Genomic DNA, 114092 nt, shown 5'->3' with positions numbered 1-114092 from the left:
GACAGAGTGGAGCTTAGCTCTGCCCTCGTCCCACCCTTTCCCATTGCAAACGCCTGAGTGGAGGAGAGAGACAGAGTGACTGTGAGGGGCAGGGAAGGGGGGACTGCTCAGATGGAAGTGTATATCGGCCAGCCGTGAAAACGCCTGCTGATATACACTCGTGTAAATAAGCTCTTAGGGTGCATTCACACGAACGTATATCGGCTCGGTTTTCACGCCGAGCCGATATACGTTGTCCTCGGGTGCAGGGGGGGGGGAGGATGGAAGAGCCAGGGCCAGGAACTGAGGCTCCCGCCCCCTCTCTGCCTCCTCTCCGCCCCTCTGCGCTATTTGCAATGGGGAGAGGTGGGACAGGGGCGGGGCTAATTCCCGGACTTTAGCCCCACCCCCGTCCCGCCTCCTCTCATTGCAAATAGTGCAGAGGGGCGGAGAGGAGGCAGAGAGGGGGCGGGAGCCTCAGTTCCTGCTTCTGGCTCTTCCATCCTCCCCCCCCCCTGCACCCGAGGACAACGTATATCGGCTCGGCGTGAAAACCGAGCCGATATACGTTCGTGTGAATGCACCCTCAAAGTGACACATGTCAGATTTCCAAAATCTGGCTTGGTCATTAAGAGGTTAAAGTCAAATGGGTTTCTCACAGCTGACACAGCGCTGTTCCCTTAGATAGGGTTTTTTGCAGAGTGGACAATTGTAAAAAAAAAAAAAGAAAAACGTACAATTTTTATTCAGATCTTTATTGAAAAGACAAAAAATGCAAGTAAATATTTGGATTTGGGACGAAACAAATCAGAACCTAGTAAGATTCTTACATAAAACTAATACACAAATGATGCTGTTAATGGGAGGGGTGAGCCGGATGCTCTGATAGTCTCAGATCTCCACCTCCAGTGATTTGCAATTGATTTCTTTTTTTTGTAAGAAGATTGGCGACCGCGCTAAAACCCCTTTCCACGAGGTATGAAGATGGAAAAGCTATCAAAAACTTTCTTGCGATAGTCCAGGATAATTTGGGGGTGCACGAGATGTAAATGGACTTTCATGTACAGACAGCTGGACTTTCTTGCAATAATCCAGCTGTCAGTACATGGAGTCTGGCTTTGCTTTTAATTCCCAGTCATTGTCACAAGGCTTGTATAAGGAGTCTGACTTTGGCTTGAAGGAATGCTGCCTTCCAATAGGTGGCACTGTGGAGGTATTATTCCATCTCCTTTATTTGCAGTCCAGGATAAGCAACAGGTCTCGCGAGCGATGCATTGCTGCAGGTATAAAAACTTGTAAAAACTTGCTCATGAACATGGCACACCACACAGCAGATGGGTATAGTTTGCGCAAAGCTTCTTGGGCTCTGGTGGTTCATGTGAAAAGGATGTGTAGTAGAAACTTTATAGGTAAATTAGCTGCTGTGCAGGTCTGCTTGTCTGTCGCCAGAGCACAAGAAGTTTTGCACGAACTCTACATGAACAATGAAATATCACAGAGGTAAGTAATTTCTCTGTCTATTATAAGTATTATGTACACAATGTGTGTAAGGTGTATTATAATAATATAATAATAATATTTGTATAGCACCAACCTATTCTGCAGCGCTTACATAGACAGGGGGAATACAGAATGACAACAAGTACATAAATTACAGAACCACGGTTACATATAGTAATCAGTGATGGAAACAGTAGGGGTGAGGGTCCTGCTCCAACGAGCTTACATACTGCAAGTAATGGGGTGACACAGAAGCGAAAGGGGCCTGAGATGTGCACGGTATGGCGAGGTGGAGTGTGAAGGATGCTATACATATAAACAATGGTTAGACATTTAGCCGTGTGACGGAAGAATCGGTATGACTGCAAAGGTGGTTGATGGTGGCTGGCAAGGATTGCAGTCAGTAGGTCAGAAAGCATGTTATCAGGCGGCATACAAAGGGGTTTGTTTAGGGAATGCGGTATGCCTCCCTGAAGAGGTGCGTTTTTAGAGCACGTCTGAAGTTCTGTGGGTCCTGGATTGCCCGGGTATCCTTTGGTAGTACGTTCCAGAGGACTTGTGCTGCTCTGGAGAAGTCTTGGAGGCGGGAATGAGAAGTTCAAATTAGCGTGGAGTGCAGTCTAGTTTCGTTTGCAGAGCGGAGAGCCCGGGCTGGGTGATGGATTGAGATGAGGGAGGCAATATAGGGTGGCCCTGTGCTGGGGAGGGCTTTGTGGATGAAGGTAATGAGTTTAAATTGAATTCTGTACTTAACAAGCAGCCAGTGCAGTGACCAGCACAGGGCAGAGGCATCCAAGTAGCAGCTGGACAGGAAGATGAGCCTGGCTGCCGCATTTAGGATGAATTGGAGAGGGTAGAGTCTGGTACAGGGGAGGCCGATCAGCAACGAATTGCAATAATCGAGCCGAGAGTGGATGAGGGGAACAATAAGCATTTTTAGTGTGTCTGCGGTGAGAAAAGAGCAGATTCTGGCGATATTCTTGAGGTGCAGCTGACATGTTCGGGCAAGAGATTGGATGTAGGGGGTAAAGGAGAGATCAGAGTCAACTATGACCCCAAGGCAGCAGGCGTGCTGTCTAGGAGTTATGGTGGCTCCACACACTGAGATGGAGATGTCAGGATGAGGTCGGTTAGTGGAGGGTGGAAATACCAGTAGGTCAGTTTTAGAGAGGTTTAGTTTTAGGGAGAGAGAGAACATAGTGTTAGAAACAGCGGACAGACAGTCGGTAATGTTTTGGAGGAAAGGTGCAGTGAAGAGGTATATAGCTGGGAGTAGTCAGCGTAGAGGTGGTATTGGATGCCAAAACTCCTGATGGTCTGTCCAATAGGGGCTGTGTAGATGGAGGGGGCTGAGGACCGAGCCCTGGGGGACCCCAACAAGGAGAAGAGGAGGGGAGTTGGAGCCAGCAAAGGAGACACTGAAGGAGCGGTCAGATAAGTAGGAGAAAAACCAGGAGAGAGCAGTGTCCTTTAGGCCAATGGAGCGAAGCATACTGAGGAGGAGTTTGTGGTCAACAGTGTCGAATGCTGCAGAGAGGTCAAGGAGGATCAGTAGGGAGTAATCGCCCCTCGATTTGGCTGTCAGGAGGTCGTTTGATACACTTGTAAGGGCAGTTTCTGTCGAGTGTTAGGGTCGGAAGCCAAACTGTAGGGGGTCTAAGAGAGAGTTCTCTGATAGATAGCTTACAAGGCGGGAGTAAACTAGGAGTTCTAGTAGTTTGGAGATAAAGGGGAGATTAGAGATGGGTCGGTACCTAGCAGCGTCAGTCATGTCAAAAGTCGGCTTCTTTAGCAGTGGGGATATGATGGCGTGTTTGAAAGAAGAGAGAAAGATGCCAGAGGTCAGAGAGAGGATGAATATGGTGGTGAGATGGGAAATGACCACTGGGAAGAGGGATCGGAGGAGATGTGAGGGGAGAGGGTCGCTAGCGAAAGTGGTGGGGCAAGCAGAGCAAAGCAATTTGGAGACTTCTCCCTCTGTTGTTGGTCTGAGTACAGACAGTGAGCAGGAGCCAGATGCCATGCTGACAAGACTAGGGTCAGGGCTAGTCTGGGATTTGGAAGTTATTTCCTGACGGATGTCATCAATTTTTTTTTGAAGTAGGCAGCCAGCTCTTCAGCACTGAGATCCGTCACTGGGGGCTGCGGTTTAGGGCTGAGAAGGGAGTGAAAAGTATCAAAGAGCCGTTAAGGGTTATGCGATAGTGAGGAGACGAGAGAAGTAAAGTAGATTTGTTTGGCATGGTGGAGGGCGAGATTGTAGGTTTTGAGCATGAATTTGTAGTGGAGAAAGTCAGCGGACATTTGCGACTTCCTCCACAGCCATTCAGCACTTCTAGAGCACCGCCGGATGAAACGCGTTTGAGGTGTGAGCCAGGGTTGTCGCATTCTACATCGGATAGCTTGGGTCATGGGGGGTGCCGCTTCATCCAGGGCATGTTTGAGAGCGGTGTTGTAGTGAGCGACAGCCAGGTTGGGGCAGGAGAGGAGAGAGATAGTAGACAGAGAGGACTGTAGGGACTCAGCAAAGTCCTGGGTGTGAATGGCCTCTAAGGTTCCTGCAGGTACGGTTGGTATGTGGGTCTGGAGAGATGGTAGGGAGTGTGACAGAGAAAGAGAGGAGGTTATGGTCTGAGAGTGGAAGGGGGGGAGTTAGTGAAATTGGAAGCAGAGCAGAGATAGAGGAAGACCAGATCAAGAGTGTTTCCATCCCTGTGAGTGGGAGAGGCTGTGAGTTGAGAGAGACCAAGGGAGGAGGTGAGCGAAAGAAGCTGAGAGGCAGATGGGGAGTTGGGGTCATTAGTGAGGATGTTAAAATCACCTAAGATGAGGGTTGAAATTTCGCAGGATAAAAAAGTGGGGGAGCCAGGCAGCAAAGTGGTCCAAAAACAGGGGAGGAGCACCTGGGGGTCAGTAGATAACTGCTACTCGCATGTACAGCGGGTGGAAAAGCCATAGCGTATGTACCTCAAATGATGGAAAAGTGAGTGAGGGTATGGGGGGATGACCTGGTAGGTTCGTTTCGGGGAGAGAGGAGCACCTACTCCTCCACCACGCCTGTCATCTGGTCTCGGGGCATGGGAGAACTGCAGGCCATTGTAAGAGAGCGTGCAGCATTAGTGATAGCTTTGAAGTGCAAGGCATTAAGGCAGAATTTGTGGCCTACCTGTTTCCTACCCTGTCGAACTGCCATGGTCAAGCTGCATCACACTTGATTACAGCCACACTTTATACAGCTTATATTCGCGTGGCATACATGCTTACACTGATTTTATAATGAAAGTTAAGGTACAACTAGGAAACAAATGGGAGTGACTAATCAAGTTCCAATTGACTAGGCAGCTGAGTTTAGCTTTGCAAACCTACTGACCAAAAGGGTAATTTATTGCTCTCCTTAGATAAGGCAAGCATCTCAACAGGGATGGGTGTAAGATGCCATTTGGGGGAGGTGAATGGCAGAAATGACTAAAAGTAAAGTTTCATTTAGCCAGTAAAACGTACTGATGCAAACAGATGAAATGCAAAATACACAATTCACAGCGCAAGCAGCACAGATGATTTAGGCAGAGGGGATTTGATTTAGGCAGAGGGGAATTATGTCATTAATAGAACACCTAAATGTTGATGATGACCTGCCTAAATGCAGTCCGCTCACGTGGACCCCCATTTACATCATGTGCACCATCAAATTTTTTTCTTGCTGACATGGACCCCCAGCAAGTACAAAATCGACACCTCGGGATCCATATAGGCCACTTTGGGAACCACTGGTCTATAGTAATGGCCTTCTTATAGCAGATCTGCACTCAAGTATTGCAAGTTTCAGCAAGAGAGATTGATGTGTCACACAATATGCAATGTCTTTGCACCCACTGGTTGTTGCAACAACCCCAAGGATTGCATTTTCCTTCTCCTTTATGTACCTTATTGTAGTATTCATTAATGCTATGATGGCAAGCAACTGCAGAGGCTAAACTCACTCTACGAAGCGTGTCCATTAATTCAACCCTCTCTTGCAAGGTTTCCGTTTTTTTTCCCTCTTTGGAGCACTTCAGTAATACTAGAAGCCTTAAAGGGGTTGTCCCGCGGCAGCAAGTGGGTCTATACACTTCTGTATGGCCATATTAATGCACTTTGTAATGTACATTGTGCATTAATTATGAGCCATACAGAAGTTATAAAAAGTTTTTTACTTACCTGCTCCGTTGCTAGCGTCCTCGTTCCCATGGAGCCGACTAATTTTCGCCCTCCGATGGCCAAATTAGCCGCGCTTGCGCAGTCCGGGTCTTCTGCTCTGTTCAATGGAGCCGCTTGTGCAGAATGCCGGCTCCGTGTAGCTCCGCCCCGTCACGTGCCGATTCCAGCCAATCAGGAGGCTGGAATCGGCAATGGACCGCACAGAAGAGCTGCGGTCCACGGAGGAAGAGGATCCCGGCGGCCATCTTCACCGGTAAGTATAGAAGTCACCGGAGCGCGGGGATTCAGGTAAGCGCTCCGGTAAGCTTTCTTTAGGTCCCTGCATCGGGGTTGTCTCGCGCCGACCGGGGGGGGGGGGGTTGAAAAAAAAAACAACCCGTTTCGGCGCGGGACAACCCCTTTAAGGCTGGTTTAGACACAATGATTCTCGTTCAAAAATCACTCAAAACCGTCTTTTGAGCGAGAATCTTTGTGTTTAACTGCACTGACATCGTGCAGTTTTCGTTAACAAGTCAATGATTGTTCTCTTTCAGCTTGCTGAAAGAGAATGGTGAGCCTTATCAGGAATTCACAGCGGGATACAGCTGATACTATTGTTTCAACTGGTATCCCGCTCCGTGAACACAGCCGGGGTATGAAGAACACAGCGCTCCAGTTGTGTTCTGTATACTCCACACGGAGTGTACAGCTGTATACCAGCTGAGCGCTCCTTGAACACAGCGCTCCAGCTGTGTTCTGCATACCCCGTTTGGAGTGCTCAGCCGCATAACAGCTGACTGCTCCGAGAAGAGAACAGCTGGTTGCAGAAGACAAGTGGCCCCGCTTGTCTTCTGCATATCCCACTCGGAGCGCTCAGCTGTATAACAGCTGACTGCTCCGAGAAGAGAACAGCTGGTTGCAGAAGACAAGTGGCCCCGCTTGTCTTCTGCATCCCCCACTCAGAGCACCCAGCTGTATAACAGCTGTGCGCTCCTTGAACACAACAGGAGTATACAGAAGACAACGCTCCAGCTGTCTCCTGTATACACCACTCAGAGCGCAAAGTGATCGCTCAAAACTGTCAATTAAACTGCCGTTTGAGCGATCATCTTGCCCTGTAAATGCACACAACGATTATCGCTCAAAAGCTGTCTTTTGAGCGAGAATCGTTGCATTTAAACCAGGCATTACACTTTGGAGCCATGATACAGTAATTGTACAGTACTGTACGTTGAAATGTGAGATATTTCAAGATGAAACCACACTGATGAGGCTGATCTTGAATAACTAAAGTGCTGAACCCACAAATAAAGAGGGTGCTGCATTTGCCATATATAATCGATTCACTTTTCTTTTTTAACTGCATTTTGATGAATATTTTTCAGTAAGGAGAGAATGCTTCTATGATATGGCATATTCCACTGGACGCTTTATTATGAGCTACTCACAGAAGCATACTAAATGCCTATGGTTTTATATTGTAGACCCGTAGTGCAGTCTGTTCTCCAGGCACACAGCATCGACTGTTAAAGGTTTTTTTTATAACCTCTTTTCATTGCCATTTAGTTATAACATAACAATGAGCATAATAGAAATAATGGTACATGATATTACAATATGGAAACCACGTGAGCTTGTACATAAAGATTCCAGTGGTTAGAGCTTCCAGTTACCTATATTTAAAGGGATTTTTCATGTTTTTTTCTACAACATGTGATGGGTAAAATTAATAAAAAATAATAAAAGAGTATATATACTCAACCGTCCTGGACTTCCCCACCAGGTCTATCTACAGGCTGCAGTCAGTCTGTATAGAGTATGGCACAGGCAGTTGCAGCCTATTACAGGGCACTGCTGACCCTGCAGCTGTCTGTGAAGTTTTGTATAGAGATTGAATACAGCTTGTAAACAGACTGGATGGGGAGAATGTGGTGCTAGAGGGGTCCGGGATGGACAACTGCAAGTTCTTTATTATGCTGTTTCCTCTGATTTGTTTAAAAAATGTAAGTACTTGTAATTTAACTGTGTGACAGCAGGTGGCAGTGGGGCAACAATTAGAGCACAAAGTATTTACAGTAGGCTCCTTCCCACGGACGTTGCCCGCAGCTATTAGGTTCTATTGAACCTAATAGCACAATGCTTACGGTGCGGAATTCCATGGTTTATTATTAAAAACCCTCTAACGTGGGTGCACAAAGGTGCACAAATACACAACACCCATCATGAAGTACGGGGCACAAATGCACACATATGCCTGAGTTACAACGGCTGAAGGGTGCGTTTACACGTCGCGGAGACAGCACAACTGCAGATTAGGCCGGGTAAACCACTGCGTATATAAGCGTTTTACTGTGGTGTGGACCCGCGTACCGCAGCGATTTTTGCCTACGCGTGACTGCATCTCACACACGTCCATATTTGCTATGGGGAATATCTGTGAGAAGCCCTATAGCCCTGCCCTTCTCCAGAGCAGGGAGAGAGGGAACGGGCTACGGATTAATCCCCCATAGCAGGGAGAGAGAGCAGAGTTATGGGGGATTAACCCATAGATCACTCTCTCCCTGCTATGGGGAATCCTGCCAGGCTTCATCTCTCTCTCCTCCTGGAGCAGCTGCACTCTTTAAAGCGCAGATGCTCCAGTGAATGGGCGATTTTCATGTGCATTAAAGGGGTTGTCCCGCGGCAGCAAGTGGGTCTATACACTTCTGTATGGCCATATTAATGCACTTTGTAATGTACATTGTGCATTAATTATGAGCCATACAGAAGTTATCAAAAGTTATTCACTTACCTGTTCCGTTGCTGGCGTCCTCGTCTCCATGGTTGCCGTCTAATGGCCAAATTAGACGCGCTTGCGCAGTCCGGGTCTTCTTCTCTTCTCAATGGGGCTCGGTGTAGCTCCGCCCCGTCACGTGCCGATTCCAGCCAATCAGGAGGCTGGAATCGGCAATGGACCGCACAGAAGAGCTGCGGTCCACGGAGGTAGAAGATCCCGGCGGCCATCTTCACCGGGTAAGTAAGAAGTCACCGGAGCGCGGGGATTAAGGTAAGCGCTGTCCGGTGTTCTTTTTTAACCCCTGCATCGGGGTTGTCTCGCGCCGAACAGGGGGGGGGGGGTTGAAAAAAAAAAAACCTGTTTCGGCGCGGGACAACCCCTTTAAGTTCAGGTTTTCTGCGCATGAAACATTGGCCGTTTACGCGATTTTTCTACATGCGAGCAGCAATCTTTTTGTGCACAAAAAACACGCTCGTCTGAACGAGGCCTTCTTAGGCATATAACTTTCACTTTGAATTGCTGGAATACCCTTGTAAAGGGCTTTCAGGGGTCAATGGAAATTGTGTCTGCACTATGAAACCAGGCTGCTGCAATAAGGCCAACACTATCTACATTTATCTGTAGTGAGAGAGTGTCAGCAATCAGCTGATTGGTAAGGATCCTGAGCAGCGGACCCCCGCCAATCATCTGGTGATGACGGATTCTGAGCATAAGTCATCAAAAGATTCCAAAAGTAACAGGCAACTCCTTTAAATAAAGAGTAATATGTCATACAAATGTTTTACAGCGCTTGTCCTGTTTCTCACAATCCACTATGGCATAAAATGATGCAATGTACACTAAAGTACCCTCACATAATCTACAGAAGTATTTTGTGAGCATAAATGTATGACACATCGCCTATAGGTGCTACTATTAAAGCAGACATGTCACCAGGTTTAGGCCCAAACCACAGACAGCATGAAACTGGGACAAGTATGTACATAGCGCCCCTGTATGTTTTATTCTGAAACTACGTGGAGTTTCAGAAAGAACAGTCTTTAAAGTTTGACTTGAAACAGCGCTCTGAGTCACAGGGACAGCGCCATGCCAGCCTCTCCTCATCCAGATCGCCCAGAGTGACAGCTTTTTCCCCATTTTATGTATATGGGGAGAACTTGGTGATGGGTCCCCTTTAACCTCTTCGACGTCTCTAAAACCCTGCTTGATTTAGTTACAGCTAAACTATGTCTTAGCAGAATGGAAAGCATAAGGCAATGAAATAAAGTTTTTATTTCATGCTTTTGAATGTTCTATTATTTTGTATTATGTGCACTTTGACAAAGAAGAAATGAGCGACTCTATACTCCGTGCCCGGCGGCTTCTATTTCTGGGCTTACAGAACAGATACCTGCTTCTTCATAGAATGACTGTTCTGCAGCTTCCAAACTTGTAGATATTTATAGTCAGTGCTCCTGCAGACGAGCGTAGGCGCAGAAATGCTGATTACTGTGCAACGTATTTGCGCAGTAGTCTTTTTTGCGTGCGTACCTGCAAAAACACTGTGCGCATTTGCGTGGGCACCACTCGCTGATTTAACCCTTTCCAATCCAATTTTGGATTGAGGGTTTCCTAAAAGAATTTTGCTGCTATACAACGGTGCAATTTGCTGGCTAAAGCCAGTGTGTGTGCGCCAGAGATGCTCCAATAGCGGAGTGGCTGGCAATAGACGGTAAGAATACCCTGTCACAAGTCTTCTGACATTGGAGCTGTGCAAGCTTCTTTCAGAATGTAGGAAGACGTCATACAGTGGATTAGAAAGGGTTAAATGGCTATTAAGTCAAATTATGGGTTTGCGGCTTTGCGCAGAGTTTTGCGCATACCCCCAGGTACATATGTGCGCGTTTGAGCACCCTCTCTTCCCCATAGACTCCTATGAGGACCTTTGGTGCACAAGAAAAAGATCATGTTGCTTTCTTTTTCGTGCACAAAAAAAAGAACAGTGTGTATGAACCCATTGAAAACAAAGGGTTCCATTCTCTGCATACTGCACACACAAACACGCCCGTGTGAATAAGCCCTTAGCTAATACAACAATTGCCGTGGGTGTTTTGCTGGTCCCATTAAAAACAACGGGGCGAGGCATTCCACGGTAATGCCTAAACAGGACATGCCAGTGCAGGGGAATCACTCATTTACATGACCCCATTCCAAAGAATGGGGTTTGAATTTGCGCGAGATTTGTGCATATCACAACGCACAAATCTCTTGCTATTTTTCTCATCCGTGGGAAAGCAGCCTAAGGCCTCTAGCACATCTGCACTTTTATTTCCATTGTTCAGCTTCAATGTTGACCAATAAAAATGCTGGACCCCATGGACAATAATGGGATCCTTTCAGCTTCCAGCATGGTGTCCGAAATTTTCTCAGAGGACATAGGCGGAGCTATAGTATCCGGGATTTCATGCTGGATCTGTACCAAAGGCTGCAAACGGTGCCTCTGGTGTAGATGGGAATGTGGCCTTGGTGATTAATTTGTGCTTTTTACATTACAACCATATTATTTCTTTGGCACCATGTTCATAGCAGTTACTTCCACTTCCCAATGTTCTGTCTGTAAACCATATGTGGACGGCCTCTTATAATAGTGCAGTTGTGTTATGAAAAAAAACACAATGTCTTCCATAATATTTATCGCAGTTCACTCCCATGTTACAAGGATCAGGTGGACCATTAGATACAGTAATAATATGGACCAGAAGCCACAGGAGGGAGTCAAGACAGTGAGGTTCCCGTATACAAATAGGCTCCATTCACACGGGGCAGTTTGGTTGCAATAAAAAAAAAAACTGCACCACAAAGTGCATTTGCAAAACTGCGTCCGTTTTATTGCCACATTTTACCACAAACATATAAAAAAAAACACATGGCTTCACTAATGCATTTTTTATTGCAACCAAATTGCCCCATGTGAATGAAACCTTACTAATAGCAATTTACTCAATATCTCTCTTCATTTTCCATCAGGCTCTGGAAAAGTGAAATCTGATTGGTTGCTATGAGCAAGGCTGATACTTTTTTGCAACTGTGACAAGATTATATCTCATTGAATGACAGCTTAGCACTGCCTCCGATTAGCCACAATGCTCAGCCAATCAGAGGCCGTGCTTTCTGGAGGCGGGATTTTACAATCCTCAGCTTCCAGAACAGAGAAGACGACTGCCGGCGCTGGAGAGAAGGGCCGGACGGCTCTTCTAGGAGAGTTAAACCTTTTTTTCTTTTTTTTTACAGCTTGCTATGAGTTTCAGGGTAGGACTTATATTTCAATTCCTTCCCCGAAAATCATCACTGCAAACCCACTGCTTTCAATGGAGCCGGCGCTGCTGCGGCCCCATTGAAAGAAATGGGATAGCATCACGGGCTTCTGAAACAGCTGTGACAGAGGATTCCTTCATCCCCACGGGGGTAAAGGAATTCCCTGCCATAGCTTTCACAGCTGCGTCAGGGGAACGCAATGTTCTCTCTAGGTTTTCAATTGGGCTGGCGCTGCTGCTGCTCCCAGCCCCATTGAAAACAATGGGCGATATCACCCATTCTTCTTTGCGATGCGATATTACATTGAAAACATCACAAATGAGAATGAAACAATTGAAAATCGTTGGTTTCATTATCATGCGTTTTCACTCACTCTTGCATCGCAGGGAAGTCGAATCGCCAGTGGGTGTGAGCCCTTAGGCAGCTGTGGCTAGAGTGTGTTAGATATAGTGTAAGCAAAACTGTTGCATCCTAATGTCCTTTTACACTGGCCTAATTCATGGCCCAATGTAATGACTGCTGATCGACAGACATGTTGATTGGTTTTCTTACACAGCCGGAGAATCGGCTTATTGGGAGAAACGATCACTAGTACAATTGTTTGACCCCATACGCCGGATGTAGATCTCTCTGTTCAGCCAATCAGTGAGAATTTTTATACTCATGGAAAATCAATTATCAGTCAACAAAAAAACGTTCACTTGTTCGTTGGCTGATCATTGGTTCTTTTACACAGCCTGAGTGATGGGTGAACAAACATTTGGAAAAATGCTTGTGCTGAATTGAACCATGTAAAAAAAACCCTTAACTTGGCTATTTTGCATCTTTTTTCTTTCCTTTGCCGATTTCTGAAAATACAAAATTTTATCTCCAAGTGTTTGTCGATTGAGAGGGCTCTTACTAGTGTATATGAGCCTGTTGTCTTTCCCCTCAAAATGCTGTTTCACTGAAAAGAAACTGCAGCTGCATCCCCCTCCTCCTTGCCTTCCCCTTACTGTAGAGCCTATGGGCAGGAAAAGACCGATGGAAAAGGATAAGATATTACTGATTCAAGCTGCCTGCAGACGGGCGGAAATTCCATGGCGGGATTCCCCGCAGAATTTCCGCCCCTGGACGCCTGCATAGGATTGCATTACAGCACGCAATCCTATGCAGACAGCCACGGTTTGTCTGCGCGAAATCACACGCAGCAAACAAACCGCGGCATGCTCTAATTCTGTGCGGGGCTCTGTGAGCCCCGCACAGAAACGTCACCGGCCACTGGCTCCGCTCATGCGCCGGCTGCCGGCACATGAAAGAGCTGGAGCTGCGGGAGCGGGTGAGTCCGCGGTGCTCTCTGCAGGCGCTCAGGTCCCGCTGTGAGAATTCTCGCAGCCGGATCCGACCCGGCCGTCTGCAGGCGGCCTCACTCTCAAAAACATGGGCACACTTTAAGATCATAACTTGTTTATCAACTACTAAAAGAAAGTACTGAACTGTATGGCATTTTGTTACTTCGTTCTCTCAAAAATAACAGTGGGAAATTATAAAAATCACGACACAAAATATTACTTTATGTTGTTCAAACAAAATGTAACGACAATTCTTTAAGAAATGCAATAAACATGTGAAAACAAAATAACTGTACTACATGTAACGGTTTCTATGGAGTGTTACCAAGAAGATACAAAATTATTTGTTTATAAGAGTACAAATTGAAAAAAAAACAAAAAACCCTTACCGATATGTTGGAACATTTTACATTTTTGAGTGGAATTTATAAAGTCAGAAAGACGGATCCAAATACCACCTGAAACATGAAAGACTTCAAAGGACCCGAGACGTGTGGAACATAGAAGATATGTAAGCAAAAGTCACCCATGTGATTTCTGTTTGGGACAGTGAATCCTGCTGTCTCCTCAGAGTGTTCACATGTATGACCAAGTGTGAGAACTTTCTTCTGCAACCTTGTAACTTTGTTGAATTCAATATTAAAATATCAACTTTCTCAACAGAATATTCTGTCAGCTTTCCAAATTGCACATGCTAACCTTGCATATAAACCAAACACATGCCCATTCACTGCATACAGTTTTCCATCTAAGCACAACTAAACTATGAACAGTCTTGTAACAACCCTGCAACCCAACAGTCTTGTATTTTCCTTTGGTATGAGTAAGGAGACCGGTGGTCTAATGGCAGGGTTACTATGAATTTGCGGTAGCAATTGTCATTTTCTCGCTGGCAGTATTCATTGCTTCTTGTTATTTCCTTGAAGTAGTCTGGATATCAGGCCACGTTTTGTAGAGGAAAAAAAAAAAAAGTAAAGTAAAAGAAAAAGCACGCATGCTTATGTAGTATTCTGGCCCTGCTGTCCGATCACATGAAACTGCAAGACAAAGTACAAAAATGGAATGTAAACAGATATGGAGCATCACCTTACATTGTATACCAGCTGTCCTGTAATCTTCTACTTCCCTATACTGTCATTTTTTTTTGCTGCATACTTAAATTGATGAGCCTTCTTTCACATATACTGCTTACTAGAGATGAGCGAGCATACTCGCTAAGGGCAATTACTCGATCGAGCATTGTCCTTAGCGAGTACCTGCCTGCTCGGAAGAAAAGGTTCGGCTGCTGGCGCGGGTGAGAGGTTAGTTGCGGCAGTGAGCAGGGGGGGAGCGGGCGGGAGAGAGAGATCTCCCCTCCGTTCCTCCCCACTCCCCCCCGCCGCCGGCAGCCGAATCTTTTCTTCCGAGCGGGCAGGCACTCGCTAAGGGCAATGCTCGATCGAGTAATTGCCCTTAGCGACTATGCTCGCTAATCTCTACTACTTACGTGTCAGCAAATGTTATATACAATGCAATACTTCTTTTAGCTATTCACTCAGTCATTTTCCCATCACAATCGGATATACCTTAAATATGTGACAAATGAGGGTTCAATTGCTAGGATGGAAAAAAATAAATAAAAAGGTTGTCTGCTCTGACATGTCCCTCGAGACAGCGGTTGTACCCCAGAATCAAATATATATGGCAAAATCAGTTGTGTTGTCCAAGTAATATGCCTCTGGCACAATAGTGTCTTTCGCGCTGTTTGCTGTCTGTGCTGATTCACGGACAACAGACGGCCTCATTATATGCATATTTAGCTTTTTCACATGGACCATTGGTCCAAATGAAAAAACCTTATCGCGCGTCCTATTCCTGTAGGTATCACAGGCGAGAAATAGGACATGCTGGTGCAGGTCTATGTGCTCTGTCCATGTAAATTGGACAGCACATGGACACCTGTCCATGTACTCCTCGAAGCGAGTTGCACTCAAGCCCATCGGGTGCAACTCGCATACACGGTACGTGTACAGTGTACACCCAGCTTTAATAAGCCAATCAAATCCAAGTCTACTACTGTTATCCACTAATACTGTGGTAAATCCTCAGAAGAACAAAGTCTGTTTGTGAATGGTTTTAGAGAAAGAAAAAAAAAAAGTTTCACCGAACAGTGAAAATAATCTAAAAGATAATATAGACTATAGTGCAAAGACCTATAACTTGCAATGTATGTACCCAATGTCAAAGTTGACAAAATTCACTTTAGTAACAGGCCTTGAGAAAGAGTTTTAACCCTTTTCTCTTAGTAGTAAATGAGACAAGTAAGGTGCTTTTTATGGCCAACACTGGTTCTATCTTGGGTTTCCATCCTCTAGTGTTCGATATGAGATGGACACCACTTTGGTCTCCGTTTCACATAGATTTCCAACCCTGTCAGTCTTTTTAGCTAGGCAGTCAAAGACAGAGGACGACGCTTTTCTATCCAGCTAAGGAGACTGACAAGCACAGGAACTATGTGAAATGGGGAAGAGGTCTTCATCTTACACATAAAACACTATGGTTTTCCCAGGTTTCTGTCCCTATGCAGAGATGGAACTGGTCCTGAAAACAAAACTGTGGCATGAAAGTAGCCTTACACTAAGGATCAATAAACTTACGTCTTGCGGTCCTTTTTCAAGCTAGCGTTGGCAACGCTTCCAAATGCTTGTCCTTGTAGGAGCTCTGCTGCCGCCTTACGTTTGTTAAATGCATTGATCTCCTCCTGTAAATCCTTCCTTTTGTCCTCAAGGCTCGTCCTTTCATCATGATGAAGTCTCTTCAGCTGCTCAAATCTGTTCTGAAGCTGTAGAAATCACATATGTATTATAAATGAGGGTACTATATTCTGCAAGATATATTATTCCAACCCGAATGGCCTCAACCCCCCCCCCCCCCCCCCCGCCAAAAAAAAATAAAAATGCTAATGTTAGTGCTAAGGTTTGCCCTGATCTGTTTTTAACCCTTTTACTGACCCAATGTAATTATGCAATTAAGTCCACTCTCCATGCTTAAGTACCTCTCTCTCTGCTTCTTTCAACACGGTCTCCTTTTCTCTTACTCTCTGCACAAAGGTCTGTCTCATCTCTTCCTCTTTTCTCTGCAGTTCTTCGAAGAACTCTTGGCGCTTTGCTTCATAAGTTTCTTGCAAACTAAAGAAGTACAAACAAAGCATAGTGTGATTTCATTGAGCCAAGTGCTACAGATTACCCAATATTTAACTGAATATTAATCCTTCAGCATTTTGTGATTTGATTCAATTCCTTCAACGTGAACTAGGAGTCATTATTCACAATTATCTAATACATCTAAATTAAAGGAACCATTTGTATTTGTTCTTTGAGGTTCCAATTAAAAAAAAACAGTAAAGGACTAGAAACTGGGTTTACTACATATCAATTCTAAAAACCTGGGTCTGCAGTAATAATAATCATCATCTTCATTTATATAGCGCATGCATAGTAAGCAGCCCTTTACATCACTTGATATATTATTCCCCACTGAGGCTCACAATCTAAATAGTGTACAGTATACCTCTGATTGCAAATTTGATCAAAATTGTAATATATTCAAAAAACTTGTTATTTTGCTGTTCATCCCCCCTTCATAGCTTGGTCCAAAAGGACACTGTTTTCATAAAACAACTGTTTGTTTTCAAAGAGGCTCTGCATTCAGCAGTATACCATTCATACTGTGCTAGTGGTATGGAAGCTAGAAGTGTTTCCATGTCTGTGTGGCCCACAGTAGTCTGTATTGCGAAAGACATAAATATGAAATTAAAAAGGAGAATACTAAAATAAAACCCTAATGTGTGAGTCTTTAATTTAGTTTGCTCTAGAAATACAATGCAGCAAAAGATTTCATACACCTACTGAACCACTAGATGGCAGCAGACATACAGCAGTAAGGAAAGGACAGCAGTAGGGAAATGACCTCTTCTTACATCGCTCTGCTACTTTCATCTCTCTTTCCAAACAAAGCTTTCCCATAAGTGCTAATACTTCTACTGCAATATAACATACATATTTTATAGAACATACAACAAATAATGGCAATTAGAAGAGGAAGTATGGTCCTATCTAATTCTCAACTGCAACCAAGCAAGCAGTTTCCTACTGAAAATACCTCTCTAACGGGCACTATTGTGCAGCTCTTCATGCAGCTACAAAAACATTACTGAAATTGTGATTTTCAGTGGAAAGGCGATTAGCTGGAGACTGTATCTGACGCCCCATTTTATAATGTCCATTATATAGTCGGGCCCTTGTGCTGCTCAGTGTGATAACTTATTCCACACACTAAAACTACTGCTAAGTAAAGTACACCAAACTGAATAGAGATTGGTCTTTAGCTTGTAGTGTAATCATCGTAATAGAGACACATAGTAACATAGTATGTGAGGCCGAAAAAAGACATATATCCATCCAGTTCGGCCTGTTGCCCCCCAATGTTGATCCAGGTTTTAACCCTTTCCAATCCACTGTCTGACGTCTAAAGACATTCTGATGAAGCCTGTACAGCTCCGATGTTGGAAGACGTCCAGCAAGGTATTCTTACTGTACATTACTGGCCACTCTGTTGTCGGGGGCCTCTTCAGCATGTCACATACCGCAGTAGTGGCTCTAGCCAGCAGACGGCGCCATTGTAAAATGGCAGAAAGAGAAAGCCCCCCCTAGGAAACTCTGCAATCCAATTTTGGATTCAAAGGGTTAATACTCTAGGCAGATACATTGGTAAAATTGTTACTAATTACAATTTCAAATACACGCTTGCTGCTCAATCTTCATTGATATTCAACTTACACCCAACCATCCCTGGATAAACTGTGAAAGGTAATGCACAAAGTTAGGCTTGTCCTGAATCTTAGATACCCCTTTACCCCACACACAATAATGTGAAAGGGGAGTGTTCCTCATCCTGTGCTTTTAGGACTGGGGTTCCTTAGAACATGGTCAGGAATCCCCAGAAGACTGCAGCAAGAATCGCCTTCACGGGAGCGTGGTCACAGCGTATTACACATGCAGGTTTTGCATGCATAGTGGACAGTACCAATCTGCCATAGGCTTCCATGTTACTTTTCACACATAATGCAATAGATATGCATGCAAGAAAGACCACATAGCCTGTTTTATTCTGGCGCGTATTATCAGCGCATACACACCAAATAGTGCATTGTCATTGAGTACTTGCTGTGTGCTGCGTGCGCGTATCTCGCAGGCGGCATGCAGCGAGTTACGTTTGTGCAAAGCTGCCCTTACAGTTGTTTTGGTAACATTATATCAGCCTGCTCAAAAATGTTTGACAATCTGGCAAGAAAATACAGGGGCAGAGTCACCAACACAGTTTAATAGCTAGAAAGTCTTTAAATCTGCCAGATTTAGAAAGGTGACCGCTGACTAAATCTGGCATATCTTCAGACTGTGTGGTCTAGCTTTATACCAACTTTAGTTGGCTTAGTTTACAACACGAATAGCCCCAAAATTTGGCACACAAAGTCACATTTAGGCCATGCCCCTTTTCACAAAGCCACACCCTTTGTCAGATGAGATGTAAAAAGTGTCCAAGAGGTGTCTACAAATATATAATACATGTGGCAGAGGCCATGTAAGACAGTTTTCTGGCACAATTTGTGCTAGAAAACTTTCTAATTTTTAATAGTAGGTGTGCCTGATAGTGTATAGAGCTGGCCAAGAATCAGAAGCCTTCACTTGGCCTCCTTGGGTAGGAATGAGAGTAGAAGTTCACCAGAAGTAGAACTGTTTTTCAGGGATTCCCCATGGTAAGAGTTGGCAATAATTGCAACAGAGAAAGGACTTATTAGAAAAAGTACATCTCATTTCCTGCACCCTTCAGTTATCAATCCTCCATTTCTTCGGATCCAACCAGATTTTGGTAATAAAAAAAAAAAAAACAGAAGGGAATGCAAAATTACGATTTACTCATCTTCTATAAAAAGGTCATAGCTTCTCGTAATATGCTAATTTCAGCACTGGTCACACATACAACTGGGGACAGAAGATATGATAGGGCTTTATTCATACTCGAGACAATCTGCTTCTAATGTGCTATTCTGCACAGCAAACCGCTATTAGACTAATTATGTTGGCAAAAAAGAGGAATAAATGGTTATTTACGGTTAAAAACCCATAATACGATTACTATTGGGAACCGGTCATCAGTTATAAGCACCATTAACTAATTGATGGTGCTTATGGTTTAGATGACGGGGCATCTGGGGAGCCTGTTTTCATGTCCCCCAGCAGTCAGCACACACACAGCAAGCTTGATTCTTTTCAGAAGGCTGTGCAAGCCATTCATCTCTATGGGAGTACGCGGGCACAGCCTTCTGAAAAGAGTCTTGCTACCAGTGCTAGATGACTTTGCTGGGGGGCACCGCAGGAATGGGGCACTTAGTTTATGCTGGTTATGGTGACAGGTTTAGGGTTATTTTGCTAGAATAACAGATAAAAAAAAAAAAAAAAAAGTGTGCTTCATTTTATACCAGATAAAGCCACAGCATATATATTTTGATGTATAGTAAATGAACACTACCCTCTGAGTTGCATTTAAAGGGGTTGTCCCGCAGCAGCAAGTGGGTCTATACACTTCTGTATGGCCATATTAATGCACTTTGTAATGTACATTGTGCATTAATTATGAGCCATACAGAAGTTATAAAAAGTTTTTTACTTACCTGCTCCGTTGCTAGCGTCCTCGTTCCCATGGAGCCGACTAATTTTCGCCCTCCGATGGCCAAATTAGCCGCGCTTGCGCAGTCCGGGTCTTCTTCTTTTCTGAATGGGGCTCCGTGTACTTCTGCCCCGTCACGTGCCGATTCCAGCCAATCAGGAGGCTAGAATCGGCAATGGACCGCACAGAAGCCCTGCGGTCCATGGAGACAGAGGATCCCGGCGGCCATCTTCAGCAGGTGAGTATGAAGACGCCGGACCGCCGGGATTCAGGTAAGCGCTGTGCGGGTTGTTTTTTTAACCCCTGCATCGGGGTTGTCTCGCGCCGAACGGGGGGGGGGTTAAAAAACAAAAAAACCCGTTTCGGCGCGGGACAACCCCTTTAAGTAGTGAGATGCCATTAATGCCAGAACTGAAAATTTTAATATAGATTCACTGCTATGGGACATTTTGACAAACTTAGCTACATTCACATCATTTTTGCGGCTTGAATGTATATTGAAGTCATAAGATGCTACTAATAAACTAGCCTTCATGTACATCTGTTTTTTTTTATGATTGCTATAAAACTTTAACCGCTAGGATACAAACAACTTTTCCACCTTTTTTTGCTCTGTGCTGTAGGCGTACTGAATAGTAAGGTCCACTATGTCGCCTTATAGATTAAATAAATGAAACCTGATTTTACTTATCTAAACCTTCTTATCTAAACATCTTCAGTTGCTATCTTCTAAGTTTGCTGTTGGGCAGTTGCTATGCAATCGTTTCACAGCTGATCCATTAGAACGGGTCAGCTGAGCATACTGCGTGACACAGCCTCATTTGGGGGAGTTCCTAGTTGGATAGCCTCTTTTTAAAAATTCCTGGCTTCTGCAGTGTGGTGATGGTTATAGAAGCAATTATATGCATTTAAATCCAGTGTTTCATGTTTAGTTCTAGTACCTTACTTTCAGTCAGAGTGGCAGAAAGTCCTTGTAAATCATAAACCAATCACTAAAAAGAACTTAGATGTAGCCTTCATTAAATATTAATAAAAAACTTAAGGTGTGTACCCGATATTGCATTAATGAGATGCATAGCTAATAAAATCATATCCAAGATCTGAATTTATTTATTGATGCAATATAGGGTACACGCCTTATGTTTTTAATTAATATTTAATAAAGGTTAAATTTTAGTTATTTTCAGTGATTAGTACCTTATTTTAGACTAGCTTGTTTTAGTCAGTGAGGTTTTGTTCCTAAGGTTAATGTCTAGTCCTTCCTAAAGCTGCGCTTACACTGAATGATTATTGTTCAGAAAAGCATTCAAACAAGCTAAACTGAATGACATTCGTTCAATTTAAAACACAGGGCAACGACTGAATGATGAACAAGAATCATAAGGCTCACGCTCGTCATTCAGTTTCAGCCGGTAGAAAAATCAGCCCCAGCTTGTTCACTTGTCGGGCAGTTTAAACACTGATCGTTCAGTGCTTCACTTAGTAATATGAAACCCTGAATGATAAGTAGGAACTGCGCGATTCTTAACAAAAATCCTGCAGTCTAAACAGGTTCAAGCCCTATTTAGATGGGCCAAATGTCGGGCAAACGATGCCCGACACTCGTCCCTGCACATACTCACTCCCATGCTGCTGCACAGAAGAGAGTATCGCTGTCTTTCCGATGGGGTGGCTGGAGGATATTTCACTCCTCACTCTAGCCCACCCATCTCTATTCACTTAACACAGCGGCTGTTCAGTACTGAACGTCTTCTGTTAACACTGAATAATCATCGTTCAGCTCATCTTTCATCGTTTATGCAGCATATCGTTGATATGAGCGGATTGTTCAGTGTAAACAGCAGCTGTTCACTACTGAACCACCGTGTTATGTGAATTGAAAGGGGTGGGGGAGAGCGAGGAGTGAAATCTCCTCCAACCTCCCTGCTGAGAGCCAATAATACGTGCTCGTGTGCAACAGCACAGGAGAGAGTACATGCAGGGACGAATGTTGGGCATCGTTTGCCCAACATTCGTCCCATGTAAATGGGGCTTAAGCTTTGCTTTGTTACCTTGTCTACAGATTTTATTACCCTCTCGCTGTTACTCAGGGTCAGTGTTTCAGATAGGACTGCCGTTCGGGATATGTGAGGCTTGCTCAGGGACAGTTTTCTTTGGTTTTTCGGGTCATTGTCAGGAGTAAGTAAGCGAGTGATGTACAGAGAGAGATATAACATTATAGTTAGGTATTGTCAAGTTGTTTCTGTTTGCATCTATAATCTTTCTTTGACCGGTCTCATACAAGCGGAAAGTAATAGTGGATTCCGCATACCCGCATCATTGCCAAGAGACAGTGCTGGAAATATAAACAAACGAACAAAAAAGCTGTACTGCGCATGACTGCCTGTGTGAGTACGCGGTCATATGCAGTATATTATGCGGCCGTATGCAGGGTCACGGCCGGGCTCACAGCTGAAATCCGCTGCAGGCCGTGAGCGGATTCTGTATATGGCCGCCGTGTGAGCCGGGCCTCAGACATTTTGATTAAATGTAGCATGCTTGCTTGTTCACACATAGTTTTAAATATATTACCATCAGGGACAGCAGTGCTTTGAGTTAGCTAAACATTTGCTCTAGTCAGACAGCTAAGGGCGATACAGAAGAGTGAAATGATGTGACAATTGAATCTTTTATATAAGGCCTGGGAAAAAGAACATCCAGTCAAATCACTGTCTTACGTCTGGATACATCTTGGGATGGATTTGTTAGGAAACAATGATATATTCTGATTTGAATCATTTCCTGCACAAAGTAATAGTCAGCCGTGCAGGGTGCAGCTGTTAGCTGGAGAGCTATGTAAGGAATGCTGCAAGAGTCTGGTGGGTGCAGAAGTCACAGCCATAAATAACTTGTGTCAATGGAACATGTTATCAGGACAGATGCAGATATTAGGAATGTCAGGGGTATCAACCATTACAATGTCATAGCTTGTTTGTTTGCTTAATTTTAGCAGTTTTGAAATTAAAAGGTATTTTTTTCTAAATGGTTCAATTCATGGCAAGTAAAATATCAGAACCATTTATAGGACTTAGCAGCATGTCGTTACTGTTGTCTAGACAAGTGATTTATACCTAGAAGAGAAAAGTACATCGTGAATGATGGATGGATGCTTTATGAATATTACAAAGTAGCCTGAGGTCCGGATAATCATGTACTCATAAGAGGTTCTCGCTTGTCGTAAAAGGAAACTATCTAAGAGGCTGAAATCAAAGAACAATAAGCAACCCCAAGCATAAAGCTAGGAAGAGGGAACAGGACATAAAAACGATCTAGCGAGCAGCGCAATTTGTGGACCGCAGGAGCTTGTCCGGCTGGAGGACAAAGAGCTACACTGTACGAGGCTGGAGTGTTAATCCGGGCTGGCCAAGAGTAAACAGGATATAGGAGTCATAAACTCATCCTGAGAATTTCACTTCACTGCCCTGTGAATATGCTTGGGAAGCAGATTGCTTGCAAAATAACCTAAAACCTACTTCCTAAAGCAATGCACTGCAGTTTAAATCATTTCCTGGAAGAGAAAAGACTGGCAATGGGTTCTGCTGTTGATTAATACACAGTAAGACAAAATGATGGAGAAATACACTGTTAAGAAAAAAAATCTACAACATCTTAAAATATGAAATCGATGACTAAGCTAATATTTGTCTCTCTTGTAAAGGCTAACACTACTTACAACCTTAGGTCTTATTACTCATGTCCAGTATAACCTATCCAATATCCCAGGCATAAGGGAACGGATACTGAGGTTAAGTATAACTCCCACTTAGCGCGTAGGTTGTGGGGTGGGGTGGGGGCACACAATTTCTCCTTCTGGAGACTGTCAAGTAGGCGTGAGAAGTCCTATAGACCATGCAATGTTTCTCAGAGAAGTCAGGTATGCATGCAAAAGGGAGATGTAACAATGCCTCTGTAGCACCACCTATTGTAAGGTGACTTCTCTGTAAGTCAATGTTGACCCTCTAATAGGCCTAATAACATGACCAGGTCTGTTAGAAGGTCAGATATTGCCTTATAGGAAAGTTACCTTCCAGCAGATGGCGCTGCAGAAACATTGTTACATCATGCTTTTGCATGGTATTTAGTAAAAACATTATAGAATGTCGCCCTCTATAGATCAACATTTTTTCAATGGTTTCTTCAATGGTGGGTTCATTGAGTGTTAAAATATGTATTTTTTACTTAGAGTATGTCACAAAAAGTACCTGTTAAAGCTCCATCTTTAAAGGTTATGGGCACCTTTGAGGGGCAGTTTTTTTTCACTTAAATGCACGTATTTTGAGTAGACAAGCACTTTTGAAATAGGGTTTAGTTAAATATTTTTCACTATTTGTCTTCTGCAACTTCTACATATCACTGTATATAGACACTGCAGACTAAGTCTCCATTGCACTTCTGTCGGTAAAGCTGGACTTATGGCTTTAGGGTCCTTTTACATAAGACAACTGTCAAGTGCTTAAGTGCCCAACTATCACCCTAAGGCTGGGTTCACACGGGGCGTATTCCCGCCGGAAATTCCGCGGTTTGGCCGCAGCAAAAAACGTGAGATTTCCGCCGGGAGAACCGCTGTGGAGAAACCCGCGGCGGCTTTGAAGAGGAGAGCGCGGCCGCAGCGAAAATTAAAAAAAATAGACATGCTGCACTCTCTGAAACCGCGGCTGCGGCCTCCGTAGTTCCAGCCCGATTTACCGCAGCGGATTGGCCGTCCCGTGTGGACGAGATTTCTGAGAAATCTCGTCCACATGGCTGGCTAATCCCGAGATTAGCGGCCGCAGGCGGATTTGCCGCGGCGAAATTCCGCAGCAAATCCGCCCTGTGTGAACCCAGCCTAAGGATTACCTTGCTTTCACGCATCAGCAACACTTGCTCACTGAAGAGGTGGAGCGTTCCAGAGATCTCTTCCAGCCGTTCACCTTCATTCAGTTTAAACGGGCAGTTGTTCATAGATGAACAATTACCTGTTTACACAGGCTAATTATCGTCAGGTTTTAATGTGAATGATAAGCGAACAGATTATCATTTGTCATTTAATTATTGGCCATGTCTACATTGAACAATTATAGTTCAGTTTTGCACGATCCAATGACTACCTGAACGATAACAGTCTTGCGTTAAAGAGCCCTAATGCTGCGTTTGAACGATTTTATTAACAATTATCGTTCCATATAATGAGCCATCATTCAGTTTAAACGTGAGCCAACATTCGTCATTCAGTTTCAGCCGGCATAAAAATCAGCGCTGGCTCGGGCACTTGTTGCGCCGTTTAAAGACTGATCGTTCAGCGTTTCACATTCCTACGTGAAATACAGAACAATAAGTAAACGAGAACTGCACCATTCTTAAGAAGAATCTTGCAGTCTAAACAGGCGTCACAAGCGCGGCGAGCTGGTAATTACATCCCCAGCTCGTTCACATGGGCAAATGAGAATTGTGAGATCCGCGGCCCATGTGAAAGGGGCATTAGTTTTCACACTTTTCTCTCTTGCACAGTCTTACCAGCTAATCTAGGACCACAACAAAGTTTACCTAATCTCCTATTGAGACTTATGGCCTTTTACACGGGATGATTCTCATTGGCGTGGGAGACGTCACAGCTAATTCCTTCACGCTGCAGATTGTTCGCTATTTGCGCTCCTGCAGAATGTTTAGACAGGCATCGTTAAAAATTGTTCACTACTCACATTCCTATGTGAAACACTGGGTGGAGAGCCTTTAACCCCTTAGTGACGGAGCTTTTTTGCTTTTTTCCATTTTTGTTTTTTCCTACTCCCTTTTAAAAAATCGTAGCTCCTTAATTTATCCATCGACGTCACTGTATGTGGGCTTGTTTTTTGTGGGATGAGTTGTATTTTTCAATGGCACTATTTATTGTACCATGTAGTTTACTGAAAAACTTTTAAAAAATTCTTAGCAGAGAGAAATGGAAAGAAAACGACATTCCACCATCTTTCGGTGCGTCCTGTTTCTACAGCACACAAATTGCAACAAAAACGACCTGATATTTTTATTCTATGGGTCAGTACGATTGCTACGATACCAAACTTGTATAGTATTTTGCTGTAGTACTTTTTTTTTAAAAGATATTTAATTTTTTTAAAAATTATTTTCTGCGGTCATTTTGTACGTGCAATACCCTTTTTATTTTTTCGTCAACATAGTTGAGCAAGGGCTCATTTTTTGCGGGATGTCCTGAAGTTTCCGATAGTATCAATTTGGAATACATACGACTTTTTGATCGCTTTTTATTGCGTTTTTTCTGGGAGACAGGGTAACTAAAAAAGTGTATTTCTGGTGTTCTTTATTTTTTTTTTCAGACGACGTTCACCGTGCGGGAAAAATAATGCACCACTTTGATAGATCGGACTTTTACGGACGCGGCGATATCAAATACATATTTTTATTTTATGATTTTGATTTTTTAATAATGGATATGGCAAAAGGGGGGTGATTTAAACTTTTATAACTTTTTTTTTTTTTGCCAATTAAAAAAACTTTATTGATTATTTTTTTTACATTACTTTGAAGTCCCCCTGGGGGACTTTAACATGCGATGCTTTGATCACTCCTGCAGTATGACGTAATGCTATAGCATTACGTCATACTGCTTTTTTACAGGCAGTCTTTCAAGCCACCCTGTGTGGATGGCTTGATAGGCAATCTGCTAAGGCAGCCCTGGGGCCATTCATTAGGCCCCCGGCTGCTATGACACCTGCACGGATCCCCCGATCTCACCGCGGGGGGGGGGGGGGCCGTGCGGGATCCCCGAACAGCGTTCGGGGCATTTAAAGGGTTAATAGCCGCGGACGGCCGAGCGCAGCTATTGCCCGCGGGTGTCAGCTGCAATAAACAGCTGATGCCCGCGCTGTATGGAGGGAGATAGCGCCGCTACTTCCCTCCATACACTTCCTGCAACAGCAGGACGTAGTTTTATGATAGGGCTGTCACTAAGGGGTTAAATGCAACAAGAAGTGAACAACCCAACGATAACTTATGTAGTCTGAAAATGAGCAACAAAAGAAAAGTACACAATGTCTCGCATTTAGACGTAATGATCAACATGCACTTTCGTTCGTTTGAGCGAATTTTAAAGCGACAATCGTTAGGTGTAGATGGGCCTTTAAGGCCACTTTACACGGAGCAACTATCATTCTGATAATTACTCAGCAAGGTCACTGAGGCATACAAAAGACAGCTGTGTGAAGGCTTTTACACAGAATGCTTATTGTTCATTAGGGTGGTTTTACATGGTACGAATATCATCCAAAAAAACTAATTTGAAAATGCAAACAAGAATTATTCCATGTAAATACAAGCACCAACAAGAGATAATTCACTCACTAGTAGCTTCCGTTTAGCTGACCCCCCCAAAAAAATAAATAATCGCTAGTTGATCAAAAGTTTTATTGTGTAAAGTCAAAGTTTTTAAGTTTTGAACAACTTGCGAATAAATTTGCTATACCTCTGCGAAAAACTATGGAGCAATAAGTGCTCTGTGTAAAAACTTTAAAATAATTGTTGTTCACATGCTTCAGCAACTTTCCTGACCAAGTATCTGAAAGATAGTAGCTCAGTGCAAAGGAATCCTTAGACCGTAGCGTCTGTATATAGGGATGTAGAAGACAAATGGTGCAACGTTTTTTAATAAAACTCTATTTTTAAAAATATCAGCCCAAAATGTATATTTATTTTTAAAAAAAATCTGCCCCCAAAGGCATTCATAGCCTTTACAAATGTAATGCACATTGGAGCAGATTTCATAATATGATTTGTCGTAAAACATGCCAAAACTTGGCTTCATTTCTGGTGCATATCATCACATCAAGTTTTAGGCCCATTTATGAAACCTATGCCATGATTAAAGAGGAATGCCACGCCTGAAACGCATTGGAACTTTTTTGTGGGATCAGATATGTTCTTTTTTTTTTATATTCTTCCAATTAAAAAATTAAATTCATTTTCGTGTATCCAGTTGAGCTGGATAAAATTTCCTTCAAGTGTGTGTCTTCACCTTCGCATGCCCCAGCAGAACCCAAGCACCAGGACTACCGTGTAGGAGGTGAGCTGATTCGTTTGCCTTCTTTGATAGGCAGGAATGCCCAAATACTGCGCTACAAACATAACTGTAGTTCCCAGGACTGCACAGGGGGCACATTTAAACCGGCCATATATATATAAGATAGCCTAACAACCTCCATAGTGAAGCATGCATGCTCACTTTGATGGGGAGAGACAGACATGTTATTGCCAGACACTTCTGGCAGCTGTTTATCTACCAGCACCAGAAAGGATCAAGTTGCCCAACATCTGTCATCATGCTACATAAAAATGTTAATCAGCACAGAATTTTGGACCTAAAAGTGACACAATGATAAAAAGTGGCTAGCACCAGTGACTATGAAACAGACAATATGAGGCAGAGGACGTTATCATCAATGTTCAGGGCCGAAAGTGTAGTAGACCGTTTCACCCTTATTGCTATTTAATTAATGGGAACAATGCTTCCTACTACACTTCTGGCTCGGACCGCAAGGAGAAGTGTAATAGGAGGCATTACTCCCACTAATTTCAATTGGAGTGAAGCCATATATTACACTTCCGACCCCAACTACCAATGACTTCCTCTGTCCCTGCTGCACTGACAGGAGATCATCTGATCGGTGGGAATCAACTACTGATGACCGATCCTGAGGATAGGTCATGAAAAGGAAAGACTCATTTTTAGATAAACAATGAAATTAAGAAGTATAGGCCATCAATGTGTTATCAAAAGGCATCTGACCCCTGGGGACCATTCCGTTCAACAAAACAAGGGGGCTGGGGGACCTCCAGCAAGCCCCAAAGTCTCTTCATTGTTTGTCCCGGCACAGTGGTGTGACCACTTTGACCTGTACTGTAGCTCAGACTCATTCAAGAGAAAGAGCAATGGACCTCTTCATGATGTGGACTGTAGGAGTCCAGGGACCCAAGCACCATCAATCATACCTTGATGGCTGATATTAAGACTACACCATCAATGTTTTTCCTGTAAAACCCTTTGCAAGGTACTAAACAACATTAACATACCAGAATAGTTTTTTCATCCTTCTAATCTTGGTACGTGGATTTTCGTTTTACCTCCTCTTGTTATTTTTGTGTGCCTCAGTCAGTCGGTCCTTTTTCCTTTGATTTCTTTTTATCCGTTTCCTTTTTCCATTTACGATTCAAGTTAAGCACTAGAGTAATTTGGTCTATATCCATTTGCATTCGTACCACTGTTTAGTCAGACATCAGCAGTTTGCCTGCGTTCCACGCCAGCATTCCTGCCAGGACTAATTCTACTGAACACTGTAACAAGCAGCTGTGCAAGCAACAGGTGCAAGGAGAGGGCTCCAAAAACTGCTACAATAGGAAGCACAGAGCGCTATGTGGATGTGGGCTCCAAGACAAGCTGATCTTCACATTTTCCATTACATGATCTTCTACTCTCAAAATACATGAATCTACAAGATATAGAACTAAAAGTGTGAAACATCAAATCTGTGCAAAGGACTCCCTAATTATAAAAGTGTTTCTGGTCTGGAGTGGTTTTCCTACTAAAAGCAGTCATGTTACGTTCATCAGATTTGACATTATCTGGGCCGGACGTAAGGCCTAATTTTCTCAACACTATATAGACCCTCCCTCAAGGATAGTGGCCTGGACCTCCACAATCTGAATTTATACTACTAGGTAGTACAGATAGCATAAATAGCAATGTGGAATTGCAATCCCATAACTATTAAAATAGGTTCTGTTCGAATCTCTTACAATCACCCCACCTCGTTAAAAGCCTTGATGTGGTCCCCATATAGCAGCCACCCCAAATAAGATCCAACACTCTATCTCTCTTTATGGCACTCATGCAGGAACAAATCTAAATAACATTATCTCCATCACCACTACAACCCCTTTTACTGAACCCTGACTCAACCCCCCCATCCCCCAAAGGCAAACACCATCCTGGTGGACACAAGTGGGTCTAACCATTACCCAAAAGCTTTGCAGGGGGCAAAGAATTATCCCAATCGCAGCTTTGCATCAGGAGTTCAACGTTCCTCCTAGAGAGATCTTCCACTACCTGCAATTGCATTGTTACGTGTGCTGCTAGGATCTGCAGTTCTAAGCTTCCTAGCAGCACAGCCCTCACAGGGTTAATTGATTGAGCTGGCTGGGTGTGGTACTTCCTGCTAGCCAATCTCCTGGGTCTGTGCTCACATATAAACCCAGCTCCTGGTCAGTCACTGTATGGCCCCTAGGGTGAGCAATCATGAATCCTTGTCCGTTGAAGTTTGCTGTGTGACCTGTTATCTGTGTTTTGTTGCAGCTTGCTGTGTGATCTGTGCCTTGCGGTTCATGTCTATTTGTACATTTATGGTGTGTCAGTTTGGTCTGCTGAGTTTGTTTGCTATATCTGCGCTAGGTTGGCCCCTAGGGCCCTCTGGTAGATGTGTCTTGCTAGCGTAGGGACTGCAAGATACGAGGGGCCTTGCAGCTTAAATTCATTGGCCAATGTACGAACTAACACCTCACATTTATATTCAGCTTATCATCTGCTATTAGTGTTTGCATTGTGGCTGCTGTATACTGTGTATTCTGGCTCTGTGCGTCCTGTGGTTCAGTCCCTGTCACGTGGCATGTGAATGCATCCTGTTCTAATGCGTGGCTCCTAGGATCAGCTAGCGCCCAGATCCGAAGACCGCTGGGCTGCCCTTATTGGGGCAATGTCCCTGCTTAGGTAGGGCCAGGTCAACCTCCTGGTAGCACAGGGTCAGTTTGCCAGAAACCCGTGAACTCATCCAGTCCCTTTTGGGTACGATCGTGTGGGCCCTGTGCTTAGTTTGCCCACACGATCGTAACATGCATTACTTCCCATCGGCTTCTGCCTTCATCGGCAGGGACCTGCAGGTAACGGGATTCAAACTGTTCTACTATAACTCTCTCCTAGAGGCAAGGGAGCTTTCTCCAATCTATATGACCAGTGCAGGACATCCCTCTATACAGACCTTACTTCGTATATGCTTGCGTGCAAGAAACTAGGTCCCATTCCCGGGCAGGCCTCCTGGCAACAGGTTTTCAAGAACACTAGCACTTTTTTTTTTTTTTTTTACTAATTTTACTTTATTTTATCCTTTCTCAACCTCCTGGGATTTTACATCTTGAACATCATTTGCCTATGTCTATATACCAGAGAGATTCTGCACAGTCACTTGATCCCAGCATGTGATCTATTCTATTATGTTCTAACTATTCTATTTCTATTAAAACCCAATAAAGAATTTGAAAAAAAAAGAAAAATGCATCAACTTTTAATCGGCTGTAACTACTGCGAATCCCAAAGATGCCAAGAATGGAGGGGTCAATTTGGCTTTTTTTCTGAAAAGGTGGGACTCCTGATCCCCATTTTAGTAAATGTTGCTGTTACAATTGGAAGTAGCAGTGTTTCACACCATCTGCAAATTGTGCAGGTAACAAACTGCTGTAAACATCAGTATTCATACATATTGCCTTAACTCAGTCCCCGAATGCCGAGCTTTATTCTTGGGTCACTGCAGAAATTCCTACTTCTACAATTTCCTAATATTTTAAGTAATGTACGACCAAACTAGAGGTACCTCTTAACAATGTAATTCAGATAATAAGATTACAGGAAAGTTTGCCCAACAAGGGCTCAGTCACTGGACAAATTGTGCATATAGGATTTTTAGTGTTAACAAGCAGATTGACCCTCAGGCTCCAAAACAAGCTATTCAAAGAACACTGAAGATAACTGTGCAGATAACTAAGGAAGTTGTCATGAGTTATATGGTTGATTTATTTCCAACATGCTCAGTCATGACCCTAATAACTTGTGGGAAAGTGTTACAAGGCATAAGAGTTGTCTGAAGTCATACAGAGAGAAGTATCTTAATAAATGTGCCAAATCACTGGAATCATTTGTGGGTGATGTGCCAAGTATACGCTACTAGTCAAAAGTTTAGAAAACCTACATTTTTCCAGTTATTTTTTACATTAACACAGTTCAAGTCCAGCAAATAACATGAAATTGTTAAAAACTAGAGATGAGCGAACATACTCGTTTCGAGTAATTACTCAATCGAGCACCGCGATTTTCGAGTACTTCAGTACTCGGGTGAAAAGATTCGGGGGGGTGCCGGGGGGCGGGGGGAGGCGTGGCGGCGCGGGGGGTAGCAGCGGGGAGCCCTCTCTCTCTCCCTCTCCCCCCCCACTCCCCGCTGCAACCCCCCACTCACCCACGGCGCCCACCGAATCTTTTCGCCCGAGTACGGAAGTACTCGAAAATCGCGGTACTCGGGCGAAAAAGGGGCGTGGCCGATTACGCTCGCTCATCTCTATTAAAAACATAAAAATATTATGAAATTTTAGCATTAAAACGCAACACTAGTCTCAATTTATGATTTTAACCAAAGGGCTTTTTTCAAGAAACACATAATCAAGGACAGCTGCTCAGCAGCACAGAAGGAAGATTATGGTTTGAAATTAGATTCAAACTATTCCTACAGGTGTCTCAACTTTTGTAGATTACTTTAAAACCTCCTGAGTCTATATAACAAGTGTTAGAACAAACTGTATTACAATGCCCTCCAGGGCAGGAATTGGACAGTTTTGCTTTTCAGGACAGGTCACTCTGCTATGATAATAGCAAGTAAAGGCAATTAACCAAAGAGGACAGTCAATTATACCCCTTAGAAGTGTAGGTCTCTTGTACATAAAAAAGCCAGGGTTGCAGTCAGTACAGTTTCATATAGCATCAAAAGGCACTTGGAAACTGACAGTAATCAGGCCTGTTTCCCACAGGCTACAAAATCTGGCTACAAAATTATAGCTACAAAATGCATGTATGTGAAGCCCATGATTTCCAATGGGTTCTTTCAGGCTACAAAACATCTCTCATGTGAAAGTGAAGTTTTGTTTTTTTACATTCCTGCTTTCCCGCGGAATCCACGGCCTGTTCGCACTGCGGATCGGACGGTTTCTATTGACTTCAATGGAAGCCGTCCGTGAGGGATCTGCAGTGAAATGGAGCATGCTGTGATTTTTTTGTGGACCAAAATGTCCACAAATCAAATCCACATGCTTTATTTCATTTGCGGACACCCATGTATGCCTATGGGCGGCTAGATTTGCAAACCTTTCACGTGGGTGACCCCTGAGGATTCTGTAAATCAGATCCGCCCATGGACATTGGGCCCTAATCTTCCTGTTTTGTATAACTTATTAGAATAAGATTAACATTGGTTTCATATGTCATATTACCAGATACATAGAAAAAACAGCATTTACTGTTCAGCCATAAGCAAACGGGATTATCCTCAGGGTATGATGGTTGGCATACAAAGGATTTGTACTCTAAACACAGGCTCTTTGTCTACAATTGACCTCCACAAGCTTTATTGTCCTGTCACATGACAAAAAACAACACACCACAGTGTCAAATAAATTCTTGGCTGTCTGGTCTCTAATTGAACATTTAGGGTATGTCCACACAAAATCTGTTTTCCACAGCGGAAAACCTATGAAAAAATCTGCCTGTGTTATATACAGGTTTGCTGTGGCTTTTCTGTGGATGCGCTACAGATTCCAGCCCGTTCATTTGAAAGGCTGAAATCTACAGTGAAAATATGGAACATAAATTGACATGTTGCAGATTTTCAATCTGCACCATGGCTCAATTTATGGTGCCAATTCTTGTTGTGATATGTGGATAAGACTTGAAGAAAATCCTTGCCAGAATATGTTCAGCATATAGCTACATGTGAACTTTGGGTCTAATACCCAGCATCTCGAACATCACTGCATTGTCTGACTAAGGGTGAAGCCATACAGCGCGGCTGTTGTACGTGGCCACACCATGGCTGTCTGTTGTGGTCAATAGCTGCAAGGCCTTGCGGTAAAATCGTAGGCCATTGGCCACTGCAGGTGGATGTTTAGCTGTGTGTATCCCGCATGGTGTAGGTCAACCCTAAGCTAAGGACCTGTTACACCTCAGCAATGAGTTCATTGATATCAGCTGTGCGGTCTTGAGGATCAGAGGAAATCCCCAACTTTCCTCGCCGCTCCTTTTCCAGCTTTCTTCGTCGCGAGACTTGCACTCACCCGAGTATTCCAAGCCACAAAAGTCCATACCTTGGACTGTCCAAAAAAAGTTGCACTGCTACAGAATTGATATAAAAAGCATGGCAGCAAATAAAATTTCATGGCAAAACATTTCAAACAACATGCCTACCTTACTGGCTTATCTCCAGGACCCATATCTTGAAATCCCATTTCCTCCAACTTGCAACGACGATACAGTTCATAATGCTTGCTGTGAGTCTGTTCCCTCAAGTCCTCCATGTTAGTGCAAATCAACATTTCACGCAACTTTACAAAATCACAGTGGCTCTCGTTTTCCACTAGTAAAAAATGCAGGTAAAATAATCAGCAACAAAAATTTAATCACTCAACTAAGAAGAAAAGCTACTTTATAGATTGCCCAAGTGTCTGCCAAATGGATAATGCTTTGTTCAGGTGAGTATATTGGAGTTTTCTTGAATTACCCCCCGCTTTGGAGCTAAATATACCGCATAGCTCTAACAGACAGCCATAATGGCATATTCACACTCTTCACACGAACACAAGTGTAATTACATGCGCCTCAGCGCAATGTATTTGTGCACCAAGTTTTTTTTTGCATGCGTATCGGCATATCTTACTCCACTTTTCCTGCCTGCAGGGCATGCTCATTGGCACGGCAAATGCACACACCAATTGAAATGGCTAATTAGTTCCAGATCTGTTCTTTTTCTAGTGGAATTACTCAGTGTTTCACGTTTCTCTTTGCATATTGCGCATGTATTTGTGCACCCCCTATTCACATCTATGGGGACCTCCAGTGCACAAATACGCAGAAAAGTGCGCACACAAAATACAGAAATGTGAACGAACTCATTGTACTTGGTTATCTTGCATCTTCTTTAATCATAATTGTTTCTTATTTTGGGATGACATTTTATGGTTTTAGAACCAATTACTAGATTTCCACAGTGCTATGAATGGAAGATACAATACCCCAGAGCTGATTAGTATTGGAAACTGAGAAAATACTATTTTATTCTATTTCAAAAGTAAGAAAACATCATTTATATGTCAAATATCATTTACATTTAGGGAAAAAGCACTAAACTTGATAGCAGAAGCAAATGCCTTGCTAGTCTGTTTGCCTTACATAACCTTCCAAGGACGTTACATTGCTTGGAAAATCATTAGTTAGCGGCACACATTTAATTACACAAGATAATTAATGGATTTTATTTCCTGAACCAAAAGAAATTATATAGCTGTATCTAATCTCTGGAAACCTCTGCACTAGTTTAGCGTAATAGACTCAGAAGTTTAATGCGCACTATTTTAATACACTTCAATGTAAACAGGTACGCCCAAAGGTATATGCATTGACTATGGTCATACTACAGTCCCATTGGTTAAAGGGGTTGTCTAACAATTGACTTATCCTCTATCCACAAAATTGGGGATAAAAGTCTGATTTGGTGTGGGTATCTCTGCCAAGGCCTGCACCAGTTCCAAGAAACCAACAGGGAGTCCTGTGTACAACTACCCGCAGCTATGTGATATTGAATGGAGCTGTGGTCATGCATGCATGGCACCGATCTATTCGTCTTCAACGGGGTGAAGGAAATAGCCTAGCACTTGTTCTCGGCTATCTCAGTCAGTCTCATTGAAAATGAATGAAGCAGAACTGTGCATGTGTGACCACCACTCCATTCAATTTCTTCCTGACTGTGGGGGATGCAGTGATCATGCAATGAGGGTACCAGCAGAGCATTGAAGCTGAACTGGAAATGGATTTAACATGGGATCAATGTTTGCTTTTTTTATTTTCTAACACAACTCCTCACTGCAGGGGGTGCAATGATCCTGCAGTGAATAGGAGAGAGGGGGCACAAGACCCCGCTTCTTAGGAGCATTGGTTGTCTAAGTGGTGGGACTCCCACGAGCAGACTTCTATCCCCTATCCTATGGATAGGCATTAAAAGTCAATTGTGAGACAACTTCCTTTAACTGTACATTAATTAAATGTTCAATATACGGAAAGAACAGACCTGCTGTCAAAACCACATTCCCCATATTAAAATACATGGCTGCATCTTTCTGTACTATCATGATACAGACAAGTAGTTCTGTTCCTAAAAGGTTGGGAGCTGCATAAAACAGGATGGACTATGGGTGCTGCACCCCTGCTCTAGTCCTTTCTTCCAAGTGGAAGTCTTACTTGAGTTCTCAGCAGAGATAAATAATGGGGTTGGTGCCAAGATGATCTGGGGTTCCTTCTCAATGGACATAACCTGATGTATTATAGAGGCAGCTTATGTTATAAGGCCAGTTGCACAAGGGCGTATTTGCATGCGCAATACACAGGGAGAATAGAACCCAATGATTTCAATGCGTTTGTTCGTATTTCCATATTTTGCGCACGCATTTCGGTCGTACAACAGCAGCAAAAAAAACAAAAACAGGTTTTATTTTCCCTGCATATTTGTGCACCAATGGACCCCACAGTAGTCTATGAGGGGAGTGGGTATAACCGCGGCAAAACCGCGGCCGTCTGCATAGGATTGCGTTTGTTAACGCAATCCTATGCAGGCTTTGAGCGGCGGAAATTCCGCCGCGGGATTTCCGCCCGTCTGCAGGCGGCCTTAAAGGCAAAAAAAAATCCCTTCCTGACTCCAATCTGGCAATCGAAATAACCCCTGGATCAACAACCCTTCTGAAGTTATTACGGATTATAACATATAATATTTTATTGCTCAAGACAGACATTTAGGCCCCTCTTTCGAATTTGCCCTCACCACATCAAATTCATTTGTTATTCCATCTTTTTGACACACATCGGGCCTCATTTCTCAAAACAGTCTAAAACTGTTCTTGTAGCAACCAATCAGATGTCAGTATTCATTTCTGAAACTGCTATGGTAAGGTGAAAGCTGTGCTGTAATTGGTTGCTATGGTCAACAAAGGCAGTTTTTGTTGTTTAGTGTGCATTCACACGTAGCAGATTTGATGCAGATTTACCGCAGCGGGAAGCCTACATCAAAATCCGCACCAATTTTGAAACCGATGCACAGCAGACTTCATCCCTTCAACTGAAAGGGTGAAATCAGTGTGAAAATCAGCACCAAATGGTGCAGATCCGCACTAAATCTGCAGAACAAAATATGCTGTGGATTTTGGTGCATATCTGTCTACAAAATTTGCCGTGCGTGAAAGCACCGTTAGAAAGTTGTGATAAATGAGGTCCGTTCTATTGATTTCTCAATTTAATTTGACGTCATCCAAATTGATGCAAAACACACTTAGTCTTTTTAAGTAACTAACAAACATGAAGGTGGGTTCCTGTACCTTGTACAATACCCCATGGATACTGCCGAGCCTTTACCATTTTATTTCCAATCTTAATTTCCTCCATACTCCCCACCACTGCAAAAGGAAGCTGGGTCTGAAGGAAGCAAAAATAAATGCCGTATTAGCATATTATTCAGGTATTTTGTAGTTGACAACAATGGATAATACGAACGGAGACATGTAGTCAGAGGCGTAACTTGAAGCTCCTGGGCCCCAATGCAAAACCTGGAACGGGGCCCCCGAATATAACGCTTTATTCATAGTACTGGGCTTCCTATATGGAGAAGAGTGGCCTTATGGGCCCCCCAAGGCTCCTGGGCCCGGGTGCAACCGCATCCCCTGCATCCTCTATAGTTACGCCCCTGCATGTAGTTTTACTGAAAGTGAATAGTCAAACAGAAGGAAAGAATCAAATAAAGGGGCATCACTGAAATCTTACATTCATTGAGCCATTCAGCTTGCTAATGGTCTCATCATCAGTTGGAAACTGGTAAATCTGCACCCCGTTGCTGACCAACTCGCTCATCAGCTTTGTCTTGAACTTCTGTAATTCTGACTTGGAGATGACATCTGCTTTAGCAATGACAGGTATGATGTTTACCTGCGAACGAGCACATTCCACATGTAAGATAACAGATCACAGGTAAGATAACAGATAACTCATGTAGACACCTGTGAAGACATCCAGTGTAACGAATGCAGCAGTATAATGAATGTTACATTGTAATAGCGAATACAGTCACTTTCCTGCTCTGTTACAAAGTAGCACGAGATTCTTTTAAGGGGGCATCAATCAAGTCTATGCTTTGAATGACAGAAGTGTGACCACCCAATTCTGGAACCTGCGTTGCACTTTTGAACTAAGGGTCTTTTCACATCATGTTAAGAGCCGAAGGCAAAGAGTGTCCTTTTGGTCTTTATTGGGCAGGTATAGCATTGTAAGTCTTTTCTGTGGTACTACACTATTCCACACAAGAGGTATACCGTAAAGAGATGTATTTCCATGTACAGTGGGGACATGTCAAAGCCTTCCAGAGATAAACGGTGGGAGATACTCCTAGAAGGGAGACCTCCAATGTAGCCTCTTAATGTGATGTGAACAGAGCCAAAGAAATCTCATGTGTTACACAGCATCTCAGACACGGAGGTAGGATTCTGTGTGAGCACTGAAAGTGTAAAATGATAGGCGACCTAATGACCATGTAAAGATATATCAGGGGACAATACAGAGAGCTCTCCCATCATCTATTTATACCAAGCACTGTGACAAGGGGGCATCCTCTACATGTAGGAAAGGAAAGAAGATTTCTATACCAACATAGAAGGGAGTTCTTTACTGTAAGAGCAGTGATGCTATGGAACTCTCTGCCTGAGGACATGGTGATTGTGAATACGCTGGGCGCCTTTTTTTGAGTGATACAATATTATATGTTACAGTTACTAATAACTTAACTAGTTACTAATAATCGTTGAACCAGGGATTTATTCTGATTCTCAGATTTGAAGCAGGGAAGTAATTTTTTAACTGAAATGAAGATAATTGGCTTCTACCTCTTGGGGGTTCTTGCTTTCTTCTGGATCAACATTGTAGGATAATGAGCTGAACTGGATGGATGGTCTTTTTTTTTAGCCTTACACAGTATATTACTAACTCAGTCTTCCATCAGCTACATGGGGTCTGCCAATTATAGTCAATGATAGACTATATAGTGTTCAAACAAAAAGTCAATATAGAAGGTGGGTTCTTTATTGCAAGAGCAGTCAGACTATAACTTTCTGCCTGAGGACGTAATCATGGTGAACTCACAAAAAGAATTCAAGGCCCCAGTAGTAAACATGACCCTCAAGTAGAAATAGCGGCCCAGAGTAGAATTAGCACCCACCAGTAGAAATAGCACCTATAAGACACACCCAGGCTTAGGCAATAGAAAATAGGATAAAAATATGACATACTAATTAAAACTTCTCTGGTGGTCTAAAGAAGTGGAAGGTATAGTTTCAAGTGGATATAGATAGCTGCAGGGGTCCCAGTAGTAAACACGACCCTCAGGTAGAAATAGCCACCCCGAGAAGAAATAAATAGCAGCCCAAGTAGAAATAGCATCCACCAATAGAAAGAGCGCCCCCCCCCCCGTAGAAATAACCCCCACCTAGTACCTCTGGTGGAACAGCAACCGCGCCAGAAAGTATCATAGTATGTAAGGTCGAAAATAGACATATGTCCATCCAGTTCAGCCTATTAAACCCCATTAGTAAGTTGGGACTCTCAAGTTAATTTCTCCCTTGGCTACCTATTGAAATGATCCCTGAAAGTACTTTACCTTCCCTGCATAGCTCTGGTCCTGGCACCGCTGAGCATTACAGGCTCTGACCTCTGACATTTCCTCCTGGCATCTGTTTTACTGCACTTCCTGTAGACACAGCACAGACACTGGGAGGAAGTGTCAGAGGTCAGCGCCAGTGATACTCAGTAATGTCCAAACGGGAACTAACAGAAGTTAACGTTTTTTCTGATGGGGCTGCCAGTCTCAATGATCAGTTAAGGCACTTTTGCATTGTAACTAATCATTATGTAAGCAGTCAGAGGGGTCTGGTGTTGCCAGACCCCTCTGACGTTGGACCAAAAGATGAACACTTTTTTAGCAAAATTTTTTCTTGCTAAAAAGTGCGTCTTTTAGTCTAAACAGATTACTTCAGAAGCGTTGTTGATACAGACATGTAGTCTGATTGCAAGATTGGAGTTGGGAAGGAATTATTTTGAAAATTGGCTTCTACCTCATTGTTTTTTTTTTTGCCTTCCTCTGGATCAAATTTGCAGGATAATAGGCTTAAATAGATAGATATATAGGTCTTTTTGAGCCTTACACATTATGTTGTCAGATCAGATTTACAAGCTAGTGTTGAATCCTTTCTCATAGATGGGGCACCGACATGTGTTAGACAGTATAAGCACACAGATAACTGCATAACATCTGTTTCTCTCAGATCCAATTACTACATTAACATATATGTTATTTCAATGACACCAGATAGACAAATGGTAAGTACAGCAAATATTTCAGAAACCTAAAATGACTGAACAGAAAAATTCCATCCTGTCAGATCCTTGTTTCACTAATGGCAGCTCTTGGCCAACGGTTCAACAGGTCCCATTGATTGTTAGTGAAGCCTGTCGAAATCAGTGGGATCCAATAAAATGCCCAGCTTTCTCCTTCTAAGAACCAATGAATGACGTATTAGTATCAATATATGGGGTGATACAAATATAAAGCAGTATACAGTACCTTGCTGTCCAGCTTTTTCATGGTTATGAGATCCAGAGATTTGAGGGAATGTCCAGTGGGAGCAATGAAGTAAAGGCACACGTGAACGCGGGTGTCATGGTATTTGTACAATAATCTTTTTATCTTTAATTCTTCTTGTAAATAGGCTTCAAACTGTGTGTCAATATAGTCAACGATGGGCATGTAGCTGGAAAAGAATTAAACATTATAACCAGCAGTAGAAAAGATGGCTGAAGAAGCTCCAAGCTGCCCGCTGTTTGACATATCTATATCCATTTACCTTCTATTGAGGATGTGCATGTTAGTTCCACTCATTCGATTTGGGGCCATTTAGTTTTAAAGGTCCTTTTAGACAAGTTGATTTTTCTTGAATAAGCGAATGATGTCAGCACTAAGGCCGGCTTCACACGGCTGTGGAATTCCGCAGCGGAGCCCGTCACGGCGGCCCCCCCCCCCCCCCCAGAGACCCCAATACTTACCTCTGGACACGGCCGCCGCGCCACATGACACGGCTGCCGCGCCACATGACACGGCCGCCGGTAGGCAGGGAAGCGGTTTCACGCTATCTTCCACTGTGCTACATGCAAATAGAGCATGCCGCGGGTGAGGACGGGTGATTTTACGGTGCGGAATTTTGCACCGTAAGCATTGTGCTATTAGGTTCAATTGAACCTAATAGCTGCGGGCAACGTATTAGGCGGCGGAAATCCGTCCGTGGAAAGGAGCCCTAACTCATTCGCACTTGTGCAGCCTGTTTAGACAGGATCTACGAAAATCTGAAGCATATATTGGCATGCTGTGGATGTAAATAAATAAATAAATAATAATAAAAAAAAAAAAAAATCACACTGCAGATCAATTTCAAGATTTTTTTCTGCAGCATGTAGAGGAGATTTCTTTAAGGCCAGCTGCACACGGGCAGAACCTATTCCGCATGCAGAATCCCGCAGCCGAATCCAACCCGGTGCCCGGCCGGTGACCCCTGCAGACCCCTGCATATCCGTCCGGATTTACTCTCATCAGTGCTGTGGATGTGGCGGTGTCGCGCCAGCACACATGCGCAGTACAGATGACGCCGCGCCTTGGATAGGCAATGATGTGTATTCCGCTCGTGGACAGGGAAAAGCGATTTTCTATAGCATGTTTATGGGTAGAATTTGCTGCAGAACGAGGAGGCAAACGCCCGCTCTGGATTCTGCTATGCAAATACGCCCGTGTGCATTGGGCCTAACCCAAAAGGACCAGAAACTTTTTAAAGCGATTTTACCCAGGTGGTGATTCTTTTTAAAATCTTTTTGTACTGACCTTTTTTTCCCCTTTTACTTTTATTAAAAAGCTAAAAAAAAAAGTTTTAATTTTATAGTTGTTTATTTCAAAATTTTGTATATTTATGCTAAAATACAGTACAGAAATGTTGATATATAATTTGTATAGTCTCAGACTACAAGGCGCATATGGCAACGGTTTTGGTTGGTGTCTGCATTAGGTTATTTTCTTTTTCAGGAATATATTTTTATTTTATTCTGTAATTTTTCTTTACTTATTTTTGTAGCTTTTTTTTTTTTTAACCATCTGTTTCCCCCATGGCATCACATAAAACCTCTGGGGGTCATTCACATTTTTCCCAGTCACAGAGAAAAACATACCCCTGTAGTGACAATAGTCACTAACAGAGCTAATCCGGGTCTTGCTAGTACCCTGCAGGTCTGCTGTGACAGAGGGCTCCAGGCAGCCACATTATTGCTGGGTCGCACAGTGAAACACTTTAGTATATAACGCTCATTGAGCTCTATGTAGCCTGTAAAGGAGAAGGCAGAAGTGGTTAAAAACGGCTTCTTCCTTCTCCTCTGGGTCCTCAGCTGTGTCCAACAGTCAGAGACCCGACCTGCTGCTGCTTGATTGCAGAACCAGGAGCTTTAATTCAATGTCATACTTCTGCTATTGGCCGGGGTTAAAGCCCAGGACCGAGCACCGTATATTTACTGTGCTTGGTCCTTAAGGGGTTAAATCTCATTTACATTGCTGTGAGCTTTCAACATGCAAATCTGCAGCAGAAAGGTCGAAACATAGTAGACACATGTAAACCTACATTTTCACGTGGCGGATTAGTTACAGAAATTTCTGAAAATCAGCCATATACATCTGATTGGAGTTGTTTCTACAATAAGCACATGGATTTCTACAAACCCCATTCACATGGAAGGGACATAGAAAGTTTGGCAATAAATCTGCCACATATGAATACATCCGATCATTGTCCAATCAATGCTGATAGCGCAAGGGAACGCGCCATTAACAAGGTAAAAGGTAACACCCAGTTGTCAATTTCACACATTTTCAGGAGGAATAAGAGAGGAATGGCACAACCAGTTCAAGGAAAGATGAATTGTTATTTCATAATGAATGCCAGTATTTACTAAGACAGACAAGTCAGGACAGCTGAATCTTCTACATTTTCCCAATACAAATATATGATACAGGAAAAAAGTTACAAAAAACAAACCTGTCTTCTTTGTTTATCTGGTCCCCAAAGCCCACCGTATTCACAATAGTCAACTTCAAGCGAACGTTGCTCTCAAGGAGGTCATACGTTTGTGCTTTTAACTTTACGGATGGTTCATAATGACTGGATTCATTTTCTTCAAAGTTAGTATTGAACAGGGTGTTAATCAGTGTTGACTTGCCAATGCCAGTCTCCCCTAAAATACAATAAAAAAAAAACCATATACCGCATTTTCAAAACAGATCACACACATTTTTGTTATAATTCCACAGCTGTGGCTGGGTTACAGCAAAACTTGCCATTTTTAAACCAACTTTAATGGGCCAATTTAAAAGGGTTATCCTTATCTGAAAATCCTGCAATCTTTGCAAAAGATGGTTACAGCAAAAACTCAAATTTCCAACTAAAATGCAACGTAGACTTATCTTCTAAAAGAATCACTACTACTCCTACACAAATTGTATTTCCCTAAATAAAATGAATTGCAGTTGTTACAAAACTACAGGAAAAAGGGTTGGGCATTGAAACTTTATTACAGGATGTGAGCCAAATCTGATTGGATGAGATCCAGTCTAACCTCCAGCCATTATTAGTGAATGTCAGTGAAATCACAATGCAAGAGCAACAGACTGGCCTTAGCATGTATCCTACAGAGCCGATCAATCCCTGCGTGTACACAGTCTTCTCTATGAGAAGAAGTCTAGTCCATACAACACAGCAGTTGTCTTCGAAGGGTGAATAGCACAACACTGACACATCTATAAAGAAACCTCACAATGTGCTGTGGGCATGGGTGGTCAGAAGACACATAATGTATGACAAATATCCAGATGCAGAAAATAGTAAAGTCAGTAGAAGACTGAGCGGCAAAATGAAGCAACGCAGAGACTGCTCCACTTAGCTAATATGTAATTAAAGGTTATGAACACTACAACCATAACATTAAAACCATAATATTGTGTAGGTCCCCTTGTACCTCCAAAAACATCTCTGAACTGTCATGGCATGGATTCCACAACACCTCATTTGTTTTCCCAGCACGTATGTCCCAGTAGAACATTGTCCAGAACATCACACGGCCTCAGTTGACTTGACTTCTTCCCATACTGCCAACCTTTCCCAGCATGACCATCTGTGGCTACTCAGCAAGTCGAAACGTTCTGACACCTTCCAATCATAGCCAGCATTAACTTTTGAGCAATTTGTGTTACAGTAGTACTTCTTTGGAACTGGAAGAGATGGGCTAGTCCTCACCACACACGTCTGTGAACCTTGGGAGCTCATGACCTATTGTTCTTTAGACCACCTTTGGTAGGTACTAACCTCTGCGTACCGGAACACTTCACAAAACTTGCCATTGTGGAGACGCTCTGACCTAGTCATCTATTCATCACAATTTGGCCCTTGTTAAAGTCACTTAAATTCTTACTCTTGACCATTTTTCCTGCTTCCAACACATCAACTTTAAGAAATGTCTGTTTACCTCGTATGTAATATATTCCAGTCCTTGCAGGTAAAATTGTCACAAGAAAATCAATGTAATTCACTTTCCCTGTTAGTGGCTTCAATGTTATGATTGAACTCTATAGCCGTTTCTCTTTTTCTAGTTTTTTTTTTTTTAACAGTTTCAATAAATTAGGCCTATTGAACAATCTATGGTAAAATAAGATGCTTTGTGATTCAGCGTGTTAATTTCATTTAACCCTTTCCGATCCACTGTCTGACCTCTGAAGACATTATGATTTAAGGCTGTACAGCTCCAATGTTGGAAGACATCCGTTGGGGTTCTCTTACTGTATAGTGCCAGCCACTCTGCTTTCGGAGCCTATCCAACGTGTCACCTCATGCAGTACTGGCTTTAACCAGAAGTTAGCACCCGTTGTATAACGACAGAAAAAGAGTAAGCCTCCTAGGAAAACTAGGATAGAAATTGGGTTGGAAAGGGTTAAATTTGTGGTAGATCCAGAATGTCTCCGGAAAAAAAAATGAAATCCATCACTTCATTTGAAAGCAAGGAAAGAAAAATGACTGTGAGCGAGTGAGAAAAGTGGACAATGTGACCAATGGCTTAAGAATGAGCATAAAAGAGCCAGGACATCAGGGGCTGCGGAGACTCCAGAAAAGCATGTGGCCTGAATTTCAAAAGAGAAAGACAGAGCCAGTGCATCCAGGGTGGCGCGGCACTCCATTTTGTTGCTGGAAGGTTTTCAATAGGATCCTGATAAGGACTATGATCAACATCCGAATGTTATCATTAGATGAATGGTCCAAATATGTAGCTACTGTCATGCCAAAAAATTCAACACAGAGTCTCCTGGAATGTGCTGTAGGATTGAAACTTGGCTAAAGCCGGCAGTATGGTATAATTTATAATATTTTATTTGTCAATATGCAAGTCACATTGGCTGGCAATTATATTTTTTAGCAATATTGTTTTTTGTGCGTTTTTACTCGTGTACACAGTGTTTCCTCGAAAATAAGACAGGGATAATTATTAATTTTTGCCCCAATAGAGGTGCTAGGTCTTATTTTCGGGGAATGTCTTATTTTACTTATGCAACAGGCTCGATCCAAGTCTTCCCCACTTCTTTCCAGAGCCCGTCGCGGTTTCCGCAGTCCTCGACGGCCCACACAGGATCACTTCCTGGTTACAGTATTCATAAATCCCATCTCCATGAAGTGTTGGCGGTGATTGGTCCTTCAAGCACCACAGCTTAGCCATTACAGCCAACGCTAAAAGAACCAATCACAGACAACGTGTCGTGGAAGCAGGATTTATGAATTGGCTGAGCTGCAGCTCAGCCAATTAGTAAATCCCGCCATCATGAAGTAATGGCTGTGATTGGTCCTTTGAGCGCTGCTCAGCCAATCACAGCAATCGCTTTATGGAGGCAGGATTTATAAATTGACCAAGCGCCGCCTCAGCCAATTCATAAATCCCGCCTCCTCGAAGTGATGGCTGTGATGGGCCCTTCGAGCGCTGCTCAGCCAATTACAGCAATCGCGTTGGGAGGCGAAAATTATACATTGACTACGCAGCGACTCAGCCAAATTCATAAATCCCGCCTCCTGGAAGTGATGGCTGTGATTGGTTTTTCGAGCGCTGCTCAGTCAATGAAAGCAGTGCTCGAAGAACCAATCACAGCTATCACTTCGTAGACACTGTATTTATGTATCTCATAACCAGGAAGTGATCCTGTGTGGGCAGCCACGTTGGGGCTCTGGAAAGCAGTGGGAATGACGTGGACTTAGCCTGCTTGGTCAAGTATTCCTTTTTTTTTAATGTAATCTAACTACGGTTTTTTGGGGGGTAGGGCTTATACACCAAGCCTCCACAAGAATCTGGAAAAATCAGGCTAGGGCTTATTTTAGGGAAGACACAAGCTTCTAAAACAGTATCTCTTTCCCTTATAGCCATCTGGATCACTGACTTAAAATGACAAATTGGAACTTGTCACCTTGACCAGCTGGAACATTTTGAGTTTTGCACTGTCCATATTTCATCTTCTTGATGTGAAAAGACACTTGGCAAACAACATTTGCCTCTCACTCCACAGGTGTTTGTAAATTGTATCCGGTTTACAGTGGCTCTAAGGAATATCACTGTCACCCTTACGATGAACTGTCACGAGAGAGGATGTAGCCATTTTTGCCACAATGCTCAATATCAAATCAATAAATTTCTCTTTGCCGTTTTCTTCATCATATTTTTATCTTGTTTTGCAGTAACATAAATGCTGATCAATATATAGACAGATAGCTTACCTATACATAGAATATTGAAACAAAAGCCTTGATGGACTGATCTATTAACTAGTTGGTCCGGTAAACTGTCGAACCCCACATGACCTGAGAGAGGTAATGGACGGGCATTTTCACTCTGCTCAAAAACAAATGTTTAATAATTAAAATAGAAATCATTTCTATTCCAGCTTTGCTATACATAAATAGATTAGTTCTAATATTGAAAAATGTATGTCAAACAATAAGCACGCAATGATACATACAATATACCAAAATAATGCATGACACACTGCTAACTAGTCTACAAGTATGGCCGGGCTCACATAAATGGATGGGATTCTGTTTGCAGATATCCGCAGCAGAAGACTCGCGAGTGATCACGGATGGCCGCAGATGCATATGGTTTTCCGCGCGGATGTATGCAAATGGACAGCGTTTCGTCCACGAAGAAGAAAACTCGCAAGCAGGAAATTACATCAGAACATTGCACAATCAACCCCCCAAGCAATCATATATTTTTCTCTGTCTCATACAAAAGCCCCAAAACTTTGGCTTTACTATCTCATCTACTAGCAAGCTGCGAGAGAATCCGTGCTCCTATGCAATATTAATTGCGTATGCATTGCCTATACAAGCAGAATCCGCTCTAAAATAGAGCATGCTGTGAATTTTCTTCCACTTTTGGAAATCACAATTCAAACCCGCTCGTCTGAGTGAACCGGCGAAAGTCTTTGCCTTTCAATGCCCGCGTGCGTACGGCGATTGGGGAATCCGCAATTCAAATCCAGTTGTGTGAGGCCGGCCAAAAGGATGTTTCATGTGTTTTATCTAAAATAAAATGTGATTGTTCTCAGCAAGAGAAACGACGTAATCTTGTAGATATGATACCTTTTAATGGCTAACAAAAATACATGATGTAATAATAGCGAGCTTTCGTACCAACGCAGGGTACTTCTTCCGGCTTAAATGGATTGGATCTGAAGAGGCATGCATATTTATACACACTTATAACATACATACTTATGACAAGGCACAGATATGGATGTGATTGGTTCGCACTTAAAAGGAATTCTGCAAACCAGAAAACAAACTTTTTTTGTCTAGGCACTGATAGCCTATCTAAAATAAGTAATACTAACAATTTTAATTAACAGTTAAAATGAATAGCTCACTTTTCTTCCATCTCGGGAAAAGTCATTTGAGGGGCTTTGTGGGGTCCTCATTCCAAAACTGGATTGGTGAGCCTACATTAAAACAAATTATTATTAGCCACTTATTTCCATATTACAAGTCAAAACTCAAAAAGGTTATCTTGAATATTATATATTCTATAGTCCACCTGCCATGTTTCATATGTCATAGTGTTATATTCTAAAAGCAATTCAAAAGAAATGCCAAAACAAGAGACATTTCTGCATCAAATAAGAAGGCTTTAAATGCATTAGTCAATTAGTGAGATTTTCTAAATTCTATATCAATACATGATAAATGATTGAAATATCACAGTATAAAATAATATCATTATAGGATGAATACATCACAACGCAAAGACACTTGCATTCCTCGAAGACGACCAACAGGATTCACCAGCAATTGTAAGATGGGCATTGTAATATGGGGGCTCAGAATATAGCACTATTGTCATGGGGGATGGGCAGACTAACAGAGGGAAAAATGAAGAAATGAACATGGTTTAATACTTATATTATGTATATAGTAAGAACAAATGTATTTGTTTAGGCCTCCTTCCCACGAACGGATTTCCGCCGCGTAATTCGCGGCGAAAATCCGCTGCGTTGCCCGCAGCTATTAGGTTCTATTGAACCTAATAGCACAATGTGCACGATGCGTAATTCCACCGCGGAATTACGCACCGCGATTTCTCCCGTCCTCACCCGCAGCATGCTCTATTTTCTGCGGGTGAGGACGGGCTGTACGCACTGACGGCTTCCATTGCAGTCAATGGAAGCCGTCCGTTCACGCTATCTCCCGCTGTAACCAGCGGGAGATAGCGTGAAAAAACGCTTTCCCGCCCACCGCCGCGCGTCATATGACGCCATATGACGCGGCCGGCCGCGTCACGTGACACGGCCGGCCGCGTCACGTGACACGCTCGGTGACGCGGCGGCGGTGGGCGGTGACGCAGCGGCGGTGGGCGGGGAAGCGATTTCACGCTATCTCCCGCAGGTAAGTATAGGGGCTCTGGGGGGCGCCGTGACGGGCTTCACCGCGTAATATTACGCGGCGGAGCCCGTCACGCTCGTGGGAAGGAGGCCTTAGGCTGTTTTCACTAGTCTCCAGATGACTTACATGCTAGGATACTAAAGGAAGCAGCAGAGGCAATTACATAGTATGTTAGGCCGAATGAAGACAGTGTCCATCTGGTTTAGCCTGTTTATCCTCCTATGTTGTTGATCCAGAGGAAGGCAAAAAACCCCAAGAGGCAGGAGCCAATTAGCCCTTTTGGGGGAAAATTACTTCCCGACTCCCTCATGGCAATCAGACTGTTCCCTGGATCAACCCCTAATAGTTCCTACCTGCTTGTATACCCGGATTACCAATTAACCTAAAATTTATATCCTGTAATATACTTCCCCTCTAGAAAGACATCAAGTGAGTCCCCTTTTAAACTCCTCTATGGATTTTGCCATCACCACATCCTCAGGCAGAGAGTTCCACAGTCTCACTGCTCTTACAGTAAAAAACCCTTTTCTGTGTTGGCGATGAAACCTGCTTTCCTCTAGACGTAGCGCATGCCCTCTCATTACCGTCGCAGTCCTGGGTATAAACAGATCATGGGAGAGATCCTTGTATCGTCCCCTCATGTATTTATACACAGTTATTTGATCACCCCTTAGCCGTCTTTTTTCCAGGGTAAATCATCCCAATTTGGATAGCCTTTCTGGGTATTCCAGTCCTGTCATTCCATGTATTAGTTTAGTTGCCCTCCTTTGAACCCCCTTAAACACTGTAACATTTTTCCTGTGCATTGGTGACCAGAACTGTGCACAGTATTCCATGTGAGGCCTGACAAGTGCCTTATATAGTGGGAGGATAAGGTTTTCATCCCTCGCCCCTATACCTCTTTTAATGCACCCCAAGACTCTATTAGCTTTTGCAGCAGCTGACTGGCATTGGTTACTGCAGTCTAATCTATAATCCACTAGTACCCCCAGGTTTTTTTCCCATATCACTTTTCCCTAGCGGTACCCCATTTAGTGTATATTGGTGACAACCGTTTCTCCTGCCCATGTGCATAACCTTACATTTATCAACATTGAACTTCGTTTGCCATTTTTCTGCCCAAGCCCCCAGCTTATCCAGGTCCGTTTGTAGCCGTACATTGTCCTCTGCTGCATTGATTATATTGTATCATTTTGTGTCATCTGCAAATATTGATATTTTACTGTGCAGTCCCTCTATCAGGTCGTTGATAAATATATTGAACAGAATACTAATACTGAACCCTGTGGCACCCCGCTAGCGACGGTGGCCCAATCAGAGTATGAATCATTTATTACCACCCTCTGCTTTGTGTCTCTGAGACAATTCTTTACCCATATACACACACATTTTCACCCAATCCGAGCTGTCTCATTTTATATATCAGCCTATTATGCAGCACGGTGTCAAATGCTTTAGAGAAGTCCAGATATAGGAGATCAATAGATTCTCCCAGGTATAGCCTAGAGTTTACTTCATCATAGAAGCTGATCAGATTGGTCTGACATGATCGACCCTTTATTAATCCATGCTGGTGAGGAGTTATTCCATTGTTCCCCTTGAGGTATTCTTCGATGGCGTCTCTCAGAAACCCCTTGAATGTTTTTCCAGTTACTGAAGTGAGACTTACCGGCCTGTTGTTACCAGGCTCACTTTTGGACCCTTTTTTGTAAATTGGAACCATGAGCATGAGTCAACAGTGTGATGCAGCAGCCAAAAGGGCAAACACAATTCCGGGATGTATTAAGAGAAGCATAGAGTCTAGATCACGTGAGGTAATTACCCCCTCTACTCTTCCTTGGTCAGACCTCATCTGGAATACTGTGTCCAATTCTGAGCACCCAGATTTAAAAAAAAAAGACAGACAAACTGGTGCAAGTTCAGAGAAGTTATCAAGATAGTGAGCAGTCTGCAAATCATGTCCTATGAAGAACAGTTAAAGGATCTGGGAATGTTTAGCGTGCAAAAAAAAAGGCTGAGAGAAGACTTGATAACGGTCTACAAATATCTGAAAGAGCTGTCACAGTGCAGAGGGATCAGCCCTATTCCCATTTGTACAAGGAAGGACTAGAAGCAGTGGGATGAAACTGAAGGGAGGAGACACAAATTAGATATTAGAAAAGAACTTTTTGACAGCGAGGGTGATCAATGAGTGGAACAGGTTGCCACGGGAGGTGGCGGGTTCTCCATCAATGGAAGTGTTCAAAGAGAGGCTGGACAGACATGTGTCTTGGATAACTTAGTGAACCCTGCATTGAGCAGGGGGTTGGACCTGATGATCCTGGAGGTCCCTTCCAACTTTACCATTCTATGATACACATCTGTGTTGGAAGCTCCGGTCAGAGGTTCCGTAGCAGAACTGGCTCAAAATACCGTTATAAGAAGCGCTGCATGCTGCACTTTTTCTTCCGTCCAAAAGCCAGACACCTATATGGAAACTAAATAGACCCTATTATAGTCAATAGTGTCTGTTCGACACTGTTCAGTGCCGTGCAGAGATGGAACCGTTCGGCCGCGGAGATTCCCCTTTCCTGCTCCCCAAACGGAGCAGGAAAGCTGAAACCCCAAGCGCAGGTGTGAAACATCCTTACGGACAATCCTATCAGATGGTGATGAGTGTTGAAGCCAGATTATAAAGCCACTGGGACAGATCACTGGATTCATACTTAAAAATAGACTTACTGAAACAGGACAGAGGGGGTTTTGTTCTAGTAAATCACTCAGAAATGAGAACCAAGTACTGTAAGAAGATATGACAATATATCATAAGTTTTCACACATAGTAACAGAAACAATGTATCCGTCAAGGCCACTGAGATCTTCAGAGTGATAACAGACCAATGATGTCAAAAACTGAGCAGTCCATAAACCCCAACATGGAGATCACCTTGTGTTTTTTAAACAATACAACACTGTCATATAGGTTCAATAAAACGCCCTTAAGGCCCAATGCCCACAAACGGATTATCGCTGTGAAAAATCGCAGCCAGACAACCGCCGCGAATTCCGCAGCAACAACCGTCCATAGACATGCTGTGTTAAATGATTCTCCCCTGCCCATGAGCGGAAATCAACTGCCTTTTTCCGCTCGCGGGGAGAATCACAGCATGTTCTATTTTGTAAGGAAAAACGCACGGGCGGCTTCCCCTGCAGTCAACGGAGGCCATCCGTCCCCCAATACTTCCGCTGTGAGCACAGCTGAAGTATCGCGGGAATCCGTGTCACCGCCCAGCGACGGCGTGTCATGTGCGGGCGAGACACTCGCGGCGGATCTGGACAGGTGAATATGGGGTCTCTAGGGGGGGGCGCCGGGTCTGATTCCGCTCCGAGATTCTGCAGCCGGAATCTGACCCGGCCGTCGGCATGAGCCCTAAGTTATCTATATCATGTATGAAAAAATTACAACCCCCGATTATATACATTCCTCCTAAGCATGCTTTTCACCAAATTCTGGATACAACATTCTAGTTCGTCCAAAGATGCTCAATGGGATTGAGGTCCAGCCTTTGGGTTAGCCAATGAAGTTTGCAAACATTCTGCTTCTCAAACTAAACCTGTAGGTAGACATATGGAGCTGTACCAAAGTATTGCCACAGAGTAGGTAATGTCATATTGTCCAGAATGTCTTTGTAGCCATTGAAAGAACTATAACCAATGGCCCTAGTCCTTCCTGGAGGAAACACAACCTTCTCCAAACTTCACTTCACTGTTGGGACAATGCAGTTGTGTAGAAACTGCTCTCCAGGGAACTGTAAACATAGTGTATGTGTTGTGGGGTTTCAGAATAAACATACTTTTTAAACTGGGTTTGCACGAGACGAATGTCGGACAAACGATGTCCAACACTCGTCCCTGTGTGTCCTCGCTCTCGTGCTCCTGCACAGGAGCTAGTATCGCTGGCTCGCTCACAGAGCGACCAGCAGGGGGGCAGGGAGGCTGCAGGAGATTTCTCTTCTCTAGCTCCCCAGCCCCTCTCTATTGACTTAACACAGCGATCAGTGATCAGCTTACCATCCATTATTTATGCTGCATAAACGATGGACAGTGAGCTGATCGCTCAGTGTAAATAGCGGCCAGCGGCCGTTCAGTACTGAACAGCCACTGTGTTATGTCAATGGAGAGGGGCGGGGGAGAACGAGGAGAGAAATCTCCTGCAGCCTCCCTGCTAAGAACTAATGATACTAGCTCCCGTGCAGGATGTACATAGGATGTAGTGCATCCAGCTAGGTCTATTCAGGATGTATTTGGTCGCTCCACTTCTGCTTTCCCTCCACTCTCTTAGCAAGTGGCTACAAAGCATGCAGTGATGGTGAGACCAAAGGCTGCTGGAAGCTTTCATTTTTTCATTGGGGATGAACAGGCTAAAGCCAAGAGAACAGATGATGAGATAGCAGCGGTCAGGTGACTTTCGCTGAAGTCATCTTCCAAAACAATCATTGGGACGTAGGTGAGGCAACAATCACTGAACCCTGCTGCAGGACGCGTAAGTACTGCTCTATTTGTTATCTTAAGATAGTTGGAGATATTGCGGAAATGTTGTCCTGTAACCAGACAACCCTTTCATTTAATGTGTATGGCCATCTTTAACCCCTTAGTGACCAAGCCTGTTTGCGCCTTAATGACCAGGCCAAATTTTGCAAATCTGACACGTGTCATTTTAGCATGGAAAAACACCAGAAAGGTTTTGCATATCCAAGCGATTCTGACATTGTTTTTTTGCCACATGTTGTACTTTATCTAGGCGGAAAAAAAAGACCGATAGAATTTGTGTTTATTTATTAAAAGCACGAAAATTGGGAAAATTTTGAAAAAAAATCGTCATTTTTTCACATTTCCAACTGCAATATCTCAAATATGTGCAAACATAATATAGAAATTTTTGTTAAGATATATATTTCCATCCGTTTACTTTATTTTTGGCGCACATTGGAAAAACTTTCATTTTTTTTAACCATTTAGGAGACGTACAAATTTAACATTACTTTTCAGCATTTTGAGGAACACTTTGTTTTCCTACACCAAACCAAGATTGGAAAGGCTCATAGGAGTCAAAATGATAGATACCCCCACAAGTGACCCCATTTAAAAAACTACACCCTTTAAGGTATTCACTGAGGGGTGTCATGAGTATTTTAACCCCACAGTTTTCTTTTAGGAGTCAATGGGATTTAGAAGAGAAAAACTAAAATGTCATATTTTTACAAATATGTCATTTTAAAGACAGGACTTTTTTCTATAGTACACATGAAAATTAGGATTTGCACCCCAGAATGGATACCCCTGTTTGCCCCGTGCTCAGAAACATAGCTATTGTAGCCCTAATCTTACGTCTGGATGCACAATGGGGCCCAAAATGAAAGGAGCAACCGGTGGCTTTCGGAACAGAAATTTTGCTTGAAGGAGATTTAGGCCCTTTTGCCCACTTGTAGAGCCATTGAGTGACCAAAACGATGGAGAACGCCCACAAGTGACCCCATTTTGAAAAGTAGACCCCTTATCGAATTTATCTAGGGGTACGACGACTTTCTTGACTTCACAGTTTTTGAATGAATCTAAGCCAAGCCGAAGGAAAAAAAATTACGATTTTCATTTTTTGGGTAATTCTGTCATTTCAAAAGCAGTTTTTTTTGTACCGCACATATATGAATGAAGACTTGCACCCCTAAATGGATACCCGTTTGTCCCGTGCTCAGAAACATACCCATTGTGGCCCTAGTATTACGTCTGTATGCACAATGGGGCCCAAAATGAAAGGAGCAACCGGTGGCTTTCGGAACAGAAATTTTGCTTGAAGGAGATTTAGCCCCCATTGCCCACTTGTAGAGCCATTGAGTGACCAAAACGATGGAGAACCCCCACAAGTGACCCCATTTTGAAAAGTAGACCCCTTAACGAATTTATCTAGGGGTAAGATGACTTTTTTGACTTCACAGTTTTTGAATGAATCTAAGCCAAGCAGAAGGAAAAAATTATGATTTTCATTTTTTTGGCAATTGTGTGAAATTAAAAAGTTTTTTTTAGTACAGTGTACATAGGAATGAAGACGTTCACCCCAAGATGGATACCCCCGTTTGTCCCGTGTTCAGAAACATACCCATTGTGGCCCTAATCTACTTAAAGGAAACATAGCTAGGCCTATAATGGAAAGAGCACCCGTTGGATTTCAGGGTACAACGGAATAAATTCCAGTCCCCATTGCCCACTTGTAGAGCCATTGAGCGGCCAAAACGATAGAGAACCCCCACAAATGACCCCATTTTGAAAACTAGACCCCTTAACAAATTCATCTAGGGGTGTACTGCGTATTTTGACCCCACAATATTTGAATGAATCTAAGCAAAGCAAAAAGGAAAAAATTACGATTTTCATTTTTTTGGCAATTTTGTCAATTTAAAAACAGTTTTTTTTGTACAGTGTACATAGGAATGAAGACGTTCACCCCAAAATGGATCCCCCTGTTTGTCACGTGTTCAGAAACATACCCCTTGTGGCCCTAATCTACTTACAGGACACATGGCTAGGCCCATAATGGAGGGAATGCCCGCTGGATTTCAGGGCAGAACTGAATAAATCCCAGGCCCCATTGCCCACTTATACGGAAAAACATTAGACTTCCTAAAAATAATCCCCCCCACCCCCATTTTTTGCCACTCCCTAAATATTAGATAAAGGTAATAATATAAACTGCGTTTTATGTCCGAAGACAGGGGTAATTACGGAGGCTGGTTGGGTTGGACACATGGGGCAAGAAAACCGGGTATCCCCCCTCCTCATGTATTTTGGGGGGTATTTCGTGACCTCAGCGGTGGGGATGGGGTGTAAAAAGTGGCGCTCTGCGAGGCTTTGTAATCTTGCTGCGGTGCAGCGGTCTCACAGAGAAGGCGCTCAACAAGCTGCTCCTGGAACTGCATGAAGGCGAGCGTTCCCGGGGCTTCTTGTAAAATACGTATTACAGGTAGCGGTCTGAATAACGCCGGGCTCACGCAGCCGTAGGTGGAATCCGCTTGTGGAGGCCCGCAGCGGATCCCAGCTGTGAGCCCGGCTGTGACCCTGCGTACGGCCGCGTAATGTACTGCGCATAACTGCCTACTCACACAGGCTGTCATGCGCAGTACTTTTTTTTTTGTTTGCATTTCCCGCGCCGTCGCTTAGAGATGACCCGGGTATCCGCAGCCCGTTCACAATGTGTTTGCATATGGGCTGCGGGTATATCCGCCGTCATAGAGCACAATGGGCTCTAGGTCGCGGATATCCGCGGTAAAATATAACATGCAGTGTTTTGTTTCTGCGAGTGGATTCCGTAATTCCGACCCGCTAATTGGGGGGAATTGTGTGATCCAATGCATGTGATTGATCCGTGGATTACCGCTGATCAAGCGCATGCAGAACCCATAATTCCTCTCCGGTCATGCGTGACCGGCCTAATGAGATCGCTACTTTATCCCGTGACCAGGGACCGCTCAGCGAGGCCGCCGGTCACTGCTCCAAGCACTCAGTGACCATTGGTCGCTGGGAGCAAGGAGGTTTAAAATTTCCTGGGCTCCCCGGCTCCTGCGAATGTGTCTGGCATTTTGCCGGCGGGCGCATGCGCAGCAGCCGGAAGGGTCCATGGAGGAAAATCGCATCTGGATTCAAATACGGAAGCCTCCGAGAAGATCTTTCATCTCCCCCCACCGATCGCATCGGTGAGGGGAGATGAAACTGCCACTTTTTAATGAACTTTTACGTGATCGCCATTATGCATTGTATAACGGCGATCACGTGAACAGTAACCGCATACCGCGGCTCCCCGTGACATCTCCAGGCTATTGGCTACCTTTGGTAGCCAGTAGCAGGGAGATTTTAAATTTCTTGGGCAATCTTTCTCTTTTTCGCATGCATCCGCCATCATGCTGACGGGCGCATGTGCAGAAGCTGGGGTAAGGTCCGTGGATGAACATCTCATCAGGGAACAAATCCGGGACCATGGGTACGTAATTTCATCCCCCCCTTACGGATACGATCTGTAAGGGGAGATGAAACTTTAACTTTTTAAACTTTTTTTTTACTTTTTTTTTTGACTTTTTAACTTTATATGATCACCATTATCCGATGGATAACGGTGATCATATGACTGGAAACCGCATACAGCGGTCCCCAGTCATATCTCCCTGCACTCGGCTAACTGTGACAGCCGGTGCAGGGAGATTTTGAATTTGCCGGGCTCGCCGGCCTTCTGCGCATGCGCGCCACATTGGCACATCACAGAAGCCAGCGGGGGTCCCCGACACCGGCCGGAGGACATCGGCGGACCTGAGGTGAGTATTTTCACCTCCCCTCATGGATCCGATCCATGAGGGGAGGTGAAACTTTTCTTTTTTTTTTTACACTTTTTTTCACTTTTCCGCGATCACCGTTATCCATTGTATAACGGCGATCGCGGTACCCGGGACCGCTCACCGCGCTCCCCGCTGACATCTCCTGCCTCCCGGCTACCTACAGGAGCCGGGAGCCAGGAGATTTTAAGTCTCCCGCGCCGCCGGGCCTTCTGCGCATGCGGCTGACGTAATGCCGCCTGGCGTGCATGCGCAGAAGGACGGCTACGGCGCCTGGAGAATCGGGACAGCGGGGAGTCGTGCGGCGGACCTCGGTGAGTAATTTCAGCTGCTCCGATGGATCTGATCCATCAGAGCATCTGAATATGTCACTTTTTTTGCAGTTTTATTTACTTTTTTGCGATCGGCACTATCCATTGCATAGCGCCGATCGCAATGCCGGGGGAGGTGGGGTCCGAACAGCCCGGGATGACAGCATCATGCTGTCAGCTACCTGTGGACACCGACAGCATGGAGCTGTCACGTCCACAGCCCACGGGGCTTTATTCTCTGCAGGACACATGTTTTTACGTCCTCAGAGAATAAAGCCCACTTCGGGAGGACGTAAAAACACTATGGGCTGGTCGTTAAGGGGTTAAAGTATCACACTATTTGTCTGGTTTTACTAAATAGTATCTAACAGTTGATGACATGTATATGACCAAATGCTATGGTCCTACTGGCCATTGTTAAATTCAAATAGGACAGTATGTGGTTGAGCACATCCCAAAGCAAAGACGCTTTCAGAATTTGGGCATTTTTTGAAAGCGACCAATCTAGTTCACCAAGCACATTGTAAGACAGGCACTGCACTATGGTGGCTCAGTGATTAGCACTCTTGCTATATAACACTGGAGGATGGATAGATAAATGATTGCTACAGTAAATAATTATAATACCCATTACACTAAATGGCCACTTTATCAGAGACACTGCTCTTTCATAATTGGGGCTTCACTGTAAGGAAAGCAGACACATGACACCAGAGTGCAGTATAAAATCAAGTGAGAAGATTTTTCATGAATTAAGGCCCATTTAGACAACGATTATCGCTCAAAATTTCTTTAAAAGCCATCTTTTGAGTGCTAACCGTTTTATCTAAACGCGTGGCCATCGTGCACTGTTTGTTCATCGTAAATTCTAGCAAGCTAGAAATCACCGATGACTGTTCTCAGCGCTGCACACTGATTTTCTCAGGGGGCAGCACTGATAGTATTCTTTCAGCTGACACCAGCTGAAAGTTCTGAGAACAATGCAGCTGTTTGCATATCTTGCTTGCCATTCCTTAGCATGGATGGGCTACAACAGCAGACGACCACTCTGAGTGCCATTGTTGTCTATGAGAAACAGGAAGACAAGACTCCAGAGGGCAAAAAAAGTACAAAAATTGGATCATTGAGCAGTGGAAAAACATCACCTGATCAGATGAATTCAGATCTCTGATGGGAGGGTAGGAATTTGGTGCAAGCAGCATGAATCAATGAACCCTTCCCGTCAGGTGCCCACTGTTCAGGCTGGTGGAGGTGGAGTAATAGTGTGGAAAATGTTTTCTTGGCACACTCTGGGTCCTCTGGTAACTGTGGATTGATCATGACAAATTGCTAGACTCCTGTAGACCAAAAGAGGTCCAACACACTACTACATGGGTGTCTCTAATAAAATGGTCATTTGGTATATATGGCCTATACCACGAAAAAATGGAATCAACTTGAATTTCTGATTGGCTATAGTAGCCTGTGACATCCTGTACCCAGAGGTTTCCGTGCAGGAGATATGGGCACCAGAGAGAGGTTAGTACAAGCTTGTTTATTAATTTTCTCCACGGAAAACACGTTTAAAAAAAAAAATCTCGAACATCCCCTTTAAGAATCTCATTGAAAGTGGAGGATAGGCGGTGTGTGCTGGCTAGCACTGGGGTGTTGAGTCACTGCATTTTAAGAGCGATTTTGGATTAGTGTCATTTTCCAAAGTAACTTGGACTACAGCGCAGTGTTTCCAGCACAACCATATGCGAATACAACACATGTAATGGCATGATATGAATTATGGTATAGTTACCAGAAATAGAGCGGACAAAGTAATGGAGTGGGCGAAAACAATAGCAGTAAGTAGTGACTCATGGGCAGGAAATAAGTTTGCATTGATGGAATAGGACATTTTCCAGCATTTTATTTTATAAGGAGTCACCACCATAAAGATGTTGCAGTATTCTAGGAAGCCACCACACACCTAAGAGCTTCCTGAGCACAAAGAAGCCCGTTTGTTCTCAGTCAATAATGCTTCCAGCTAGCCTTCATTCCGACAGTGACTGAATACAGTAACGTCTGTAGCTGCCCGACAGGAAATACATTCATGTCACTGACCTTCTTCTTATTCACATCTCTGGGAACAGATAAGCATTCCTAAGGGTACATACAATGACAACCTGAAACGGGACCTTTACTGCTCAGTCTACAGTTCTGCACCAGCATTGACATGACTGACCGCAGACTGGAAATCCAAAACCAACATGTCACCGATAATAGTATATGATCTGAACTCTTGCAGGGAGGCAAAGCCGGTCATCCCTCATAGCCTCTCCAACAATGCAGTGTCACCAAGACATAATTACTGTCATGTCACTATATACAATAAAAAATTAGTACTCATGCTACAAGATGCTGCCCAGATACAATATAAAATATTTAGCCCTTTTTATATATTTCATTTACCCTATATATTTTTTTAATTATTCTTGTAACTATTTTTTTAACATCCATCTCCACCATGATGTCACATAAGACCTCTGGGGGTCATTCACATTTTTTTTTTTTTTTTTAATTTCACACTTTTTCACTGTAGCATCCATACAATATAAGCACCAGTTGCAGGGAAAAAAAAACATTTCCCTAGTATGACAGCAGTCACTGGCAGAGCTGATCTGGCTCTGCTAGGACCCTGCATCCCTGCTGTGACAGGGGGCACCCGGCGGTCACATGTTTGCCAGGTCATATAGCAGAACTAATACTTCTGCCTTCGCTTTTTAGTACATAGCACTCATTGAGTGCTATGTAGCCTGGAAGGAGTAGGTCAAAGCAGTTAAAAATACTTCCCCCTTCCTTCTCCTTTTGGGTCCTCTGCTGTCTGACAGCTGGGGACCCAACCTGCCCCTGCTTGATTGCAGGAGCAGAGGTTTTAATCCTACTCTGTATTTTTCTTATTAGTTGGGATTAAAGCCCAGGACCAAGCCCTGTAAATTTACTGTGTCTGGTCCTTAAGGGGGTTAAAAAACATAAACCAAATGGAACAGAAGCAAACTGAAAGCTTTCTGTTTATTTTAAACCAAAATGAAATCAATGGATCGCTAGAATCACTGGAACAGTGGAAAGCCTCAAAAGGAGAAAAAAAACCACTAGTGTGAAGGAGCCCTAAGAAACAAAATAATCTCTTAGATATGATAGCGTTTAATTATTATCAAAAGAACTGATGTTACAGCAAGCTTTGAAGGCTACTTAGGTCTCTTCATCAGGCATGGCAGTTTTTAGTTCCATCTGTGAAGAGACCCACGTAGTTTGGAAAGCTTGGTCTGTTTAACATCCTACTGTGTTTCCCTGAAAATAAGACCTAGCTATATTACATGGAAAAAGAAGCTATACTCACCTAGCAAGTGCCCCCCCCCCCCCCACTGGGCCGCAGCGCTCTGGCAGGCTTCCGCACAGTTCTCAATACCGACGGAGCATCTCTTGTTGGCGACGGGGCTTGAATACACCACCTCCAGCAAGCGATTGCTCTGATTAGCTCAGGTGGCGTTCCTGAACCAACAACAGCCATTTATTGAATGACATCATTGAATGGCTGGGATTAGTTCATCACGCTCTGACTTTAATTGGCCGAGGCAGTGCTCCAGAACCAATCATAGCAAGCACTTGCTGGAGGCGGGGTATTCAAGTCCCATCACCAGCAAGAGATGCTCCGTTGGCATTGAGGACTACACGGAAAGGACCCAAATGGTGCCTTGTAGGGGAGTATATGATACCCGAAAATAATACCCTTTGCCTCTTTTGGGGCAAAAATTAATATAAGACAGGGTCTTATTTTCAGGGAAACAGTTATCAATGATTGGCAGCTATCTGTGTAGCTCAGACTGAACAGAGATAAAATGAGTAAAATACAAGTTATACTGAATCTTTCCCCATAAAACTATACAGTATATCACTTTGTTCAGCTCCTCCTGCTCTATATAGCATGGTGAATGCAGTTTAGACAGCATGTTTGAGCTGACAGGTTCCCTCTAAAAGGTACCATATCTGCAAGATTGTTTTGTTCCTCGTACGGAGAGCTATTCCAGTTTTGTGCTGGGTAGTAAAAGTTTTCCTTATAAAAGAAGAAGTGTTCTGCTGAGGACTGGGAAGGAAGCCGGCTGTATGGAACAGCCCACATTCTTATGACACCAAGTTCAGGAGAACAGGGCTGGAAATGGCACATATGGAAAGCATTACTCTAAGGAAGGAATTTCACATATAAGGAGTGGCTCTGGCTTCCCTCCTTCTGAGCTCTTACAGACTCTGCAGTGACAGAGCGCTCTATGGAGCCATGCTGCATCTCCTGCAGCACATACCCCAAATCTTCAAACCAGTCCAATGTTACACTACTGGGAACTTGTCAGTCATGCGTAACATAGGATAGAGTTTGTAATGTATCCTCAGATCACTGCCATCTAACTGGTGAATGACTGATTTTATTGAAGCATATTCACACATGGCAGATTTGCTGTGGATTTTAACATGGTTTTTGGTGTGGATCCACAGCAGATTTGCCACATGTGCACATAACTTAAGATCGATCTCACACGGACGGATTTTCATTGCGGAATCCGCGGCTGGATGGACGATCTGCAGCAAAAAGCATGCATTGACAAATATGTAAAAATTGCTTTTTCCTTCACACTCTCACACAAAAGAATTGCGATTTCTGTGAGTGTAGGAAAAAAAACAAAAAGTTGCAGCATGCTCCATTTTTGCTGGGGATAGAAGTCAATGGAAGCTGTCCAACCCACGGCCCTTCCGCAATTGACACTGCGGATAGGCTGTGGGTACACGTGTCATCACCTAGCAACGGCGCGGGAAAAACAAACATTCAAAAAAAAAAAAATTTGTACTGCATGACCGACGAAAAGCGTCCTTGGTCAAACACAATACAGAAGAAACAGGTACATGGGGTCGCAAGCTGGGGTCAGAGCCGGATTCCGCTGCAGGCTCCTGCATGCAAAATTTGGATCGCCCGTGTGAGACCGGTCTTAGGGCTTTTACCCACTAGCGTTTTTTTGTTGTTTTTTTTTTTTAAACGCTGCGGTAATGCTGCATTTTTTTTACTGCAAATGTCAATGGGACTTTCTAATGTTAAAATCGCAGTTTGAATCCCGCAAGCGGGGAATCGCTATGATTCTCCGCTCGTGGACGCTGCGGCTGTGCTTTCCATAGCAACGCTATGGAAAACTTCAGACAGCGTGATTCGCCAGCGATTTATCACCGGTGGAATCACGCCCATGGACAAGCAGCCTTAGTCATCACTGCTCAGAGGATGAAGTCAAAGGAAGTGTCGCACTTCTCTTACACTTTCTGTTCAGAACAGGATGCGATGTCCTGACCATGAGAGAAGCAGCATGGCACTCCCATTGATTTCAATGGCAGTGCACCTGGCACTCCAAATTCCTCCTCTGACCAGTGATGATGATGTTTCACCCACTGCACTGATAGGTGGGTTGGACGATCAGCTGATAGACAGGGGTCCCAGGCAGCGAAACCCTGTCCATCAACTATTGATAACCAGTCCAAGGGATACGTCATCAGTTAAAAAGGCTAGGAATACCCTTTAATGGGAAGCAAGACAGACAAACAAATCTGAAAATTCAACAGATCTGACACGTCTAAAGCCTCCCCCACAAATGCGTTGCGGAAAGCACCACGATTTAAATCACGGCGCTTTGCTGCATTTTACTATCATTGAGGAGGAGCGATAACTTTCAAAAATAGAACAGACACCGTTCGAAAAGCGCTTTACTCAAGTGGCTGTGTTAGCTGCTCCCATTGATAACAATGGGAGCGTTATACTGCTAATCGCGATAAAAAGTGCCTGTGTGAGGGAGGCCGAACAACTATAATGATCAACTGACTGGGGCAACAAAAGATTAAAGGGAATCGAATTCTAGCATGAAAGACATCCTGTGTATTTACATTATTCCTGAACTGGAATATTTAGTTCACTGCTCCTATGCAGCTACAAATGGTTCTTGCATGGGACATTTTCAGTGGAGAACTGACAGCTCACTGTAGGTGGCAATCCAGAGGTCATTGTATTGAAAATTTTTTTTTACAACGGTCGTAGACATTGGCAATTTGGCAAGTAGCACCAGATACAAATATATGTAGCAACAGCCCAGAGGAGAGGCGTGCAGAACTAAATAGCTACATTCAAAAACCACAGAAACAAACTGATAACATGAAAGGATCTTCATCAGCGATCGTGTTCAGAAATGGGGCTTTCTAAAAACTTTCAAAGATGCATCTTCCATTTATTTATTGTGCTGGGGACAATAGATATTATCTATCTAGATATAATTAGGTATCGGTGTGCTGGCCAATGCGAGTTACACCGAGTCTCTTGGGCACAACTCACATTACAGCTTGTGTACAACTAGGGAAAATAGTGCAGTACCTGCTGCAGTATTCTGGCTTACAGAAGGAGGGTCACAAGCGGGGGATGCCCTCTGCATGTCCTAACAGGTATTCTTATGAAACAACCTTTAAGGCAAGAAAATCCTGGATAGAAAGACTTCTAGAAGAGATTACATAGTAACTTCTGCCGCACGGCCATTAACCAAGTGGTAGTGTAGTTTTTTTGCAATCCAATTGTCAGATGTGGAAAAGGACATGCAGATACGTTCTTCACGGGTACTGAACAAGGACGTGGCTTGCCACGTGGCTGAACAAGGAATCACACCACGTTGTTTGATCCAAAGCACTATCAGAGCAGTATCACACGTACATGGAGTTTGTAGATTCTCCCATATTTGTCTCAGACATTCCAGTTGTTTTCCCCCCACACTCCAGGAAATGTATGGAGAAGTTAGCTGGCTTCCTGTAGAAACAGCACCAGCACACGTGTCTGAAGAGGAGGACAGACTGTGCCCATACTACTGCATGGACAGCTCTTGCTGTAATCCACATGGTTATCAACTGATTGGTAGTTTACACCATCTAGCTTCACTCATTGGGCATCCACCTCCGGGTTCCGCAGCAAATACCTACCATTGCATGCTATGCAAAAGTGATTCTTCCTTCACACGAGCGGAAACCAAGTATGATTTCCACTCGCAGAGGGGGGGAGAGAGGAAGGGAAAAAAAAATTGCAGCATACTCTATTTTTGAGCAGATTCCGCAGCCCATCCGCAATTAACGTTGGGGAAGTGTCGACGGCGCAGGAAAATCTGTACTGCGCAAGTTCGACGGCGGACCATCCGCAGCACAGAAAGAGACGACGACTGACAGTTACGCAGGGTCTCAGGCAGGGCCGGATTCCAAATACAGAATCTGGCTCTGCCATTTGTAGGCGGCCTAACAATCGTGTGTTGCCATCCTGCAAGTAGTCTGCCAGTGTACACAAGAGGAACTACTGACTGATTTGCTCATTCTCGGGTTGGATTCACATAGGCAATTTTCATGCACAAATTTCCATCCAATTGCGATATGGACAGAATTAGCACGTGAAAATTACACATTCATTTCACTGTGTTTTTGGGGCAATTGTTTGTAAGGAATCGCCCATCAGTTTAAATGGGATTGTAAAAAAAAAAAAAAAAAGGGTCACACTCACATACCATGCAATTTTTACCACTGAAACTAATAATAATATTTATTTATATAGCGCTAACTTATTCCGCAGCGCTTACAAGACAGGGGGAATAAAAACTAAACCACAGTTACATGAAGTATTCAGTTGATGGAGACAATAGGGGTGAGGGTCCTGCTCCAACGAGCTTACATAATACTGATATTGGGGTGAAACAGAAGGTAAAGGGGCTGAAGATGTGCAAAGCATGGCGAGGGGGAAAGTGAGGAATGCTATACACAGACAATGGTCAGGCCGTGTGGTGGCCAAATCAGTATGAATGCAGGGGGCAGTTGATGGTGGCTGCAGGAATTGCAATCAGTAGGACAGGGAACACGTTATCAGGCAGAGTACAGAGGGGTTTGGTTTAGGGGATATCGTACGCCTCCCTGAAGAGGTACATTGTTACAGCACGCCTAAAATTTTGTGTGTGATTTGGGGTAGCGCATTCCTGAGGACTGGTGCTGCTCTGCAGAAATCTTGGAGATGGGAATGAGAGGTTCGAATGAAAGGGGCACGTAATCTGATTTTGTTAGCTGAGCGGTGGGTGCGGACTGGGTGGTCAATTGAGATGAAGGAAGCAATGTAGGGCGGTGCAGCGCTATGCAGAGCTTTATGGATGAAGGTAGCGAGTTTGAATTGGATTCTGTATTTGATAGGCAGCCAGTGCAGTGACTGCCACAGGGCAGAGGCGTCCGAGTTGTGTCTGGACAAGGAGATAAGCCTGGCTGCCGGATTCGGGATGGATTGGGGGGGGGGGGGGGTAGAGTCTGGCACGAGGGGAAGGCCGATCAGCAGCGAGTTGCAATAATCGAGCCTAAAGCAGATGAGGGCAACAGTGAGCGTTTTAAGCGTGCCCACAGTAAGAAAAGGGCAGATTCTTGCAATGTTCTTGAGGTGCAGTTGACATGTTCGAGCAAGAGATTGGATGTAGAGGGTAAAGGAGAGATTGGAGTCGAATATAACCCCAAGGCAGCGAGCGTCTGGGAGCTATAGTGGTGCCACACACGGAGATGGAGATCTCAGGATGAGGTTGGTTAGTAGAGGGTGGAAACACAAATAGGTCAGTTTTTGAGAGGTTCAGTTTTAGGTAAAGAGAGGACATACCGTAGTACTACAGACAGCAGACAGTCGATGGCGTTCTGGAGGAATGGTGCGGTGATGACACGGGAAGAGGTGTATAGCTGGGTGTCGTCAGCATAGAGATGGTACTGAAAGCCAAATCTCCTGATGGTTTGTCCAATAAGATGAGGGGGCCGAGGACCAAGCCCTGGGGAACCCCAACAGCAAGGGAAGGAGGAGCAAAGGTAGAGCGAGCAAAGGAAATGCTGAAGGAGCGGTCAGAGAAGTAGGAGGAGAACCAGGAGAGAGTAGTGTCCTTTAGGCCAATGGAGTGAAGCATACTGAGGAGGAGTTTCTTCAGCAGTGGGGATATGATAGCATGTTTGAATGAGGAGGGGGAAGATGCCAGAGGTCAGATAGAGGTTAAATATAGTGGTGAAATGGGAGATAACCACCGGGGAGAGGGACCGGAGGAGGTGTGAGGGGAGGAGGTCGCTAGCGAAGGTGGTGGGGCGAGCTGAGGACAACAATCTGGAGACTTTTTCCTCCGTCATTGGTCTGAGTACAGACAGTGAGCAGGGGCTAGATGCAGCACTGATGAGACTAGGGTCGGGGCTAGTCTGGGATTGGGAAGTTATTTCCTGCCGGATGTAATCGATTTTCTTTTTGAACTAAGCAACCAGCTCTTCAGCCCTGAGATCTGTCATGGGGGGGCTGCACTTTTGGGCTATTTGAATCACTTGAAATTTTTGCACATACGTGAAAAGAACAGGCTAATTTCACACAGGCGAGTGAGATATCGCCGTGGATGTGAGGTGTTTTTGCATCAAAACCGCCCCACATTACTTCTGCGAAGTAGCAATCCTCCGCCACGGTGCGATGCTGCTGCCGCTGCCCCAGTGAGCTCAGTGGGCGATGCGAGGGCATACCAAAAAAATAGGAGATGCCGCAATTCTTTACCACAATTTGGGAAAAAAAAGCGAGAAAAAAATATTGCTCATGTGCATGAACCCCATGCAAAAGAATGGGGTTCATATTGGTGCGAGATTTGTGTGTGCAGTGTAGAGGTTTCCCCTACATTGCAGTAGCGCTATAGAGGGGCCATGTACGGATATTTGTGGTGTGATGGAGTGAGGTTTTTAAGTAATATAAAGTAAAAAATCCAGGTTAACCACTTTACATATAACACTGCGCCTAATCAAGGCAAAGTACGAAAATCTGATGTGCTCCTCTACAGCGACAGGCTACGCAGCATCTCTCTGTTCCGGCTATTAGTGGAGGATCCCAAACTGGGTCGCCTTCTCAATCGTATTTATATGCTTCAGTTTAGACAAGCCTTTGGCTTTTTAGGATGAGCACCCTTGTAAGTGTGTACTACAGATAGGGAAATGTATATAGGGACTGTTTAGCGTGTATACTCCAGACCAGCGGTCCCCAGGGACCAGCAACATATCATGTTTTCAGGATATCCTATGGTAAGAACACCTGTGGCAATGTCCGAGGCACTGACAATAATTACATCACCTGTGCAACACTGAGGAAATCCTGAAAACATGACCTGTTGGCGGTCCCTGAGGACTGGAGTTGGGGAACCCTGCTCTAGACAGCAGTGCTCAGTCAGAACATTAAAACTACTGAGAGGTGAAGTGAATGACATGATCCTGTTACATCATCTGCTGACCTAGAATGAGCACATCACCCAGCACTCATCATTATGTTTGCACAGGCATTTCCTCTGCAGTATGGGTACGAATGGTCATGCAACTCATACTGCTAACATTGGTTGGTTACACATCTCCCCGTGTGAATGAGCGTTTGGTCATTCATTGGCACATTTACATGGCCCGACATTCGGGGAAAAAAAAGTCATTGGAAGGCCCAACAGGGACATCACTAATGATGTCCCCTAAATCTACTGGAGCTTCTACATTAGAAGCCCAAGTGACAGGCTTACAGGACATCATCGGGACGTCGCCTGTCAGATGCTGCGGCACCGGACCGAGCTGTAGGGAGTAGATTTACTTATATTTACTTTGGGCAGGGGGAGCCATGGAAAAGTAGGCCGTATACGAGAAAGTCTATCCTTGTTGCCCATAGCAACCAATCACAGAAGAGCTTTCATTTCCTATACTGCTGAGGTAAAATGAAAGCTGTGCTTGGTTGCTATGGGCAACAGGGACAGATTTGCATCCATAGCTTGTTGCCAATCCCGTATATTTGCATAGTCATTAGTTACAAGATCGCAGGATTTCAGGATAAACATTTGTTGCAAAGGGTAAGTGGGGGGGAAATCTAAACCCTACGAGGCAACTTTAAAATGGTCCTTCTACACCACACACCCAAACCCGACTTGACTCTAAAGGGCGGCTTCACACGGTTGTATTTGCGTGCGCAATACGCATAGAATAGAACACATTGTCAATGTGTTTACACGGATTTTTTCTTGTGCATGCTTTTCATGCACAGAAAACAAAAACGTGGCATGCTCTACTTTTGTGCGCATTTGCGCAACAAAAGTCCCTATAGAAGTCTATGGGGGGGGCACAAACGCACACAATACGCAAAGAGATAAGCTATATGCTGCACAATTTCACTGGAGAAAGAACACATCTGGAACTCATTAGGCTAAATAGCTATTTAAATTGTGGGGTGCTCGTGTCCTGTTCGCAAATAAAAAACATGCCCTGCGGGCGCAGTGCAGGGGAGTACACTGATATGCATGCAAAAGAACATAGTTCATAGTGCAAATACGTTGCACCGACTCGCATGCACTTGCGCATACGCTCGTGTGAAGCTACCCGAAAGTCTATTCAGTCAATTCGTAATAAGAAAATACTGGCAGTGGAAAGTGGATAACTCATAACGTACTTAGAGGGAGCTTTCAGACAGGGCGGAATTTGTACGCACGGACATTTCTGTCATAATGGTAACCCTATGGGGCTAAAATTCTGCACCTGTTAAAATCTGCGCGTATTACTTCAAAACGACAAGATTAAATTCTGCAGCAGAAAAGCTTTTTGCTGCGGGATTAAGGACGTCTTGCGAAATTGTTGTTGTGGATTACTTGCCCTAACTTACAGAAGTAATTCCGCAATTAAAATCTGCGGAATGAAACACATGAAATTCTGCAAAACGTTCCGCCGAACACATTCCACGGTTAGAAAAACGCAACAAAATCCTCACCAATTGACGAGATTCACATATGAGCTGCGTCCCGTCTGAAAGGTCCTGGAGAAGGGTGCAGCTTTTCCAGTTATGCAAGTGCTCAGTTATGTACAAATTGGGCTGCAGCTCACAAACCAAGACAATGAATGAAGAAGGAAAGGCCTAAGGCGAGGGAACAGAGAGGACTGTGTCTCTACAGAAACTGCGCTGGGTGTGACTTCTGTCAGGGCTGCTGGATGGGAGATTTCCCGTATTAGAGCTATGTACTACTGGGGAAAAGATAATGGGAAATACAGCTAATCACTGCAAGGAATAAGGAACTTGTGTGTCTAGCCCAGGAAAACATGGCAGACGAGGTGTCTCGCTCCATTCTGTCATCCTGATCCACAGTGGAGGAAACATGGTGAACCTACAGCAACCAGATGTTATATTTCCTGCCGCTATCAGTCTGGGTGCTTTGGTGTTACTACTTATAACCACCAGTTCCTATAGCTTCTCATGATTGGTTTACAATGGCACCTACTACTGATGTCGGGTAATGATGGTGGATTTTTCATCAGTATTTTGGGAGCCAAAACGCAAATCTTCCTATTGTCATTTCTCTCTGTATGTTCTGGTTGTGGCTCACAAAAAAAAAAAAAGATGAAAAATACACTTGTGTGAAGGAGCCCTAGGGCTGGGTGCACACAGGGCGGATTTGCTGCAGAAGTTCCGTCCGGGATTTCACTGCGGCAAATCCGCCTGTGGCCGCTAATCCTGGGATTGGCCAGCCATGTGGCAAAGCCGGCCGCAGCATGTCTGTTTTTTTTCCATCGCGGCCTCGCTCCTCTCTATGAGAGAGCCGGTCGCAACGGAAAAGCATGCAGCCAAGCTGCTCCAAAACCTGCGTCAAAGTGCCGCGGGTTTTGAAGCAGTGCTTTCCCAGCAGAAATCTCATTTTTCGCTGCGGCAAAACCGCGAGTTTTCTGCCGGGAATACGTCTCGTGTGACCCCAGCCTAAGGCTGTGGTCACACGGGGCAAAATTGCCATGGAAACAGCGCTTCCGCCCCTGGCTCATAATCCAGTGGACGAGATTTTGCAAAAATCTTGTCCGCACGAAAACTGACATGCGACACGGAATTCATTTCCACAGCATTTCAAATAATTTTCTCTTTTCCGCAGTGGCCTCTCTAAAGGGAGAGAAAGCCGCAGCAGAATGCTGACGGCAAAACCGCTACAAAACCCGCGCCTAAAGGCCACAGGTTTTGAAGCTGCGCTTTTCCAGCGGAATTCTTGTGGTTTTTCGGTGCAGCCATTCTGCGAGAATTCCACTGAAATTCTGTCCCGTGAGACCCCAGCCTAAGAGTAGTTTCACACATCGCATGCACCCTTACACATATCCATACGCCTTTATAAATGTATTCGCTTGACAGAGGTTAAAAGAGTTTTCCTTGGCACACCCATGTGCTAGATTTTTCACAGTGGTACCTTAGGGATAACCAATGCCAACGTATGCCTAAGCGGTGAGATACATCAAGAAACCTTCCTGCCATATACCGCCGATAAAAGGCTAAAGGCTCTACTACACGGAACAATTATAGCTTAAAAATATCATTAAAATGAGCGAAAATCGTTCACTTTTTGTTCATTTTCTGCAGGCATACATTTATTGTTGGCTCATTCTCTAATCATTTGCTTTAAATACTGATCAGTTATACAGCCTATGAGAACGACTTCTCATTTGTACGAGCCAGCAATGTATAAACCGGCTGCCCGAGTGAACTCTGACATTCGCTCGTTTTGACGACAATTCATCAGGTCTAGATGGACCATATGGTCACATGGGCGTCATTTTGATGTGATGTGGGCGCGTCTAAAAGAACCCATGGTTTCCTATGGCTTCCTTCAGACAAATGATTTTTTTGAGGAGCCTAAAAAAATTGCGCTTAAAAAAAAAGCGCAATTGGCGAGTTTTTTTTGTTGTTTTTTTTATAATGCCGATATTTTTGGGGGTTTTAAAAGATCAGACAATTTTTATCTTTTGATGGCACAACGCAGGAGAGTCCAATGGAATCTTATGAGAGTCCATGCGGGACGGCCGGCAAGGGGAGAGGCATACTTGCTAATTCTAGCCACGATGTGCTTGCGGCTAGTATTCGTTCATGCAACTTAACACTCAGCCGTGATGTTTTAGCGCGGCTGATAGTTAAAACGACGCCCATGTGAAAGTGGCCTTAGGCCTCATTCACACGATCGTACCCGTAAAACACTGCCCGCAGCATTTTATCTGTCTGTGCGATTCTAGCTCCGCCGGCAGAGACCGCGTATGGTAGCAAGTATACTGCGCATGACCACGAATCTCACACACATACCCGGGTTGTGTATGAATCACTGGCCATACAGTGTTTACACACTTATGTGAACGGATCATTGACTCTATTCATTGTGTGTCACAGGGCCGCAATATGTGCCGAAATCACAGTAGTGTGAATGAGCCCTTCGATGTAACAAGTGCTGAATCTTACCCAAATGACGACATTACAATCACCTATTTACACATGTTGAGTAAAGAGACAATAGTGAGCTGCAGTCCACAAGGCCACCATTGCTGAGATCAGTCAGGGCTATCAGTATGTTCTGTCTGATATAACAAAGTATAAAAGTTCAATGAAAGGGGTAACGAAGAACTAGGACACAACTTCTATGGGGAGAGGGTGACCGCCATATGTTGTGACTAGATACAACGGCAGCCAAAACATCTGTCTCAAGATAGAGAAGTCACATGATGAACCTAAAATATATAACATTACAACTGGAACAGACTGGGGAGAACGATCAAAACTAGTGAAAGGAAAAGTGGAGACATTACCATAGCAACCACTGAGCTATTGCTTTCATTTTCAAAAGGAGAAGCAGGAATCTGGTTGGTTGCTATGGGCAACTGCTCCACTTTTCCTTTCCCTAGTTTTGATAAATACCATACAGAACTGCAGCTCCAAACACCTACATACTCCAAACGTCCTACAGATCCTTACACCACCCACCGGCGTGACGACACCATACAAGGTTTGACCTTTCCCTTAGGGATGCATTTCCAAATACCCCATTAGAAACTGTGAGATAATGGAGGGGGGCCCAAGCATAGGACCAGCTCCCATCAGCCAATGGGCTGCCTGTGTGTTACAGATTCCAGTGGAAACTACACAATGCTTGATGTACCATGTGGTGGCGCTATAGGTGACTATTCAGGATACCAGTATCAAACAACCTCCTATCAGCAAATTTTTGGGGAACCTTCTAACAAATCTGAGAAGCATAAGGCCTCATGTCCACGGGGAAAATCAGATCCGCTGCAGATTCTCCATGGAGAATCTGCAGCGGGTCCCTCCTGCCCCGCGGACATGAGCGCCGAAAATAAGAATTTAAAAGTATTTACCATCCGGCGCGGGCGGAGAACATCAGCTGTTCCTCACGGCCGGATCTTCATTTTCGGCCGGCGGATGAATTCCTGACGCCGGCGGCACGTCGCCGGCACGTCGCCGACGTGCCGCGCGCATGCGCCGGGCACATCCGCCGAGCCGAAGCAAGGAAGATGCGGCCGTGAGGAACAGCTGACCTTCCCCGCCCGCGCCGGATGGTAAATACTTTAAATTCCTATTTTAGGTCTCCCGCGGATCCGGACGGCTTCCATAGGCTTCAATAGAAGCCCGCGGGAGCCGTCCCCGCGGGAGACCCGCACGAAAATGGAGCATGGTCCGGATTTTTCCATGCTCCATTTTTTTTAAAATCCCTTTTATTGACGATCCGCGGGTATTTATCTACCCGCGGGTGGTCAATGCATCCCTATGGGAGATCCGCTGCGGATCCTAAATCATATTTTGCCCGTGGACATGAGCCCTAACACTATATACCTTCATTGCCGCTCAAACATTGCTCAGCCGGCAGCTGTATTAGGCTGGTTCATCCAGGTCCTCCATCGCTGAAGTCTACTAAAATCACAGCTGCGCCATTTCATCCATTGACTTCAATGGAAGCCGTGCCGCAGGATCCGCAGACAAAATGGAGCATGCTGTGATTTCCATCTGCACACCGGGAAAAAATAAAAATAAATAAATAAATAATCACATCCGCATGCTTTAAATTGCCCTGCGGATGCTAATGCATCCCTGTGGGCTTCTAGAGCTGCGGGAGACACGTGCAGATTTTATAATTAAAATCCACATTGGGCCTAAAACATCTGTGACCTGTTGTTTGAAATTACATTTTTTCCTATTATGCCGCTTTCAGATGGCCAAGAAAAATCACAAGATTTGTGCACTGCGAGACGCATGAACATGAATCCTATTCTTTTGAACGCAACCATATACATGAGTAATTCCGGCATGCCCTATCTTTGGGTGTTCCTTCAGAACGCATCGTCCATTGTTTTCAATGCGGCCAGAAAAAAGCATTGCACAACGGTTAAACACAAAAACCCTCGCAACCACGGGGAAATCGCACGTTCCCGAGCGCAGTATCAGGCCGAGTTGTAAGGCCCGATATCGCACTCGCCGTGTGAAATTAGCCTTATTTACAATTCTCAGAAGTTTTATGTTGCTTACTTCTTGTTGTGGGTAGCAAAGAGCGAACGGAGCTTGTGATGCTATTTTTCTGCACTCCTCTGTAGTGCAAGCTTATAACTACGTTTGACCTCCCTTCGCTTCGTGGGATACAAAAACGTAGTATACCGCACTTATCTGTCCCACACAAAACATGCAGACATACGTTAACGGGAAAAGTATGGCTGTATGTTTCTATGCACTTCATACAGATTTTTTGCTATCAAATGCCTATTCACATTCCCACAGGCATATTTTCTGGCCACATTCAGACCTCTTTCACACGAGCATCAATATCACGCCGAAGTAAGCCGCGCAATAAGATCGCAACCATTAGAACCAATGGTTTCCAAAGCATTCATGCAGACCAACGTTTTTTAGCCGTGCAAAAAATAAAATAATCGGACCTTATAAGATAGCACATAAGCGACTGAAGTCAGCAACAGAAATGTCCTGCTGTGCATAAATATAGGTTTTGCCCTATCTTTTGGACCAAAAAACACTGGAGCCTCCATAAACTCCTATGGGAGCTGCAAAAAAGGGAGGAGAGGGAGTTTAGCTGCGTGCAACACCAGGAATAGATGACAGGTGCCTCTATTTAAGTCATTACGAGGATTTCTGCTGACTGAGGGAATTCAGAACAACAGCGCATTTTTTCGGCAATACTTCGCACCCAGCTGTGTAGATGGATGAAAAAACATGAATGAAGCTCGGGACTTGTTAAGGGAAAATCGTCCATGCACACTATTTTCGGCAGCGACGGTAGCGATTTTATTGCGTGTCGAACTTCACTGTGATATTGATGCTCGTGTGAAAGAGGCGTTAGGGTGACTACCCACCAGAGTTTTTTTTTTTCCCTGCGAAATTTGCAGCATTTTTTTTTCTGCAGGAGTCTATGGGACTTGTAATGTTAAAAAAGAAAACAAAAAAACGCGATTTTAACATTATAAGTCCCATAGACCCCTGCAGAAAAAAATGCTGCGAATTTCGCAGGGAGAAAAAAAAAAAAAACTCTAGTGGGTAGTCACCCTTAGTTTGTATTTTTTACTGACTAAATACAGACAACACACGGACCCATTGGATTACATTGGTGTACTCAAGACACGCGTTGTTTGCTTTTGCGCAGAAACGTCCCTTTAAAGTCTCTGGGAGAGTAAAATACGCAGCGAATGCGCAGCAGCATTTCTGTTCACTGCAGTTTTTTTGCTCAGCTGCCTTCTGTGGGTTGTGACAAAACTGACAACACTTGACCTCTTTTTTTTTTGCACGCGTGAAAAAAAATGGATGACATGAGGATACAACAAGGACATAAAGAGCTGTATACGCAGGCGGTGAAAATGGTCTATTGTAAATGAGCCCCTAGCTCGGCTTTACGCATATTTGCACGTGCCTGAGTACTATGTTTTAGCACAATGAACAATGGTTTTTTTACTGTATTTACGGCATATTTACTGTACTTTTTGCTTTCGCAAGGCATGTTAATTGGCGCGGCAAACAAAGATACCGATAAAAATGGCTAATTAGTTCCAGATGTGTTCTTTTTCCAGCGCAATTATGCAGTATTTTACGCATCTTCTTGCGTATTTGTGCACTGACTTCTAAGGATACCTTTGGTGTACAAATGCGCTAAAAAATAGAGCATGTCCTATTTATTTATTTTTTGGCGTGCCCGAAATACACAAAATACAGGTTCTATTCTCTGCGTATTGTGTGCGCAACTTCTGCACCTCAAAAAAAAGGAGGGAAAATTTTTTTTAACTACAATGCTTTAAAAAAAAAATAAAATAAATAAAAAAGTTTACACTAAAAGGATACATTGTATGTAAAAACAGACACAAACAAGGGAACGTAAAGCTATTCCTTTAGCACAAGGGTTTTAAAAACATACAGCAGTGCTTAGAATGACAGGCGTTTGTATCCGTTTTTGCATGTACGCATATATCAAACATACATGGAAATCCTGGTAGAAACATCCCCTTAGTGACAATTGGTAATAATCTGCGCCGATTACCAATCCCACCAATATCCCCACTCCGATCTGTCTATTAGGAGAGCAGGACGGGCTATTGATACTACGACGGGGACCCCCAGTGCGGGGCACATAGAGGGGACGGCACCGCTCCCAGTCACTTCTACACGGACTTCCCAAAGTCGTCCCATAACCAACTCCGCTCAGCCTGTGACCCCATGCGGAGCACGGTGCCCCTCTTCCTGGATGTTGCTCACTACCCCCATGTATCCCACTGCCCCCTGGACGGGCACCGCTGGCTGTGCAGCGGGCAGGGCGGATAGGCATAGTCAGCGAGGCTGCGGCTCTTACTTACCAGATGCCGGGAGAGATCAGGAGAAGCGGCCATAACTTGGACGGCCGAGCGCGCAGTCCCGCCCCAGTCCCCCTCCCTCCCTGCCGGGACTGTCCGGATCCCCGCCCCTCCCCCACTGTACGGCCAGGTACGGCGGGGACAACTGTCACTTCTCTGCTTGGACATTACAGACACTACAGACCATCCCTGTGCGGATAACACTACATAGCTGCTGGGCATTATATAATATCGGGCATTATATAGTGTGTTTTGTGCAAAAACTGTATGGAAGTAATATTTAACCCCCTAAGGCCCCCTGTCCACGGGCGATATGTCAGTGCGTTATCTGCGGCGATAATCCGACCGTGGGTAATGCAGTGAATGCTTTCCATAGATTTAACTATGGAAAGCGCAGCCCGACATCCACGAGCTATGATTCTCCGCTTGCGGGATTTAAATCACGGCATGCTGCGATTTGCCACGATCAGCCTAGGCTGACCACGGAGACCTGTCAGTTCTCTCCCCTGCTCCCCCGCGGCAGAATATATCAAGCGACACTCCGTCACAGCTGTGGACGCACTCCTTTTTTTTTCAGTTTTGTTTTTTCCTCCCCCCTTTTAAAAAAATCCTAACTCTCTTATTTATCTATCACCATCGCTGTATGCGGGCTTGTATTTTGCGGGACGAATATTTTTCAATGATACTATTTAATGGACCATATAATGTACTAAAAAACCTTTAAATAATTCTAAGTGGAGTGAAAAGGGAAAAAAATGAAATTCTGCCATCTTTCGGTGCCTCCTGTTTCTATCGCGTACAAACAGCAACAAAAATGACCTGATAACTTTATTTTATGGGTCATTACGATTACTATGATACCAAACTTAGGGCTTATTCACACGAGCGTATATTGGCCAGCGTTTTCACGGCCGGCCAATATACGCTTCCATCTGAGCAGTCGTGCCCTTCTCTCCCACTCACCGACTCTATGCTTCTCTCCTCCGGTTTGCAATGGTAGTGGGCGGGACAGGGGCCAAGCTAAGCTCCCACCCCTTGTCCATAGCCAGCAATAGCAGTGGGCAGAGCAGAGCTTAGCTCCGCCTCATCCCACCCCCTCCAATTGCAAACGCCAGAGTGGAGGAGAGAGGCAGAGACCCGGTCAGGGGGAGGGAAGGGGGGGGGGACTGCTCAGATGGAAGCGTATATCGGCTGGCCGTGAAAACCCGACCAATATCGTATAAATAAGCCCTAATATAGTTTGTTTGTTTTTTTGTACTACTTTTATTTGCTTTAAAGATACTTAATTTTGTTAGATTATTTTCTGTCGCCATCTTCTGACAACTACAACGTTTTTATTTTTTGTCGACATAGTTGTGCGAGGGCTTATTTTGTGCGGGACGCCCTGTAATTTCCGCAGGTTCCATTTTGGAATACATATGATTTTTTGATCACATTTTATTACATTTTTTTCTTGGAGACCAAAAAGCGCAATTCTGGCGTTCTTTATTTTTCTTTTCTGATGACATTCACGGTGCGGGGTAAATAAGCATTACCTTGATAGATCGGACTTTTACGGACACAGTGATACCAAATATGTATTTTTGTTTTTTTATTTAAATTATTTTCTTATAAATATGGCAAAAGGGTTTTTCTTTTTAACCCTTATTACTTTTAATTTTTTTGAATAATTAGTAAAACTTTTTAAAACTTAATTTTACTCTTTTTTTTATGTCCCCAGAGGGGAGAAGAACTTGTGCTGCTTTGATTGCTTCTGCAGTATAATGTAATACCATAGCATCACATTATACTACGATCTGACAGGCATTCTATCAAGCCATCCCATAGGCACAGCTTGAAGAGCATTCTGCTACAGCACTGGGGCATTTCAGAAGGCACCCAGCTGCCGTTACATCGCTGGGGGGTGGGGCACACGGGATCCCCGAACATCGATTGGGGCATTTAAATGCCACTATCAGAATTGGCGGTATTTAAAGGGTTAACATCTCCGAAGAGCCGCATAGCTTATCGGAGCTGTTGCGGGCGAGTGTCGGTGTAAAAAACAGCCGGCACCCACGTTGTATGGAGCGAGATAGCCCCACGATATCCCTTCATGCATACCCCGAAGCTGCAGGACATAACTGTACGCCCTGCAGTGTTAAGGAGTTAAAGAACTTGTACCAGAATTTCAAGTTATCCCCCATCCATAGGGAAACTCTTCCCACGCAGATGCCAAGCGTTTTTGTGTTCAGAACGGCTCCAATCACTTCAGTGCAGTTGCGTTCCTCCGGTGCGGCTGACAGGATCGGCGAGTGTTTCCCATTGTTTTGAATGGGAAACCTCATGTGCACATTGCATGCCATGCATTGTGTTTTTCGGCTGCATTGCAAACAGTGGGTGATGCATTCCAATGGGACGCCCAAAGATAGGAAATGCTGCGTTTTTTTTCTGCATCACGATGCGGGGAAAAAATAAATAAAAAAATCGCTTGTGTATATGAACCCACTGAAAAGAATGGGGTTCATATTCCTGCGAGATTTGTGCGTCTTCATTCAGCCTAAAAGCGCCCACCCACTGGCGTTTGCGATTTTCGATTTTGCGCGGTTTTGGCGCGTTTTTTGCAGCGTTTTTTGCGGCTTTTTTGCGGCTTTTTCGCGCCTTTTCCGTTAATTTCCATTGACATTCATGGGTGCATTAAGAGAAAAATAAGGACACATATGCAACTGACAGTTCCTATGTTAAAAATTGCAACGGACCGAAAAAAAAACGCCAGTGGACAGGAGTACATTCAAAACTAATTGCTCTTGAGAAAAAACGCAAAACGCAAAGGAAAAAAAATCGCCAGTGGGTGGGCGCCCTAACATGGTATGTTACAATGCACAAATCTCCTGCGATTCTCACAACCATGTGAAAGCCGTCTAAGGGCGCCCACCCACTGGCGTTTTTTTTTTTCGGTCCGTTGCAATTTTTAACATAGGAACTGTCAGTTGCGTATGTGTCCTTATTTTTCTCTTAATGCACCCATGAATGTCAATGGAAATTAACGGAAAAGGTGCGAAAAAGCTGCGAAAATGCCGTGAAAAAGCCGCAAAAAACGCCTCGAAAAACGCGCGGAAAACGCTGCGTTTTTCACGCACGAAAATCGCAAACGCCAGTGGGTGGGTGCCCTAAGGCCAGTGTGATAAAATCCTGTTCACACTCGTACTTGTGTGCACAATATGTAGAGGATAGAACCTATTTCAATGGGTTCGTTCACATTTCCATATTTTGCGCACGCATTTTGGTTCCGCAAAAAAAAAAAGCAGCATACTCTCCTTTTCTGTGCATCTGCACAACCAAGTAGCCTGCGGATTTTGGTGTGGAATTTACCACAGCTGGAGTGTACTGTGCGGCCTATTCCGATCCATGGGAAAGGTCCCTAAAATGCAGCTAAGGGCTTAAACAGACGGGAATAATACATATCAATGTGTATCAATTGTCCGATGCAAGTTGCAGCCAATAATCTTGGGTGCAAATATTAAATAACCCGTGTGCCTGTACCCTAAACCTGCTGCTGCAGATTTCCGCTCTATGACCCGCATGTATACATGCAGATTTTGGTGTGGAACTTTTTTGGGTGCAGATTGTGGAAAGATTCCTCTCGTGTGGAAGCACCTTAAACACTGAGGCCTCCTTCACACGAACATTATTTTAGTGCTACGATAGCCGCGCCAAAAAAAAGACACGGCTATCGACGCTCTGAATTGCGTGAATTAAGCATAGCCGCAACCAAATTGCAGCTACTTTTTGCAATTTTCCTGGCTGGCTGCGGCGTCTTGCTGTACACTGACGCCACAGCCCCAAAATCTTTTCGGCCACCAGAACAATGAAGGGAATCCCCGCGATTTTCTTCCATTGAGATCGCAATGTTCTGCCATTGCTTTTAATGGGACTGGTGTAGCTGCCGCCGGCCCCATGAAGGACAATGGGTCGCGGGAGCAGGTGAGTGTCACGCTGCTCTCTGCAGACGCTTGGGTCGGGTCCCACTGCGAGAATTCTCGCAGCCGGATCCGCCCCGGCCGTCTGCAGGCGGCCTGAGTCACATTAAAAGCCTATTGTGGAGAGGGGCAGAGTTTTAGTTAATTAGTAGGAGTTATTTTTCCTGTAATATTTTCAAGTTGTTAAAAATATTATTATTTATAAACATCCAGTTGATACATTTGTCCCAATAATGCTTAAAGGGGTTGTCCCGCGCCGAAACGGGTTTTTTTTTTTCCAACCCCCCCCCCCCCCCCCCCCCCCCGTTCGGCGCGAGACAACCCCGATGCAGGGACCTAAAGAAAAATCCGCACAGCGCTTACCTGAATCCCCGCGCTCCGGTGACTTCTTACTTACCGGCTGAAGATGGCCGCCGGCATCTTCTCCCTCCGTGGACCGCAGGGCTTCTGTGTGGTCCATTGCCGATTCCAGCCTCCTGATTGGCTGGAATCGGCACGTGACGGGGCGGAGCTACACGGAGCTACACGGAGCCCCATTGAGAACAGAAGAAGACCCGGACTGCGCAAGCGCGGCTAATTTGGCCATTAGACGGCGAAAATTAGTCGGCTCCATGGGAACGAGGACGCTAGCAACGGAGCAGGTAAGTGAAAAACTTCTTATAACTTCTGTATGGCTCATAATTAATGCACAATGTACATTACAAAGTGCATTAATATGGCCATACAGAAGTGTATAGACCCACTTGCTGCCGCGGGACAACCCCTTTAAGGCCAGTCTCACACAACCGGATAGGAATTGTGGACTCCTTAAGCATTCATCCGTCGTAATACGCGATCAATCAAATGCATTGGATTACACACTTCCAGCCTACAGAGGAATCTGGCCTTGACCGCAACCGGCGTTTCGTGCGTACTTGTCTTTCCTCTTCTTTATCTGTACTGTGGATGGCTTTCAGACATGTGCAGTACAGATATTTTTTTTAAGGTTTTTTTCTCACGCCGGCACTAGGTGATGAAGCAGGTAGCCACGTCCCATCCACAATGTCAATTGTGGATGGGACGCGGGGCGGGGCGGACGGCTTCCACTAACTTCAATGGAAGCGATCTGTGCAGAATCCGCACTAAAATAGAAGGTGTTGCGATTTTTACTCCGCTTTTGGCGTACTCCACAATTGGTTTCCGTGACTGTGCAGGAAGAAGCGCTTTTACATAGTATGTTTCGAATGGTATTTGCTGCAGAACCGCAGTACGGACGCCGACCGCAAATTCCGCAATGCAAATCCGTTTGTGTGCGGCCTTGTCACTATGGAATAGCATCATAAACTAAGTTTGTATTCATCCTGGATTTCACAGTGTCCGCATGGTCTGAAAATTGGACTCCTTTCAGACCTCTGTGCTCGCACTCTCCTATACAGGTCTATGAGAATACACGCACCCAGCGGTCAGAAAAGAGCCAAGCTTTCAAACTGCATACGGACTTCACTGTACGACACTGCAGGAACTGGGGAGTGTAAAAAATACATCCTTGGCTCCCCATCACCATCTGGAACAGCACCATAACTTTGTCACCATGAAACAAAACCATAAACTGTGTCTCTGTAAAAAAAACTGCTTTTCCTTTTTTTAAACCGACTTATTATTTAGTACTCAGACGGCTTATTGGTGGGTTACGCCCAAGATTCTTGGGTATAACTCACATCAGTTAGCTGTCCGAAACTTGTGGCCAATGGACATATGTCCAATTGTGGTCTGTAAATCGGACCAGAATAGACATGTTGCGATACATGGACCATTAGTCCATGAAAAAAAATTGCTTACACTGGGAAGAGCCCACTAACTAATTTTAAACATAAAATATAACTTTTATTCACTCTGTTAAAAATTGAGCTCACTGACAAACATACACAGATATATATCAATCTAAATGATCAATTTACGATCAGTAAAGTATCAACACTGTAGTTCCAATATTAATAGATTCTGTTGGTGGACAAAAAGTATATAAATTATGCACGATCAACTTGTTTTTGTGTATCGTGCAGAAATTAATTTATTCTCCCACAGTCGACGCGTTTCTTCAGTCACCTCCAACCTGTGACTGATTCATCAGGATGGGGAGACAGTATATTACAGAAATAGGTCCACTTTGATGATGGATAGTGAGGATGTATTAATCACTTATCAAAAACTCCCTTTTTTTTTTTTTTTCTTTTTCTTTTCCTGTGGATTTTTATATAGTACGGGAGTTTTCTTTTCCCCAAAATTTGATGATACTTGTGTTGCAAATGGTCTGAATTATGATATTAATTGGTTTTAGCTCAGTACTTGAAGTATCCAGCCCAGATTGATTTAGGTTTAATCATGGTTAACGGATGCCATCCGAGCTAGATCTCTAACCACATTAAAGGGGTGGTCTCGCGAAACCAAGTGGGGTTATACACTTCTGTATGGCCATATTAATGCACTTTGTAATGTACATTGTGCATTAAATATGAGCCATACAGAAGTTATTCCACTTACCTGCTCCGTTGCTAGCGTCCTCGTCTCCATGGTTCCGTCTAAATTCGCTGGCAGCTTGCTTTTTTAGACGCGCTTGCGCAGTCCGGTCTTCTCTATTCAGCACGAGCCGCTTCAGTGTGCTCCCCGCTACAGCTCTTCTGCGCATGCGCAGACGAGCTGTCACTGCTCGGGAGCGCGCTGCAGCGGCCATTCTGCACCTTCCTCTGTTAGAGGAAGGTGCAGAAACTGGAGCTGCCCAGCGGAGAAGCCCAGCCAAGCCCAGCAGCCCAGCAGCCCCGAGAAGCGTCCCAGGTAAGTGATGGGTCGGGGGGGAACTAGCGCTGCGCCGGGGGAACTAGCGCTGCGCCGGGGGGGGGCTGCCGCTGTGATGGGGGAACTAGCGCTAGGCCGGGGGGGCTGCCGCTAGGCCGGGGGGGCTGCCGCTAGGCCGGGGGGGGCTGCCGCTAGGCCGGGGGGGGCTGCCGCTAGGCCGGGGGAACTAGCGCTGGGCTCCGGAACCTAGCGCTGGGCTCCGGGGCCTTCACCTGGGCTGAGGGTCTAGCGCTGGGGAGCCGGGGGCTAGCGCCGGTTACCTGCTGCCTGGCGGTGGGCGTCTGGTCGGCGGCTGCGGGGCGTCTGGTCGGCGGCTGCGATGCGTCCGGTTGCCATGGAGACACAGCTGGCGGCGTCTCGGGAGCGCGCACGTCGGGCTGCAGCGAGCGACGGGGAAAGAGCCGGCGGCCATCTTGAGAAAACTTTTATAAGTTGCTGAAACGCTGGAACGGTAAGTACAAACCAGCTAGAAATGTCATTTACAGGGGGGCTTAGTAATGTGTACTTAATGGGGGGGACTGGGCAAAAAAAAAATTTTACTGCTTCCTCGAGACATCTCCTTTAATGATATCATTCAGGAATCATGTGGTTACGATAATACACGGACTGGCATCCAACTGATGTATGTATCTCCACTGTGACTCTGTTAGACTAATGGTCATCAGTGTGATCTTATTCCATAAATTATTCTAGTAACTTACTGGGGTACTTCTGTGTAGCTGTCCCTGATGTTTGTTTATAAACCATCAGTAAGTAGCTAACAGATGTTACACAGCTACTTGAAATGTTTTTATATAGGCGGTCATAAACACAGTTGGGCCTCAATATTATGAGCCCATTGATAAACTGTGTTATCATTAGTGTCCTTAGTGCAGCTTTAGGTTAGTCTAAGTCAAAAGAGCTAGATACTTTGGCTCAATTGCAGTGACTGAACACTAAAGCTGACTTAGTTTGCTGCCCAGATCACTAAAGAGAGCTGTAACATAGTACTGGAATCGGATGTGATATCTGATAGCACCCTTCAACCTTTCCCACACAGCACAGCATGTGCAACCGCTGGGATCAATGTCCCACAATAAACTGACAGACCCTAATTTATATACTTTTTGTCCACCAACAGAATCTATTAATATTGGAACTACAGTGTTGATACTTTACTGATCGTAAATTGATCATTTAGATTGATATATATCTGTGTATGTTTGTCAGTGAGCTCAATTTTTAACAGAGTGAATAAAAGTTATATTTTATGTTTAAAATTAGTTAGTGGGCTCTTCCCAGTGTAAATAATTAAGTTTAAAAAGAACCCTACTGTCACAGTGATTAATGAAAAAAAATTGCTGGTCTAAAAAGCCCTACACGCTAACTGTGGATTTTGATGCAGAATTGGCAGCAAGATTCTGAATTTTCAATCCCACACCAAAATCCACGTTCACGGTGCGAGTTCTGGGGTGGAATATTCCGCAAGTTTTGAAAGGTCCCGAAGAGAGAAATCCTTAGAACACGAGTGAAATTTGAGAAGAGTCCCGTGACATAAACCATTCTTACTAGGTTTTATATCGCCACCTGCTGGTATTACACGATACTACCAAGTAATCAGCTACTACAATTATCTCATGTATACCCTTCCATCATGTTGTTGTATTTTAAGAGAAAAACTGAAGTATAATAAAATAATGAATGGAATTATTAAGAATTAATTATAATTCATATTTAGAATGATATAGAACATGCTTTAGTTAATGGTAGTATGAGACAAGATGTGAACCCTTATGGAAATATGTGAGTAAGGAAGAAATATAGGTGCATGTAAATATTTTTGGCCTGCTGCTCAGCATATGATTCTTCTTCAGTGGTGTAGACAGTGAATGGTATGACTGCTGTAATAAATGTCACATGTGAGTAAAGGGAGAAAAACATCTCATACGGGTTTTGTGTGTTGCAGGACGCACGAATTTGAACTCCATTCTTTTGAATGAAGTTATTCACATGAGCGATTTTTTTCCACTTGCACGACTCATGTTTCGGAACGCCTCACCGATTGTTTTCAATGGGACCTTAAAAGACATTGCATGGCACTTGTATACCATGTGATGTGCATGCCAGTGCGATGTGATGTTTTCCATTGAAATCAATGCAAAAAACTTGCAATCTTCAGATGCGAGTGAAATACTTGCCTGAGGATCACAATCTCACAGAAGTGATGCTAGGTATTTTGGAATGAAAAACACCTCATATCAGTGTGAAAAACACAAGTGCGATATTGGCTAAGTTTCTCAGCCTGTTATTGCGCTAACCTGTGGGAATTTAGGCAGAGGGTGAAACTTAGGCTGACTTCATACTGGCGAGCGCGATATGGGGCCATAAATCATCACCATATCGCCCCTGCCATCCATGTAAAAGCCTTGAGGATGTGAGACATTTTCTCGCATCACTTGTTTTCAATGGGAGATCTCGCATCGCATTGCGTGCACCTAGCACCTGGTGCAATACTGCCTCCAGCCCCATTGAAAACAATAGGGCTGCAACGCAGAAAGATAGATGCCGCGATTTGTTTCCTGCATAGCATTGCGGTGCGATGTGGAGAAACATCAATCCTGTTTATGATCCCATTAAAAAGAATGGGGTCATATTGGTGCATCTTGCAACTCACAAATCTCCCACAATTCTAGACCCAATCATTGTTATAAAGACCTGTATAAAGAGTCAGCAGAGGCGTTGTTCCATCTTCCTTATTTGCACATATTTCCCAGAGGAGCATGAATTGCTTTTTAAGCCTCCTCACTCCCCTTCTCGGTGCTGCCTGCCTGTCCACGGGCGATTGTTCATTGCGTTACCTTCGGCAATAATCCGGCCATAGCATTGCTATAGAAAGTGTAGCCGCGGCATCCACAAGCGGACAATCATAGCGATTCTCCGCTCGCGGGATCTAAATTGTGACATGCCTATCTGTCAGATGGGCTCACCCCTGAGACCTGTCAGCGCTCCTCCCCAGTGGCAGAATATCGCTGCCGATATTCCGCAACGGCCTTAAGGAGAGACAACACCCCTCACAACCCACATCATTCTGGCTTGGTTTTCAGTTCCCAATCATTGTTTAAAAGACCTGTATAAAGGGTTGGACATTGATTTGCGGGAAAGCTGCCATCCAATAGGTGGCGCTGCAGAGGTATTGTTCCATCTTCCGTATTTGCTTAGACTAATGATTCATACTTATACACAGTGTATATCAGGTAGTCAGAGAAGTGGTGCAGCCATGGACTTTCGTAGATCCATGCACATGTGCATGTAGACACTGCGTGTAGATACGCAAGAGAAATAAATCACAACATGCCCTATTTTTCTGTGTACAAACGCAACGTGAGCCCTATACATTTATATAGGATGCTTAACCCCTTAGTGACCACCCATACGTGTTTTGCCATTCTTGGTGTCTGGGCTTTAATACAGCACCATAAAAACACGCTGCCCCTGTAGAGTAAAGCATTGGGGTCTATGAATGTGACAGCTCCCTGCTATCGGCTACCTGAGAACCAGGAGCTGTCATCGTGGGCCGTGTGTGCGACCTCTAGTTATGCTCCATAACGCAACCTTCCCGAATAAGAAGCTGGCATACGATCTCAGAAGTGTCCAATGGGCAGTCACTTAGACACAGAAGCCTGTACTAGTAACACCCCGCCACCAGAAGAAGATTGCGGGTGCTTTTTTCTTATCCTCTGTGTGCAATAATAATATAGAATGCATTAACCTCTTAATGACCGCCAATATGCCTTTTGACGGCCTGTATCGACGTTCTATGTATGAAGAGAGATCTTCCTCCCCGCGTCGTGGCTGCTGGCTGCTTCTTACAGCCGACACCTGGCGGCAGCAGCAGCTCCGATCAGCCATGCAGCTGATCGGAGCTGTTAACCCTTTAAATGCTGCTGTCAATTCAGAGATCGCAGGGAGCTGTGTGGGTCTCATGACAGCCGGGGGCCTTCCCCACTTAGACAGCCTGCTGAATCGCAAGCCATCCCCACTTAGACAGCCTGCTGAATCGCAATATGATGTAATGCAATGGCCTAATGACACGGGAAAAGCAGGATTTTTTTGTTTTTTAATCTGTACTGCACATGTCCGACAGCAAGTCGTGCGGACCATCTGCACTACAGATGAAAAGAAAAAAGGCGCGGAACGCTGTTGCTGCTGCCGAGGTCGGATTCCGCATGCGGAATCCAGCTACGCTGTGTGCAGGCGGCCTTGATGAAGTATCTGAAGGTTATCTTTTAAGTTGGGGTCCCGTCTATATGACATTATTGGTGGATTTAGAAATTGGAAACGTTTGATCAGCCCCTCATTAGCAAATACCAGTGTCCCCTCAAAATATGAGAAATCCACAAGATGCTATGACTGTGACAATCTAAATCTGCCATGTTACTTACAACTATTGTAAGAAGGTCACAGCACCTTGTGGGTAACAATGTGACCACATTCACTTTGCAATGCTTTTGATGGAGGCAGCGCGAAACTGCGATCATTTAGCTGTACAATGTGTGTTGCTGCCGCAGTCACTAGGTTTATACAGCGCAATTGCTGCATTTAGGTTTTTTTCACCAAATAAAGGATCTGATGCATAACAGAGAAGTTCCTTTGTGTCAACTTATAAAAGTTCTGCTTTTGGACCATAATTCCAGGCAACAAATGGCTGATGGAAATTGTGCTAACAGGTAACAGAGTCAAGGCCGGAACAATATGACGTGTAGTAACTGGCTCAAACACTGGAGAACAATGCCAACAGTTGGAGGAGCCTGTAGTGCCTCGGGGAGGGAACACCTGGCGACCAAACATCATTTTCTTTTGTTAAAACATTGTTTAATAAAATTTTCCACCATGCTGACTTGTCTGCAGTCACTGAAATACATTTTATAAGTAGGTTTTAGAACACAGATATTGTACCTCTAGGCGATTCTCTCTCTTTACAGCATAAAATAACAAGTAGCAGCTGGAGTTGTTCTGTACTAGTGTGTTATATAATTATCTTTATAATTACATTCTATTAACTGGTAACACTTTCCTAAAAGCTAATTCATGTGGTAATATATAGCACACATTACAGAGTTTTTGCTTTGCCATACTCAAGTTAGGTCTAGATATGAGCGAGTATACTCGCTAAAGGCAATTGCTTGAGCGAGCATTGCCTTTAGCGAGTACCTGCCCGCTCGAGACTGAAGGTTCGGGTGCCGGAGCGGGGGAGCAGTGAGTAGCGGCTGTCAGCAGGAGGGAGCGGGGGGTGGGGGTGGGGGGAGAGATCCCCCCCGTTCCTCCCCGCTCTCCCCCGCAGCTCCCTGCCCGCCGCAGGAACCTCCGTTCGCAGATCCGGCACACCATACCAGAAGAAAAATTGCTGCATGCATTTGTCTGGTAAAATGATGGATAGCTGTGCGGAAACCAAACGGACCCCATTGTAGTCAATGGGGTCCATTCGGCGCAGTTCGGTTCTGTCATAAGACTGCTTTGTTCGATGAAGGAATTCCCCTTTTACCTGAATATAGCAGGAAAATGGAACCGCCGAAAGAAGTCTTTCACTGGTGTAAATAGCCTTTACAGCATTCAAACAAAGGCACATATGGAGTATGGTGCAGAGACGTCTACCAGCACTTCTACTGTACATCAGCAATACACAGTATCTTATGTGTTTGGATAAAGTATTCAATCATATGAAAGGCAAATGAGGAATTTTATGGCTAGGAGGTACAAATAAGGTGCAGCAACATGTATGAATAATCCAAAATTTCATAAAGTAAAAAAATGCAGTAAAAAGAAAGATACCTGAACTTTTAAGTAGTTTTAACTAACTTTTGTTTGATTGCCATTACATTCTTCTCTGAGGGTACTACAGTGTTCATGCATCAGTGTTCCATTACTTTACAGTGTTGACAGGCTTTAGAATTAGGAAAACTTACAAAAATATGCATAATTTGCATTTGTGCTCTAAGTACTTATATGTTATGTGTAATTAGCAGGAGACTACATAGGAATCATGGGCCCCATAGAAAAAGTCAGAAGAGCCCCCTCATCAAAATGGGAAATGTTCCTCCCTCGTGCATTCCTTAGGCTGGGTTCACAGTACCAGGTTGGATGCCGATCGCAGAATACGCAATTTAAATCCGGTCATGTGAGACTGGCCTTAAATGAGTTTTCCAAGACCCTCACAAAATGAATGTGAGCCTACAAATATGATAAAAATAGAGGAAGCATGACTCATTTGTCCATTCTGCTGTCATTTCAGGCTCTAGTTTTAGTAGTTATGCAGCGCTAGTTATGCATTCTAGCGCTGCATAACTACTAACTACACATATGACCCCATGACTGCATGCAAGGGTCACGTAAGTGTTACGGCACTCTGACCCCGCGAGCGCCAGATGGGGATCCCTGTACTTACCGCACCCCACTGTCCCTGCCTACTTGCCTCGACCTGGCTAACCCCAGGCGGACAACTGGGCGGCGGTCCCTACTCTGGCTAGGGACCTGGCGACTACCTAGATGGAACTAACTACCGGGGGACAGAGTGCCGACAAGGAAGGCAGATGAAGATACAAACAGAAAATGCTGAGCACTAGGCAAAGCTAGGGAAAGGAAGCTGACAAGCAGACTAGCGGACTGACTGGAGGGAACTGCAGACAGAACTAACTAGTATCTGACAGCACCAATAACTGGCAGTGAGCTCAGGTCACTGCCAGCCTTATAACTGCAAAACTCCGCCCATGGATGGAGAGTGGGAGGAGCCAACTCCCCCATTCACAATACAAGAGAGAGGAAGGGGTGCGGGCGGCGCCCTACGGGCGGACCCGCCCACGCCGCCGCACATCGACCGCCCCGCGTCACCGGGAGAGCCCTGACGTCACAGCTCCGGGCCGCCGAAGCCGGGGTGGCGCGCGCTGACCGCGGGACCCTGCGCCGCGCTGCATGGTAACAGTAAGTAGTTGGTTACATAATTACTGCAGCGTTGCCGCTGGAAAAACAAAGACCCTGTTGGGAATATCGGTGGAGAGAACAAGTAAGTTATGGTTCATTCTTGTCTTATTTTATAATAATACATGGCTTTCATTAAATTTGTGGAGGTCTTGGAAAACCATTTAACCCTTTCCAATCCACTGTCTGACGTCTGAAGACATTCTGATTGTAGGCTGTACAGCTCCGATGTCAGAAAACGTCCGGCAGGGTATTCTTACTATATATTACTGACTACTGTGTTGTCAGGGGCCTCTCCAGTATGTCCCATGTCGCAGTACTGGCGCTAGCCAGCAGATGGTGCCATTGCATAATGGCAGAAAGAGAAAGCCCCATAGGAAACCCTGAATCCAAAATTGGACAGCAAAGGGTTAAAAGCCCAGGACTGTCCCAATTCCTTTTAACTACATTTCACCCTCACTCCACACACAAATAATAGAATAACAATAATGAAAATAAAACAGAAAAAGTGTCAGGATTAGTGCAGTGTGACATTTTCTGTATTTTTGTTTTATTTATCATCATTGTACTTGGCAATACTGAGTGACTGACTTGTCTTCCAAGTCCTAACTAAGGGTGACTATCTACTACAGTGTTTTGTTCCCTGCGAAATTCGCAGCATTTTTTTTTTTGCAGGGGTCTATGGGACTTGTAATGTTAAAATCTCGATCGGTCAAAATCACGATTTCACGGTAAATTGCGATTTTGCGCGATCGCGAATTTCGCAGGGAAAAAAAAATTGTAGTGGGTAGTCACCCTAAGGGTGGATTCAGACGACCATATATCGGCTCGGCTTTCACGCCGAGCCGATATACGGTGTCCTTGTCTGCAGGGGGGTAGGGATGGAAGAACCAGGAGCAGGAACTGAGCTCCCGTCCCCTCTCTGCCTCCTCTCCGCCCCTCTGCACTATTTGCAATGAAAGGAGGCAGGACAGGGTGGGACTAAGTTCCGAGAATTAGTCCCGCCTCTCCCCATTGCAAATAGTGCAGAGGGGCGGAGAAAAGGCAGAGAGGGGGCGGGAGCTTAGAGCACTGCTCCTGGCTCTTCTAGGCTCCCCCTCTGCAGAGAGAGACGACGTATATCGGCTGGGTTTTCACGCCCAGCCGATATACGTTCGTCTGAATCCAGCCTAAGGCAGACTTGCCATCCCTTAGCCCTCCTCAAGGAAACTGCACATTGATAGGGGTGAAAAACCCTGAAACAGCAGTCTGGTATGGTATTCTGGCTTGGTTTACAATTCCCAGTCATTGTTATAAAGCTCGTCTAAAAAGTCTGACATTGACTTGCAAGAATGCTGCTTTCCAGTAGGTGGCGCTGCAGTTGTATTGTACCATCTTGCTATGTGTATATACTATATATCAGTGATGTGTGTGCATATATCTGTGTATGTTGCTGTGAGTGTAACACGTGTGGCGTTTATATAGATATATCTATATGTGTGTTTCTATATGAACATATTTATCATAGTTTTAGTGGTGACTTTATTTACAGATAGAACTAGGAGAATCTATTTTTTACTTTGTAAAAATAACCACAAATGGTAGAGGACAGACAGTGCTGGATTTCGATTAACCCCTTGAAGACCAAGCGCAGTAAATATATGGTGCTTGGTCCTGGTCTTTAATCCCGGCCAATAGCAGAAGTACGGAGCGGGATAAAAGCCTCTGCTCCTGCAATCAAGCAGGAATAGGTCAGGTCCTCGGCTGTCAGACACAGTTGAGGACCTGGAGGGGAAGAGAGAAGCAGTTTTTAACCCCTTCTGCCTTCTCCTTTCCCGTGTACATAGCGCTCTATGAGCTCTATGTACTTAGGAGTGAGAGCTGAACTAACCCATGACCACCAGGTGTCCTCTGGCACAGCAGAGCTACAGGGTCCTAGCAGACCCTGATCAGCTCTGTTAGTGACTATTGTCACTACGGGGGGATGTTTTCCCTTGTAACTCGGACTCCCATGGATGTCCCAGCTATAGTGGAAAAGTGGGAATTAAAAAAAAGACAATGTAAATGACCCACAAAGTACCAATATGACATCCTGAGGGACATAAATGGTAAAAAAAATAGTTACAAAAATAAGTTTAAAAAATTACTGAATAAAATAAAAATATATACATAAAAAAGATAATGACCACCCAAAACCGTCACCATATGCGCACTGTATCAAAATGTCCAAAACAAAATTAAGAACCCATTCCCATACTTTATTTTAGCGTAAATATACTCATTTTAAAAATAAACAACTATAAATTTAAAAAATCATTTTCTTTAGCTTTTTACCCCTAATAAAACCAAAAACTGAAAAAATAGCCCTGTATGTCGTGGAAAAAAATATGCAGAGAAAATAGTTTGGGTAGCTAAAGAAAAAAAAGAGGGCAGTAAAATCACCACATGGGCAAATACAGCAGGTTCCACTGAAAGCAATGGGCTGCCGGCGATCGCGGGATGAATTGTCAGGAAGGGCTTAAATATATAAGCCCTTCCCTGCAATTCATCCAGAAATGTGTTACAATAAAAATATATACCGTATATACCGGCGTATAAGGCGACGGGGCGTATAAGACGACCCCCCCAACTGTCACCTTATACGCCGGGAATACAGCGGAGCAAAGAATAAAAATCATTACTCACTTCCCCCGGCGTTCTGCGGCGCTGCTGCAGGCTGTCGCTCCCTCCTGGTCCCCGGCAGAGCATTGCTTTCTGGACGCAGGGCTTGAAATCCCCGCCTCCAGAAAACACACGTGCCTTCAGCCAATCACAGCCAATGACAATGAAGCCTAAAATCACTCCTAACGCTCTCCCTATAGCAGCTCCGGCATCAACAGCACTTTCCCTGAACTATGTCAGAATGCATCTGTGGCGAGCCGCGGGCGGGCAGATTTTAATACTCGGGTGACACCTAATCTCGCCAGCCACTCACTGCAGGGGGGTGGTATAGGGCTTGAACGTCGCAGGGGGAAGTTGTAATGCCTTCCTTGTCTTTCTATTGGCCAGAAAAGCGCGCAAATTTCTCAGGGAAGAAAATGAAAGTGACTCGAACATCGCGTGGCACTCGTCTCGAGTAACGAGCATCTCGAACACCCTAATACTCGAACGAGTATCAAGCTCGGACGAGTATGCTCGCTCATCTCTAATGAGGACTTCTGAAACGTTTTCTACTCAGATCTCACCAGCCTGCACAGAACGTCTGATGCTGGCCAGTGTCAGAATTATCAGGAGGAGAAGCTTTTAGGGTTTGGACTCCAATTTTAACAACACATTTCCTACCTGAGTGATTAAAATACGCATGTGAGATGCCTGCAATAAACTAATAGTCCAATAAAACAAGTACAATAGTCCAAATATATATAATTGTAATTCTTAATAGTAGAACAGTTCCTAACATAAATACAGCATCAGAACCAAGCTCCTAACAAAAATACAGCACTAGAACCAAGCTCATCACATAAATACAGCACCAAAACTAAGCTCATAATATATCAACAGCCCTAGAAGCAAGATCAAGAAAGGGATAAACTGTAAAGTAAAGTCAGCCCTGCTATTTAAGTTTGTACTTCCTAGTATGAATTGTATGATGGGAGTTGTCAGGTCACAAACAAGAATGCTACTACCCATCATCACTCTACAGATTATACAGTGACTGCAGGACTGACCAGAGGCAGCCAGTGACAGAATAAACAATGACACTGTGACTCACATGTGACTTCATTTCTAATTAGCATTGTGATTTTCTTTTCCATACAGTCCAGATGGACATGACAGCTTCTCTCAGACACAACTTTTGTCACACAGAGGTCTTTGGCTGATTGATTTTTCTTATCTGTAATCCCCATATAAAGATAAACTTTTAATAGTGCCATACTATGGTTTCCCCTAAATACTGTATAACAGTGCAACTTACAGCATCACGAGTAATAACTAACAATTCACACTTTCTCACTGTAGTAAATAAGCAACCAAACTGTCCTTTGACAGTAACACATAGCCATACTGTCCTCCTGTAGTAATAAATGACCATACTGTCCTCCTGTAGTAATAAATAGCTGTACTGTCCCTCTGTAGTAATAAATAGCCATACTGTACCCCTGTAGTAAATAAGGAGCCATACTGTCCCCCTGTAGTAATAACTAGCCATACTGTGCTCTGTAGGAATATATAGCCATAATGTCCCCATGTAGTAATATCTATATATATAAAGACGGAAGCCCTCACTGTGTCACTGACTGACTGACTGACTCACTCACTCACTCACTGACCCGCCACTTATTCTCCAACTTCCCGATGTCATAGAAACATGAAATCTGGCACAAGCATAGATTATGTCATAAATAGGAAAAGTAAATGAGTCCCAACTCGATTATTCAATTCTAAGTGCAAAAGAATTAGCGTCCAAATTTTACGTACTGAATCTAATTCTCTCCCTTCCCGATGTCATAGAAATGTAAAATTTGGCACGAGCATTGATTATGTCATAAATAGGAAAAGTTAATGGGTCCTAACTCAATTATTCAAGTCTAAGTGCAAAAGAATTAGTGTCTAAATTTTACGTACGGAATCTAATTCTCTCCCTTCCAGATGTCATAGAAATTTGAAATTTGGCACAAGCATTGATTATGTCATAAATAGGAAAAGTTAATGGGTCCCAACTCGATTATTCAAATCTAAGTGCAAAAGAATTAGCGTCCAAATTTTATGTACGGAATCTAATTCTCTCACTTCCCGATGCCATAGAAATTTGAAATTTGGCACGAGCATTGATTATGTCATAAATAGGAAAAGTTAATGGGTCCCAACTCGATTACTTAATTCTAAGCGCAAAAGAATTAGCGTCCAAATTTTACAAACGTAATCTAATTCTCTCACTTCCCGATGTAATAGAAATTTGAAATTTGGCACAAGCATTGATTATGTCATAAATAGGAAAAGATAATGGGTCCCAACTTGATTATTCAATTCTAAGCGCAAAAGAATTAGCATCCAAATTTTATGTACGTAATCTAATTCTCTCACTTCCCGATGTCATAGAAATTTGATATTTGGCACAAGCATTGATTATGTCATAAATAGGAAAAGATAATGGGTACCAACTCGATTATTCAATTCTAAGCACAAAAGACGTAGGTGCAGCCTCCTACACAACCTGCAATTCATCAGACTGAACAAGTCTGTAAACAGTTGCTGGCCAGAGTCACAGTAACTGATAACTTGAAAAACAAACAGGGGTCAAAGAAGCCCAAGTAGCACTTTATGAGCAAGTCATGACTCAGCTACAGATAAGCCCGAATGAAGCTAAAGTATATAAAGCTCAAGTCCAAGAGCTTAAACAGAAGCATACTCAAGTTATGGAGGAACCATCCAAACTGCTAGGGAAAACTAAAAAGGCTCTGGAAAGTGAGCAGAATGAGTTGAATAGTGAGGTAAAGGTACTTCTGCAAGACAAGACTGAATCTGAACACAAGAGAAAAAGGGTAGAGACTCAACTTCAAGAGCTACAAGTAGAAATCACTGAAGGTGACAGAGTACAGTCAGAGTTGTCTTAGAAGGTGAACAGACTGCAGGTGGAATTGGAAGCTCAGGTTGAAGATTCTCAGAAATTGTTGCAAGAAGAAGTTAGGCAGAAGCTTGACGTCAGAACCAGGTTGAAGAGAATGGAAGATAAGAGAAATGTATTCCTCAAGTAGTTAGAGGAAGATGCAGAAACGATGAGAAACCTTTTGTTAGGAGGGGACTTGCGGTTACCGGTGGTGGTGCACGGCATGGCGGTGTCGCCCAGGGGTTGCCTAGGGTGGTTGGCGTCCGGGCAGGCGTCAGGCGTGGGAACCACGGCACTGCTGGGCGGGGCCGGAGAAGGAGCGGATTTCATGCATTACCAGCTGGCTCGTCACCAGGCTCTGCCTCGACCTAGGCGGGGTTTTGGGTATTTAACTCTGCAGACACTGTCAGTCCCTGCCAGTGGTTGCGAATTGTTCTCCTGCTAACACCCACTCAGGTTGCTTGCTCCAGTCTTCTGACGTGGTTTGCTCTGACCTATTTGTCTCCCTCTGGATTCCTTGTTAGTTCTTTGGTGGTTAATTGACTCTCTTAGTTTTGACTTGGATTTTGGTAATTACTGTCTTCTGGTTAGTTGGTTTCTCCTGTCCCCGGGGTTCCTTCAGTGCAGAGTAGGGACTGCCGCCCAGTTGTCGCCCTGGGGGTTACCCCAGGGGGGCAAGTAGGTAGGGACAGGGGAGAGGGTTGGTTGTAGGGACTTCCAGTCATTCGTTCCTAACCAGCCCCGACAGAACCACTGGCCATACAAAGATTCGGGGTAGAAGGTTAACCCTGAGTATCTGTTCATCATAGAGGCAGTTACTGCAGTTATAAATCCGGTCCAGAAATTGACTAAGGGGGTACAAGATTTGTCGGCTCGTCTCTCGCACCAGGTCAGGAGGTGGCAGGGACTCCGGCAATGGTATCACGGGGACCCTGGTCTGTTTGTGAACCCAAGGCAACTTTACCTAACTTCTTTTCTGGTGACCGTAATGCATTCTTTGTGTTCCGTGAGGGATGTAGACTATATTTTAGTTTGCAGCCACAATCCTCTGGTTCAGAACATCAAAGGGGACCCACAGAATTGGGCTTTTTCATTAACATCAGATTCCCCCTCTTGTCAGTCGGTGGATGCCTTTTTCTCCGCCTTGGGTAAGATATACGATGAGCCAGATCGTGCAGGGTATGCGGTTTCTAAATTATTGAGCCTGCACCAGGGTAAAATGATGGCCGAGGAGTTTTGTTCACAATTTCACCAGTTTTGTGTAGAGTCTGGCTGGAATGATCGGGCCTTAAAAGACCTTTTTTTGACCAGATTCTCTGAGTCAGTAAAGGACTTGTTGTTGGGTCACCCGGAGCCTAAGACATTAGAGACGGCAATGACGTTAGCAGTATGAGCTGACCGGCGACTGAGGGCTAGAGGGGTCACTAGACTGGAGAGTCTCACCTTGGCCTGTAATGAGCCACACCCCAGTTTCCCTGGGAACCAGATTGAGAAGATGGAACTGGGATACCTGTCAGCATCTAAGCGTCGGGCCTTCCGACAAAAAAACAGGTTGTGCTTCTACTGCGGGGGACACTGGACATCGTGTCGCCACCTATGACCAGAGATGGCAGCAGGAAAAATTCCTAGGAGCTCGGGTACTTCCAAGTTTTTCCGAGTTGCTTCTCCCCTGTTCTATTCTGTTGGGTTCTTGCCTCATTTCTGGTCACGCTCTTGTCGACTCAGGGTCGGCAGTAAATTTTGTGAATTTCGAGTTTTTCAAGTCAATAACTTCTGAGTTGCTAGATTTAAATCCCAATGTACAGGTCTCTGGAATTGATGCTACCCCGCTGGCCACGGGTCTGATAAAAAAGATTACACCGGAACAAAGGTTTTCAGTGGGAGCTCTATATACAGGGATCTGTACATTTTTGGTGATGGAAGGTCTATCAGTTGATGTAGTTTTGGGGCTACCGTGGTTGCAACTACATAACCCCGTTATCGATTGGGCAGCTTTCGAGTTGATACAGTGGGGTACAGGATTCCAGGACCATTTAACAACTGTCCAGTTGCATTCCTCTGGTTGTGAGGTGGTCTGCCTACCTAAGTATTTAGAAGGATTTTCCAAACAGCTTTCGGAAGCTTTTCCCCCTCATAGGGAGTGGGATTGCAAGATTGATCTCCTTCCCGGATGTAAGATTCCTAAAGGGGGTATTTACAATGTTACTGTGCCAAAACGGGAGGCTATGAAAGAGTATGTAACTGAGAGTTTGGCCAAGGGCCATATACGCCATTCAGAGTCTCCTGCTGGGGCCGGACTGTTCTTTGTGGAGAAGAAGGATGGTAGTCTCCTGCCTTGTATTAATTATTAAATGTGATTACTGTAAAGAATCAATACTCGCTTCCATTGATTCCCAATTTACCTAATCAGGTTGTGGGGGCTAGATGGTTCCCCAAGCTCGATTTGAGGGGAGCTTACAACCTAATTAGAATCCGTGAAGGGGATGAATGGAAGACCGCATTCAATACTCCATTCGGGCATTTTGAATGTTTGGTAATGATGTTTGGATTATGCAATGCTCCGGCCGTTTTCCAGGGCTTCATGAACGCCATTTTCATGATCTCACAGGGGCTTTCATGGTGGTATATTTGAATGACATATCAATTTTCTCTCCCGATTGGGAATCTCATGTGAGGCATTTACATGTTGTTCTTTCACGTCTTCGAAACAATAAATTATTTGCCAAATTGGAGAAGTGTCAGTTCGGGGTGCAGAAGGTGTCGTTTTTGGTCTATGTTATTACCCCTTCCGCGATTATAAAACCGACCAGTATAAAGGCTCTGCAGCGATTTCTTGGTTTTGCAAATTTTTACCATAAGTTTATCAGGAATTTTTCTGTGGTGGCCAAACAATTGAAGAGCGCTGATTTAGTTAATTGGTCACCTGAGGCAATAGAGGCTTTTGTATGTCTGAAGAAGGCATTCTCGTCAGCCCCTGTATTGATACAACCTGATCTTAACCTGCCTTTCATGGTGGAGGTAGACATATTCAAACGTGGGGTGGGTGCAGTTTTGTTGCAAGGATCCGCCTCTTTTGCCAAATTACAGCCGTGTCCTTTCTTTTCCAGGAAATTCGGTCCGGCGGAAAGAAACTATGATATTGGCAATAGAGAATTATTGGCCATCGAATGGGCATTTGAGGAGTGGAGACATTTTCTGGAAGGTGCTAAGCATCAAGTTACAGTATTTACTGATCATAAAACTTTGATATACTTAGAGTCCGCCAAACATCTTAATGCACGACAGGCCCGGTGGGCCTTGTTCTTCTCACGCTTTAATTTTGTTGTTACATATATCCCAGGGTCTAAGAACGTCAGGGCTGATGCTTTATATCGCAGTTTTGGAGCTCCCGAGCAGGAGGATTCCCACTCTGAGGGGATCTTACCACCTGGGATACTGGTGGCGGCCTTGACGTCAGACATATCCAACCAGATTTTGGCGGCTCAGGCTGATGCCCCGGTTTCTCTTCCAGAAGGGAAGCTTTTTGTACCCAGTGCCTGGCAGTTGCAGGTACTGGAGGAAGTCCATACATCAGTCTTAGCGGCTCACCTGGGAATCTGTAGTACGTTAGAATTATGCAGACGTTTGTACTGGTGGCCATGGATGGCCCGGGATGTCAGGAGTTTTGTGGAGGCCTGTACCATCTGCACTCGTAGGAAGAGACACCCTGAGGGGCCTATACTGCCGCTGCCTGTTCCATCCAGACCATGGTCGCACTTATCCATGGATTTCATTACCGACTTACCTGTTTCTCAAGGGTATTCGGTAATATAGTTGACCGTTTTTCTAAGATGGCTCATTTTGTTCCATTGAAGAAGTTACCATCGGCTCCTGAATTGGCGTCCATGTTCATTAAGGAAGTGGTACGGTTGCATGGCATCCCAGATGATGTAGTGTCTGATCGGGGGTACAATTTGTGGCCCATTTTTGGAGTGCATTCTGTAAGAACTTGGGGGTGGGGTTGTCATTCTCTATGGCCTTTCACCCTGAATCCAATGGACAGACGGAACACATATATTAAGAACTTATTCAGTATCTCAGGCTCTACGTGAGCGATCGGCAACAGCAGTGGGCAAAGTTTTTGGCGTTGGCAGAATTTTCTATTAATAACCATTGCAGTTCCGCATTCGGTACCTCGCCCTTTTTCTGTAATGTGGGTTATCACCCCAGATGTTCGTTGAGGTTTTTTTCTGTTTCAGAGAACCCCGCAGCTGATGCTAGAATTGCTAAGCTACAGGAGGTTTGGGGTGAGATCCAACAGAATTTAGAACAGGCCAGGAGAGTTATGTTAAAGGGTGGTGCTAATAAACGCACCATCTCAGATTCTTTCTCCGTTGGTCAGTTGGTATATCTATCCTCCAAGAATTTGAGATTGAAGGTCCCCGCATTGAATTTAGCCCCACGATTCGTGGGACCTTTCCCCGTTACCAGATACATCAATCCGGTGGCTTTTGAGTTGGTGTTAACGGAGTCATGGAGGATTCATAAAGTCTTTCATAAATCTTTGCTGAAGAGATACGCCCCTCCTGTAGTCCCAAATTCTACACAAGGACCTGAAGAGAAGCAACTGAAGAGTCAATGGCAGTTCATGAATGAGCAAGCAGTTGAGCAAGAGCATGAGAGAGATGAGTTTCAGGAAGAGATTCAAGGTCAAGAAGTGGCAGCGAGAAAAGTGTCAGAGAAGGGACAGCCACACTAAGAGAGAGAAAAGAGATCCCTGAGCCTGGAGTTTTGACCCTGAAGGGCCTAAAGGCTGTGTTTGGGAGATATGTGGCAAGCTAAGTTCACAGGATGGCCCGCAGAGGGCATGAAAGCAGGCATTCTGTGTTTTAATCAACAGAGACAGCTGTAAAGTTGTGTGGAGGAGTTAAAACCTCCAGACACACTGAGTTCCCAGTTGAAAGCCAGAGGAAGAGGCTGCCTCCATAGCTACAGGAGCTGCAAGCATAAGGTCTACTGCAGACCAGACTGTGCCCAGATTGCAAGTCTGACAGTGGAGGATACCCCCCAGATGCCCTGGTAGGGAATAGGAACAAGGTCGCTGTGAGTTGGAAACCAAGAAATATGTTATGTTCCAGTGTGTGTTGATGCTAAACACTAGAGATGAGCGAACGTACTCGTCCGAGCTTGATATTCGTGCGAATATTAGGGTGTTCGGGATGCTCGTTACTCGTAACGAGTACCACGCGGTGTTCCGGTTACTTTCAGTTTCCTCTCTGAGACGTTAGCGCGCTTTTCTGGCCAATTGAAAGACAGGGAAGGCATTACAACTTCCCCCTGTGACGTTCAAGCCCTATACCACTCCCCTGCTGTGAGTGGCTGGGGAGATCTGATGTCACCCGAGTATAAAAATCGGCCCCTCCCGCGGCTCGCCACACATGCCTTGTGACTTAGCTGAGGGAAAGTACTATCGTGCTGGAGCTGCTGTAGGGAGAGCGTTAGGAGTTAGTGTAGGCTTCAAGAACCCCAACGGCCCTTCTTAGGGCCACATCTACTAGTGTGCAGTACTGTGTTAGCACAGTATTTTTTTTTTTTCCCCAAAATTGGATCTGCAGAGCATTGCGCCCTGCAATAGGGACAGAAGTGGGGGTTAGGCAGGGAGAGTGTTAGGAGTTAGTGTAGGCTTCAAGAACCCCAACGGTCCTTTCTAGGGCCACATCTATCCGTGTGCAGTACTGTCCAGGCTGCTGTTAGCAGTGTTGCATATTTTTTTTTCTTTCTCAAAACCGGCTGTGCAGAGCATTGCACCCGGCATTAATACTACAGGGATAGAATTGTGTAGGCAGGGCCAGAAGACATACATTATTCATTGAATAGACGCAGTGTGGGTGTTCCTTGTAAAAAGCAGGGAAAAAATTCTATTTGCCCTGCCTGTGTCAGTCCTAAGGGCTCTGGGTACGTGTGTGCTGCGTGGAGAACGTAAAAAAATCAGACGCAACCAGCTACGGTTGAGTGCAGCCTTGCGCCAATTTCTTTCCTGCCTGGGAAATACCTGCTCTGCCACAGTTAGTAACTCTGCAACAGTAAAGTTCTGTGACAGTTTTGCAGGGCCGCAACACAGTTATTAAACTTATTATTCAGTGAATAGACGCAGTGGGCCTATCCTTTTAAACAAAAGGGAAGAAAGTATATTTGCCCTGCCTGTGTCAGTCCTAAGGGCTCTGGGTACGTGTGTGCTGCGTGGAGAACGTAAAAAAATCAGACGCAACCAGCTACGGTTGAGTGCAGCCTTGCGCCAATTTCTTTCCTGCCTGGGAAATACCTGCTCTGCCACAGTTAGTAACTCTGCAACAGTAAAGTTCTGTGACAGTTTTGCAGGGCCGCAACACAGTTATTAAACTTATTATTCAGTGAATAGACGCAGTGGGCCTATCCTTTTAAACAAAAGGGAAGAAAGTATATTTGCCCTGCCTGTGTCAGTCCTAAGGGCTCTGGGTACGTGTGTGCTGCGTGGAGAACGTAAAAAAATCAGACGCAACCAGCTACAGTTGAGTGCAGCCTTGCGCCTATTTCTTTCCTGCCTGGGAAATCAAATCACTGGTAATACAGCATGCTGAGGGGTAGGGGTAGGCCTAGAGGACGTGGACGCGGCCGAGGACGCGGAGGGCCAAGTGAGGGTGTGGGCACAGGCCGAGCCAGTGCGGTGGCCAGGGGTAGAGGCAGGGCCAGACCGAATAATCCACCAACTGTTTCCCAAAGCGCCCCCTCGCGCCATGCCACCCTGCACAGGTCAAGGTGCTCTACGGTGTGGCAGTTTTTCACAGAGACGCCTGACGACCGACGGTGGTGTGCAACCTTTGTCGCGCCAAGATCAGCTGGGGAGGCACCACCAACAGCATGCGCAGGCATATGATGGCCAAGCACCCCACAAGGTGGGACGATGCCCGTTCACCGCCTCCGGTTTGCACCACTGCCTCTCCCCCTGTGCCCCAACCTGCCACTGAGATCCAACCCCCCTCTGAGGACACAGGCACTACCGTCTCCTGGCCTGCACCCACACCCTCACCTCCGCTGTCCTCGGCCCCATCCAGCAATGTCTCTCAGCGTAGCGTCCAGACGTCGCTAGCGCCACAGTTTGAGCGCAAGCGCAAGTACGACGCCACGCACCCGCACGCTCAAGCGTTAAACGTGCACATTGCAAAATTGATCAGCCTAGAGATGCTGCCGTATAGGCTTGTGGAAACGGAGGCTTTCAAAAGCATGATGGCGGCGGCTGCCCCGCGCTACTCGGTTCCCAGTCGCCACTACTTTTCCCGATGTGCCGTCCCAGCCCTGCACGACCACGTCTACTGCAATATTGTACGCGCCCTCACCAAAGCGGTTACTCCCAAGGTCCACTTAACAACGGACACGTGGACAAGCACAGGCGGGCAGGGCCACTATATCTCCCTGACGGCACATTGGGTGAATTTAGTGGAGGCTGGGACAGAGTCAGAGCCTGGGACCGCTCACGTCCTACCCACCCCCAGAATTGCGGGCCACAGCTCGGTGGTGGTATCTGCGGCGGTGTATGCTTCCTCCACTAAAGCACCTTCTCCTCCTCCAACGCAACCTCTGTCTCGCAATCAAGATGTGTCAGCAGCACGTCGCCAGCAGTCGGTGTCACGCGGCGTGGCAGCACAGCGGTGGGCAAGCGTCAGCAGGCCGTGCTGAAACTACTCAGCTTAGGAGAGAAGAGGCACACGGCCCACGAACTGCTGCAGGGTCTGACAGAGCAGACCGACCACTGGCTTGCGCCGCTGAGCCTCCAACCGGGCATGGTCGTGTGTGACAACGGCCGTAAGCTGGTGGCGGCTCTGCAGCTCGGCAGCCTCACGCACGTGCCATGCCTGGCCCATGTGTTTAATTTGGTGGTTCAGCGCTTTCTGAAAAGCTATCCCCACTTGTCATACCTGCTCGGAAAGGTGCGCCAGCTCTGCGCACATTTCCGCAAATCCCACACGCACGCTGCCACCCTGCGGACACTGCAACATAGGTTTAATCTGCCAGTGCACCGACTGCTGTGCAACGTGCCCACACAGTGGAACTTTACGCTCCACATGTTGGCCAGACTCTATGAGCAGCGTAGAGCTATAGTGGAATACCAACTCCAACTTGCGCGGCGCAGTGGGAGTCAGCCTCCTCAATTATTTACAGAAGAGTGGCCCTGGTTGGCAGCCATCTGCCAGGTCCTTGGAAAATTTGAGGATTCTACCCAGGTGGTGAGCGGCGATGCTGCAATCATTAGCATCACCATTCCTCTGCTATGCATCTTGAGAAGTTCCCTGCAAAGCATAAAGGCAGACGCTTTGCGCTCAGAAACAGAGCCGGGGGAAGACAGTATGTCGCTGGATAGTCAGAGCACCCGCCTGTCTATATCTCAGCGCGTTGAGGAGGAGGAGGAGGAGCATGAGGAGGATGAGGAGGAGGGGGAAGAGACAGCTTGGCCCACTGGTGAGGGTACACATGCTGCTGGGCTGTCATCCTTTCAGCGTGTATGGCCTGAGGAGGAGGAAGAGGAGGAGGATCCTGAAAGTGATCTTCCTAGTGAAGACAGCCATGTGTTGCGTACAGGTACCCTGGCACACATGGCTGACTTCATGTTAGGATGCCTTTCTCGTGACCCTCGCGTTACACGCATTCTGGCCACTACGGATTACTGGGTGTACACACTGCTCGATCCACGGTATAAGGAGAGCCTTTGCACTCTCATTCCCGAAGAGGAAAGGGGTTCGAGAATGATGCTATACCACAGGGCGCTGGTGGACAAACTGATGGTAAACTTCCCATCCGCCAGCGCTAGTGGCCGAAGGCGCAGTTCCGAGGGCCAGGTAGCAGGGGAGGCGCAGAGATCAGGCAGCATGTACAGCGCAGGCAGGGGAACATTCTCCAAGGCCTTTGCCAGCTTTATGGCTCCCCAGCAAGACTGTGTCACCGCTCCCCAGTCAAGGCTGAGTCGGCGGGAGCACTGTAAAAGGATGGTGAGGGAGTACGTAGCCGATCGCACGACCGTCCTCGGTGACGCCTCTGCCCCCTACAACTACTGGGTGTCGAAGCTGGACACGTGGCCTGAACTCGCGCTGTATGCCCTGGAGGTGCTTGCTTGTCCTGCGGCTAGCGTCTTGTCAGAGAGTGTGTTTAGTGTGGCTGGGGGAATCATCACGGATAAGCGTACCCACCTGTCAACCGACAGTGCCGACAGGCTTACACTCATCAAGATGAACAAAGCCTGGATTTCCCCAGACTTCTCTTCTCCACCAGCGGACAGCAGCGATACGTAAGCAATACGTAGGCTGCACCCGCGGATGGAAGCTACGTTCTCTCTCACCATCCAAAACGGGGACATTTCTGCTTCATCAATCTGTGTCTAATATTCCTCCTCCTCCTCCTGCTCCTCCTCCTGAAACCTCACGTAATCACGCTGAACGGGCTATTTTTCTTAGGGCCACAAGGCTCACTCATATAATTTTTCTAAACAATTTTTATATGTTTCAATGCTCTTAAAAGCGTTGAAACTTTAACTTGAACCAATTTTTCGTTAAACTGGGCTGCCTCCAGGCCTAGTTACCACTTAAGCCACATTAACCAAAGCGATTAATGGGTTTCACCTGCCCTCTTGGTTGGCCATGGCCAATTTTTTTTATGTACATTAGTACTGTTGATTCAGCAATTTTTGTGGGCCCTCGCCTACAGTGTAATCAAATGAATTTTTAGCCCACCTGCATTACAGCTGACGTTACATCCGCTGTGTTGGGCAATGCAATGGGATATTTTTGTGTACCGCCGGTGGGTTCCAGGGAGCCACCCATGCTGTAGGTGCACACGGAGTTTAACCTACATCTGTCCACTTGTAAAGAACCCCAGTCTGACTGGGGCATGCAGTGTGGGCCGAAGCCCACCTGTATTAAGCACAACATTACTACCTCAGCTGTGTTGGGCAATGCAATGGGATATTTCTATGTACCGCCGGTGGCTTCCTGGCACCCACCCATGCTGTGGGTCCACAGGGAATTATAAATGCATCTGTTTCCACTTGTAAAGAACCCCAGTCAGACTGGGGCATGCAGTGTGGGCCGAAGCCCACCTGCATTAACCCCTTAATGACATGGCCTATTTTGAGCTTAAGGACCAAGCCTTATTTTTCAAATCTGACATCTGTCACTTTCTGTGCTAATAACTTTTGAATGCTTTTACTTATCAAGGTGATTCTGAGATTGTTTTTTCGTGACATATTGTACTTTATGTTAGTGTAAAAATTTCATCAATAAATTTTGTCCTTATAAGGAAAAAAATTCCAAATTTACTGAAAATTTGGAAAAATTCACAATTTTCAAACTTTGAATTGTTTTCTTTGTAAGATAGAAAGTCAAACACCACAACATAGTTATTAATTAACATTTCCCGTAGGCCTACTTTACACAGCAATCATTTTTTAAGTGTTATTTTACTTTTTGCAGACTCCACAAAGTATATAAATTTAGCAGTAATTTTTCACATTTACTAGCAAATTTCAAAATCTAAATTTTTTAAGGACCAATGCAGTTCAGACATAGTTTTGCTGAGCCTGTATATCAGAATCCCCCATGAATTGCCCCATTTTAAAATCAGCACCCTTCAAAGTATTCAAAATGGCATTTAGAAAGTTTATTAACCCTTTAGATGTTTTACAGGAATTAAAGGAAAGTGCATCAAAAATTAGAACAGTTCCTTTTTTCTACTGATTTTCAATATAAAACCTTTTTTTATATATAAAACAGTAGGAGTTAGCAAAGAAACAAAACTTGGAATGTATTACCCAGATTCTGCAGTTTTTAGAAATGCCCCATATGTGGACGTAGCCTGTTGTATGGGCACATGGCAGGTCTCAGAAGGAAAGGAGCGCTTCTTGTCTTTTTGAATGCAGATTTGGCAGGAATAATTTTCAGACCCCATGTAGTGTTTGCAGTGCCCCTGAGGTAGCAGTACATTTGAAACCCCCAATAACTGACCCCATTTTGGAAACTACACCCCTCAGGGAATTTATTAAGGGGTGTAGTGAGCGGTTTGAACCCACAGATGTTTGAGGATTTTTTTTTAACAGTTTGAGTTCAATACGAAAAAATCCAATTTTTCACATAATGTTCAGCTTTAGGCCCAGATTTATATTTTTTACCAGTGGCAGACGGAAAAAACATACCCCATGATGCGTTACCCAGTTGCTATCGAACACGGAAATGCCCCATATGTGGACGTAGCCTGTTGTATGGGCACATGGCAGGACTCAGAAGGATAGGAGCGCTTCTTGGCTTTTTGAATGCAGATTTTGCTGGAATAATTTTCAGACCCCATGTAGTGTTTGCAGTGCCCCTGAGGTACCAGTGCATTTGAAACCCCCAACAACTGACCCCATTTTGGAAACTACACCCCTCAGGGAATTTTTTAAGGGGTGTAGTGAGCGGTTTGAACCCACAGGTATTTGAGGAATTTTTTTAACAGTTTGAGTTCAATACAAAAAAAATCACATTTTTCACATAATGTTCAGCTTTAGGCCCAGATTTATATTTTTTACCAGTGGCAGAAGGAAAAACCGTACCCCATGATGCGTTACCCAGTTGCTCTCGAACACGGAAATGCCCCATATGTGGACGTAGCCTGTTGTATGGGCACATGGCAGGACTCAGAAGGATAGGAGCGCTTCTTGGCTTTTTGAATGCAGATTTTGCTGGAATAATTTTCAGACCCCGTGTAGTGTTTGCAGTGCCCCTGAGGTACCAGTGCATTTGAGACCCCCAACAACTGACCCCATTTTGGAAACTACACCCCTCAGGGAATTTTTTAAGGGGTGTAGTGAGCGGTTTGAACCCACAGGTATTTGAGGAATTTTTTTTAACAATTTGAGTTGAGAACGAAAAATTCACATTTTTCCAATAATGTTCAGCTTTAGGCCCAGATTTTCATTTTTCACCAGGGGCAGAAGGAGAAAACATAGTCCATAATGCATTACCCAATTACTCTCGAGCACGGAAATGCCCCATATGTGGATGTAAACTGTTCTTTGGGCACATGGCAGGGCTCAGAAAGAAAGGAGCGCTTTTTTTGAATGCAGATTTTGCTGGAATAATTTTCAGACACCGTGTAGTGTTTGCAGTGCCCCTGAGGTACCAGTGCATTTGAGACCCCCAACAACTGACCCCATTTTGGAAACTACACCCCTCAGGGAATTTTTTAAGGGGTGTAGTGAGCGGTTTGAACCCACAGGTATTTGAGGAATTTTTTTTAACAATTTGAGTTGAGAACGAAAAATTCACATTTTTCCAATAATGTTCAGCTTTAGGCCCAGATTTTCATTTTTCACCAGGGGCAGAAGGAGAAAACATAGTCCATAATGCATTACCCAATTACTCTCGAGCACGGAAATGCCCCATATGTGGATGTAAACTGTTGTTTGGGCACATGGCAGGGCTCAGAAAGAAAGGAGCGCTTTTTTTGAATGCAGATTTTGCTGGAATAATTTTCAGACACCGTGTAGTGTTTGCAGTGCCCCTGAGGTACCAGTGCATTTGAGACCCCCAACAACTGACCCCATTTTGGAAACTACACCCCTCAGGGAATTTTTTAAGGGGTGTAGTGAGCGGTTTGAACCCACAGGTATTTGAGGAATTTTTTTTAACAATTTGAGTTGAGAACGAAAAATTCACATTTTTCCAATAATGCTCAGTTTAGGCCCAGATTTTTATTTTTTACCAGGGGCAGAAGGAGAAAACGTAACCCATGATGTTACCCAACAGGGAAATGCCCCATATGTGAATCTAAACTGTTTTTAGGGCGCAGGGCTCAGAAGGGAAGGACTTAGCATGTGGCTTTATGTACAAGCTGTGCGAAGTACATCAGGGTAAAACGTCAGGGCAATAAAAAAATTAAAATTTCAGGGACGTGTGGTAGATCTTAAAACACTCATTTATACAGAGGCCGGGTTGTGTGGGGCACGTTTCACACTGGTATCTGGTGTCTTTTCTTATCCCCTGTTTGTAGCACACTCTGCACCTCTTTTGGGTCCTTCCCTTCGTCGCAGTGGAGGGAATTTCACTGAGAAAATGCTGCCCTGGTACAGTTCTTGTGGCCTCGCTTCCAGAAGTACTGGGCCTCTCCCCCACCTCCTGGTCCCCAAATATTAGGTCCTTGATAACTTCCTCTTGAAATTCAAGGAATGTCCCCCTGTGGCCTGCACCTCGGAACAGCACGTAGGCATTATACAGTGCCATCTGTACGAGGTGCACGGCCAGTTTTTTGTACCACACCCGTGTTTTCCGCATGGCTCTATAGGGCTCCAGTACCTGGTCTGATAGATCGACCCCTCCCATGTACTTATTATAGTCGAGGACGCAGTCTGGTTTGGGGGTCTCTGCACTGGTACCTCGTACTGGGCAGGGGGTACTGCTGTGGCCGTGTATTGTCGTCAACATAAGGACATCCCTGTTGTCCTTATATTTAACGCACAATACATTGTCGCTGCATTGGGCCCGGCTCTCACCCCTTCTGAGCAGTTGCCCAAGCAGCGTCTTAGGGAGGCTTTTTTGATTTTTCCGAACAGTGCCACATGCCACTGTTCCTCTGGAAGCGAGGCACTGAAACAGGGGGACACTGGTATAAAAGTTATCCAGGTACAGATGGTAACCCTGGTCTAATAGTGGGTGCACCAGTTCCCACACTATTTTCCCTGTTACTCCCAGCACGGGGGGGCATTCTGGGGGCTCAATTTTAGTGTCCTTCCCCTCGTAAATACGGAACTTGTGGGTGTACCCTGATGTACTTTCGCACAGCTTGTACAACTTCACACCATACCGTGCCCGCTTACTGGGCAGGTACTGGCGGAATTTTAGCCTCCCCTTGAAGTGTACCAGGGATTCGTCTACTGCAATGTTTATCTGTGGGGCATACGCCTGGGCAAACTTGGCGTTAAAATGGTCTATTACGGGCCTGATCTTATACAGCCGATCGTAATTGGGGTGATCGCTGGGGGGGCACAGCTGGTTGTCAATGTAGTGCAGAAATTTTAAAATACACTCAGAGCGCGTCCTCGACATCGCCATGCGGAACATTGGGGTGTGGTACAAAATATCGGTAGACCAGCACGCCCTGATTGTTGGCTTCTTTATTAGCCCCATGGTTAGTATAAGCCCCCCAAATTTTTTTATCTCTGGTGCATCCACAGGGGTCCACTTATCGGGTCTGGCATAGCTGGAGGTGGGATTTTCTTCTATAAAATTCTGGGCGTACAAATTCGTCTGGGTAACAATATGGGCAATGAACTCTTCAGAAAAAAAAAACTTGAAGAAGTCCTTCCCTCTGAGCCCTTCCGTGTCAAATTGAATCCCTGGGTTCCCAATAAAATCAGGGATCTGGGGTCTGTAATCTTCCGGGGTACTCCAGTGAGCATCTGATGCATTGGGGTCAGTGGCGGTCCTTGGACGCCTTCTCGGGGGTGCAGGGAGCTCAGACTCGCTGGATGAGGATGAGGATGAGGAGTCGGAGAATGCCAAAAAAGTGGGGTCGTCATCACCACTACCTGAGTCCGAGTCTGATGCAATGATTGCATACAGTTCCTCTGAAGTGTACCTCCTGCGGGCTATATTTATATAAAATGGGGCACACGGGGAAAAAGTTTTATTAGATGGGACACTGCGGGATGGGGTGACCACGGGACGGGGGTCGGAAAGAACGCGGAAACTTATGTGGTGTATTCACGTAAGTGTTTTTTTTTTTTTTTTACACAGACGAATACACTGACACAACACGGACTAACGACACACTACACACTAGACGGACTAACGACACGCTACACTAACTAATGACGGGTGACGGGACAGGTAACGAAATGGGAACAGGAACTTTTTTTTTTTTTTTTTTTTTTTTTTTTACACAGACGAATACACTGACAGTACACGGACTAACGACACGCTACACACTAGACGGACTAAGTAAACGCTACACTAACTAATAACGGGTGACGGGACAGGTAACGAAATGGGAACAACAGGAACTTTTTTTGTTTTTTTGGTTTTTTTTTTACACAGACGAATACACTGACAGTACACGGACTAACGACACGCTACACACTAGACGGACTAACTAAACGCTACACTAACTAATAACGGGTGACGGGACAGGTAACGAAATGGGAACAACAGGAACTTTTTTTTTTTTAATTTTTTTTACACAGACGAATACACTGACAGTACACGGACTAACGACACGCTACACACTAGACGGACTAACTAAACACTACACTAACTAATAACGGGTGACGGGACAGGTAACAAAATGGGAACAACAGGAACTTTTTTTTTTTTTTTTTTACACCAAGGGATACACTGACTACATGCTGCGCTACACTACACTGTTGATCGCACGCTACAGCTCACTCACTACACTTCTGATCACACACTACAGATCCCTCACTCACTACACTACACTGCACTTCTGATCACTCACTCCACTCTGCTACACTACACTGCCTGATCAATCACTCACTACACTCACTACACTACACCACACTGATCACTAACACTCACTCCACTACACCACACTGATGACTAACTCCTCTCCACTACACTGATCACTAACTCCACTCCACTCCACTCCACTCCACTACACTACACTCACTCCCTGCCTAATCTACACTCTAATCGCACTTTATATTCACAAAATACACAGTAGGTGCTCTCTGTACAAGCACCGGAAACACACTGCGGTGCTTGCACATGGAGCCCCTACTGTAAACAGCGCGAAGTCCGCTGCTGCGCTGTGATTGGTCAGGGAGTTTTTCCCTGACCAATCACAGCGATCGTGGGGGAGGGACCGCTCTGATTGGTCCCCAGCCCGGACGCAGCACTTGTCTGCTGACTATGTCAGCAGACATCACTGCTGTGTCGCCGCGATTGTCACTGCGGCGACACTTTAATGACATGACGTACCAGGTACGTCATGTTGCGGGAAGTATCCCGCTACCATGACGTACCAGGTACGTCCAGGAGCGGGAAGGGGTTAAGCACGACATTACTACCTCAGCTGTGTTGCGCAATGCAATGGGATATTTTTGTGTATCGCCGGTGGGTTCCAGGGAGCCACCCATGCTGTAGGTGCACACGGAGTTTAACCTACATGTGTCCACTTGTAAAGAACCCCAGTCTGACTGGGGCATGCAGTGTGGGCCAAAGCCCACCTGCATTAAGCATGACATTACTACCTCAGCTGTGTTGGGCAATGCAATGGGATATTTTTATGTACCGCCGGTGGGTTCCAGGGAGCCACCCATGCTGTCGGTCCACAGGGACTTCACAATAGGGAGTTGTACCTGCCTGTGTCTATGAATTAAAAACCGCGGTCTGACTGGGGCATGCAGACACCTTGACAGAATGAATAGTGTGTGGCACATAGGTTCCCCATTGCTATGCCCACGTGTGCAGCTCCTGATGGCGGTGGCACAGGATTATATTTCTCATTGCTTCTGTACAGCATTGTGGGCTATCGCCCCGCCCCTTTTAAAGAGGGTCGCTGCCTAGCCGTGCCAACCCTCTGCAGTGTGTGCCTGCGGTTCCTCCTCATGGCAGACGCACTTCTAAATAGACATGAGTGTGGCGTGGCATGAGGGCAGCTGAAGGCTGCGCAGGAACACTTTGGTGTGCGCTGTGGGGGGGAGGGGGGCGGTTGGGCAGCATGTAAGCCAGGAGAAGTGGCAGTGGAGTGTCATGCAGGCAGTGATTGTGCTTTGTTGGAGGTAGTGTGGTGCTTAGCTAAGGTATGCATTGCTAATTAGGGCTTTTCAGAAGTAAAAGTTTTTGGGAGGGGGGTGGGCCCACTCTTGCCGCTATTGTGGCTTAATAGTGGGACCTGTGAACTTGAGATGCAGCCCAACATGTAGCCCCTCGCCTGCCCTATCCGTTGCTGTGTCGTTCCCATCACTTTCTTGAATTGCCCAGATTTTCACACATGAAAACCTAAGCGAGCATCGGCGAAATACAAAAATGCTCGGGTCGCCCATTGACTTCAATGGGGTTCGTTACTCGAAACGAACCCTCGAGCATCGTGATAATTTCGTCCCGAGTAACGAGCACCCGAGCATTTTGGTGCTCGCTCATCTCTACTAAAAACCATTTGCTGTGTGTGCAATAAAACTGGCAAAGCCAAAGTGTTGAAGTAATCTGGTGATCCTGAGTCTCTATGAGAGTGGTGCAAACCATCTTAGATGGAAAGCATGGCGATCCTGTTGAGCACATAACTCCCAAGTTGCCACAATAGCTATAATACCCCCCTGTAGGAAAATTTAGCCATACTGCTCACCCTGTGGGAATATATAGCCATAATGTCCCCTGTAGGAATAAATAACCATACTGTTTCCCTGTAAGGATGTATAGCCATTAGAGATGAGCGAACGTGTTCGTCCGAACTTGATATCCGTGCGGATATTAGGGTGTTCGGGATGTTCGTTATTCGTAACGAACACCATGCGGTGTTCGGGTTACTTTCACTTCCTTCCCTGAGACGTTAGCGCGCTTTTCTGGCCAATTGAAAGACAGGGAAGGCATTACAACTTCCCCCTGCGTCGTTCAAGCCCTATACCACCCTCTGCAGTGAGTGGCTGGGGAGATCAGGTGTCCGCCTAATATAAAAGTCGGCCCCTCCCGCGGCTCGCCTCAGATGCCCTGTGAGTTAGATGAGGGACAGTGCTGTTTGTACCGGAGCTGCTGTAGGGAAAGAATTGGTAGTTAGTGTAGGCTTCAAGACCCCCCAAAGGTCCTTATTAGGGCCACTGATAGCTGTGTGTTGGCTGCTGTTAGCAGTGGCAATTTTTTTTTCCTCAAAATCGGCTCTGCAGAGCGTTGCACCCAGCATTAGGGACAGAAGTGTTGCATAGGCAGGGAGAGTGTTAGGAGTGAGTGTAGCCTTCAAGAACCTCAACGGTCCTTTCTAGGGCCATATTTAACCATGTGCAGTACTGTGCTGGCTGCTGTTAGCTGTGCTGCATATTTTTTTTCTTCTCAAAATCGCCTCTGCAGAGCATTGCACCCTCCATTGATACTGCAGGGAAAGAATTGTGTAGGCAGGGCCACAACACAGTTATTATTCATTGAATATACGCAGTGCGGCCTTTTGCTTGTAAAACAAGTGAAAATAATTCTATTTGTCCTGCCTCTGTCCGTCCTAAGGGCGGTGGACACGTGTCGGCTGCGTGTGCAACGTTTAAAAATCAGACGCACCCAGCTACGTTTTACTCCTGGCTTCACCATTTGCTTTCCTTAATTTGGAAAAAAAATACCTGCTCTGCCAGAGTTATAATAACTCTGCTACCCTCAAGTTCTGTGCCACATTAGCAGGGCCACAGCACAGTTATTAAACTTCTCATGTTCATTGAATATACGCAGTGCTGCCTTTTGGTGGAAAAAAACTGAAAATA

The 114092-nt window shown here is 44.8% G+C and overlaps 1 protein-coding gene across 2 annotated transcripts; it reads right to left on the bottom strand.

Annotated features, from left to right (window-relative positions):
• Positions 1–13257: 13257 nt before the first annotated feature.
• Positions 13258–76413, bottom strand: SEPTIN10 (septin 10). Of its 2 annotated transcripts, none has more exons than XM_066577906.1 (11): positions 76340–76413; positions 47940–48011; positions 46789–46903; positions 43024–43219; positions 40521–40707; positions 37676–37837; positions 37234–37330; positions 34061–34229; positions 16091–16223; positions 15693–15877; positions 13258–14093 (listed from the first exon to the last, which is right to left on the bottom strand). In XM_066577906.1, exons 1-11 carry the CDS (start codon positions 76370–76372, stop codon positions 14084–14086), a joined length of 1359 nt encoding a protein of 452 aa, XP_066434003.1. In that variant the 5' UTR covers positions 76373–76413; the 3' UTR covers positions 13258–14083. The 2 variants fall into 2 exon arrangements, with proteins under 2 accessions (XP_066434003.1, XP_066434006.1); XM_066577909.1 differs by lacking the exon at positions 76340–76413 and adding an exon at positions 69456–69528.
• Between the last annotated feature and the right edge of the window lie 37679 nt (positions 76414–114092).

This window comes from Eleutherodactylus coqui, chromosome 1, assembly GCF_035609145.1.
Source record: "Eleutherodactylus coqui strain aEleCoq1 chromosome 1, aEleCoq1.hap1, whole genome shotgun sequence".
NCBI lineage: Eukaryota > Metazoa > Chordata > Amphibia > Anura > Eleutherodactylidae > Eleutherodactylus > Eleutherodactylus coqui.
The sequence above is the reverse complement of the archived record's forward strand: the minus strand, read 5'-3'. Positions and strand labels throughout refer to the sequence as shown.

What these genes read in the sequence shown, in the direction of transcription:
- SEPTIN10 (XM_066577906.1), bottom strand. Translation starts at nt 76,372, where the DNA reads ATGGCCGCTTCTCCTGATCTCTCCCGGCATCTG. An exon ending in TTTCAATATTCTATGTATAG is followed by an intron (nt 43,220 to 46,788) that starts GTAAGCTATCTG and finishes ATTGTATTTTAG; the next exon opens with GGGAGACTGGCATTGGCAAG. An exon ending in CAGATAAACAAAGAAGACAG is followed by an intron (nt 40,708 to 43,023) that starts GTTTGTTTTTTG and finishes ATTCTTTTCCAG; the next exon opens with CTACATGCCCATCGTTGACT.